The following is a 125,094-nucleotide window of genomic DNA, read 5'->3' as shown; positions in this document are numbered from 1 at the left end:
ATTTAACTCCGCAGAGTGCCTCAACTGTGTTCTTCGCTGTAATTACGAAACTATTTGTAATATGTGAACCATACACCAGCTAGTCTTAATTGTCCTGTGAATGTGTTCGTTGGCTGGGGCCACAATTCTGTCTATGTTACCATTGGAATTTTTTGTCTAGATGATTTTTTTGTGTGTTTTTATAAACTTGACGCACTGAATGCTTTGAAAGCTGCGCTGTGTGAGTGGTGTCTGTGTGACACATGGGTATTGGGGGGGTAGAGGACACATCTGGCTGGCTTCTCTGGGATGGTTGCGTTAATTCTGTTGCTCTGCGCTGGATAGCAAAGCCAGCAGAGAAACTGAAGCACCGAGCACAATGGCCAGCAGTTATACACTGTTTAAAGGGATAGTTCACCTGGAAATTATATATTTTTTTAGTGCTGGGCAACGATTAATCTCGATTAATCGCATCTAAAATAAATGTTTTGTGTGTGTACTGTGTATACTTATTATGTATATATAAAGACACACATGCAGTATATATTTTCAAAACTACATGTATTTAAATGTATATATTTATATTCATATAATTTATATTATATAGAAATATATTTAATATATAAAAAACATTTTTCTTAAATATATTCATGCCGGTTTGTGTATTTATATATACATATATACAGTACACACACATATATATATATATATATATATATACACAAAAACTTTTATTTTGGATGTGATTGATCGTGATTAATTGTTGCTCAGCACTAATATTTTTCCCTGTATTTACTCACCTTTGTGTTGTTTGAAACTCATATGACTTTCTTTCTTCTGTTGAACAAAAGAAATTGTGCTGATTGCTGAAATACTATGAATGAACACTGGGTCTTTTAAGCAGAAAAGCAGCATAACAGTTATCTTAAGTTGTTCGTGTGAGTAATAAACGGTTTTATTTGCTAAAAATCTTCCCCTCAGGTGAGCTGTTATCTGCTGTGACCGGAACACTGAGTCAGTTTGATTCATGAATGAATCATTCAGGCTTTGTGAACTGGATCATTCACTGAAACGTTCCAAATGTCAAAACAATATTTGTTCATGTTCATGAATAATGACTTAAAATTCCGCACTCAAAGCTACCGTATGAGTTCAGAAGTGAAATATAGAGAAGTATAGATCACTTTTGAAGCTTTTGTCAACATTGAGTTTAATTACATGAATGAGAGCAACCAGACCAAATCTTCAAAATCTTCTTTTTGTGTTCCATAAAAGAAAAAAAAAGTTTCTCCCAAAATGTCGTAAATGATGACAGTTCTAATTTTTTTCAGTGAATTATTCCTTAAATACAACATTGTCCTCTGTATCACGTTCCCTCACAGTTCAAACACTGCCTCGAAATTATTACTGTAAGATAGCTTAAGGGATTTTTAAAAAATGTGCGTTACTTTTCACTGCGTTTCATCGCTACACACGCGCAAACCCTTGAGTTTTGTCGTGAAGTTCCAACAATAGAATTTCATTTGTGTTAGGAAACTGAAGCCAGAAGACATTAAGTCCTGTTTTTATGAAATGCTTACGATTAAACCACTCCACAATTCTTGTTATGCAGTGATGTTGTTGAACAGGATGAATTATGTTAAGCCTCATGTCTGTGCGAAAAAATAATGGCTTCAGAAGAGATGTAAACAGCCATTCTCTGTTGAACGCATTCTGCCCATTTCTGTTTCACAGCCTTCCTGTCTGAGTGAGTGATGTGATTGTGTAAATGTATATGGTTTCTTTTAATTAAATATATTAGTCTATATCGGTTGACTTGAGTTGTGACTTTTAATCAGTGTTATTTTAGGTTCATTGAGATACTGTTATAGATTTTATTGTAGTCGTTTTATTTTTTATTTGTCTATTTTTAAAGTCTTAATTCACCCTTCCACAAATTAAGGCCTAAATATTGCCATTATATGTACTGAAAAAAAATATCTTTCTCAGTATTTTTGTTTTCCAAAAAAAAAAAAGCTAAACATCCTTAAATGGATGTTGAGTTTTAAATGTAACAAAGCCTCGATTTCTGAGATATTGAGCAAAATTAAGTTAGTTTATGCTTAACACAAGAACATTAGGGAATGAAAACTTGCCTGCAGAAACCCTGTATATAGTTTTATTAATTTTAATCTCAGTCATAGTTATTATAGCACATCAAGTTAAACTAAGTGAAAAATTTTTGTGTGTGTGTTTTATTTGAGTTATTTTACCTCTAGTAACAAACATATTGTTATGGTTTTAGTTAACGCTGCTTTTCATCCAATAATCTAAATATTATAATTATCTTAATGCATTTTTTTTATTTTCATTTGCACTTTTTCATAAAAAAGTAAACCTAAAGTTTGTCATAATTAATCTTACATTGTATTATTCCCTCTTTGATTGGACTCCAAGATGCTTAAATGCAGGTTGTGTATGTGTGTTTCCAATTCTCAAATCAAGTCTGTGTTTCTCTCTCCCTCCTCCTGTCCTGACGTGTTAAACCCTATCAGAGTTGAAGAGGTCACAGTTACACCACATTTATCTGAGCAGGGAATCCTTTGATCTCTCAATGGGCCGAACATCCTGTTGGCTGACCCATAAACACCCCAAGGGGTACGTTTGAGTGGACGACCGTGGAAGGGGGGTCGGCTCTGGCATGGAGGGATGGAATGCGCCTCTTCCAGTCACTACATGCAGCGGGGCAGAGAGGAGATGGGACGAGCTGGTTATGGTGGCAATTCGGCTGTGATCTGTTTGGCTAACAATGGGAGGAGGGCTTGACACCTTGCTCTTAGTAGAACTAGGCATCCCCCACCCCCAAAAAGAAGAGACCGGGGGAAGGACGGGGGTTAAAATGTTCTGACAATCACTTGCTGTCTGGGTAGTTCCTAAACCACAACAACCTGCAAACAACCACAGAGCCCCCAGTCTCCCCCAACCCCCTTATCCCATCTCTGCATTGTCAAGCCGTGGAATCATCTTCCATCAAAGTTTTATTATTTCTTTGCTGCGCTTCCAGTTTTTATCGTTCATTAGCTGAAAAAAAAAAAAAAAAAACCTTTCCATTTAAATTGTTTGTCTGTAGCTGTGGGGTGGACTTCACTATTCTCATAAAATTTGAACGATAGTTAAAACTTTATAGTTATCAGCCTCAATGTGAATCGGCGTTAAGTGTTGCCCTATTTTTGGTTTGTTTAGGCCTGTTTATACCACAAATGATAACTAAGAAGGTAACTGTATGATGACTATATTAGCATCCACTTAATAATAATAATTAATTACTTACATTTATATAGTGCTTTTCTGGGTACTCAAAGTGCTTTACATTGTGAGGGGGGGATCTCACATCCACCTGGATGGTGCGACGGCAGACATATTGCACCAGAATGCCCACCACACACCAGCTTATTGGTGGAGAGGAGACAGAGTGATGAAGCCAATCAGAATATGGAGATGATTAAGAGGCCATGATGATCAGAGGGCAATGGGCAAATCTGGCCAGGGCATATTTGGGTTACACCCCTACTCTTGTCTTCATTGTACAATAACATTCCATCGCTTTATTATGTGTATCTGTCACTTTAATTGCTTGAGTTGGAAAGATTCTGATGAGCTGTCCATTTTTTTATCATTTATCAGCTGGAAAAATTGTTCTGAAGGGATTCCAACAACATCGCTCCTCTGTATCGTTACCATTGCAATAGTTATGAAGACTAGTCTCATAGAATCCAAACCATTATTTAAACAGGTTTTTTTTTTTTTTTTTTTTTTTTATGGCCTCACAGGATAGTAAAGTGTCCACCAGATTCCCACTTTGAAATCTCTGATGCAAAATTGGTCCTCTCGTACTGTTTTATGAATAAATTCATACTACTTATTTTGCTTACTATTTTCTAGACCTTATAGTTAATTTAGATGCCATATTAAGTTTAACAGATGAAAACGAGGCTGTGGAGGATAGACTTTGTTTTTAACAATGGCACAAACTGTATAAAAGTCATAGATCACAGAATTTTTACAACTCACAACTTTCAAAATTGTTTTATGACTGCTTTGGTCTACCAACATTTTTATTGATTTATTTTTTTCCCCAGAAAGATGTTTTGTCACCTGAATAATCTGTTAAACAATGTATAATCCATTGAACACACAATGCACTTCTTACCCCCGCAGCCTCGTTTTCATTCCTGTTAAAAAATAAATATGGCACTTTTTATTAGCTTACTGTAGACCTAACATAAGGTCTATATGGGGAAGTAGTATGACAAAGGTAAAATATTCAGTTTTTTTTTTTTATTAATGAATAATAGATATTTAATTACCTTTTTAATTTAGTTACCATTTGTTTGTTCCTAGTTCTATTAAATACAATATACAATTAAAATACAAAAAGTTAATAAAAAAAATTAAGTTACAAGTGAAACACTAGGGTAAAAAACACACCCTTTTATGTGTAGGCATACATCTACTTTAATTTTATGTTAGATAATTTTATTATGTTTATTAAACAAATCAAATAGCCTAACTCAAAGAAAAACCAAATTGGAGTTGTGCCACTAACATTAAAAGCCATAGCTTTATTCATTCCTGCAAAAACGGCGCTAGGGGAAACTGGTAGCCATGTTGTCTGAGGTTATCTAATGGTCTGTACAATTCTTAAAGTCCACATTAGCAAATTTTAACAAACTGTCAGCAAAGATAAAAAGAACAAGAATAAGTGATAACTCTGTAAACTGACAGGGCATCTTCAATAAAGAAGCGCTCAAGGCGCGTTATTTACTCTGGCAGCTCTCTACTCAGTTTCAGTCATTAAGGGATACTGACACCATGAAAGAAAGGAAGAAGCGAAACGAATCGGCGACGAATTAATAGAACGCCATCTCTTCTTTACTTCATCCCGTTTCTTCGCGCTCATTCTTTGAAGCGCTATGATCATTGTATGCGAGGGAAGTCTCCATTTGTTTCTCTCTGAAGTCTGAAGACCCCCTGCTGAGGTTTACGACGTTACTCAAAACCCCTCAGATCTGAAAACTTAAGCCACTGTTGTGTCTCTCTTTTTATCCCAAATCCCCAACTGAAGCCTCGACCGAGCAAAATGGGCTTTTAATCTGTTCTATTAGCTGTTTTAAGTCCAGAAATATAACCACAGTAAGCCTATCCGTCCAAAATGTTAGTGTTACTGCAGTTATTATAATAGCCTACATATTTTAGCAGAAAATAACAAAAAGAAAACAAGATAACTATTTCTTTTTAAATGCCAGTGTCATATTTTAAAATATTTCTGTAACACTGGTCTGTTGTATTGCTGATATGGCCATGTAATAAATGAGCACTAGAATTATTTTCCCACAAGAATGGAAGATCTATCGGCTCCAGTCTGTCCAATCACAGAGCTCCTGTGAGGCTTTATGTCCATCCCCTTCAGCAAAAGCTATTTAGTCAACAGCTGACCGTGACCAGAGCAGCAGTTGAGTGAAGGATCAGCACTAACTAGCAGATTTCACTGTGGAGACAGACAAAGAGATGATATATTAATGTTTTGAAGCTTTGAAGGATTATCCGTATTTACTGTTACAGCATACAGTTTCACACTGGAAGAAAAACCTTGTGTGAGGAGAAGACTGTTCAAATCTATGGAAGAGAGTGCCAAACACTTTGAACAGGGGCTGTAGATGTCTTATGTTTATGCTTTGTGGTTTTGAACATTAGTGGGTTTTGAGCACAAGAGACTCGTTGTATTATACTATCCCAAACACTGAGAAAAACTCTTTAAGATGAAGGGAGCAATGGCAGCACTTCAACTCTGTTTGTGGATCTTGGCTGTAAAGGTGAGTTAGTCTATATGTTATTCTGCTTTACAGTATTTTATATATGACATGTAAACTCGTAACAGTTTGTTTAGTTTTTTTTTTTTTTTTTTTTTTTTTTTTGAGTTCGGGTGGCTGTAGTTTTAACTGTTCATATTTTCCAGCGTTACTTGGTCTTTCCAGTTGCTTTTTAATTAGCCTACAGGAGCGCGTTGTAACACTTTGTGTTTTACGTTTGTAACGTCTGTAAAGTGTATTTCTTTCGCTATGTATCTCACATTTTGATATAGTTTTTCCATGTCTGCTTCGAACTGAAATACTTTAGAAATCCACAACTTATGAATTTAATGTCAATTAATGTAAAGTTCAGAAAAGTGCGCTGTTGTTACAACCTACTCTTTGTAACACTAATCAAGTTTATTGTGGTAAATACATTACTTGTTCAAAATAATTAAACTACACCCACTCTTATTTCATTTTAAACAATTTTATTGAAACGTAGGACATTTGAATTCAAAACTAATTAAAAATGTAAATAAATTCTGAAAAAAAAAAAAAATCTAATGTCTCTTAAACTGACAGACCGAGACTTTATTTTGGCAAGTGTGGCATATAGAAATACAATGGATACAATGGATAGTGTTACAAGTGTTACAATTAATATTAATGTATCACAATAATCAGGAGAATCTGATTCAGATGACACCTCTTTCATTTAGCATTCTTTATCCTATTCAAAAAGTTTAATAATCTGACATTTAAGTTTATTTTCTTCCCTCAAAATAGCTTGTTCTGAATTTGTTAAACTCAAACTTTTGAAAGGTGTTACAGCTCAACTGTGTTACAACACCCCGCATTAGAAGAACTATCATATTAGTCTGTCAGGGATTCCAAATATGATTGATGATATGTTTTTTGCAAATATGTTGTATTATGCAGAATGATGTTTTTCAGTACTTGTGTGGATAATATGTTCCTTTTATGATTAGTTTTTACACAGCATATTGCCTGGCACAAAAGTAAAGTGGTAAAGGACAGGAAACAACCTTTGTCTCTTAGGACGTGCATAGCACAACTTCTGTGTTTTTTTTTTATCACACTGGTTCAGTGTAATATCCTGATTTTGTTCACAGTGAGTATAAAATGTTCAATATTTTCCATCCAAATGGAAAGATATCTCATCATGTTTTCAAATGACAAATTATGCTCCAAGAAATACGCCCTGCAGATGTCAACGCAGAACCAAATGGCCTTGTGATTTATTCCTGTTAAACCGAACACCCAAAATAAAAGGCTGCTTTGTCACTCCAAATTAAAACTGTAAATCACAAAGCAACTGGTTTGTCTGTTCTGCCACTTGTTACACAAAATGCAAACGATGAACATTTTTGCTTGATGATTCTGCACTCTTTTCAGGTCAGTGGTAGTTAATGCATTAAACGCTACTGGCCTGATCCAGATCCATGTCTCCTGGTGTGTTCAAACAGTCTGTGGGGGAGCCAGGGATAGCAGCAGACCCCCCCCCCACCACGTCTGTTGGTTGATAGGCAACCACAGCTTAAGTACTGCTGGGGCCCGGGATATCCGGAGCATTGTAATTATCATCATTTTCTCTTGGTCTGTGGAGAGCGAGGGGGTAGAATTTGCAGCTCAGTAATTTGACTTTCCATTTAGCCACATCACTTTACTTCTTTCGGTGGGGGCAGAATCGCGGTTTCCTCTTGAACTCACAACCTCGTTTTTTTTCTTCCTTCTCTCTTGTTCCCGGCTTATTTTGATAGAGAAGCCCACTGTCTCGGGCGGCAGACTGACACTTTTGTAAATGGTCTTGAAGTTCAACAGACCCGAGGCCATGTTTAGCCTGCCATTTAATGTGTTCTGACTCTTTTGTGAAGTGTAGCTTCTGCTTCTGTTGGCTGCAGTGAGATAAGATAGCGGTCAGTCTCTAGCTCAGTCTCAGTGGATGTATGGTTGTATGTTTGGTTGGTGGGGGTGAGGGGTCAATCACTGTTGCCTCCTGGGGCTCTTGGATCCTTTCATGTTCTCATCATTTCCTTTCCAGTCTCACTCATGGGCAGCACACGTGCTCATATATTATATTGTACAGCAATGGACTTAAAGCAAGACAACCCAGGTGAAAAAAACTAATAGATATCAACCAGTTGATTGATTACATGAATAATTGCTAAAGTTGTTTTAAATTTATGGCACTGTATAATTAAATTTGTACTGATTTCCATACATTTTCCAGAACAAAAACCTGAAGACTGAATAAAGCCAGGTTCAAAATTCTCGTTTCATTTTGTTGACATATTAGAGTTTTTACAGTCGGGATTTTGGATATATTATTTGAAAAATATTGTGTGTGTATAAAGTACATATTTTAAAGGCATATATATATATATATATATATATATATATATATATTTTTTTTTTTTTTTTTTTTTTTTTTTTGAAGATTGCCTTTAAAATATGTATTTTAATTGAAACCAATAGATGCAATAAGTGCAATAAAAGTATTTGGATGCTGTCTTTCTGTTACTCTGAACGAAGACGTTATTAAAGCAAAATATGCTGAAGTCTCAAAACTGACAACAGAATGACAAAAGAATGTTTTTTTTTTTTTTTTTTTTTTTTTTTTTTTTTGTCTGAAGTGTCTTGCCTTAAAAGGATAGTTTACCCAAAATGGAAATTCTGTGATCATTTACTCACTTTCATGTCAATCCAAACCTAACTTTGTTTCTTCTGGGAAACACACAAGACATATTTTGAAATGGTTTTGGACACTTTTGACTTGAACAAAAACAGTTGAGACATTCTTCTAAACATCTTCTTTTGTGTTCTGCAAAAGAAAGTTATACGTAAGGGTGTAAATTTTCATTTTTAGGTGAACTGTCTTTACAAAAGATCGCATCATTCAGGAAGCGTGTGTGTGGGGTGTGTTTGACCTACATTTTGGGAACCAGTCAACAATAAATGTGGCATCCAGACTTACATTGTCCCTCAGAGGAGGGAATGAAATCTTTGGGTAGATCAAAGATGTTTTGTGTGAAGTGGCATCATTCAAATGCATTATCTCTGCATTATGTGGAATCAGCACTTAGGCTGGAAGTGTTTGTAGTGTGTATGCCCCCCGCCCTCTCCTCCTCTGAGCTCTACATTCCTGCCTCTGCCCAAATGTTTATAGATGATATATCATTTGTTTGCACTTTGTACATTCTATTTAGCTAGACTTAAGTACAAATTATATAGTGATATATCGTTATGGAGGATGTTAAGGTCCCCCCTCAGCTTACTGTGTTTGGTGAGTATTAAACACCATATTAGGAAACTGAAAAAGAAAATTCCAAAGATACTGCTCAGAAATTGCTCTCTGTCTGTCTGTGCCTTCCCTTCCTTTCTGAGAAAATATGTATTTTCCTTTTGTGTTTAATTTGTATTTTTATATGTATTCTTCATATATATATGTTTCGGAAATCGAAGGGTTATGACGTCATTGGCAGGTGACACAATAACACTATGGTCACGGTCCGTGTCACTAGTTAAAATTGCTAATTTCTCTGGATTTAAACATTCTTCGAAACATTTGGGATAATGTAAGTATGCAAGTCAGCAAAATATATAACACTGTTCTAGTGGTTTTTGGATATTTAATAATCTTACATATTGTGCCTTTAAGTAGCAAATGAGAATCGCTAAAATGAATGCATATATTTTGAGACAAAGGTCTTCTTTATGATGTTCAGTTTTGTTTAAGATAATTAAAGCAACAGTTTTTAAATAACGAAAGAATATGTAAAAGTATGGTTTTTAGGGGGAAAAAGCGCCCTAAAGGCGCACAGTAATTCACATGATAATTAATAGATGGCTGGCATGGTTAGATTCAGATGGTAAATATTATATATTATGTTGGGTGCCCATATTCGAGATAATCACCATGTTTAGAATGAAACCATCATATTTAAAAACATGATATTTATCAAATAATATAATAAAATATCATTTGTTGTTACTACTGTAAATGTATATTCAATTATTATTGGATCTCCTTCAATACGTATACGTATTAAACTGATTTTGTCTTGTTTATTAATCATAGCCCAGCACCTTTTTATTTTTTATATTTTAATATATTTAAAAAAATTAATCTCTTCCTGTGATGGGAAAGCTGACTTTTCAGCATCATTACTCCAGTCTCGAGATCCTTCAGAAATCATTCTAATATGCTGATTTGATGCTCAAGAAAAAAATCTAATCATTATCAATGTTGAAAACAGTTGTGTTGCTTAATATTTTTGTAGGAAACCTTTGATTTTAGGATTCTTTGATGAATAGAAAGTTCAAAAGAACAGCTTTTTGTAACTCTTGTAACATTCTGAATGTCTTTACTGTCACTTTTGGTTAATTTAATGCATCCTTGCTGTATTAATTTCTTTCAAAATAACAATCGTACTGAAAACTGACTTTTGATTGGTAATATGTATAATTTATTAACTTGTTTATTTATTACTGTAACTACCACGTACTTCCCAATACTCAAGTTTGTGGTTGATCAGTTTTGGCTTTTTACATGGCAGGTTTTTAAATGTTTAAATTTGGTCTCTTTCAATACTGATTATTTAGTTACTCAACTTTTTATAAACCATGAAAAGGTGTATCAAAGCAAGCTGCAGTGGCTTAAATGCAGAAAGAAACTGCTCTTTATACTTACAAAGTGAAGGTTGTTGCCCTGTGGGCAGCTGTGTACAAATGTGAATTAGTGTTTCTATGAGATTATGAGTGTGTGCGCTCGTTCAACAGGTTTACACACGCTCTCGCCCCAACAGAGATCAGAGAGGAGAAGAGATAGACATCAGAGAGGCTATGTGGGTTTTGCTTTCCCTCTTTGGAGGAGCTTTACATGTTAGGCATCTGTTGGCTCTTGTCAGTGCCCCAGGGGGCAGTTGTGAAGCGGAGTGGGTGTGTGAGGGGTAATTTTCCTAAACATATGCATGCTGCAGAACTGACCTTCTCTATCACACCTGCAGAGCTGAGGGGGACATCAAAGTCTTCTGTTACCCAAACAGACGCACACACACATCACAGCCTACCCTGGGGTCCCAAGCTGCACTGGTGTCCCCACTGCATGCTGCGTCTGTTTGAAATGGGTGCTAATATACATAATGTTACATTTCCATGAGCGTGGAATATTTTTAAACATCCCTCATTTTTGATGTTGTTTTGTTATAGATGTGTGAAAGGGTGTGTTACACTATTTACACCCAGATTGGAGTGTTAAAGTCACAAGGACTATTGAAACCCACTACAGGCTCTCACAGGAAACACTGTGCAATTAAAATGCCTAAACCCCATTTAATGTGAAATCACAGGGAAATGTGTGTGTGTGTTAAAGAGAACAACGTGCCCCACATATGTCAGTCTGTGGAGTGCATGATATGGCAAGTTCTGCTACAAATTAAAGGTTGTGGATTTACAAAGTTGCTTGAATGTGTATCAGTGTTTAGAATTTTTTCCTAATTTCCCCCCCCCCTAATCTTTGTGAAGTTAATTGACATTAAATTGAATATTTGAACTTTATATTTATACATTTATATTTATATTTATAAATTTATATTTTTCACTCAAATTAATTTGGAATAATCTTTTGTTAATAAGTCTTTTTTTGTTGCCATTAAAAGACACTTTTTAATATTTGACTTCTTTTGTTATTTTGATAAGTGTCTTATATATATATATATATATATATATATATATATATATATATATATATATAAATAATATATATATATAATTTAAAAAAATCTTAATTCTTTGTGATTAAAAACTATGAGATGGATTTATATAGTTTTTAGGGTTTTGAACTTATTTCACACAATATTTGAATGTAATTCTCTGGCTGAATATTAATTCGGGCTGCACAATTAATCGAATTTCTAATCGCGATTACAGTTATGGATACCACAATTACGTAATCGCTCAAAGTGGCAAATAAAGTCCACTTATTCGGTGTGCTTAAGATGTGTTTTTTCTTTCTACATATTATATTACAGATTTTTTTCCCATTGTTTTAGTTTTAGTATAACATTATAATACCATTCATATTTTTACTTTTTTATAATTTTAAAGAAGAAATCAATCTGATGTATAGTTGACATTTGAGGCTTAATACTATTGAAAAGCACTAAATGTTTTTCATTTGGACTGTTTTCAGCTTGTTTATTTTCATATAAAAATACAGCATGCAGTTGCATCAAACAATGGTATAAACATCATTCAATGTAAATTGTGATAATCGTTATTAATAATCGCAATTACAATTTCAAGGGAATAATCGACAATTATGATTTTTGTCATAATCGTGCAACCCTAATATCAATATATCTTAATGTTTCTGTTTAATACATTGAGACTGAGAGGACTTGAAAACTCTTAAAATTGTCTTTTGGGTTACCAAGATCATATTTATGCTACAAATAGCATGTAATTATTAAAACTAATTTGAATTTGACATGTGCTTGTGTGTTTTGCAGGTGGCGTTTGGTAAGGTCTGTACCAGCGAGCAGTTTACGAAAACAGGCGAATGTTGCAGCATGTGTGCTGCGGGCACTGGTTTGGTGAGCAGCTGTGGTCAGGAAGACACCAAGTGTCAGCCGTGTCAAGACGGTGAGTGTTTTCAAAACATACATTTTCATTTTTATTTTTAATAAATGGCTAGATGTGAATATTGTTGATTTGCCAATGTCTATTTATGTATTATTAATAAAAATGACTTTAAATCTCTTCTAGGTGTGTCATTCTCAGACTCTGAGAGTCTGTCAGCCTGTCGTCTGTGCACCCACTGCCCCGCCGGCATTCCCGAACTGGCACGCTGCACGCCCACTCAGGACACCCAGTGTGAGTGCGGTGAGAGTTTCTTCCTGTGGCGACATGGTAACAGCACAAGTGGGCTGTGCGCGGCCTGCTCCATGTGTGAGCATGGAAGCGGAGTGGTTCGGGCCTGTGGGCCGCTGGGAAATACTATATGTGAGCGGTGTAAACCAGGAACTTACTCAAAGGAGCGGAGTTACAGGAAACCCTGTGTGCCCTGCTCACGCTGTACTGATGACGAGGTGGAGATCAGACCCTGCCAGCCGTACTCTGACACCGTCTGTATGGGTGAGTGCGGTGGTCATTATATTCTAGTGTATGTTTATGTCAATTCTCTTGGGAGCAGAGCACGATTAATCAAGATGTCATTATTATTAGACTCGTATTGATATACACGTATTGAAACATATTGATCACAACATTTTGGCAGAGTTATGCAGCCCTGCAAACATGCACAGCAAACCTGGAGCTTTTTAAATGAATGAATAAAAATCACATTTTAAATAATACATTTTAAAATCACTTTTTAAATTTATTATATAAATTGCAATTTGACAAAAGCTTTATTAAAACACTAAAATAAAAAAAAGCTTAGTAATTCGGCTTAATCTTTTATTTCTTATTTAAAAAAAAAACAACAACAAAAGAAAAAAAATGGTGAATTTGATATTTGAAATATTCTAAATTTATCTGTCAAATGAAAGTCATGGCATGTGATCAGCAAAGTCATGTGGTTCAACCAACACATGGAAAATATTCTTTAGATTACTTTACCTCTTTATTATGATATATATAATAAAACATATTATAATATTATATAATATATACACTATATAGTATACTATATATACTAGTTTGAATTTGATTGATTTTAAAACATTTTTTAAATGTTTGCTCTCACATGTATTCAAGGTGTAAACTGGAATTGTCATTATTTTCATTCATTAAATTTAAGCTTGTGAAAAATGGTATATACATGTTTTAAAACCCATATGTAAACAACATGAATAAAAAGCATGAATGTATTTCTAAGAACTTGGCCCATGCTTGTTGAACTAGGTTTTGAAAGAAATTTAAAAGTAATTTCCTTTTCCGTATCTTGGATCCTTTTACTTGTCATTGATTTGACACACCTGTTAGTAAACACGGTTGTCAATTCCAAACACTGACTGTGTGAACGTAACCCGAGATGCATGTGTGTCTTGGATGAAGATTGTGCCAAGCTATATATAATAACATTTATGCATGTGTGTGAGTGTGTATGGTTAGATTGTTAACATGTGGCAGACACCTGTGAGAAGCTTTTGAGAAAATACAGCTCTCACTTTGACTTCAAATGTTCTTCTCCTTCTTCCGTGAGCTTAGCAACAATCTAGTCACGATCAGATTAAGAAGATAAACACTTTACATAGATTTTGTCTGATCTCTAAACAATTAAATGTATCATTTTTAAAACTGTTTTTAGTGTAAACTGTCATTTAAAAAGCACCACATCTTTAATTGATTGCATCTTAAACTTTGCCCCGAGGTGTGTTAAACGGGTTTGGAGGTTAACCAGCTGGCTAGTGGGTCACATCCCACGTTGCCCTCTGTTCTCTGTAGGGTGGCGTCACCAGTTAGAGAGCTCAGGCTGAGGTCAGGGCAGCCACACAGAGTGTTTGATCCACACAGGCAGCCTGTGGGGTGTGTAAGAGAGTGAGTGGACAAAAGAATGCACGCATCTGTGTGATAGTGTGTGTGTGGGGTGGCCTGCATGATCTATTTCAGGATGAAGGGTGGGGGGCATGAATCCTCTTGACCATTCCACACTGTTCAACATTTCGATCTGGCATTTAGTCTGTCAGCTGTGCTGTGCCCACTGATGATGTGTTAATCAGACTCACAGCAGATGTGTGTCAAATGTGGATTTCATGTGAAAGCTAAAAAGAGCATTTCCTTTTTTTGCAGTCTACGTGTTTAAGTGCTTCAGAATGTACTTCAGTGTGTTTCAAATGTCTAGACAGAACTAATGTGAGTCTAATGACTTTGAATTTATAAAGATAGCACAACTACTAGTATTCATTTTCAGATGCATAGATTCATATATATATATATATATATATATATATATATATATATATATATATATATATATATATATATATGTTAGAACTGTCAGTCGATTACATTTTTTAATTAATTACAGGGTGCCGCGATTAATCTAATCAATCGCGAACTAAATTTGGCTGTGAAAATACCTTTAAAATATCATTTAAAGCTATTATTGTGTTAAATGTTTAGGCTACAATGGCCTAACATAAACTATGGAACATAAAAGAAGATAATTTGAGAAACATCTCAGAACTTTTTGTTCATGCAATGAAAGGTAAGCAAAACAGCTTTGTTACCAACAGTCTTCAAAATACCTTCTTTTATGCAAAAGAAAGTAAGTCATTCAGGTTAGAAACAACATGAGGGTGAGTTAATGATGACAGAATTTATTTTTTAATTTATTTATTTTTGGTAAACTATCACTTTAATGTTTTTTATTAGGGCTGTGTATTGGCAAGAATCTGGCAAGACAAAACGTACCACGATACAGGGGTTGCAATACAATATGTTGAGATACATTGCAATACTGTAAGCAAGGCGATGTATTGGAACTTGACAACCCTGCATCCAATACGAGCTGCAGGAGTCAGATTTGACTGATCACAGGTTCAACAGATCCTGAGCTCATTGACAAATATCTTTTAAATTTAATCTTTTAAAAAAAGATACAATTCTTTTAACGACGTTAAACTGGAAAAATGAATCACATGTGTTAACACATTAATTTTGACAGCACTAATATACACATATAATGTTTATAAAGGCAGTTCAAAATAACCAAATGTGTGTTTTGTTTTGTTTTATTTTTTCAGTAAAAGACCTTAATATCCTGTCCCGTCCATCTGGTTCTGATGGTCCGCTTGAGTACCCCCGAAAGCCGACTCTGAATGAGGAAACGGAGAACAGGAGCAGCCCAGCACCAGGGTCTGGATCCCCTCGACTCACTCCACAGGACCAAGGGGGCAACAACAACAACAACATCTTGGTCTACGTGTCTGTACTGGCTGCGGTGGTGCTCGGCCTCCTACTCTACGTCGCCTACAAATGGTGAGGTCATGCGGCAGTTTAAAGAAGAAAAATACACTTTGTGAGGTTATCCACATAATTTACACAGAAATTCATTCTAGTTGTATATGTTAGATTTAGAATACCATAACGTGTCTGTGAAGTGAAATATTATTCTTGTTTTTACTTGATGATAAACGTGTGATTTGGTGTGTGTGCAGCTGGAAGTCATGTCAGCAGAAGCAGGCTCTGGTGAAGGCACGGGCTGACGAGTTGAATAATGTCAGGGAAGGAGAGAAATTACACAGCGACAGTGGCGTGTTTCTGGACTCTCACAGCCTTCAGGAAAGCCAGCCTAGCAAAGGTATGAGAGAACAGCTTAAACAGAGATAGGGTTGGCAAGCCATACAGATTTTCTGATCATAACTTCTACTATTTATTCGTCTTTTGGAACCGTTCAATGAAATAACTGTTTTTTAAAAGTAATTTGTTCTATTAATTTTTTTTTAACTGTTCATTTGAAAAACTAATTCATAAGCATACTCTGTACTATTCATTCATCTTTTTAACTGTTCATTAAAAAACTGGCTCCTAAGAGTCACTAGTTTATGTTCATTAAAAGTATCGACTCATAAGAGTAATTTTTACTATCCATTCATCTTATTTAGCTGTTCAATAAAAAACTGCTCCATAAGAGTGATTTGTTCTATTTATTTGTCTTTTTGAACCAATTTATAAAAGAACAGGCTCATAAGAAGCACTTGTATTATTAATTTGTCTTCTTGAACTGTTAATTAAAAGAATTGGCTCATAAGAGTCATTTGTTCTATTCATTCATCTTCTTAAACTGTTCGTTAAAAATACTGGCTCATAAGAGTCATTTGTTCTAATCATTTAATTTAATTTAATTGTTAACTAAGTTGTTCATAAGTCATTCAGTTCAGGAATCTGGCTGCATTGGTTGAACTGTACGTTTTGATTCACAAAAAAGAATTGGTTCATAAGAGTCATTTGTTTATGAATTGGACTACACTGGTTGTGTTGGATATATTGTTGCTTGTAGTGTAGGTTGCTTTCACTAAAAGTGTAAATGGCTGATTAGTAATTATTTGTTCCCTTTCTCTCACTTTCCACAGGCAGTAAACGAGACAGCAAACAGGACACGCGACTTTATGTGAACCTGCCTCCTCACAGGCAGGAGGAGGTAGAGGGGCTTCTCGCCGAGGGGGGCAGTCGGAGCTGGAGACCGCTGGCGGCCACACTCGGTTACGAACAGGACCGCGTGGATGACTTCGGACGGGGCCAAGACCCCATCCACACTCTCTTAACTGACTGGGCCCAGCAGGAAGGCTCCACGTTGGGCCTGCTCTGCTCTGCTCTCGCACGCATTGAGCGGCCAGACATCATCAGTGCCCTCACCGCCCCGTCTCAAGGAGTGTCAGTGGTCTGAATACTTGAATATGTTCCTCACGCCTTCATGAAAGTGAAAGAGACACTACAATCACAGATGAATTGCGTCAACCGACTCCTTTTCGAATGCCTTGCTTGCACTAAGACTTTGAAGAGCAGGATTGGAAATAATAAGGTTTTTATTCAACATAATGTTTCCCTTATGAATTTTGTTTCAACAGCTTGAGATGTTCTGCCACCTCAGAACATTTTCTTCTCAAGACAGATGTTTCCTCCAGTATTCATGGGATGTTAATGCTTTATACGGTCCTCTTTGTAGAGTTTTCTCCGAGACACATTCATGCTCAGTGTTTTGGGTGGTTGTGGTTTCATCAAAGAAACAGACAATTCGTGAACATTTCTGCAGAACGTATCGTAGCGTCAGAGAAAGCATCATGCATGTGATTCAGTAGTGCTTTTGTATTTATATTTCAGCGCTTCTGCCGTTTGAACAATACTCAACACCGAAGCTGGACGAAGTGTTCAGCTTTTATCCCGTGGCTTGTCAAGGCCATCGTAACACTGTGAGGTGTTTTATGGTTTCCAGAGAAGAAAACCACTAAATGGGCTGCACGAGGGAGTTGTATATTTGGAAATATACAGATGCACGGTCAAGTTGCCTGAGCGAATGATTCTCCGTGTTTCATTCACACTAGTGCTTGGTTTGCACTTTAACCAACAATGCAACCTAAAAGCAATGTTATGTTTTTTGTGAGTTATGTGAGAGGAAAACTCTCTGGTGCCTTTACTTTGGACGCTCAGGTTTGTGCTTCGCTGGTTTACTCTACCCATGTATGTATTTTAAGGTCATTCTGTATGTTAGTGCTGAGTGCTGGGTGAGACTTTTCATATAAACATTCATGATATGTATCTATCACTTATGTTTGTTCTTTTTAATAAAGAAATATTGATGTTTATAGGTCTTTTTGTATTCAAAAAAATTAATAAATAATACATCGTGTGAGCAAAGAAGTATTATTCTATGACCCCGAGGATGTATAATTGTGCAATGCTACAATGAAAACAAGATCTGAACTTGGAATTACAGAAAATATCTCGCATTTCAAAGGCTTTTTCTGCACCATAAACCCAAACAGGCAAATCTGGAGCCGCTGGGTCTGATTATGTTCTTGTTGTTGATTCCTTCTTTTGATTTACTCGCTTTTCCCTTCCTGTAAATTTAAGCAACATGCTCTGAAAAATAGTGTGTTTCACTTTAAAACATGGCAAAAGGTGGGCTCAAAAACTGCTCAACTGGGCAAAAAAAAAAAAAAAAAAAAAAAAAAAAAAAAAGCTGTGAGAAATGTAAATCTGTTTGAGAGCAAAAATAATGTTGTGTGTTAATGCCAACTCAATCCCCAACCAAAAACAGCAGTTTCTTGGCAGTCTGAATTTTCTGATGTAATGACAAGCAATCACAACAGTGTGCTTTGTTTACACATTAAACATTCTCGCCTGTACTTCTTCCTGTGGTTATGACAACATTCAGGAGTGTAGGAATGATTTAAAAAGAATGCATATAAAATCTTATGTTTTTGCACTTATTAAATGGCCCCTAAAAACACACTGAAAAAAATTGGTAACAAAAATGGTAACATTTAAACTGGTTTCCCATCAAAAATATTGAATACTGTTGATCAAACCTAAATACATTAATTTAAACCAACAAAACTAAATATTTATGAGATAAATCAGGTAGAAATAGCTCTTTTAAGATAACGTTACCATATTTCACAAATGTTATACATGCACATTATTTTATATAATAGATACATTTTTAGAGAGATTATTTTCAACCCTATGAATTTAAAAAGACAAAACTAAGAATCATGCTTATTTAATTGAACTTACCATTCAGGCCAGAAACTTTATGCAAACAGACGCACGCGCTATTAGCACTATTTAGCAAGAGACGTTATCGGTTTAAACTGTTTAAACTGTTACACTATAGTAATACTGTTTGTATGTACTATATAACAGAATTGTTTTGCTCACAATTTTAAACGTAAATACACCCTAATTAAAATAAACGATCTGGGGTGCATGTTCCAAAAGCATCATATAGCTAACTATGGTTGTTAATTCCATCGAAATCCTTTTTCTTCAACGCGGAAGTAAGCCTATGGGTGAGACTTCCGGTTCATTAATGAGGAGAATAACAACGTGCAGTAAACGGTAAAACTGTTTGCACTACAAACCAGTGTGCTCATAATTAAGATAATACATTAAAATAATATGAAAAGACACACCAGCTTTCAATATCAAGCAGCAAAACAAACTGTTTTGTTCAGCTAAAAATAGCTGGACGGAGTGGACGCAGATGAAACCGGAAGCCAGACCCATAGAATTTACAAATGGCCACGCCCATTTTTACGACAAGAAAAAGTGGATAGGTAACAACGAATAGGAAACACACCCCTGAAACAATTGGCCTACACTTCTAACAGTTACATTTGCAGAAAACACATACTTTGTGTTCAAAATTAGCCTAAAATGCAAAGTATTAAGCATAGTTAGGAACAATAAAAATGCATTTACAAAAGTCACAAAATAACATTTGAAAAAATAAAAAGTTATAATTGCAGTATTTAGTATATTCACAGTTAGTTTTTTATGACATTCTCATATTTTGTAATATTTTTGTAAAGTTATAATTTTGTTGTAGTACTGTTTTGCAATAGTTAGGCCTACTGTTTACTATTTTTCATAGTGTGGTTTTGGTTAATTGTATTAAACGAGGGTTATTTTGATCTAATGGAACCCCAAACAATTAAAAACCAAACATACAAAAAAAAGCGTTGTATAAGTTTTCTATCTTTCTTTTTTTTTTTTTGAGTAATATTTTTTGACCATTGAACTGAGAAATGTTCCTGGTTTCCATTTCAGAAATCTGGTCCCCTTAGCTGACACAGAGAATGCAAAGCCTACTAGCAAGCAGGGATAAAACTCCAGAGCCATGCTTCTGAAAGACACTTCTGGATGCAGGCAGAAAGGACAATTGGCCCTGCTGTCACTGTACAAGGTTTTGCAGCTCAGGTGTGTGGGTTTTCTAGCGCTCTCTCTGAAATATGTTAATGATTTCTGTGACTGCTCTGGTAAGTGAGAGCAGAGGGTTTGCAGGGACTTGGGCGGCTCTGCATGCCGTCACGTACTCCAGACGGAGCTGCTTAACTGCGGTCTGGAGCAGCCCAGCGGAATGCCCTGGCCCTGGGAGAAGGGCTCTGCGGAGGGGAGGGGATAACTAGCTCTGCTCAGATGGTTTCGGCACCATCCAGGCAGAGTCTGGGCCCTGGAAGAGCCTCTAATGAAAGCACTGCACCTCTTTGATTATAAGATCTGTGCTGTGGTGGCAGTCACCCCAAGGGTTTAAAGTCAACATATTGTACATAACACATTACTTCAAAGAAAAATAAATTCTGTTACGTAATCATAATTTGTTGAAATGCTAATTATTTGCCCAGCCTCTGAAAGGAAATTCCTTTTTGGCTGACTTTACCCAGGACCACCAAATATGATGATAAATTCGTGAGGGAACCACTTCCTAAAATATAAGGGCAACTATCAAAGATTACTATTTTGAATATTCTGTTCTTTTTAACTTTTTACTCAACAATATCATAGGTTCCAGAACATAAATATTAAGCAGCAGACAACTACTTCCAACCATGATGATAAATCAGCATATTAATAATGAATCAGGATGATTTCTGATGGATCACTGAAGTCTGGAGTAATGGCTGATGAAAATTCAGCTTTGCATCTCAGTAATAAATTGTATTTTAAAGCAAAAAATTAAATAGAAAACTGGGTTGCACTTTATTTTACAGTACATGTACTTACATGTACTTATAGTGTACTTACAGTGTGTTTATCTAAGAAAGTTCTGGTAATACAAGGTAACTACATGGTTTAGGGTTAGGTTTAGGGGTAGGTTCAGGGTTAGTACCTAGTTATTACATAGTTATTGTAATTACTATAGTAAGTACATAGTATGTACATGAGGAACAGGACTGTAAAATAAAGTGCTACCGAAAACTGTCATTTTAAATTGTAATATTATTTCACAATATTACTATTTTTCTCAAATGCAGCCTTGATGAGCAAAAGATACTTATTAAAAAAAAAAAAATATTGTATATCCAATAGTATATCCAATCAACAAACTAACCCTGCCCTACATTATTTTTCATTGAAATGTGCATCACAATATGGAGGATCTGTTGCTTCTGCATATTTATCACAACTTAATTGTTTAATTTTTTAATCAGCTTACTCATTTTGTACGGTTTTTACTTCCACAGACCCCCTTTTTGGATCCCAGTTTAAACATACCGACTTTTAGGCTACTGTCACAGTTAATGCATCCTCTCTCAAACCAAGGATGAACCCTGATGACCTTCATTCTCCACTTCTGAGGATGAAAAAGCCTCTTTGGAAGCAGTAAGTGCCATTTTTGTGTGTTCGGCACCAGCACATTTAATCTCAGTCATCCAGGATTAAACACAGTAGATTACGCCACACACAAGACAACCAAGACTTATTTTTAGAAAACAGTTTATTTTATCTTAAAATGTTTTTACACTCAGTATGACAATGTGCTTGCACAGTACTTACAGTGGAGTGGGGCGAGACTCCTATTTGTACATAAAAAAAAACATCCAAAGTCTTTCCACAGAGAAAGCAAAGGAAAAAGAAACGACACCCCACCTTTAAAACCCAACCCAACATACGGATTCGTGGGAGAGTGCGGAATTCTGCTTGATGTAGGAACACCAAAATCACGCCGACGGGACGGTGGACTCGGATCTAGACGTATCCTTCCAATCCCGTTTTACCAGTCTGGCATAATTAGACATATTTACACAAGACATTGTGGACCCCCACAGTCATTTTACAAAGTCTCTGCTAATGGTCTCAAAAACTAACTCTCAATATATTCACATATAAAGCAATATAATACATGTTTGGAAAGAGATTTAATGCAGGTTAATAAGGTGGGGTGAGTTGATTAATGGCCAGAGCTTATGGGAGAGTAAACCTGATCAATCCTTACGTGACGGCCACAAAAAAAAAAGAAAAGGCTACAAACTGCCTGGAGGGCTTCACATTTGCCTTTGCGACATGAATAAAAAATGTTAATGTAAAAACAGTGTGAAAGACCTTGATAAAATATCATTGCTACATAACCTTCCACCCAGTCGAGAGGAGAAACCAGACCAGGCCAAATGGGGTTAGATCACAGACCTGCACACTTCTATTTGAAAGTCTAAAATCCATAAAAACCCATGTTCTGTGGGTATTTTATCTGAGATATAATCCTTAGCATCTGTCTTTCTCCTTCCTTCTTTCTCGACTTCTACCAGTGAGGGATTGGACCTTTAGCAGAGCAGGCAAGCTAACAAAAGCCCTTGGTAACAACTACAGTAATGGAGTGGGGTGGCAAGGGAAAAGGATTTTTATGGTCCACTTATTCTTTTTTTCGACCCCCCCCCAATCTAGAACAGAGTTAAAGATGATCCTCTTCTCCCAAGTGATGAGACTTGCCTTAGAGATCATTTTGAGAAGACTAAAAAGATATTGGAAAGAGTCTGTGTAGCACCCTTGGTTTGCGTCCTCCGCGCTTCATACCGCAGCAGTTTATCTCGTCATAAAACCGTCCCCTGTGCGGGACAGCTCAGGCAACGGCCCCTCCCAGAGCAGCATTTAGGACATGGTTAGAAGGTCAGTGGAACAAAACAACAGGACTCGAGCTTGAGCTGCCCTGTTCTGACGCACCAAAACTGTTCAGGCCAGAGGTGTTCGGTTGGAAAGAGCTGCCAGGAGGTTCCTGGGATTGCTTCAGGCTAGTTAGTCCAGCTCGGTGTCTTCCTTGGGCCGGTACACAGTGCCAAACTTCTGCATGTACTTCTTGATGTACTCCTTGGTCTTGTGTTTGACGTTCTCGTTGCATTCAAGGTCTTCGGGGTTCTTGCAAGACTTCAGTTCCTTGTTCATCACCCCATGAGTCAGCTGTGAACAGACAGACACACATACCAAAGGTTTAGAGATGCAGCGATGACATCATAACCAAACACTTCAGTGACCGCACTGTATTTCAAAAACAACTATTTCTCCATTTTAAAGGGATACAGATTAGTGTTATTTTCCTTAACGAAAACTATGACAAAAAAAACTTTTGTTGACAAGTCTTTTTTCCCCCAAGACTAAAACAAGACGATGACGAGACGACAATAAAGTCAATAAACGGTAACTATGACTATATCAACATGCAGTATCGTTGACGATAAAAGATGATACAAAAAAGTATTTAAAAAAATAAAAACTATACCAAAATCTTGTTCCATTTTCGTCAAAAAAATTAGATAAAATATTATTGTGGTCTGCTGTACACGCCTCTACTATGCCAGCTTGTGTGCGGTTGCCAGATATCAAGAGTTCAAATCCCCAATTCAGAGCTTCTCTGTTAAAGAGATACATTTTCTGCCCGTTGTTTTGCTCGCTTTTCATTGCGGAAGTGCCTAAGATGATCTGAAAACACGACAAACAAGTAAGCTGAAGTTTAGCGATCTTCATGCGAGACGTTCGGCTTGTTTTCTGTCTGTATTCAGTCATGAGATCTCGACTTGTTTGTGACTGCGGCTGCTGAATAAATGCACTTAAATAACCGCTGTTGTTTTAACAGAGAAACATTATTCCAATGTGTAATTATTGGAATTACTATTAGGAATTTCACTGTTTAATATTTTTTTTTACCAGTACATTTTTTACATTTCTTACATTTTTGAAATGTAAATTCTCAAATAAAAAAAATTCCAGTTTCTCAACTGACAACAATGATTGCGATTATAATTTGAGCAATTTTTTTTTTCTTTTTATCAGTTTAGCGATTATACAGCATGACAAAAACGTGACAAACTAGCCTAAACAAAACCAGGACAAGGTTGACTAAATGACAACTAAAAAGTACATTTGACACAAGACTAAGACTAATTTAAAAGGCTAATCCCGGTTTCATAGACAAGGCTTAAGCCTAGTCCCAGACTAAAATGTAAATCTGAGCTGTTTAATCTGAAAGAAACTTGCACTGACTGATCTTAAAATATATTAGTGCCTTTGTTTTGTCTCAAGATGCACTCCAGTAATGCTTTCTCTAAGGCATGTTAATAAAAATTACTTAAATGTCCTAATTGAACTATGGCCTAATCCTGGTTTAGTCTAAGCCCTGTCTGTGAAACCAAGCCTAAGACTAAGACTAAATTAAAAATGGCTGACAAAATGAACATTAATACTGTACATATAATGCAAAGTGGATTGAACCAAGATCGATGGATTGAACCTATATATATATATTTTTCTTTTCTTTTCGTTATTCCATTCCACTTGGATGGATCAAAGTTTTTAATGAAATGTCTGTATCTGATATAGTTTCATTAGTTTTGGAATATAAGGGAGTAATGGAAAAAGTGTTTTATTTTTAAGTATTTTTTTATGGTTGCATATGGTTGTAGGTGCTTTAATGGCCTTATCTATGTATCTGAGCATTCAACAAGATTACATAAAAAAAAAAAAAAAACACAAGAATGTTCTTTTTTGAAAAGCATACAGGCACACGTGTTACCTTTCTAGCGAGATGTTTGAAGTCTTCCGTGTTACTGATACGGCCCAGCTTGCAGTCTGGCTTGCGGTACGGATTAAGGCATTGCACAATAAACTGTGACATCTGAAAAGATAAGCAGGAGAAATTGAAAAGTCAGACGAGTTGGACACACATGAGCTACTGCTATAATTATTTGGTAAAAAAAACCCAAGAGAATCTAAAGCTCACCTCCTTGCGGAAGACTTCTTTGCTTTTTTTGGCCAGCTCACTGGACGTGTCTGCCTCGGCGGTCTTTGTAGAGAACTGTGCAAAGAGGTCAAACAAAAAACCAACAGATGAAAGTATATACCTAGAATACTGACAGTTTATTTGACGTATTACTCATGTAAGAGTATCTAATCTAGACATTGTTTAAACATTCTTTTCCAAAACATACTTGGGAGTCTAAATCCTACAACGACTAACATTAAACACCGCAACTCCCAGAGTCCTCTTAGGCAGCCGATATGACATGAATGAGACTTTATGTTGAATCAATGCCAAGACTGTCAATACTCATTGTCACAAGGTCCCAGAAAGAACCCCAAAGACCAAACCAGTGCACATCAGAGGAAATGCTAACATACTGACAACAGACAATAAAACCCTTTGGTAACAAACTCTGTTAAAAGTTTAATAGTTAAGATATTTTGAAGTCTAAAACGAAAGGGCGATTGTTGAAAAGACAAAAGAGATTCTGCACAGTTCGACTTCCAAACGAGAAACCACATATAAATGAATACAGTTTCAACAGCTGGGTTTGATTAGCATCAAAGAGAGCCAGAGAAAACACCAGCAAAACCCTGAGAGAGAGAATGAGGCAGAGAAAGAAAGGCAGAGTGGGTGATGGGGGAGGGAGGACAGCAAAGTACACAGATCAAGAGGGTTATGACCTGTGAAATGACATGACTTTAAAACAATGTTTATTGCGACTTGCTCTTGACTTCATGTTTCAGTTTGGATGGGCCCGGTCAGACCTCTTATGTATTTGCATCATATGATGCATCTTAAAAGCGGATGCCTTTAAACACTGAGGCAAAGTGTTTTCCTCCGAACCCCAAATAGCTTTTCTCTATGTGGATGAGCACCAGCTGTGAACCATTCCATCGTAGATGGCTGGATCAACATCTTCAATTATCCAGAGAGGCTGGGACAGTCTCAGACCCTACATGTGTGTACCAAAGTGAACTCTAGAAAAGGGGTTGTTAAATGACCAGTGCTTTGATACTTATTCAATACTAAATCAATCAAAAACATAAAAATACCAGCTTTTTCCACATTATTTGGTACTTAATATGGTACCAGCAATGTCTGAAAGGCTGCTTCAAATGCTCGCACATGTGTATGTTCATATGCTGCAAAGGTCAATTATACATCGCGGTAATTTTGCTGCATGCAAGAATGGTTAAATGCATGTCTTGGTCAAAATATCCATCTTAATGTAAATACAGCTGGGTTCTGCAATAGGTAAGTAAACAGGAATGTCTCAAAAAAAAAAAAAAAAAAAAAAAAACTATCCCCCACCTTCCCCCCCCCCCCCCCCAGGTTTCCCAGGTTTTTTTTAAAATCTAATTTATTTCTTTGTTTCCTTTATTTGGCATTTTTATATGAATAGAATAAATATTATTTAAAATTAAGAAGAGCATTCATTCCACACATTAGTATTATTTAACATTGTGAACTTCAGGGGGAAAAGGGAGTGATATTTCATATCTTTATGCATTTAGCAGACGCTTTTATCCAAAGCGACTTACAGTGCATTCAGGCTGTCAATTTTTACCTATCATGTGTTCCCGGGGAATCGAACCCCCAACCTTGCGCTTGGTAACGCAATGCTCTACCACTTGAGCTACAGGGGCGCTTTTATCCAAAGTTGCGCTTGGTAACGCAATGCTTTTTTGTTACTGTACCTTTAAGAGATTTATATTCAAATGATCTCTGTTCTTAAAGGGATAGTTCACCCAAAAATTAAAATTCTGTCATTGTTCATCCTCATGTCGTTCAAAACCCTTCATTCATCTTCGGAACACAAATTAAGATATTTTTGATGAAATCAGAGAGATTTCTGACTCTGGACAGACAGCAAGCAACTACTCCGTTCAAGGCCCAGAAAGGTAGTAAAGAAGAAACTACGAGAATACATTTTTGTGCAAAGAATACAAAAATAATGACTTTATTCAACAATTTCTTCTCTTCCATGTCAGTCTTCATTGCATATTCACAAGGGTACCACAACGTATGCGTGTGATGCTACTGACACAGGAGCCGGCATTCTGGTGTAGAACCTGGATGTGCTGCGCCTTGTTTTCAAGCTGAGCAATGCACACGCATGCGTTGTGTTATTCTCGTGAATGTGCGGCGGAGACTGACATGGAAGAGAAGAAATTGTTGAATAAAGTCATTATTTTTGTTTTGTATTTTTGTTTTCTATGCGCACAAAAAGTATTCTCATAACTTCATAAAATTAAGGTTGAGCATGTCACATGGACCATTTCAACAATGTCCTTATTACCTTTCTGGGCTTTGAACATGATAGTTCCCTAGCTGCCTATGGAAGGGCAGAAATTTCTCGGATTTCATCAAAAAAATCTTAATTTGTTTTCTGAAGATGAACAAGGGTCTTACAGGTTTGGAATGACATGAGGGCGAGTAATTAATGACAGAATTTTCATTTTTGGGTGAACTATCCCTTTAACTTCTTTGCATGTAAAATGAGTAACAAATGTCCCAAAATGTAATCGTGGGCAGGCATACGTTAATATGATTAAGGTGGTGCCATCAACATGGTGACAATTTCTGAATTACCCGTTTTTTTTTCTTTGATTTTCATAAATGGGCTGGGTGGACCAGGGTTGAAGCTGTGTTTTATTTAAGAAGTACTTCTACAATACTTCAGAGTTAATGTTGATGAAAATCCTATGATATTCCCCAAGCATAAGGAATTGTTTAATACCTTTGAAGGATTTTCATCATAAGTGGGCGTCCCGAGGTCCATCTCAGCCTCATGTTCTAGACTGGCTTCCTCTGTAGTCCCATCCCAGTTGGGAGGATCCCACTGTGTTTGCCTGAAAGAGAAATTGCATGTCATCATGTACTCATAGTGAAGCCATTACAATAGGACAAAGGCAGACATGGTCATGCCGGCAATGTCTTAACTCATTAGATCAATCCATGCTGATGTCATCAAGCTTAATTGATTAAAATAGGCTTTAATTCTGTTTTAATGATATACAGATTGCTTGTATAATAAGGACCATTCATACCTGGTGATGATGTGGTAGTAATAGATTCTGCCCTCTGGGTCTCGCGCCACTTTCCAACTGGGAGGCAGGATAATTGTTTTAGGTTTGGGAGGGGAAGGGGGCGGTAGATCAATGATGCTGTTGGGTACGATCATTTCCTGTGGTGAATCACAGTTCAGGAGAGGTTAGTCAGCATGTTTAGGGTTACTGGAACCTTGTTGTCTATAAAATTCTAATCACAAGCCGTCTAGCCAGAACTTGATACTACAATTTAGGCCATGTGACCATATTAATTATGCCAGTTAATAACATAACATTTTTGGTAATAAAACATGTTTTTTTTTTGTATACACTTTTTTTTAAATAAATGTAATTTATTTAAATGATTATGTGTACATATACACTATACAACTATAAAATTATTTCAAAATTCAAATTTTTAGTCCCAGCATTTCATTATGAACAATTACGAAGACAAAGGAATGCTTAAAAAAAGATGGCGAGAGTGAGAGAGAGTAACAGCACCCTCATCTGGTGAAAGGCTTGAGTTACATACCTGTTGAACTGTCTGAGATGTGACTATGGTGGTGACCGTGCCTCCCTGCTGCACAACCACACCCTGCTGATGACCCGTGTACACCTGCTGCCCATGTAGGTAACTGGCAGCTGGCTCAGTGTATGTCTGCACACAAATGCAAGCGTAATGCTTAGCAGCCATCATTATACTAAAGAAGTATGAAGTGTTCACTCAAAAAAAAAAACACCACACTGAATACATTAAGAGGTTATGCACTGAGCGATCATTGGGTGAAGATGCTGCTCGAGAGTCAGATACACTAGTGTGTGACAGCTATTACATTAATATCTCACAGTGTAAGCACTAGTCCCATTTGTGATCTTTGTGTAAACTGTTCTCATTAAAAAAAAAAAATTAACGTTTTTTTGTTTTCCAGAGAGGCCAATGTTTTCAGAACTTATAGGATATTACTGTGCCTGCTTTGTAAACCAGCATGTTTAAGGTCACAATGAAGCAGACGCAGCAACAGACCTTTTCTCATGTTTTCAGATGCATATGTGAGTAAATAGGACAATTAAAAACAACAACAAAGTATGTAGGATGGTAGCTTAGTTTTATCCTTTTGTAGTTGATTGGATTTTGAGATGTGGGCATTGCACTTGGAAATTAAGACTAAATAAAAGTCGACTGTAAGAAAGGGGCAGGGTTTAAGGAGACTTAATAATTGGAAAAGTCCAGTCAAAAAGGCACCAGAGAGAATGTTATTTCACCAGAAGATCAGGTTATTTTGGGAGGGAAAAAAGGTCAGCATGTTTTTTTTTTTTAAAGAAACATGCTTGAATGGGTTATTCACAGTAAGATCAATAACACTGATTTAGAAAACAGATGGACTTTTGCTGAACTAGTTTTTTCCAACTGCATTTTCTTTGGTGGAGACACACTGTGATTGCAGATTGCACTGTGGTAGAAAATGTTTGAATTACAATTGCAAACGCAGACTGGCTAACAAAGATAAACTGATTCTTTTCATATTATGGCTACTAACTGTTTAATGGCTTATATAAACATTCTGTGCTATTTCTATCAGTTGACCACTATGTGAGAATGAGGATTGAAAGGAAAGTATTGGTGTCCAACCTGTATGACAGGAGTGTTGGTTTGTGGGTAGCCTGCAGGAATGCTATAGATGGTCTGGCAGGGCTGGCCCTGATAGTAGATGGCAGTCTGAGGCTGTGCTGTGGTGGAGTACTGCTGGGTTGGCTGCGTCTGCACCGTGACCGCTTGCTGTGTGTTGGGGTCCCAGAGCGTGGTGTAACCCTGCTGACCCTGGATCTGTGGGCTGGCTGTTTGCGCAGGCACAGACAGGACGGCCACGTTTGGGTCCTGTGCCGGCACAGCAGGCTGGACAAACTGCTGAGTCTGTGTGCCAGAGGAAAGCTCCAGAGAGGCAGGGATATGTGCCAAGCTGGAGGCAGTACCAGCCTGGGTGGTGGTGGAAGAGGGTGAAGCTAGATCTGATATGATAGGTTGAGTAGATGTTTGTTCGAATGTACCAGGAGCTGGGGTGACACAAAGAGGCTCTACAGCAGGTGTGGGCAAAAGCACTTTTCCTGCATTGGGATTGGTGGGATCCACATAGGTCTGGATTGGGTATCCAGGCGGGTAGGCCAAGAAGTTTGGACTGGAGGTGTAGGCCAGTGGGTTAAATGCAAGAGTCTGTAATTGCTGCTGCTGCTGTTGTTGTTGTTGTTGTTGCTGCTGCTGTTGTTGTTGTTGTTTCTGGGCCTCCCGCTGAGCCACTTCCTGCTCAAAGAGCTTTCGTCGTTCCTCAGTAGACAGCTTGTTACGAGACTCTTTGGTGTGGAGTTTCTTCTTGCTGCTGGACTGCTCATAACTACAGAAAAAAATGCAGGGAGATCTAGGTGTCAGTAACCACACTTTGAACATGGAAATCTATGTGACCCATGCTGGTAAAACAAGTTGGAATGCGCACAGGCTCATTTTGAGCTACAGACAAAAACAAGTTTATTAAGTCCTCATCTAGAAATCCCAATGCTCCAAATAGTAATAAATGTCTAAAATGATCTTTGTTTTTATGTTTTCTAAGAGGAGTACCTTTTTCTCTCCTCTCTTCTTGCACTGCCACTGACTGACAAATGAATCACGCACATATATGCACTTCCGTTAGCAAACAATCCCGAAAAATATACACAGTGTATATACAGAATTACAGTATTTAAGTAGGCTATTCACACAAATATAATCTGTTATGTCTTCAGTAAACATTTGGGGAAAAACATCTGATGTGTAACATTATAATAGATCTGTGCAGTACAGGGGGCTGTTTCATAAACAGGTTTACTAAACAAACCAGGCTAATTTCAGTTAGTTAAATAAGCCAGGGTTATTTCAGTTAGTCTGACTTACTGTCAGTAGATTTGGTTCAAAATAAGTCAGACTAACTGAAATTAGCCTGGTTTGTTTAGTAAACCGTTTTATGAAACAGGCCCTGGGACTTACGATATAACCCGTATGTCTCAATGTTAAACAGTAATAGATTGTAATAATACTGCTCTTGATTGCTTTTGTAGTTTTAATAATCAATTTATTTGTAATGAACACACTGAAGTGATTTTTACATTTGTTTATTTGTTTTTCTTATTTGAATGCTTTTGTTCAGATGTAAAATGAAAAAAGTAGTGCACTAGGCCTATTTTTTTTTTCTATCTTATATTTGTTCTACTGTTTTTTTTTTTTTTTTTTTTTTACATCTTTTCTTCTTTTCAATAACAAAGATAAAATAAAAAAATAGCTATATTGTGATTATTAACATAGTAATTAATATTAAGAAAGGAAGAGGAGGAAACAACGCAACGTTGTTCACTGATTTTGTTTTGGAACCTTCAGAAAACTTCAACTTGATTTTTCTCAGAACTGTCATTTTTCGTCCGATTCCAACAAATCATATATAATTTTGAAGGTCTTTTAATGTGAAAATAATTATTACTCATTTTTGAAAATTTGCTCAGTGTGACTCATTTTGCCAGCACCGGTCACCTATGACTGAAAATTGATTCATGCTATTCCAAACACTTTCTTTAGTTTCCATTAAGCTGGTACGATTTTGGAACAACATGAATGATTAAATAATTACAGAATTTTATGTATTTGAATGAATGTGTCTTGTTGATGCAGATAGCCTTGTGAACAGCACGCAGACATAAAGCACTGCTGTGCTACGGGCGTCCCGAGTTCAAATCCTGCCCCCCCCCCCCCCCCCCCCCCCCCCCCATCCCCCATCCCCCCCCCCCCCCCTCCCCTCTCCCACTTCACTTCAGTCTTCTCAACATTGCATCTAAAATCTTACCGGTCATCATTTCTGCGGCCCCTCTCATAGGCTGAAGGTGGTAGTGGGGAAGTGGAGCCTCGTCGTCTTTTTCTATCTGCACTGCGAAGAGACGATCTCTCTCCATCCCTCTCCCGGTCCCGCTCACGGTCCCAGTCCCGTTCACGCTCCCAGTCTCTGTCTCTGTCCCGGTCTCGATCCCGATCGCGCTCCTTCTCTCTTTCTCGCTCTCTCTCTCGACTGCTCGAAGGTGTGCGAGGGGTCATCAGGGCTTCTCGATCACGACTGCGATCTATTTACAGAAAACATAGGATGGATTAGAGGTTACTACAAAAAATGTATGAAGTGGTTAAAATTAAACTAGGTCGAAGTATGATGCGTTCTTGACATACCACTTGACTCTTTTTCAACTTGGCTCTTCTTTGGTATCCTGTAAACTTCCTGAAAAGGAAAAAAAAAATCACCTTGTTTATTTGTGATCCAACATGATCAAGTACACATTTATTTTTAAGAAGTGATACACAGATCTAGTTAAGCCTAAAGCATACTCTGGTTTTTATGCGTATGCTTGGCATATGCATAAGGCTGAACACATAGACTTTCAAGTATACTCCATTTGATAAATTGTGTGAGAACAGGAGGTCAACACATGCATTAGAAGTTTCAGTATGAGGTATTTCTATTCTGAAATTATGATCAGAAAGACTGCAGTTATGTACGCATACCCTAACATACACAAAAATGAAGTATGTTTTTTGGGGCTTAGTATCGACTCTGGATTAAACACTCTATCTCAAATTATCAGTCCCACTGTACTGTACTTCCAGATTGAGAGAGAACAATTAAGTATTAATACTTGGCCTCTACAAAAGGTATTGGTGCATCCCTACTTTTAACAAATCTTAGTCTTGCCTTTAAGTCTTTCCAACTGTCCAGCAGCCGGGCGGCCATGTCACTGATATCAGAAGCCTGAACTTGTGGCTCCTGACTGCGTTCGCTCTCCACATCAGAAACACCTTCCTCCTCATCTTGAGAGGGCGTCCCCACCGCAGCGCCCTCTGCTGGAACAGCCACAATAGCCAGGGTCGGCGCATCAGCAGAACCGGCAGCTACGGCAGCCTCTGATGATATGTTTTCAGTAGAAACAGCAGCAGTTTCAGGTGGAGTGGTTTCCTCAGAGGCAGGCAGAGATTCTGTGGGTGCGCTCTCTATGGCAACAGCTGTAGATTCAGAGGACACGCTCTCCATTATAGTCTCCGATGGTTGTGTGGGTGTGATTTCTGCAGTGCTGCAACTTTCATTCCCTTCGGAGCTGCATTGTTCAGAAGATGCGTTTTCCACCTGTGTCTCAGCCATGGGAGTTTCCACTTCAGCAACTACATCATTACTAATGTCCGCTGCAGATGTGGTGTCCGTGACTGGAGAGGCATCTTCAACTGTTGCTGACTCCGTCTGGGACTCTGATGGCTCCTCGCTCTTGGTCTCCTCCACGATCTTTTCATCCTCCAGTTGTTCTTCAGGCTTGATGATGGGTTTTTCTTCAGGTTCTTGTGTTTCAAGTGGCTCTCCCTCACTGCCAGTGGCCTCTGGGGTTGAATGTGTGACTTCTTCGGTTTCAGGGGGCTCCTGTTTCAATTCGGGCTCAGGCTCAGCATGACTCTCAGAAGGCGCTTCACTGTTCTCCACTTTAACCTCCCTTTCAATTGTGGCTTCCAACTGTGAAGTCTCATCCTCCATTTCTTCCTCTTCCTCATCCTCCTCTTCTTTCCCATCCGAAGCTTTACTAGCATCGGACATGGCGCTGTCCAGACTGTTTTCACTGATGATCTTCAACCTACGGTAGACTGCTCGCTTGGGAGTGTCCCCATCTAACTCAGAAGCCAGCTTGGCTGGTGGACCATCAGGGGTGTTTAGGGGCGTCTGGGCACGTGAGGTGCTCTCACTGGAGTAGCCATCCTGTTCTGCCGGTTGGCTGAGTGGCCGGCTTTGAGCCCAGCGCTGGATAAACTGCAGCACTCGGCTCTCCTCCAGCATATTCTTTGTTGAGATGGGAAGCACTGCCAGAGCCTTCATTATCTAAGAATTTTGCCAAAAAACCAAACAAAAACAAAAAAGTTTAGCTTTAGGAGACAGCACCCTAAATTTTAGCTCAAAACTGCATACAGCATTATCATATTTAAGCTACATTTACTAAAATATCAGACCACTATGGATTTCTGGACTTTGTTTGAGGAAAATGGCAGAAAACACTAATTTGCTTGGGGATCTGCTCTTAAATTCCCCTAAATGTGTGTGTTTTGAACTCTTACCTCCAGCTGTAGTTTAATGTTGTTTACAGAGTTGCTCTTAGCCTCAGAAAGTTCAACCATAAATATCCACAGCAGCGAGAGGCCGTGGTGATCCAAAAACTGCTTCAGGCACAAGGGATTCTGGGTATTCTGCAAAGACATGCAAAAAAAACTTCAGTAAGACCAGTTGTCAGTCATTTTTAAATGCTTATTGCAAAACTATGCTGTGGAATAAATCAAACACATCTTAACGTGATCGTTTTGCTGTATACCTGAATGAGTTTAAGGCAGGTGAGTCGCTGCTCCATTGTCTCCACTCGCACCATGAGCCTGCAGAGTGAGATCACATCTTTCTCTCCGCACAAGCCTTCTCCATTCTCCTGCAGAGCCTCCAGCTCTTCATCCAACTGCAGAACAAGTTCAACCAATTAGACAGCAGCAGCAACACAGGAGAAATCTTTCTTTGTTCTTGATCAAACTGTGACCACGGCAAAAGCTCACTTCTAATTTCAAGTCACTCAATTTGATGTATCAGGAAGATGTTTCTCCATTTTGTTTGCTTTCTTAGTGCAGGTCTGTACCAGAGATGAAGAGTGCTAGTTCAAACAAGCCATAAAAACCTCAAAATGCAATTAGCTTGAATGCATGCAGAATATATTAGCCGTGTTATTTGTAGACTGGAACAAGCCCTGAAAGTCTCAGAGCAATTAACATGCAAGCAAGAACAAAGCTGACCCAGATCATTGCTTTGCTACTGCTGGTTTAAGATAACACTTTGCTACAAGAGTCTGAAAATCTGGCAGGCTGTGTGTTAATTGTGTTTAGCGTTAACACACAATTTCTCAAGTGCAAATGTTGACTAAATTTAATCCTAAAACACTTCCCTTCACTGCATGGGTTTATTCTGCCTTTCTATTGTCATTTCCAATAGCTGGATGCAACACAATAATTGTGTCCTCTTGCTCACCGTGGTAAGTGCACTGTCAGTGTCTTTCTTCCGAGAGCGCTCCCTCTGTTTCTTCCCACCTGCTGCTCGAACACTAACCCGAGTCTCTCCACCAATTAAACCTCGACAGCTAGGAGCTCCACAGAAACACTTCTGGGCCTCTTTACTGGTGGACAAAAGAAGCAAGATATGATATTACGATTGTCGACATGTATGTTGAGTTTAATTTTAAGAAAAACAAAACTATATATGAAAGGAAATGACTGGATCTTTTACCCGTATCTTTGGAACTGATAATCAAAAGTGAGTTCTGTCCCAGCCGTCACAGCTTTGGTGGTGAAGAAGCCAACTCGGAGCTGGCCATTTACAGTCCACTGCAAAGGGTGTGATGGATTAGAAATGCAAAACAAAGATTTTACATGGAAATCAAAGGCTCCAGAAGTTCCAGTTGCACCTATTCCTACATAGGCATCAAATGCATAGAGATGTGGCTAAATAACCTTTTACTGGATAAGTAGTTGACCTCAGTAATTGACTGTTTGGTTGCTAGACAGAAGAGTTTGCCATTTTGATCCACTCTCCTTGATAGTATAACACTAACAATCCCATTTACATTTTCTATTGACATCCTGCTTCTCATCTTTTCTGAACAACATACTGGAACTGGAAGAACTATATACTGTACAACAATCCAGATCTAGCTCTTATGCTAATGAGGAGGAGTAGGATTTGTGTGGGGGTACAAAAATCCGAGACCACAATGAAAATCGTATGCACTTACTTTCTGAGTTTCACAATTGGGTTCACAGCTGTGATTCATGAAACGGGAACAGTTTCCTTTCAAAGTCGCATCAATAATCTGCAGACAAAATTGAGACATAGGCTCATGTGTCTTAATCTGGGTTCGTGCAGAAACTGCAAAATGAAATTCCAGGACTTTCAAGGACTTTTCAAGCACTACTTTTTTGGTTTTCAAGGACTAAAATCAGAGATCTTACTTAAACTATTTTGTTATTATCTTTCAAAATTTAATAATATAAACAAACAAAATGGTACAAATAAAGTGCAGCACAAAAGCATGCAATGACTGTGGCAACTTTAACATTTAAAAGGATATTGTGGCAAAGTTATCGCTTTCCTTATTCAAACAGATTTTTTTTTTTTATCATAAATATGATTGACCTGAAGAATGAAAGCTGTATCATACACTTGGGAAATTACGAGCTACATCACCACTTATCAACACTAGGGTGTGTAACAATACACTTAGCTCAAGAGATATACAGATACTTGGTTCACTAGAATGAGACAATATTTTAATACTATTTTCACAATTTTTTAATCACACAAATCAAAACAATGCAGTTGTATTTTGAAATATTTTAACCTAGAGCTGTAACTAATAATTGTTTTGGTAATCAAGTAATCTATTGATTATTTTTGACAATTGAGTAATCTGATATTTTTTAGTAATACAAATAGACCTAAGTGAAAGACAGGCTTTAGTATGACTATTTATATGTAAACTAACAATGAGGCAATAATAATTGGTTCAAATAAAGTATCAAAACCAAGTAATTACATGGTTTTATTGAACAAACCTGATAAAATAGGCCTACATAAGTATATTTTGTATTATAACAAATACATGAAGTGGGTGCCAACGGCCTGGCCATGCTTCACTTTACCACGTGATTCAAGGACGTTTAAATATTAATTTTAATATTTGGCCACCTGCAAACTCAGAGCGAGGGTTTGAACTTTTATTTTGAAATCGCGATGTACAACAAATCGCATATTTAGAAATATGTTGATGAAATCTCCTGTGTTGGCATAGGTTTATTTATAAATGATTTACTTTAGTGAGATAACATGCACTGTTTTCCTAGATGAATGTAAAGCAACACAAACTCATATGCATATGCAGAGGAAGAGTTTGTGTCCCGAGCTGCTGAGATGGAGATGCACTCCACGATTGTAATTGATGAAAGTGCAATACAAAATGCGTCAGACTTTATATGCATTCCCAAATGAAACCCAAACGAACAGCACATGCAATAAAAGACCGAATAATATAATGCAAGCACCATCAAAAGTTTTACCATAAACACAACTTATACTAATATTGCGAAACTGCTTTTCACATCAAGGAGTAATATCGTAAGATCTCGTGAGCTGCTAAAAGCAAGGCGAAACACCTCTGTATTAATATAAGACGCGCTGCATCGTTAATTTTGCGTAAAAAGATTGTTTTATCCAGGGAAAAAAAATAACACTTATTTCATATATACTGCCCTTTAAAAATTAAAGTACTTTTCAAGTACCTTCTTAAAAATATGGCTGTTTTCAAGGGTTTTCCAGGACTTAAATTTAAAAAAGTCAAATTCAAGTACTTCAAGCACTTTGTACGAACCCTGCTTAATTTATGAAAGTCAGAAACATTTCAAATTCTTATTTTTGCACTAATTCCAAAGCTCACCTCATTATTTTTCAAAGCCATGAAATAATAGTGAATGTTCTTGTTTCGTGCATACTCCTTCACCCGTGCCTTAAATTCCCGATGATCCAAAACTTCTCCACAGTACTCTAAAACAAAGGTGTTCCTGCAAAAAAAAGGTAACTTAACATAAAAGACATTAAGAACGTATCTAATAAGCACTTGTTAGCTGAAGCAAATAGTACTTACGGCTGTAGATCTTTGGCTGCTCGTAAGCCCCAGCCTTTGCTCTCAGTCAAAATTACCTCAAAGTCTGCATGCTGCTTCATTTGAAAGCGCCTGTTGGAGCAGTATGCCCCATTTAAACACCGAGAAGAGCTTGAAAGAGCAGAAAAATAGAAAAAAATATTAGAAAAATTTTGCCATCATTGTTCTTACCACAAATAACCGCAACCTGCCAGTAATATAAAATCAGCAAGTAACATAAACAAAGGGCTGCATGATTAATCAGATGCGATTGTCATGCACATCTTATCAGTAAAGCCAGTTCTGTGATCAGTAGTAAATCTTCAACCAAAGGGCAGAGGGCGCTCTAGCATGGACTGACATTATGAAGTGAGTTTGGCGTAAAACATGTTATTAAATGTGGTATTTTCATGTGCTTTCAGATGGAGCAGCATTTACTACACAGAGCCGTAGTTCACTGACAAGCTACGCGTAAAAAAAAAAAAATTCACAGACGATATAATCGCACGATTATGACATTGAAGAAATCATTTGCGATAATGACAGCTGTTTGCGTAGCTTCTCAGTGAACTCTGTGTAGTAAATGCTGCTCCATCTGAAAGCATGTGAAAATACCACATGTTTTTACTCCAAACTCACTTCATAACGTCAGTCCACGCGAGAGCGCCCTCTGGCCTTCGGATGGAGATTTACTACTGATCACAGAACCGTTATTGCGATTTCATTGCAATTTATCATACAGCCCTACATAAATATGATATATTAATTACAGTCTCTCACTACAGATACTCTCTACTATAAAGCAAACATTATGATGTAGTAGCAAGACATTTACCACTCAATCATCAGCAAGCGATTGAGGCAATCCTCCCCACAAGCCATCATTCCTCGGGCACGCTCTTCCCTTGAGAGGATAGCACACTCACACTGCATACGCTTGATGTCTCGATGAGACTTATTCTTCTTGCTGTAAGGACAGAGAACAGATTTTATGAGCTTTATGAAAGATCAAATTAAATGAACAAACAAACTTTTAATTCAAACAGTGGATCATGGCGCTCCCAACACCAGGTACATGAATTTAATTACCAGGGATAAAAAGGGAAAAATATATACTTACCGTTCTGTCAGATATAAATTTTCTTCGATGAGGTCAAAGTAGGGTGGCATTTTTTTCTGCTTTGCCTTTTCCCTCCAAACAGCTGGATCCACAAATTCTTTGAGACTGAGCAGTGGGCGCGCCACCTCTTGAATTTGGTGGAAAGATTCCTTACCATCTTTCACAACCCTTGAACTCTCATCCAAACACACCCTTTTACTGCTCAGACCAGCCTCTGCCTCATTATCCGATTCAGATTCAAACTCTTGACGTCTCTTCTTAGGTGGACCCCTTCCTCGATGAGGCTTTTGGTTGTCTTCTCTAGGGGCTTCTGAGATGTTCTGACTTTCTGTGGTGAAGCTGCAATTGCTGCTTATCTCATGGGCTTGAACAAATGGGGATGATCCTGGAAGATCAGCAGACAGGATAGATCCTTGTTTGATCCCTACTACCCTGTCGTCATCGTGATCATTGGTCAAAGAGTCTGGATGGATCTGGTTAACTGAATCATGATACTGAAAAGGCACATGTGCATTGACTGGTCTGTTGGTTTTAGAGATGGCAGGCTGAGTCCATGGACCTTGTCTTTGACCGCTATCAAACAGAGCAATTCCTGGTTGAGGTGGGTGATCAGTGCCATGACTGCTATCCGGTTGCTGAAATGTGCTGCTGGGCTGTTCTGACTGGTTAAAGTCCCAGGCTAAGCCATATCCCTTCCCACTGTTAAAGTCAGTGGATTCCCCATAGTGCTGCTTTCCTCCTTTCCTTCCATTCCAGCTTTCTGGTCTATCATGGTTTTGATGGTGATCCGATTCAGGTTGCAAAGTCTTTTCAAAACTCTGAAGTGATGCTTGGTTTATCTGGACACTATTTGGTCTTTCTTGGGCACTCCAGTTCTTGTCCACATGAGCAATGGTAGACTCTGAATGGCTGGTACTGTCAATCATGTTGCTCTGTGATTGGTAGGAGACACGTTTAATATCTAGATTTAGCATTGCAGCTTGCGCACTGGCCTTAAAAAGTGCAGCTGATGATTCCTCAAGCTTTGACTGATTGTTAAAGCCATAAGCAAATTCCCTATTAATGCTTTCATGCTTATCAGTCTGTTGCTGCCCAGAAAACACGGAGAACCCGGGAGACGGTTCAGTCAAGTCATTTGTCTCAAGAGCAATGGTTGAATTTTTTGGCACAACCACCACAGAGTGCAACCGCTTTAAGGAAACACGCCCATCATCTGAATCTGAGTCCGATTCTTCACTCTCACTATCCTCACTGTGGCATTTACCATCATGGTTTAAGGAATCGGGGTCTTGAGTTTCAGGCTTAGGTTTGTCTACATTGATTTTCTCTTTACTGCCAGAAATGCAATTAAGGAGAAGATCACTAACAACAGGGGCACTTGTTGATTGAGGATCTTCAAAGATCTGTTTTATAAGTTCACCATGAATATGTTGGGTTTCAAGGTCAGACGCACGAGAACTTAATTTCTGATGAGATTCAGCTGAGGTTGTGTCTTGTATTTGTTTTTCTACTGGTACTTCAGAGTCCTGGTTCTGTGTACAAGATTCTTCAGGGGTAGTATCATTGTTCAACTCTATTCTTTTTACCGAGATGTCCTTTTTCACATCTGGACTCACTATTTTCGGAGGGCTTTGATTTTCTGAAGTAGCTTGACCAACAATGTCCCATCGGGATTTTTTAGCACTACTATCCTTTTTCAAAATCCCACTACTGGGTTGTTCAGGATTCACATAATGCTGCTCAGAATCTATTTCACAGAGTTCAGCACTCTGTGTGATGTGCGATGGCCCATCTAATTTAGTGTTAAATTTCAAGCATCCTCCAGGTGGTAATTCTTTCACAGAAAGAGGGTCTGCTAGCGATCCTTCTGAATCCTGATCGGGAGTGTGACCTTCACAAAATGAGTCAGTCGTTCCTTCTGCCAGAGCTTTACTTTGGATTGGAATCTCATTGTTCATTACAGGTTCATCAGTGGAACTTCTAACTTCAAGACTTCTACTTGTCGTGGAAGTGGATTCCTTCTCAGGAACATTTGTGCACTTTCCCAAACTACTAAGTTCTTGGTTTGGAGCTTGTTGCTCAGTTTGTTGATTTGTTTTGAACAAATTAACTTTGTGCGTAGCTTCATGCATCTGTTGAGAAATGCATTTAGATTTAGGCAGAGTAGCGTTGTCATCAATTTTGCTGCATTCCTTCTGAGGAGTAACTGGGCTGGGGGATAACTGTGACTGCTTTGTGTTATTACTTGATCTGTCTTTTGATTGTCTCTCTGTACCAGTAACATTATTTAAAGTCTTGTGATCTATTGAATCTGTTTTTTTGGAAGATGAATTCCCAGACATGGATGACTTGTCTGATCCTTGTGACCGACGTCTTTTTCTGTGCTCCTCATCAGAGTCAGAGCTGTTTTTATGGACCTTTTTCTCAGATGTTCGGGATGAGGTAGCTGGGTTAGAATTTGAGGTTTTAGCATTAATCTCAGATTTTGAGTGGGCACTGGATTTCCTGTGAACTGCTTCTGCGTCAGGAGAGCTCTTTCTATTGGATTCAGAGTCACCAGCTTTTAAATGAGATCGTTCTGACTTTGAATGCTGTGTTCTTTTGTCTGCTTCAGATGATCGAGAACAATCTGTGGGTTTTGAGTCCCTGTGGGATCTGGAGTGAGTGGCTGATTTTGAGTCTTTTTGCGAGCTAGAGTAAGTGGAGGATCGACTTGAGTCACTACCTCGAGTCCTTGTCCTCCGGTGGTCATCTTCTGAGTCAGAGCTGTCACGAGACCTGCCATCGGTTCGTGAACGTGAGCCTCTCCTTTCACGATGAGGAGAACTTCTATGAAACCTCCGCTCAGAATCATGGTAATGTGACCTATCTGACCTTGACTGTCTCTCACTCCTGGATCTTTCAGACCTGGAATAGGAACTATTTCGACAGCCTCGAGATCTAGACCTTGACCGACTTTTGGTCCTTCTTCTGTCTCTGTCAGAACGAGAAGATCTTGACGATGTGTGCCTGGAGTCGCGCTCAGATTTTGAACGACTTGACCCCTTTTCATCTTCTTTCCTATCATGCCTGGATTTTTCTGCCTCCTCAGTTTTGGAATTCGAGGATCTTTTTGCTTCGTTACTTGGACATTCAGATTTTATCTTATTTCTGCGGTCACTAGACTTCTGGCTAGATGATGTTCGGATTGAATCCCCATCAGATTCTGAACCTGGAAGCGTGGTATCTGATCGAGATTGTGATTTTCTGTTTTCCTCATGCTCAGAAATAACGGAAGTATCCTTATCTCCCTTCCCAATATGGGAAGAAACAGGACCTTTAAGGCATGAGTCAACTTTCTCCTGAGGGTTTTCCTCTTTGAGAACTTTTTCAGAGGAACTATCAATGACTGAGTTCTTGTGAGGCTGTTGCAATGAGGTTTCAGTTTCAATCTTGGCTGAAGATCTAATTTTGTCTGACTCAGATGGGACTGCTGGCTCTGAAATCTCTGCTGAGGTGGTGGTGACAATGGAGTTATCCTCAACAACAGTAACGCTGAGAATCTGTTTCTTAAAATGGATCTTTCCAAGAACAGGTTTTGATTTGAGAGGGAAGGATACTGGGGCGGGTGCTGCCTGGGTCTCCCCAACTTCTGCTGGAGTATCTGTATCCACATTCTTGGTTTCATCACTCTGTCCTGCTAGATCTGGAGTAGGTACAGGTCCAGCTTGCAGTGCAGAAGAATGTTCACTTGCAGATTTCTCCGGACTTGGTGGGGCTAGAAATACATTTTGACGTGGTTTCTTTGTCTGTGCGAAGCTGAAGGAGATCTTTTGTCGACCCTGTTCCTCAAGGTTTACCTTCGCCTTGGTTCCTTTAGGCAGGAGATGGTTTGTCAATATGACCCTAGGTGCAAGGCCTTTGAATATGACTTGCTTCGGGAGGTTTTCAACCTTGATCTAGTGATATAAAGAAATTATAAAATGAGTATTTTTTGCACATGTACATACCATGTTTCATGTTGTTTATGTACATTTAACTGAAACAAAAATAGCAAAATATCTGAATTATACACCTACCGAACAATCTTTCACATCTTTCCTGTTGTCATAAAAGAACAGAAAAGAAAAAAGAGAACATTAGTCCAGTCAATTTAAAATCTCATTACAAGGAAAATTAAAAACCTGCTGTGAAAATAACACTAATCTTTCATCCAAAAGCCAAGGACTAATAGTTAAAAAAAAGTCTATGAAACACAATGTAGCCCTAGTTCATTCACATCACTTCCGATTTTTGAAGTCACTTCATGTAATAAACAATTGACACACTTTCAACAACAAGCAAGCAGACTGTTTTCCCCTAAATGAAGCTACAAAGCAACAACTAGGTCACATATTCCTCTGAGACTCCTTTTCTCCATCTGACCTTCATAATGGAGTCACCCTACAATGATAGTAGTAGTAATGGGAGGGGATTCTCATGCCATTCATATCTGTCAGATAGGCAATTTTTTAATCTACCATGACCCTATTTAATATTTTTTAATCATGGCACCATCAAAATTCAAGTATATAATAGAATTTTGATGCGTGACCCACTTTAGCCATTCTAATGCAACAGTGATATTGCTAAAATTATATCCCTAATGACACTCACTAGTAGCATAAAAAAACCCTCAAATATCAAGGATGTGAAATAACATTTCATGCAAAGCCTCAAATACTGAACACTGCATAAAAGGCAAGTTTGTAGAGCTGAAACAACTAATCGATTTAATCGATTAAAATCGATTATTAAAATAGTTGTCAACTAATTTAGTAATCGATTCGTTGCTAAATAATTTTTATTTGCCGTAAGCGGCTCATTTCGTGCATATTTTAAATCTGCGGTGACCAAAGTGTGGCAGTAATGAGCCACCGGAGGTTTTACTCAGCCAGTACAGTAGGAGAAGCAGCGAATAGCCAATAGCTGGCCTCGTTTTATGTCACGTGCTTCCCGCACAGCGTCTCTGCAGCATTCAGCGTGATGGGTGAGGCAGGCGGCAGTGGAGTAAGCTCGAGTAAGAAAAAGAAAAAAGCGGAAGATAAAACTAATCGGACGAAGTCATCCAAAGTGTGGGAGCAAAAAGAGAGCAAGACTAACTGTTAAGCCCTGAACATTTGGACATGTTGACCTTTTTGCACTGCAATGCAAAGTTTTTTCTCAAGTAATGAGTGAATAGTGTTCTGCCTTATTTCCCACAGGTAGTCGAATTCCTGTCAGTTCAGGCATAAGCGGTTTTGTTAACATTTTATCGCTTTATTACATTTTTGAATTTTGCACTGTTATAAGGACCACTACATATTTAAATTCGATGAAAATCACAGTGTGCAAAGACTTTTATTTGTGCAGATTCTGCAGTACAATGTTGTTTGCAAATGTTTAGTCGTAAAAGCTGATAACATTGCTTTTTAACAATTAACATTTAAAGCTTTGTCGTTTACCAGTTCATAATTCAGTCTTGCAGCATGACTGAATGAGAGAGGTTAATGTTTAAATGTATTTGAAATGCACTTTTTTTCTAAGTATTCACTGCCCTTTTTCACACAGCAGGTTTTTTTGTGTGTGTCCAATTTTTTTTCTGGACAACCTTCTGATGGATTTTACTTTAAATTTTACTTTAAAAATGTGAGTTCCATTCAGGTTTCATGCCATTGGCACTTTATTCGAAGGATTGTTTACAGTTTCACAGCATAAGCTATAAAGCTGTTTCCCAGGTATAAGCTGTGTGTTTACAGGAAAAAAAATAATAAAATGCAATTTACTGCAATTTTATTCTGTTTTATTCTTATTCTTCGTGAAAATATGTTCTGAAAGATTCCTTAATAAGCTTTGTTCGGGATGTTAAACTACTTTAGGAGCCCTAAGGACTGCCATGGTGAAAACATTATTTGAAATCTCCTTGTGAAATTTGTTAGAGTATGTATGGGTCAGTGTTTTGATTGCAGAAGAGTTCGACAAAGGATAACTAACACATAATAAAAAACAACTCCAGGTATGTTTTTGATGAGGATATGACAATGCAAAATGGTTAAAATCTCTAAAAAGTCTATATTGAATGATAAAGACCCTTTGTTAATAATTTACTTGGGGAAAAAAAATGGGCAAAACTAAAAAAAAAGTACATAAAGTACATAAACCGATTCATCGATTAATCGTAAAAATAATCGACCGATTAATCGATTATCAAAATAATCGTTAGTTGCAGCCCTACAAGTTTGTTAAAAATGCATTTGTCCAAGTTCAAGCAAGTCCAGCATATAAACATGAATAACAAAAGAACAGTCTATTCTAACCACAGATTCTTGGTCCACCACAATATTCAGGTCTGAATACATATTTTCCTTGAATGACAAATTATATCATGAAAAAATGCTGTGGTATCTCACAGTTTTATTTTAAAATAACTTTAAACTGCAGAGTGCAATGTGAAATGCAAAAAAATCTTTTAAGCCTACATATAATATATGCAAGCACTTGGTTATCTAAAATCCCTCAATACAGTGCAAAACCAAATTTAGCCCAGGACTGGAGAAGTAGGATTAGTATTGCAGGGAAGCATGGCTTAACATTCTTGCATACTGTCCATTGACATAGAGAGCTAAAGATATACTGGCCCATGATAAATTGGACATTGAATTCTGCAATTGAAGTTGTGAAGAAAACCACTGCAAAGACTCTGTTCCAACAACAGCCAAAAGTGAAAGTTGTTTAAATTAACATTCTGCTGGCAGTTTAAGCAAATGCTATTACTCCATATAGGCACACTTGAGAAAGTACCTGAGCTCTTGATTCAACAGAGTCTCCATTTTGAGGCAGAGCTGATGCTGAGCAGCTTGAAGGAAGCTGCAACACTGGGGCAAACCAACTCAGAGTAGTATGCTCTTTGAAACGGTGCCACACCTATGGAGAAGAGACAGCATAACTGCATTCAGGCAATGTAGATTCCATGATACAAATATATTTTGTCGTCCACTGTATTTGTAATTATTTGTCTATAGATGAAGACTTCAGGTTTCTCATTGCTAAAAGGTTACAATTTTGTAGAACCTTACAGATACACTACTGGAAGTGTTACATATATTCTTATGAGAAGGTTATGGTGTTTTTGCTGTCTAGGCCAGTGGCGCTCAGCTTGTGGGTCACAAAAACAGATCACAAGTTTGTTTTGATCTGGGTGCGTTTCCCAAAAACAACTATGGTCACAAGTTCCTTCATTACCAGTTGAGTTCAATGGAACTAATGACCATAGTTAGCTAACAATGCTTTTGGGAAACGCAGCCCAGGTCGAGGACAATATTAATGTTGAAGTGAAACAGAGGTGGTGACAATTTTTTCCCCCTATATTGCAACATCTAAGTGTAACAGATCATTGAAAAAGAAAAAAAAATTAAGCAGGGAACCTGGTTCCATAAACTGATTGTTGATTGGATTTTGCACTGTAAAAGGCAGGCAGATGAATGCAAGCTTGCAGGGGTGGGTTTAAGTGCAAATGATTGGAGAAGTCCTGCATATTATGCTACCACAGAGAAGTCTGTCATTTTCACCAGAAGATCCAGTTACAACATTTTGATTAAAATTGTGAAGTTTAAAAAAAATAATGGATGAATTGTTTACAATAAGGTCTGTAATATGCATTTAGAAAATAAAGAATTTTCATGTTGACTTTCAGATGCATCTAATTATATAATTTCGCATGATGGCGTCTATAAAAGAAATAAGCTAAGCTTATAAACATTTTAAAAGGGAAACTCTTCATTTTCTTGGTGAGCAAACTTTACAGTATTCTGCTGTACATTTATCTGTCGGTTGAATATTAATGACTAATAGTAATACTATATTTGGCCTAGTATTTGTCCCGTGTTTCAGGCTGGTAAATTGTATATTGTATGCATTTACAAAATTATATTCAGCTCATATTCAGTTATATTAATCATTTTGCATTTTACTGGGCTTATGCAGTTGAAGGCCATATTTTCTAGGAACATTTTATTTTTTATTATTAAAAATATCTTGTTAATAATACTACTAATAATTACAACAATAAGCCATTCATTTGCTGTGCTTTTCAAAACGACAGTTTTGTTGAAATGATTATATGTAACATCACGGTTACAGCAACATACAGAAGTAAAGTGGAGGGAAGAGCACTTATCTGCCTCAGCAGGACAAACTGCCTTTTGTCTCAAATGCGAAAGATAAACTGTGTGCCCTGGACGTACAATACCAATAGGCACGCTTGGTGTTCTGACATAAATGAGTAAAACTGGATTATCTAGTCTATTGTGTTCAATTGTAAAAGCTTGATCGTTGATCTTATTGATATGGTTTGGCAAAGTGGACGAATAAAATGCTTGAGCGCTGCAGATGAGCTCTCACGCGCATGTGGGTGACATTTGTTTGCACAACATAGCAATATTTTGTCTACAGTTGTCATTGACGTGGATGACAATAACAACACAACGTCAGAAACTCAGGTTCTCTAACAGGATGGCCTTCAGTTAGTCACCAGTAGCTCCAACACTGACTGCTTGGTTCATAATGGCAACGCGTAGATCCTCTGACCCTGAACCGCGGGCAGCTAAAAAATTTATCTCGTGGATTTGAGGCCTGCATGGAGGCCTCGCTGCATCTGTTTTCCCTTGTGTTTCCAGAACATATAACACGATATACCTTGATATTACAGTATTGCCTAATACTATTTTAGACACACTGTGATTTTCTAACAACAAAGAATATCACATTTGATTTAAATTAACCTTATTTCCATTTATTGATGGCTCCCTGCTTGTAGTAGTTCCCTCAGCTCGTTGGCTAACAGCAAAGTGAACTGTCGCTCTGGTCACCTTTTGAAACGTCTATGATTGGTTATTTTTTCATATGCTAACTTATTTGTTGAGCTCAGCTGGTTATCTACAATCTATTTTTTTTCTTAAATATAATTTTACGGTTTGACTTGTGATTTATGCTCTGAAAACGGGTCACTGTGAACGGTGGGTTAGCAAGCTAGCAGCAAAATGACTTAGTAGGTAGCTCAGTGGCTAACTGGTTAAAATCTGTAGTGCTTGTAGGTTCTCATTAGTTATGTTCTGTGTGCCAAAACAAACGCATAGCAACTGTAGTACTCACTTCTTATACTTCTCCAATTCGGTTAAGCACTCCATCTTGTAGGACAATGATGGCAACCTCTTTCACTTGATTTTTCCTAAACATCCAGCAGAACCCAGACGTCAAATCCACACGGGGCAACAAACTGCTCTCGAAAACACAATTCGCCTGGTGCTAGATAGCATACAGCTAGATCCAAATGCTTGCATTTAATGCTCGGTCCACGGCGGTCAAATAAATAGTCATTAGACGACTCCTCTGTACTGTTTTATCAGTACGAAGCAGGCTGTGGTAGGCACCATCCTTTTTGTTCCATGGTGTAGTAGGGCAGCCTCAGATGATCTGGTGGAGTCGATATGCGATGCACCGGTTGCGGCTCCTCCTCTCTCTGCGAGCCACAGATCATGCCGTGAAGAAGGAGGTCGACATGCGCTGCACTGTCCAGAGGGACTGATGACGAACCGACCGTTTTGTGGTCTTTGTTATGCTACGAAATTTTCCATAGCAAGAAAAAGCGGAATAAAACTGTTTCATGCCAAAGGTAGCGCGCGACGGAGGCAGCTAAAGGCTATTTTGTAACGCATTTGGTCAGACAACATGGAAACCGGATTGGCCTTCAGTGGTGTGGGATCCCCACCAAGAAGTCAATTCAAAAATGATATGGGATTAAACTGGAAATATGAAAATCGGAAGAATTCGTAAAATGGACAGTTTGTGTATGGCAAGCCGTTTTAACATTTATTCTTATAAAACTAACTTGTATCTATTTTAATGTTATTAGTCTTAGTAGTAGGCTAAGTAATCCAGTAGTGGCCTATCTGTTAATTTCACTAGAAACTATTCATGAGACATTTATTTCTTTTGCTACTAGTCACTTTCCCAATAGTGACAGACGACTATTCAGTTTTGATCATAAATAACAAACTGCACATTTTTGCCATTGTAGTAAATGTTGCTGTTCCACTTGTTCCACTTTATAGCAATTATTATTTTTAGGTACTTATGCAACTCCTGTTAGTATAGACAGTATCTCTGCCGCTCATGTGGAAGACTGGGAGAGCTAGTTCTGGTGATTTTGATAAAAACATTTTTTGGTGTTTGATTCCTAACTCTAAGGTTGTGGGTTTGAGTCATGGGCCGGCAATACCACGACTGAGGTGCCCTTGAGCAAGGCACCAAACCCAACTGCTCCCCGGGCGCTGTGGCATAAAATGGCTGCCCACTGCTCCAGGTGTGTGTGTGTTCACTGCTGTGTGTGTGCACTTTGGATGGGTTAAATGCAGAGCACGAATTCTGAGTATGGGTCACCATACTTGGCTGTATGTTACTTTCACTTTAGTAGGCCTATTCCAGTAGCTTGAAGATCTGTTTCATACTGACTAGAAGCAAAGGAATATCAGTTTCTAAAGAATACAGTGAAAAATTGAACAGGTACCAGATGCTATTATATAACTTATTATTACTAGCAATTTAAAAATAAACACTAGTAACAAAATACTAACAGCAATAAATTAAAAATACATCAAATTAAAATACTAGTTAATTTTCAGAAATAATGTTAAACAGCTTGTGGTTTATGTGGAGATCAAAATGCATATCATGACCTGTTATAAACTTTGTATGACTTTTCTCTGAATAATAATAATAATTATTAACAGACATTTATCAATCTGTTGTATTCAGAAGTATCTTAATAAAAACTAGATTTAATTTATATACTGATATGTGTGTAGTTTTATGAAAAGCCCTTTGAATGAATTTCAGTATTAACCATTAAACCTGCATTGTTTTTCATTGTCAATATAAAGTCTTTTAAAAGACATTTCATGTCATTAAAATGTTAAATACTTTGCATAGTGCCACAGATACCACTGAAATATAGGTAATTTTTAACTAAATGTCTGATTGCATGATTGTAGTTGTGTTTGATGTTTTCCGTGGTAGACAATGCAGTCAGTTTGTTTAGTTACTAATCATATACTTGATGGCAGGTATTCTAACTAGAATAACTAACAGACATCTCAAACCACGTATGGCCATTGGCTTTTCTAATATAAACATGTCTTAAACAATTTAATGATCTGCACTCTGTCTCTTCTGTGGTCTATTCATTTCACAACATAGTTAACTTGCAACAGTGTTGAGAGTAAGCCTATAGAAAAACCAAACAAACCAATATTTTACTTAGAAACTTTATTAGCAATTTCAGCTGAATTAGGGCTGTTAAAAAGATTGAAATTTTTTTTTTAAAAAATAGCATTTTTACTTTATAATCATATTAGATGTTTATGCACAAGTACTTGAGCCTTGTTGATCAGGGTATGATGTGTCAGTAGTTATTGCTCATCTTTATCTCACTGTTCAGTCGACAGGTCCTCTCAGCTTCATGAGGAAATTTGTGATGAGTTTCCAGTAGGAAACATCCTGACAGTTCCAGGTGGTGCCCCGTAGTGGACAGAGCCCTCTACAAAACTGTTAACACCCACTGAGCACAGCTGCATCTCTTCCTCTCCTCAGAAGACCCACATTTGTTGAACTATTTGTAAATCTTTATATTTTCTTGCTTCTACAGGTCTGATGTTGTGTTGGTATTATTAAATGGCCTTTTCTGTCTAAACATGATTTGTTTTGAGTTAACAGCAAGAACACTTCCAGCTTCACCACAGATCCCACCTAATGACAGACCTGTATGTTTGGATACAATTAGGGCATTTACTGAATTTTCTTTCTTCTTAAGTATTTTATTTATGCTTACGTTTTCACGATTTTCTGAACTTTTATTTGTGAATATAGTACCTCAGTGCTCTGCTCAGTATAATTATTAGGCAGGGTTGGCAGCTAGCCATGGTAACCAGGACAACTCCTTTATCATGTCTAAAGCCCCACAGAGGTTAAAATGAGGGCATCATTGTGTTCACTGAATCAGTAAACCTTTATTGTATCTCAGTTTGCAGGGATCTGCTCAGAGGACTGTTCTGAAATCAGGTTGTTTGTAAATAGCCAGATAGCAAGTGGCATTTGGTTGTTATTGCCCTAACCGTGAAATGAGTATCTAAGCAGGGCCGTAACCATTGAGGGGGGCAAGTCCCCTACAATAATCTGATATAGTCAAACTATAAGAAATAGAGGCCCATGATTACTGAATTTTAAATTATTTCACAGTTAGCCTTATGTTAAGTATTAAATGAACACTAGCAACATACCATTTGGGTCTTTCTGTTGTGCAGCTATCTTACTCCAATTTTACCTAATTTCACCTCTTATTTTACCTTTTCGCTATGTGTGTGTGTGTGTGTGTGTGTGTGTGTGTGTGTGTGTGTGTATATATATATATATATGTATATATATATATATACATACATATATATATACTCTCACAAGTGTTGAAATTCAGATTAAAACAAGCATAATCATTCTTTAAATGTCTTGAGATTAGATTTTGTGTCATGGTAATAGAAGAAATTATAGCTGTATATTATTTGCAAATAGTTTGAATTGTTTACTTTACAATAATTTGAAGTTTGTATGGTTCTTTTTTCATTTTTCCTCAAATCCTTTAAAATTCCTCATGAATAAGTAAATAAATAAATACTAGTTAATAGGTAGTAATTGTCTACTAAGCAGGACCTGCATGGGACATACATGACACTAAAAAGAGAATTTCCATTGACATCAAAGCAGATTTTTAAAATATGTAGTATTTAAAATATTGTTATTATATAGAATTATAATATATATATATATATATATATATATATATATATATATATATATATATATATATATATATATATATATATATATATATATATAAAATCTTTTTAAAAGATGGTGTAGCTAGTGTAACCATGATGAATGAATCCATTTTGTTATGCAACAAGAAAACCAAATTAGAGATATGCGTGAAAGGTCATTACCTCGTCACATACTTTAACCATTATTGTTTAGGTCACATTAAGCGGTTTTTTTTTTCTTGGTTACACCATGTGACACGTTTAGATATATTAAATCGAGATGTTTGAAGTGTGTAGTGTATTTTGTAAACATATCTATTTATTAATTGTAAACTTTATTCATAGGAATCGGCACGAGACTGGTCAGACATAAAGGCGTCCATTGTGTGTTTCGAGTGTCATTTACGTTTGAGAGTTCAGCGCCTCCGGGTTTCCGTAGTTGTGCAGATGGCGGTGCAGGAGATGCGGATGCTCTAGTTTCTTGCGAATCGTCCTTGCTTCAGATATCACGACGGCGAAGTTGTTGCTTAGTCACTGAGGGAATCGGACAGACGACACCGCAGAGCGCGATTTAATTTCTCATTCTTTTATATTTGAAAAGGATTTATATCTCCTTTGTTTTGTGTAAGTTTGTCAATACTGTGCGCGTCACATTCTGGGCCTCTCAGGTTTAGCATTACTGATAACGTTCATATTGAAGACAGCTGCACTCTTTGTTTTCATTGTTTTCAGCTATTGCGGAGTTGACAGTGGTTTTTCGTCGTGTATCGGCGTATGGTGTGCTGGTTAAAATTGCTGAGTTGTTGGTTTGGCTAAAATTGACGCTGATTGTGAATGCTAAGTTAGCTTTGGCGCAGTTTTGCCTCAGAAGGCAGATAACTAGTGCTTCACCGCAAATAGCAAGTACGCGAGGTTCTACAGAGGTGTATATGTCGAAAACAGGTTTGTAATAGTCGCCAGTGTTATGATAAAACCGCTGGAAATAAAAGTGATCGTGCAGCACGGATTATGTTTTGACTCGATGAGGAAGCCGGAGATGTAGTTTCTGTGTGGTGGAAATGAGAGCTCAGTCGTGCATTGGTTACATAAAAAATGCCGCAAAATGGGACATCTCGTTGTAAAGTCGGTGGAAGACGCCTTCCTTTTATGTTTTGCAACTGAAAATACGGCTCACTAAATGTTTCTGGTTGATAGTCACTAGAAAATGATTTTAATTTATTTAATTCTAGACAGTTTGGATGTACATTTGGTGTGAGTTTTGTGTGTTAATTTGCAGTAAAATGGAAGGTTTGCTTGAGGGTAAACTGCATTTCTGAGTCTCATTGTTTTCATTTAAAGCAGTGGTTCCCACTCTTTTTACTCCAAGGCCTCACATTGTCCAAGAGAATGTATTTATTTTAGTGCTTATGCCATAATGACTTAAAGGGTTAGTTCATCCAAAAATGAAAATTAGCCCATAAATTACTCACCCTCAAGTCATCCTAGGTGTATATGACTTTCTTCTTCCAGACAAATCTAGTCGTAGTTACATTAAAAATTGTCTTTGATCTTTCAGGCTGTTTAATGCCAGTCAGTGGGTGTTGCATGCATCAGTCCAAAAGAAGTTAAATAAAAAGTGCCCATCCATTAAAAAAAAAGTGTCTCTCACGGCTCCGGAGGTTGAAAAAAGGCCTCCTGTAGAGAACTGATGCATTTTTGTAGAAAAATATCCATATTCAAAACGTAATAATCACTTTAATGTAGCTTGCGCTCACTGTTGTACACAGAAGCAGCTCCGGGAGGATGACGTATGGAGGCTGGCGTTGCGCATGCGGCGCTCAGAAGTGACGAACGCGGAAATGCAGGGGAGAGATCACAACAACGGTCACTAATTAGAAGTACAAAATGAGGATTTGTAAAGAAGAATAATGGAGGATTTGGATATAAGCCAAGAGGAGAGTGGTTTTCCTTTGCTAAAGTAAGGAAACTTTGCTTCCTTTGCTCCTGTTAATAAACGTTGGTTTTCACGAGAGTCACTAGTGCATGTGCGATGCCGACCTCATACGTCATCCCCCGGAGCTGCTTCCGTGTACAACTGTTGGCGCAGGCTACATCAAAGTGATTATTACGTTTTGAATATGGATATTTTTCTTACACAAACGCATCGATTTGCTACAGGAGGCCTTTGTTCATCCCCCAGAGCCAAGTGAGACACTTTTTTTTTTTTTTTTTTTTTTTTAATGGATCGATGCATTTTATTTAATTTCTTTTGGACTGACTCTAGAGCTGCACCATTAATCGTTAAAAGATTGTGATCTCGATTCAGACACCCACGCGATCTCATTTCTAAATGACAACGATTCCCCGAGTCTATTAAACCTTTGACAGAGTCTTACCAGATCATTTAAATCTGTGTTCGCACTGCCGCTGACACAGAAGCCCCTTTCACACTGAGATTCCGGATAATACACAAGTAATGTGTCCTGGCAATTGTTCCCGGATCATTAGATTTTAGTTCATTCACACTGCCAGTGATTTTCCGGAATCTGTGCATGTGTTCACACACAACCTGTAAAGGTCTCGTAATGACATGTGACATCAGGATGTGACGTGTAATGCACAAGTCAAAAACACTAGGAACATTAACTTTCACTTAAGCTGGTGAATGATCTCCGCTTCAGCTGGAAAGTGAGGAGCTAACTGATCTCTGCTTCAATACAGTTTGCACATTTTTTTCGTCACGAACGTTGACCTGCCTTCAAAACACCTGGTAAAAGAGTTGCACGATAACGTGCGTCATCACTACGACACACCCTTTACGGCATTGGTTCTGGCTTTTGTTCGCACAGAGCTTGTTCCGGGACTGAACCCGGCAATGTTACTAGGTCCCCAACCCGGGATCAATCCCGGGACGTGTTTGCGTTCACACAGAAGGCGATGCGTCAATTTTCCGGGACCAACAGTGTGAAAGGGGCAATTTATTTGTCAGTGAATGAATTATTCTTTCAAGAGAATTGTTCAAAAACGCTGATTCATCCAGTAATGAAACAAGTGAAGTAGGTTTATGAGTGAGTCTTTGAATCATTGATTCAAACAATTTTTTCTTAATTTTAATATTAAAAATTGGTGTATTAAATTTATTATATACACACTACCAGTCAAAAGTTTTTGAACCATAAGATGTGTAATGTATTTTAAAGAAGTCTCTTTTGCTCATCAAGCCTGCATTTATTTTATCCAAAGTACAGCAAAAACAGTTAAATTTTTAAATATTTTTACAATTGAAAATAACTGCTTTCTATTTGAATGTATTTAAAAATGTAATTTATTCCTGTGATTTCAAACCTATATTTTTAGCATCTTTACTCCAATCTTCAGTGCCACATGATCCTTCAGAAATCATTCTGATATTCTGATTTGCTGTTTAAAAAAAAAAGTATCATTATGTTGAAAACAGTTAAGTAGATAAAAAAACTATTGACTTCAAGCATTTGAATGATATAGTGCAGGGGTTCTCAAACCTCTCCATGAAGTACCCCCAGCTCTGCACGTTTTGTATGTCTCCCTATATCTGACACACCCACTTCAGGTCTTGCAGTCTCCACTAATGAGCTGATGAGTTGATTCAGGTGTGATAATTGAGGGAGACATACAAAATGTGCAGGACAGGGGGTACTCCAGGACAGGTTTGAGTACCACTGGTATAGTGTATACTGTTACAAAAGCTTATTTCAGATAAATGCTGAGCTTTTATTCATCAAAAGAATCCTGAAAAAAATCAAGAGTTTTTAAAGATAATAATATAATACAAAATGTATCTTGAACAGCAAATCAGCCTATTAGAATGATTTCTGAAGGATTGTATGATTCTGAAGACTGGAGTAATGATGCTGAAAATTCAGCTTCCATCACAGGAATAAATTACATTTTAAAATATATTCCAATAGAAAGCAGTTATTATAAATTGTAAAAATATTTCACAATATTACTACTTTTGCTGTATTTTGGATCAAATAAATGTATGCTTGGTGAGCAGAAGAGAATTCTTTAAAAACATAAAATATCTTACTGTTCAAAACCTTTTGGACTGGTAGTGTATATTAAAATGTTTAATAATTCATTCAAATTAATTCAACACTTTTAAATAGACTACAGCAATAATATTTTGTCACACATTATTTTGTTTAGTTCAGAATCGTGATCTCTTTGAGACAAAAAAATTGTGATTCTCCATTTATCCAGAATCGTGCAGCTCTAACTGAAGCACTGCAACACCCGCTGAGTGCCATTAAACAGCTTCAAAGATCAAAGACAATTTTTAATATAACTCCGACTGGATTCATCTGAAAGAAGAAAGTCATATACACTAGAGCCTGACCGATATATAATTTTGCCAATATTATTGGCTGATATTAGCCTGCCGCCGATATGAAAATGCTTGAAATGGTGTAATTACTTGGGTTGTCCAGCAGAGCGTGCTCCATTGTTTGCTACTGGTGACCTGGATGAAGTGCTTTAAAGCTCAAGTCTATGGAAAACCATTGAAACTTTGAACAACCATATCTCCATCGAATCCGCACCCAATTCGAGGGATCCCTTCAGCTCGAGGAACCCTCTCGAACGCGAATTGAGTCTGGGGTTCAGGAGTTAACGGGTGGTTAAATTTGCAGTCCGGCACCGACCGATCTAGCGATCCTGGGGGGCTACCGACAAGCGGAGGGTGGTGTTCCCAAGATATGACACGTTGACACCAGTCAACACTTTCACTTCAGAAAGGAGGTATCTTGTGCTCACTAACACATTTGTACATTTAGCAGATGCTTTTATCCAAAGCGACTTACAGTGCATTCAGGCTAACAGTGCATTCAGGCTAACTTTTTTACCTAACATGTGTTCCCTGGGAATTAAACCCACAACCTTTTGTGCTGCTAACGCAATGCTCTACCACTGAGCTACAGCTACTGAGCTACAGGAACACAGGTATCTTGTTCCGTAAGTGCCCTGTGAAGTGGACTTCACGTGAAATTCTGCCATGATTACAGTTCTAAGGGAACATACATGTTACATTCAAAGGGAATTAAAGTGCGCGAGACGTGAATTTATATTGTATTTATTTACAGAGATATATTATATCACACTTCACACTTCTCTAGTAAGTTTCGTATGTGTGTGAAGACAAACGAGTGCAAATCCGTGAATGAATGTTCCGAAGTGAAATGAACTTCAACAGAATAAAGTTGAATGGAATTGAATTTAATTAAATTTGAATAAACTTAAACTTCACTGTTCAGTGCACTAATGTCAGACTCATTTTGGATAATAAAGTTTATTGTTAAATGCCCTGCGTCCATTTCATATCTCTTTCATGTCATTATAAGTGTTTCATCACCACATTTGAGTGATCACTGGTTATGTATATACAGTACCAGTCAAATGTTTGGACACATGGATGGGAAAGTGTCCAAACATTTGACTGGTACTGTACTATAATATACACAAAGAATATCGGCAGATATATCGATATCCGCCTTTTTACTCCCTAATATCGGTATCTGCCCCAAAAAAAACATATCGGTCGGGCTCTAATATACACCTGGGATGACTTGAGGGTGAGTAATTTATGGGCTTATTTTCATTTTTGGGTGAACTAACCCTTTAACCATGATTAAACACGATTCATTAAAATATTAAGTATGATTAGTTTTGTTTATTTTAGAAGTGTAGATGTCCCAGCTTGTGTTCCTTTGCCAGTCTTGTTCCCTGCTCACCTTCCTCATTCTTTCCTGTCTCAATCCTTCAACCGTGCTGTCTAAAAAAGGCAAAAACTTATCAAATTTAAATAATAACAATCGTTTTGCAAAACTGAGTTTGCTGAGGCCCCCTTCTTGAGAACCACTGATTTAAAAGCATTTATAGTTCAGATGTTGCACTGAAGGTGGAATTGTGTGTTCGGTGTATTGGATTGTTTGAATTGTATTGTTTGATGGCTGTACAGTACAGTTTGTAAGTGGCTGTTGAGCTTCATGTTAAGAGCCTTGTTATTTGAAATACTTAATGAGTTGAGGTACTCCATTGTCTACTGTAGATGAGTTTCTATTGGAAACTGCATATTATAAAATTATAACAAACAGAGTTTAATCATATTTGCGATATGTGACTTTTAGCTGTACGGATGCTAGTAGCGATATCTGTAAATTCTTTAAACTGATACAGAGGTTCTCTCTGATAGTGTAGTCAGTTTTTAATTAATCAGGTTTAATTGTGAATGGAGTTCATATTACTTGCACAGTTGCACATGGAAACTGAAAGAATGATGTTGAAGGTTGTAAAACTAGCCTTTCCTGTTAATCCAAATCTTGTGAAACAAAGTTGTTTTTCTTGATCCGAAGATGACATTATTTGCTGCAGACCGGCTGTTATTGTTGTTAGCGCTTTGTTTTCTTTGTTAGTTTTTTTTTTTGGCTGTAAGAAGTCAGTTTCACATAACTTTGCAGTTTAACCTTGGTTTGAAAATGAAAGTTGGGATCTCTTTTGAATATTGTTATATGGAGGCAGTAGTTGAGTCAGCGATAACGCTATTATATGTGCCCCTTGTCTGCAGGTCCTGTTGTGTATGCTCCATCATGGCTGTGGTCATCCGATTACAGGGACTCAGAATCACGGCTGGTTCTGAGGACATTCGCAATTTCTTCACTGGGCTCAGAATACCTGATGGTGGGGTTCATATAGTTGGTGGGGAGCTTGAGGAAGCTTTCATAATATTTGCATCTGACGAAGATGCGAGGCGAGCGATGACGCGCTCAGGGGGCTGCATTAAGGGCTCTCCCGTCAACTTGCTCCTGAGTAGCAAGTCAGAAATGCAGAGTGTTCTCGAGGAAAGCACTAGAAGGCCTGAGTTAAAAAGCAGGGGCATGTACAAGGAGGTTGTCAAAAGTCCTTCTGCGGAACGAGGTCCTCTACCATTCAATAAGGACCCAAGATTAGACATACGAAGGCCGGATCATCAAGAGATGAGGAACAGGCCTTCTCTATCTTCATTCAGTGAGACACGACACCAGAGAGAAGGAAGCACAACAGAGAGAGATGAGGTTTATCTGAAATTGACAGGGATGCCATTCTCTGCGACAAAGGACAATGTCTATAACTTTTTCAGTGGGTTACAGATTGAAGACATTATGTTTTTGAGAAACCCCAGAGGACAGTTCAACGGCCAGAGTATTGTGCGCCTTGCTACCAAACAGGATGCAGTTGAAGGTCTGAAGAGGGATCGAGAATACATTGGACCGCGGTATATCCAAGTAACAAGATGCTCCGAGGAGCAGTGGCTGGCAGAAGGAGGTCTCGTTAAACCGGACAATCGGAAAAGAGCATCCTTAGAGCGAGCGAGATCTCGATCTCCCATTTCCTACAAGTCAAGATCACGATCGCCCTCTCATGAAGAATACTGTGTCATGTTTGAGAACTTGCCTTACATGGTTGAAAAGAGAGATTTGAGGGTGTTACTTCATCCGGTTTCTTTGAAAGATGATCAGATTATTATCTTTGCCCAAAAAAAGGATGATAGGACCAGATCGGCTGTTGTGGTGTTTAGAAGTCTCACAGACTATTGTGCTGGTTTGGCTCATAATAAGGAAATGTTGATGAACAAGGTAGTGTACGTGTCACCCATCTCCAAGGAGAAAATGGTCACCTTGTTGGAATCGTCTGTTGACTCAAGGGACGAGGGAAAAGAGTCGAGACGTTCCGCAGAAGCACCCCAGTCTCAACGAAACAATCCTGACTCGCAGTTGAGGTGTCTCTACGTGCGCAATCTCCCATTTGACGTTCGTAAGGTGGAGATCATGGACTTCTTTCATGGATATCCGCTCTCAGAGGATAGGGTTGTCTTATTGCGGGATGAAAGAGGTGCTGGGCTCGGTGAGGCTTTGGTGATCTTTCAATCTGAGAAGGAGGCCATGACGGCACAGTCCCTAAACGGACAGCGGTTTCTTGGATCTGAAGTCATGCTTAAGTGCATAACGATTGGCCAGATGCAGAAGTTTGGCGTCAATGACCAGTTGATGGATAGCCCACAAGAAAGGAACTTCCAGAGAACCGAAGCTTTCAACGATGGTCCTTGTTTTTCGAACACCCCGATGCCCCGAGATGATTTTGAGATGCCGCCTAATTTGCGCCAGGGTTATGGAGGTCATGATCGCTTTGAGCCTAATTTTGGCCGCAATGATGCATTTGGGCCGGGACCGGATGGTAATGGACGTCAGTGTTACGGATCACCTGACCAACAACTTGACGGTCCGACTTGTCTGAAATTGGTCAATCTACCCTCTCAGATAAGGATCGATGAGATTTATGACTTCTTCTATGGATACAGAGTGATCCCAGGTTCTGCCTCATTGCTGTATGATAGAAATGGAGCTCCCAAACGTTCAGCAACGGTAGCTTTCGAAACCCACAGAGAGGCGCTCACTGCTCTTCAAGAATTAAATGGACGACCAATTGGCACCAGAAAAATTCAGATTTTATTTGTGTAGATATGGTTTTAGACTACAGTCTTCTTACTTTATTTCCTTTTTTTAAAGTTGTATGTGCTTTTTCACTGATTAACAAGTGAATTTTTTTTTTTGCTTTTCATAAATCTGCAGATGAAACACTGCTATAATTTAGATTCATACTTTTATATCTTGACTGTTTGAAAATAGTGCATTTGTATGCATGCCAGTGACAGTATCTAGACTCAGTATTATTTGTGCTGTTGAATGTTTCCCCCAGAGTAATGACTACAAGTTGAGATTTTATTAAATGTCACCGATTTATTTAGTTTTTAAATAAAATCAGATCTAAAAGAATCTTAACATTGTGAAATTGTATGTAAATTTCTTTCTACAACCAGATAAATTGTCAGTTCATGTTTAATGCTATTAAAGGCATCAGCTTGTTCTTCTGATTTCTTTCTGACAGTGTCTTGTTTTTTCTTGCAGTGGTTCACAAATGGTTTCTTTGCCCAGTTGATTATATATATATATATATATATATATATATATATATATATATATATATATATATATATATATATATATAACATATATGTTGCATATTTTTACGTAGATTTTATAAATTATGTAGTTGATGCTTATTCCATGCTGTCGACCACAGCATGTTGTTCAGTGTAGATAGTTTATCAGCATTCGGGTCTTTTTCTTTTTGCTTAACAGACTGTTCTGCAATGTGCTCAGTGCATTGTCATGGGATCATTTTCCAAGTGATTTAAACCACAGTATTTAACAGAGGTCAGTCAAATGCTTTGGTACTCACAACAACGGCTTTTAACAATCACGTGCTCGACTGAGAAAGAAGAAACCACTAGAGGTCACTGCAGTACAATGGATCAAGAAAAAAAAAAAAACCTGCCTTGGTATAGAAAAGTGTGTGCCTGACACTTAAAAAAGGAGCGGGAGAAGGTAATACGAATCCTAGAGATGGTTGGTATTGTAATTATGAAGAAGTAACTGGGACGCTTGGCACGCCATGCTTTATGAAGAGCAAAAAAATAAAATAATGCATCAGAAAATGGTTATTTTGCCAAGAGTGCCAAAAAGGGATAAATTATAGGTGTCAATCTGGAAGATTCAAATAATGCTAGTATGCATTTTTTTTTAGCAATGTTATTTACAATCATCAGGCAATGATAAGGTGGCAGAATACAATAGTGCTGTAACAAACAGCAGGTAAGGGAGGTCATGGGTTAGAATGGCCAGTGCAAAGGTTTTTTGTAGTCAAGTAAACCCAAAGCAAAGGTTTGGGTGAGAAGTTGTACACAGCAGTTTAAAAAGGGGCAACAATAAGCCTTTGCTAATCAAAACAAGTTAGTTTTGTTCAGCAGGGTGGTAGTCAAAGCCTTGGACTTTTAATTAAATACACTAGCACTCAAATAAATTAAATGCATTTGTTATGAAAAACACCATTCTTATCAGATGTCACAAGGTGAAGAATCAGGTAATTTCAGTAAAGCACCTAACTTCAGGAGAGATTAACTACCAGTAGCTTAAAGAACATTTCAATGTTTGGTGAATGCTTACATTTTTCTCATGACCAAATCATAACTGAAAACCTTTCCCTTACGAACTTTTCATACATGACGCACGAGGAAACATCTATTTATTAGACTCATCACATCGGTGGATACAGATTACGTATTTATCATAATGATGATGGTACTTGGAGATCTGACCTGTTAATTTAAAGAGAAAAAACGAATGACAAATAAACATTTTTCCCTCAAAAACTAGCTAACAATAAAAGATGTGGATAATTATATTTTAAATATTATTTTGTGTGTATGTGAGACAGTGTGAGTTCATCCACAGTGAAAATGAAGGCACAGAAGCGAGTCACGAGCTCAGGCGGAATGAATGTGTTTTGGAAACGACGGAGACAGACAGCGCGGTGACTGAGGCTGGACGCTTTGTCAGAGAGAACTTGTAAGTTTCCGCTGTAATATAATTTGGCGTTTATTTTAGACTAATTGTGTTGTGACATTCTTAATTAACACAGTAAATGATTTGTCTGTCGTGAAGGTTTTATGTGGTAAGAACTAGATTAAGGGAAAAGTTCGCAGTCATCGTGGCTAGCAGCTAGCACCGTTGATGCCGATTGAGTCAGATGATAAAGTTCACGCCACCTTTATTTCCAGTATTTTACACGTATTTATCATTGGTATGCGCCGTTCTTTGTTTTTGCAGTTCAGCAGGGCGTGTTTGGTGGTTTTCACAAAGTACCTGACTCATTTCCATTCGTCGTGTGAAATATTAAAACTCAACTGAAATGATGAACTTGATGATGTGGATGTAGTGTTAGGAAGCTGCCAATATCCCTCATCTATCATCAAGAATTTCCTGGGTTTTTCCTCTTATATTTCTGAATATAAAAAGAACAGTTCTGAGTGCATCCCCTGCCTTAGATTGGTGACCATCTGCCTCAGTTATAATGCACTTTACAGTTTATTTGTTTGATGTTAGTGTAAAACAGGATAATATTGTACACCATCCAGTTCAGCTGTGATAAGAGTTCCAGAAACACCTGTTGCTGAGCTATAAACTAACAATATTTACTTAAACTTAAATATGACCTCTTGAAACATTGATGTTAATGTAATCCACCAATGCATGTACTCAAAATGACTAATGTTAACAGATATACCTGAGTTCATAATGGCATGGATAGGCTATCATGATGTTCTGATATTAGTCCGCAACCTAGTTTATGTGCTATTTATTTTCCGCTTTTACTCAGAATTGAGCTGTAAATGTTGGGGGAAGGAGCTCTGACTTCTGAATTCTCAAGCAAATATTCTAAATTTTATTATTAATTTTATGGCTTTTAGACACGGAATGATTTAATTAGAAAAAATGTGTCTGATTCTAGTGGATCGCGTCCATCCATACAGAGCCAGATATTGCCCTATTGCTTGCCAATAAAATTAAAATGTAAAAGAAAACGCATGCATTTATTACATTATTAATGCTGGTCACACAGTAATATACCAAAATATTTGTCCTTGAGCAGAAAAATGGATGTGTCTAAAAGGATCATCAGAAATCTGGAACCAGCGAGACCACTGCGCCGTCTGAACATAAATCAAGGTACAAAATGGGAATGTTCACAGTGGTTTTGATCTTTAAAAATGCCAATTAATATATTTCAGTTGATGCCAGTTTGATTATGTTTTTCTGTGTGTGTTGGCGTGTTTCTTCGCACTTCTCAATTATAGTGCCTCAAAGTTATGCTGAAGTTAAGCCGGTAGAGAAGCCAGTAAGAAATATTTTAATATTTTCATGCTTTGGAATTTAATTGCTGGCATCTTTTTTTAACTTATCTTTTTCCTCTGAGTGTTTTTTTTTTTTTTTTGTCCAGTAACTGTTTTTTTTTTTTTTTTTTTTTACTGTGAACAGGACAACATTATTAAAGTGGAGCATTTCTATGAAATCCTGCATCTTCAAAGCACCAGCACCCAACCAAAAAAGAAAGGCAAGTGTCTGTTTCAGTATAAATCCCTAAAAGTATCAAGGAGATAAGAAGGAAAAAAAAACAATGCACACTGATAATATGGAGTTAAAGTAATACTTTTTGTTGTTTTAATCTGTAGCCGAAAGAATTTGCTACACTCGGGACTTCCTCATCAAGTTGGCAAGTTGTCCAATGGCTAAGAAGAAACCTGAGTTTTTACCAGAACATCCAATCGTTTTGGAGAATGGAGTGAGTTATCCACAGATTTGATTAGATTTTTTTTTTCACTCTTATTTTTAAAACACTTTTTTGAAGATGGATTCTATAGGTGTGTGATAATGAACATGCATTGCAGAAGTTTTCCAATTATCATCTTTTCACCCAATCTAGAGAACAAATGATGTGCCTCAGTACTTCATCACCAACTACAACAACAACGAGGAATTGTAAGTGTATTCATCAAACTACCATCACAACCATTGCAAGAGTTGACATTATTATTTATGTTACACATTAATGTATTTACTAATGGATGATTAACAGTTTATCCTTTTATCCTTTTTTATAGGGCTGTTTAACGTGGGGATTTTTTTACAGTCTTTTTCTTTTAATTGAACTAAAACTGCACTGCATGGGGGCCAAGTGAAAAGGATCACAAGTTAAATTGATAACTTTTATGGGTATGAAGGGTACAAAAACATTTCATCTTAAGCTTTTCAATGAAAACAGAAGTTATGTAAAGACAAACATTAACACAGCTAAGTAATTGCAAAAACCTCTAACAGATGTTGCAATGCTTGTTTCGAACCAGTCCACAGTACAGAGAGTTAAATGATACTGACAGCACTGATGCCTTGATAAAAAAAATTCCACATCCTAATTTGTCGTGGTAAACTCACTCTCATTTCTTGACCATACACTTTAGTTTTACCTTATCAAACATTTGTAAATTCAAACTCAGGCTTTTGATCCTTGCCTAATGTAGGTTGTGTTCTTACACTGCTCTAAAACAGTTGTTCTAGATTTGTGGTCTGTGGTGTTAAAATTTGTTTTTTTGTGGATATTTGGTCTTGAAGTGCTTAAGATTGAAGTGCACCTTAAATTATAGACTGACTTCTGGCAAGTTCATATGCCCGAGTTACACTTTAGAGAGTCAGATTGGAAAGGTTTTCACTTTGCTTAACTGTATTGAGACTGGCAAGCAAAACTCTCATTATCATTTGACAATTATTGAGCCTGTGGATGGGTAATAATAAGCTTTTTTTAAAGCTATTTTCATTTTTTGCAACCATCACAATTGAAAATAGATTTCTTTATTTATATATGTCTTAAATTTATTTCATTCATTGCTGTGAAGTGGATTGGAGCACCGAATAAGTGTTTGTTACAGTACTGTAGCCTTTTCAGTATTATAATATCTTATTAAAGGTTATTAGAAAAAGATGATTGACCAATCTGGATCTTATGCAAGGGTTTTTTTTTTTATTTCCCCTTATTTGCACATCTGGGCAAAGGCAATATTTGCTTTTTGTATCACACTGTAATTTGTCAACTCATTGTCTCAACTTGAAATTGGATTTATTCCACTAAATACACTCAGTAAAGAAACATTTCTTTTACATGCTGCTTAATTGTTTCAGTGAATTGAAGTTTTTTTTTTTTTTTTTTTTTTTTTTTTTTTTTTTTTTTTTTTACATGCGTACATTCAAGCTAAATGCATACGGTTTAATTTATATTGAAGAAAACAAAATCCAACACCTGTCCAGGTGTTGCAGAACTGCTTTATTTCAACCATGCTGGTGGGTTTTTGAGCATGAGCTGCCAGTTTAAGACGCTGCTTCTTAGTTGGGTTCAAGTCAGAATTTTGACTAGGCCACTCCAACACTTTAGCTTTTTTTTTTTTTTTTTTTTTTTTTTTTTTGAGCCATTCAGATGTGGACTGGATCATCTTCTCGCTGAGTAATCCTGTTGGGCATGAGCTTCGATTTACAGACTGAAGACTGATTTCTCTCAATTATTTTTAAGTGTTCTAGGCCCTGAATCATCCCCACACCAGTACATTGCCATAATATTTTTATGTGATACATTCAGAACATCTTCCAAAAAAAATTCAAATCAGCCTTAATGGGTTAGCAGTGCTTTTTCCTTGCCACTCTTCCATACCATTTTTTGGCCAGTGACTTTCTGATAATAAAGTCATGAACAGTGACCTTTATTATCCATGCAAGAGAGGCCTGCAGTTTCTTGAGTCTTTTGTGACTTCCTGTAAAAGTCATTGCTATGGCCCTGGAGGAATTCTGTAAGGTCGGACTTCTGGGACGGTTCTCTACTGTGCCAAGTTTTTCCATTTGTATATAAAGGCTCTTTGGAGTCCAAGAGACTTTGTAACCCTTACAGATAGATGTATTTCAATCACCCCCTTCCTCATCATATTCCGTTACTGGGTAAGACCTTTTAATCAACTTAATGCTGTTGAAAAATTTTTTTTTTTTAAGGGTTAATTTAAATGAACAGTGCTAGTAGTAATTAAGCCTGGTTGTGTCTAGTCAAAGTCCCTTTAAAGGGTAACTCCATCGCAATATGAAAATTTTGTCATTAATCAGCCCCATGTCGTTCCAAACCCATAAAAGCTTTGTTCGTCTTCGGAACACAATTTAAGATATTTTGGATGAAAATCGGGAGACTTGAGACTGTCCCATAGACTGCCAAATAAGTAACAGTGTCAAGGTCCAGGAAAGAATGAAAAGCATCGTCAGAATAGTCTATCTGACATCAGTGATTCAACCGTAACGTTATGAAGCGACGAGAATACTTTTTGTACATGAAGAAAACAAAAATAAAACAACTTTATTCATCAATTCCTCACCTCTGTGTCTCTCCAAAGCAGCGTAGCGCCATTTTGGCAATTCTGAGCAGTATGCAGATGGTGTAGGCTCTTCTGTGCCAGCCGTGCTACGCCGATGAGCTGTTTGCTTTCAAACCAAAGCGTAAATACACGTAAAAAACGTATCCTTGTGGCACGGCTGACACAGAAGAGTGTAAGCCGCTTGCGTACTAGACAGATTTGTCAAAATGGTGCTACGCTGATTTGGAGAGAGATAAATATTAGTTATTAGTTTTTCACACCACTGTATATACAGGGTTTGAAATTAACACCCGCCAACCTGCCAAATGCGGGTAACGTTGCTACATCACTGGCGGGTTACTTTTCCTAAGTTATGTTCACACATTAATTTCGTGGGGAAGTTCATCCAAGCCAAATCTGCACAGGTTTAGCGCAAATACTGAACTTGTGAGACATCATGACATTATTGAGTACTAGCCTATAGGCTATTGCAAAAGCCAACCTACAAAGTGCACGCGTAAGCGTTACTACTATTTACGTTTACATTTAATCATTTAGCAGACGCTTTCATCCAAAGTGACTTACAAATGAGAACAATGGAAGCAATCAGACCAGTGAGAGAACAACAACAGTATACAAGTGCCATGACAAGTCTCAGTTAGTCTAGCACAGAACACGTAGCTTCACTTGCAGAACGCAAGCTTCTGGAGGGCGCATAAGTTTGAACTAGTGAGTTTAGGTATATTGGTGCCGTGCCAGTGGTCATCTTGGTACTGGTAGCCAGTGTAACCTGTGGGGAGAGGAGTGACGTGAGTTTTTTTTGGCTCATTGAAGACAACTCTTGCTGCTGCATTCTGGATCAGTTGCAGACGCTTGATAGAACATGCAGGAAGGCCTGCCAAGAGAGCATTACAATAGTCCAGTCTGGAGAGAACAAGAGCTTGGACAAGAAGTTGTGTGGCTTGCTCTGACAGAAAGGGTCTGATCTTCCTAATGTTGTATAAGGCAAATCTGCAGGACCGGGTCATTGTAGCAATATGGTCTGTGAAGCTTAACTGATGATCGATCACATCTCCTAGGTTTCTGGCTGTCCTGGAATGAGTTATGGTTGACGAACCCAGCTTTATAGAGTAGTTGTGATGAAATGATGGGTTAGCTGGAACCACAAGCAGTTCTGTTTTAGTAAGGTTGAGCTGAAGGTGATGGTCCTTCATCCAGCTAGAAATGTCTCTTAGACAGGCTGCAATGCGAACAGCTACTGTTGGATCATCTGGTTGGAATGAGAAGTAGAGTTGAGTGACATAGCAGTGATTAAAAAAAGCCATACTTCTGAATGACACTTTCTAATGACGTCATGTAGACAGAGAAGTGAAGTGGTCCAAGCACTGAGCCTTGAGGAACCCCAGTAGCAAGAAGTTGTGACTTAGAAACCTCACCCCTCCAAGACACTCTAAAGGACCTACCTGAGAGGTAGAACTTAAACCACAGGAATGTGGTTCCAGAGATGCCCATCTTTCTGATGGTGGACAGGAGAATTTGGTGGTTAACCGTGTCAAATGCAGCAGACAGATCCAGCAAGATGAGAACTGAGGATTTGGAGGCTGCTCTTGCAAGTCGCAGGGCTTCAGTAACCGATGGCATGGCAGTCTCAGTTGAGTGGCCACTTTTGAAGCCAGATTGGTTGCTGTAGACTGTGTTCTTTCACTCACACTGCATGATTCAGTCTATTAATATGTATTAACAATTATCATGTAATTCAAGATAAGGGGGCAGATGATGTATATATTTATATAATTGAATATAGTTAATATCACACGAAGAGTGACGTTTCAAAAAAATCAGCATGGTAACAAATGTGATATTGAACAGTTCAATAAACTATAAGGTAACATCAAGAGATTTTCATTTTAGTCACCATATTGACTGTTTTTACTCTATTTCGCCAACAAAAATCATTCCAAACACAGCCACGACACTGTTTTGCGTCTCTGAGGCCATGTCCACACTAATACGTTTTCGTTTGAAGACGCATCTTTTTCTCTCCGTTTTGGCCTTCTGTCCACACTGAGATGGCGTTTTTATCAAGGAAAACATCTTTGCGTTATAGATCAGACGTACAATCGTGAGTGTGTGCCACCTGGACGCGTCAGTGAATGGTGAGGTCTTTTAGTAAATAAAATGTATAAATTTTCCTGTCAGAAAAACTGAATGAAAATGTTTCATGTCTGTTCCGTGTATAATCTGCAGTAAGCTTTTTTGAGGCTTTACGCATGCGCAGAAAGCGAATTTAACTTTTTTCTTATGTTTCTGTGTGGATGAGACACTTTTGGAAAACGCTTGAAAATACTAGTGTGGACAGAGAGCATTTTAAAACAAAAATGCCGTTTTCAAATGTATCCGGATTAATGTAGACATAGCCTGAGCAACATGATGAGCAACATGAACATGTTTCGTTCCTGAATGAATCAACCGTTTAAATGATTCGGTTCAATCGTGATGATTCCCTGTGTCTTGTTGCCACCTACTGGCGGTTTTAATTGTTTTAATTTTACATTTTTAAAGTATCTTTTAATATTTTTTTAATTAATTTCAAATATCAGTATTCAATATTTCATGTTTAAAATATCAACACATTATTTATGCATTTGTAACTGTATGTTAAAGCATTCAGTTCAAACTACATCTAACTACATCTAAATGCCACTTCATATGCAACTTCTGCAAAGATTAATTTTGTTGATACTGATTTAATTTTAGTCACAGCCTAAATGTATTATTATTATAATTGAGTGATTAAATGTAAGAATTTGACTTACACAGTTTTAGGGGAAAAAATGGCTTTATTAAGGTAGAAATGCCCATAAAAGGTAAAAATCTATTTAAACTTATTGGAAAAGATTCATTTCTATCACTGCTGTGAACTGACCACACAGAATATGAAATATATAAAAAACTTTAGGAGTCAGCTGTCCCCGGTAGTCCTTAAGATATCAGCACAATAACGACCTTAGCAAAATATAGTCTAATTATATTTATCAATAAAATTCCAGAAAATATTGAGATATTATTTTTTGTCAATATCGCACACCACTAGTACTGACACAAAATTATTTGCAACAGTTACTTTGTCATGGCCCGTGTAGACAGCCTCAAGCTGGTTATTTATTTCTGTTAGTTTTATTTATTTAGTTATTTATTTTTTGGCTAGTAGAAGTTATGAATGGCCGGTAACTTAAAAATTTAGTAGCCAAATTGGCTGGTGAGTGAAAAAATTTTATTTTTTTGGCTGTTTGTGTTTATGTATGGTTTGTAAACTCTGTTTTTGCTTTATTTAGATGTCTGTGTTTTAGATTGTGTATATTCAACAATTTAGTATGAGATATATAAACAGAACAAATCAAGATGGTGGCAAACATTTTCCTCATCACTGTTAACATATATTTATATTGCAAGAGATATATCAAATAAAAAGTAGATTTCAAACTAAATTAAACGATATTACTTGAAAATAACGCAAATCATCATACGTTGGTGCAACATATCTATAGTTAATGTGATGTGATTTCAGGTAAATTAAAACACTTGATAGTCACCTCAATGTCAAGAAATAGTAAATTTTTGTGTGGATTGTCTATGACGTCAGCGGTGCTCTCATGCCAGTATCCAGCCCGCAGACACGAGGCCCCGCCTCTAACCTGATCGTTGCTATGAAGGATTTCTCAACTGTCCAATCCGTTGCTCCAACTAGCTCATCCTGCCGCAGGAGGCAGGACTTGCGGGAAAAATACACACGATGCTCGTGAGACACCGTCACGTACACCAGTGGCACAGCCGGATGTTTGACAGCAGCAACTGACCGAAACCCACGGTATTTTATCAAGTGACCTTGCCGGCGGACACTACATCAGGAGGCGTTATAAACATCCACCTCACGGTAACGAACATTGAGCTTTGTCAAGAGACTCTAATCTTTAATGAATACGGTTATTGTTAGGCACAGTTGTTTATTCTGCATAGGTTTAGTTGTTAAACAAGACGATTTGTGTGTCCATCTCAGGAAAAAAAAAAAAAAAACTGAAAATGCCGCTGGGTGAAGAGAAGAACGGGGCTTGCGATAGGTACGAATGAAACAATCTTGTCTTCATTATTTCATTATTCTTTATATGTGCGTGGACTTTCAGCCTTTCCGTTTCATATGTCATTTAGTAATTTATGTAAAGATTTTATATGTGTTACTCAAGCACTAGAGAAATAGCATTCATTCGCTGGACACAAATGTTGTTCCGTGAGGAAAAGTTTCATGTAGTTCTATGAGAAGCGCTACAAAACGGAAATCATGTTCCTGTCAGCGCCCTTCTCACGACCCCTGAGTTACATAGTCCTGACTGTTATTACGTTATATATTGTGTGGTTAAAGTGTTACTTTAAACAGTCCACCAAACAGTATGGACAATAACCATCAGCTGTCCCATTTGATATAACTGCTCGACTTATATTTCCCCTGCATAGGTCCATATATGTGAACAATCCTCATTTAGACTCCATGACAGATGACATCCTTTACCATTTTAACCTGGGAACATCCACTCACGACTTACCAGCCATGTTTGGAGACGTCAAAGTAAACTTCAGTTCCTTTCCATACTAAAATCCTACTCCTTTAGAATGATTGAGGTCTGTCTAACTCACTTGGTTGTATGTTTTGTATCAGTTTGTGTGTGTAGGAGGAAGTCCATGGAGGATGAAGTCTTTCACTGAATACATTGCCAAGGAGCTGAAGCTATCAGAGCCTAATGCTGATTACCCAAATATATGTGCAGGAACCGATCGCTATGCCATGTACAAAGTTGGACCTGTGCTGTCTGTCAGTGTGAGTGAACTCAAACTCATTCACTTGTACACTTCCATTCAAAAATATGGGGTCAGTAAGTTTTTTTTTTTTTTCTCTCCATGAGAAATTAATACTTTTATTCAACAAGGATGCATTATATTGATTAAAGGTGACAATAAAGGCACTTATAATGTTACAAAATATGTCTAATTCAAACAAACGCTTTTCTTTTAAACTTTTTTTATTCATCAAAGAATCCTAAAGAAATCTCTCGTGGTTCTTTAAATATTTGTTTACATGTGCATTACATGTTTGCAAAGAAAACTTCAGCGCATACACAGTGCCCAGTCACTGTAATCTGTATTGCTTTTTAAGTAAATATATAGTAAATGTTAAGATATGTAAACAAACATATGCACATCTGGGTCAACATCACCCCTTTCAGTTTAATATTTCATTCGGATCAAGCTCAGTCAGATTGATTAAAGCATGAACACCTTTAGTCCAGTAGAGCCATCAATCGATTATAAACATTATTAGGGGTGCATGTAAACATAGCTAGTGATACTGGAGTAATAACTGCTGAGAATTCAGCTTTTCCATCACAGGAATTAGTTGCATTTTAAAATATTATCCAAGTCGAAGACTGTTTACTGTTTTAACTGTATTTGTGATTGAATAAATCTTACTGACCTCAAACTTTTGAATAGAGTTGTAGCATTTTTATGTATCAGTGGTCATCAAGCACCTTTAATTACAGTGCCTTTGTATTTATAAATGCATCATTGCAAGTAAAGTTTGTCTGAATGTTAACATTGAATTTTTCGTTGTGTTCTAGCATGGCATGGGCATCCCATCTATCTCTATCATGTTGCATGAGCTTATCAAGCTCCTGTATCATGCCCGCTGCACTGATGTCACCGTAGTGCGCATCGGAACATCAGGTGGAATAGGTACACTGCTTTCACCATTAAACTGCTTAATCAAAAGGGTGTTTCCATGCTTTCAAAATCAGCCCCAACATCACCCTGATGTTGTAAACCATGTTTTTTTTTTTTTTTTTTATCATTTCCTGACTCATTGTTTTCTGCCTGAGCTGTTTTTTCTGTTTGTCTTTTGTCAGGATTAAAGCCAGGGACTGTGGTGGTTACCAAACAGTCAGTGGATTCTATGTTCCAGCCTCGTCTTGAGCAGATCATCCTGGGTAAACCAGTGGTCAGGAGCACAGAACTCGATGGGGAACTTGCAGAGGAGCTGCTTCAGTGTGGCAAAGACCTCGCGGAGTTTGAGACTGTCGTTGGTAACACAATGTGCACCCTTGACTTCTATGAAGGTATAAATATTTTCAATTTTTTTTTTTTTTTTTTTTTTTGCATGGTTGGGGTTTGCTTCTTTTGAACGCTCTGTCTTGGTACAGGTCAAGCTCGACTGGATGGGGCCTTCTGCTCATACAGCGAAGAAGATAAACAGAGCTATCTTGCCGAAGCCTATGCCGCTGGAGTTCGTAACATTGAAATGGAGTCATCGGTGTTTGCGGCCATGTGCAAACTGAGCAATCTACGAGGCATGTGATTTTAAAACACCAGTTAATGAGTAATACATGTGGAAAATTGTGATATTTCATTGGTTGCTTAGGTTATTACTGAAAAGCCTTTATGCATGGATGCCAGAGTTTTATGATCTTTTATTGCAGTTTGAGTAATTTTTTCTCTTGTCACACATTAAACCTGCTGAATTTCTTTCTGTTTCTTCAGCTGCGGTCGTTTGTGTAGCACTGCTGGACAGACTCAAAGGAGACCAGCTGACCAGCTCTCATGATGTCCTGAATAACTACCAGCAGCGACCTCAGGTCTTGGTTGGACATTACATCAAAAAGAAGCTGAATGCCTCTAAGAAAAGCTAGTTAGTTTGAAAGCTCTTTAATAAAACTTTGAGAACAGTCCCAGGTGAAGGTAGGAAAAAATATAGTGAAGTTTTTGATCAGGACAGTGATTTTTTTTTTTTTTTTTAACATACTGTATGGCAAAGCAGCTCCTATAAGTTTATCAAATATGATCAAGATAACAGAAATACCTTTGAATTTTTCTACTGTTTAATACTGCACTTACTAACATGCTCATGCAAACTCATTCCTTGAATGTATACTTTAATTTCTTTTTTAAATTGGTAACAAGCACATTATGTTCTAGACACTTTGATTAGTCTTAAATACCAGATATTTATTATTGTTTTAAAAGGCACTGTATTAAAAATACTCCTGATGAAGTAGTTGTGTAAAAGGGAAAGATGTCATAAAAAAAGAGAGAGAACTATGCGGTTTTAGCACTAAAAGGGTCCAGAGAAGATTTTTGGTAAAACTCTGTTTGTTGGTTTATGTTACAAACAATTTGTTTGTAAAGTTGTACTGTAAATTTCACAAATGTCTTAAATTAAATGCTCACAAATTAGTTATTACATGATATTTCTCCTTAACATGGATAGTATTATTTTATTCCTGTAACTGAATGTTTTGTTATACAACATTTTTAAAAATAAAACACAAAGATAAAATAATTTAATAAATGAAAATTATATGGTCTAATTTCAGTCTTATATTAAATAAATGTAAATACTGTGTAAAAAGTGTTTACAATGTCTCAACATAACTATATAAAAGTCAATTGTGACCCTGGAGCACAAAACCAGTGATGAGTTGCACAGGTATATTTGTAGCAATAGCCAACAATACATTGTATGGGTCAAAGTTACTGATTTTCTTTTATGCCAAAAATCATTAGGATATTAAGTAAAGATCATGTTCCATGAAGATATTTTGTGAATTTCCTATCGTAAATATATCAAAACTTAATGTTTGATTAGTAATATGCATTGCTAAGAACTTCATTTGAACAACTTTAAAGGCGATTTTCTCAATATTTAGATTTTTTTTGCACCCTCAGATTCCAGATTTTCAAATTGTTGTATCTCAGTACAATATTGTTCTATCATAACAAACCATACATCAATGGAAAGCTTATTTATTCAGCATTCAGTTTTAAAAAACTGACCCATATGACTGGTTTTGTGACCCAGGGTCATAATTAATAACATTTAGAATATTAAAATAAGCAGATGTAATAAAGAATATTAAAGGAATAATTCACCTAAAAATGGGAAATTTGTGAAAAAATGTACTCAACTTCACACCATCCAAGATGCAGATTACTTTGTTTCTTCATCTGAACAGATTTGGAGAAATTTAACATTGCATCACTTACTCACCAACAGATCCACTGCAGTGAATTGGTGTCATTAGAATGAGAGTATTCAAACAGCTGATTAAAAACTTCTCAATAATCCACAAGTGATGTAAGTAATCAACAAGTTGAGTGTAATAAACAAATCCTTCATGTTTGTTTTTTTTGTTTTTGTTTTTTTACCTCAAACTGTCCTGCTTTCTCCAGTGAAAATGTTGTGTTGTCTGAATCAGGAGAGAAATACGTACAGGTCAAGCAGTTTACAAGCAGTGGGAAAAACAGATCAGAGCAGTTCTAAACAAATATTTCAGTGGATTTTGATGTGAGAGGAAACATTTTCTACTGGAGGAAACGTTATGAATTATGGACTGGTATTTCGGCCATATGCTACGATTTTAAGTTAAAAATCCTTAACGATGGAGTTGTTTCTTACAAACACACAGCTTTTCACTTCACAAGGTGTTTAGTGATTGACCGGAGTCGTGTGGATTACTTGTGGATTATTGTGATGTTTTTATCAGCTTTTTGGACTCTCATTCTGGCGGCACCCATTCACTGCAGAGGATCCATTAGTAATACAATGCTAAATTTCTCCAAATCTATTCATATTAATAAAAAAAAAACTAATCTTGAAGGTGAGTACATTTTTATTTTTGAGTGAACTATTCCTATTCCAGAGTCTCAGAGCCTACCAAGTTGCCTTGACAGCATTTATGTTATTATTCATGTGACTTTTTTTTCTTTTTTTGAAAGGTGGTCTTGATATTTATGATTGTATTATCAGTTATCATCAAATCTTACAATGTCATAATTGTAATATATTGCATGTTGCTGCATGATTTCCCACTTATAAAAATGTAACATTCCTTAAAATTGTGACACTCAAATAAATAACATCATTTGCACACAAGTGAATAATCTCATTCCTCCATCTCAGTGTTTACACAAATTGTAATGTTGATTGCTTTCACCAGTCTAAACTATTCAAGCCTGTAACTAAAACAGTTATAAGAAAAATTGCTCAAGCGCATCTCTCTTAAAGGGATACTCCAACCCAAAATGAAAATTTTGTCATTAATTACTTACCCCCATGTCGTTCCAAGCCCGTAAAAGCTTTGTTCGTCTTCAGAACGTAATTTAAGATATTTTGGATGAAAACCGGAAGGCCTGTGACTGTCCCATAGACTGCCAAGTAAATAACAGTGTCAAGGTCCATAAAAGGTATGCAAGTCGTCGTCAGAATAGTCCATCTGCCATCAGACGTGCAATCTGGGTTATATGAAGCGACAGGAAAAATTTTTGTAAGCGAAGAAAACAAAAATAACGACTTTATTCAACAATTCCTTTGTCAACAGTCTCCTCTGTGACGACGACTTTCATACCTTTTATGGACCTTGACAGTGTTATTTACTTGGCAGTCTATGGGACAGTCACAGGCCTCCCGGTTTTCATCCAAAATATCTTAAATTGTGTTCCGAAGACGAACTAAGCTTTTACGAGTTTGGAACAACATGGGGGTAAGTGATTAATGACTAAATTTTCATTTTGGGATGGAGTATCCCTTTAAACCAACATTTGGCTTGTCCTTACAGTGAGTGACAGCCTAATAAATAAATAAGTTGATGGTAGCCATTGACTTCCATAGTATTTTTTCCCCATACTATGGAAGTCAAAGGATACATTAACTGTCTGGCTACCAACATTCTTTAAAATATCTTCTTTTGTACTCAACAGAAGAACAAAACTAATACAGGAAAAACTTGACGGTGAGTAAATGGTGACAGAATTTAAATTTTACACCTTTAAATCTGCATCCATGTTACCCATTCTGGCATATTTTGTTTTTTAATGACAAATTGTCTATTCAATGTTTATTTAAGGTTTAGACAAATACAAAATGGCACAAATCATAATTGCAAACATTTGCAGCAGGGTTGTAAAAACTGGTGAGCACATAATTTCTCTGCCCGTTTTTTGAAATAGGAAAAGAAAAAGTGAATTCGAGGCTCTATTTTGTACCCTATTCATAGAAATGTCTAGGTATTGTTAATAAACCAGTGCAATCATATATGCCTTAAGTATTTAAACCCACATACGACGCTAAGATTAAATGTCACGGCGCTCGATTAGATTTTTCATCCTTCCTTCCTTTTCTCCTCACGTCAGTGAAGTGAAGTGCTGCCGGTGGCCAATCTGCTGTTGCGCGGACTGGATCATAACTAGCCAGCCGCTCCCATTCCTCGCATCCCTCCGCGCTCCTCATTGTGCTCTGCTGACTCAGTGCCTTAAGCATCCTCCGCTCTCAACGCCACTGGCACAAACCTCGACCATTGTGGAAATTAATACGCATTCAAGAAGAGACACCATGGCCAAAACAGCTATCGGTAGGTGCTGCGCATTTTGGACTTGTCATCTTAATCCATTGTTGCATTTGTAAACGTGTAAACGTCTGTGCAAAGCGTTATAGCCTACCATGTTATTGTCAAGATGTATGATGCTTACAGAATATATGCAACGCTATATTAATATGTTTCTTATATTATTAATAGCCTATTTGTGCGTACAGTACATTAAGCTATATACACACACACACACACACACTGAATGCAACTGGATTCTGCGTTATTAGAGGCACTCTAAGATGTAAGATTGCGCGTTTTTTCTAATTAATGTAGTTTATAGCCTAAACGAAGTGGATGTCATTCCTATTATGAATTAGAATAAATATTATACGTAAAATTCTCAGTAGTGACATTTATGTATGATGATTGGCGATGGCGCACCTGCTCCTGCCGCCTCGCATCATAATGCAGAAAGACCGCACCCAAGAAACACAGCTCGCACAATCTAGCCATAAAACCCCTGCGAATACCTCCTCATTGAGCATTTCCCTCAAAAACTCATATTTAACCAGCGATTCTTGCTTTATATGTAATAATTAGACGATTAGAGCCGCTTTTTGTTGCGGATGTCATCGTCCTTGTTTTATAGACACTATAAGTCTGAATGCTGGCATCACGGAGCTGACAGATTATTATTCACACTCCATTTTATTTTTAATTAACCTTTTTATGCTGTCAGAAACCAGCTAATAAGGCTCATGTGAGATACAACACACAGGCCTAGCTCATTCATCACACGCATAGTACTGTTTTAATAAAACAACATCAATAAAACAATGTGCTTTGAGTCATTTAAAATAGATTAAGAATACAATTTCTAATTTATTCTGGTTTTCTCCAATAGTGAAAACCACCTTTATTTTGTTGTGGAGTCATTTCATGACTAGATGGCATGGGAGGATTTCACAGTTATTTATTTTTTATTTATTTTCCCTGGACTTTGTGTAGCCTGCAAAATTGCTGTAGCTGTAAAGTCACCTTTCCGAATCTATCGTGGGCTTGTTCTGTCAGGGTTTATTGATCAGTATAAGGCTTCCGAGCTGTGGGCCCAGTTGTTGATATTGATAAGAATAGCAGAGGAGTTGCATGAGGCCAAACGGGTGCAGACTGGGAGACCGGCCAGCCCTGCAGCAGTGGGATGCTGCTGGCCTTTGCAGCACCGGACACACAAGTATTGACACTGTGTGGACACCAGTAGGTGACCCTGGCAAGAAAAAGGTTCCTTGTGTGATTTGAACATTGGGCGCATGGGATTTCTGTCTCATCTTATCATATAACTAATTGATGGCTATCATACTTGCATCATTTTTTTTATTTAGTTACTCTTGTTTAGTGTGTCCTAGTCTGCATGGTGTCTGATGGTAAGTTTTTAGCTAATGGGCTGTTAGATGTGCTTGTAATCTGTAAAACGCTACAGAGGGCAGGAAATGGGAAGTGTCATTAGTGTGCCTCCTGCATTTTTCATGAGTCTGCAAGCTGTAGAAAAGTCTCTCCGTAGACTCCATTTGTGCCAGTTTTTATGCTAATATGAGTTTTCCAGGGATTTGCCAAGCTGTATTCCAGCTAGTTTATTATGTTATGCGTTTTATTTGTTATCCACTGAGGAAATAAAACGCACTGATTTTTCAAAGTTGGAAATAAAATGGAAATATATGAAAATAGTATTTCAGCCGTTCAGCTTTAAAATTCCATGTGTGTGAAATTTAACGGCGAGGGTGGAGTTATAATTGTTTGAAACTAAATTCTAAAACATTTTTTTTCAGTGTATTGTGATAGTGTTGGAAAATTCCTCACATTTTAATCATGTGCACTTAATTCCTGCTGATATTTAACTATTTAAATCCATTTTTTTTTTCATTGTTCACCACTGTAATGATAATCATAGCCTTTTAAAAATGAGCTAATGTTGCTAAAGTAGCAGAGTTTGTCAGTCACTCAGCTGAAGCATCATAGAGACAGATGATCAGAGATGAGATGAGAGTATAAACTGAAGTGGAGGCACTGGTTGAATCCTCTGAAGAGCTGTAGAGACCGGGCAGTATGCTCTGGCCTGTAAACTTCAGCACATCTGTGCTAGAGTAGTGGATGTGTGTACGACTAACAAGGAGCCAATTATGTGTTGTTCCAGCATACAAGGAGAAGATGAAGGAGCTGTCCATGCTCTCGCTCATTTGCTCCTGCTTCAGCCCACAGACACGCAACAACCTTGTCTGTGAGTTTGAAGGTAAGTGAGAGAACTAATCAGTTTGGTTTGAAGCAGTAGACAACTATAGTAAAAAACAGAGGTGCTGTAACTGATATTTTATCTAATTAATATGTTGTTACATAATAAATTAAATTAATATAACTTTTTTATATAATAAATTTAAATACATAGGGCTTAAACAAAAGACATTTAAAACGTTGATTGTCTTGTTTCAGTTGTTTTTTTTATTTATCGATTATACTCTTAAATTTATAAAAACATTGATTTTTCAAAACATTAATTATATTTGGAAGCCCATATTTGCTTCATAAGAAAACATATTCATGCTTTAATAAATCATAAAAATGACAAAGTCAAAACTAAGATAAAACAAATCTGATATACAAAGCTGAAATTATGACATAAAATGTCAAAAAGTGAAATAATAATTCATAATTATAATTACAACTTCTTTTTGAGAAAGTCAAAATAATAACATACTAAGTCATAATTATGAGATAAAGTCACTATTATGACAGTCTAAATTATGAAGTGAAAAGTCATAATGATGACCTAAAAATAGACTTTTCTGATTTTAAATCATGTCATAATTATAACTTAGTGTGTCAATATTTTGACATTTTATGTCAATTTCAGCTTTTTATGACAATAATTGCAAAAACATATTTAAAATGTTGTTCATGTCCTGCAGAATCTTGATTAATTATGCTTTTAAATTCTCTGAAAACATTTAACTTTTTTTTTTAAAGAAAAAAAATCCTGATTTGGTAAATTATAATTATGACATAAAGAGTCAAAATTAAACCAAAATTTTAAATTGAGATACAAAAAAAAAAAAAAATCTATAATTAAATAAAAGTCTAAATTATAACACAAGTCAGATTATGACATACTGGGTCATGTCAAATTCAGTCAGTAAGATCATGTGAGCAAGTTGAAATGAAGACAAAGTCAAAAAATAATGACATAAGAAGTCATAATTATGACATGTCATCAGTATGTCATTATTTAAACCCTTTTCTCATAATTATGGACTTAGTATCAAATTTTTTATCTAATAACTATGACTTTTTATGCCATAATTATGATTTACTAAAGCATTTTATTAAGCAAGGTTATTTGACATTGGTCGTTGTCTTGTAGATATGGAAGTTAAGCCAATAAACAAAAGGGCCTCAGGCCAGGCCTTCGAGGTGATTCTGAAACCCCCCTCACCCGTGTCAGACGTGGCCCACAGCATCACCTCTCCTCCAAAGAAGAGGGATATGTCACTGGAGGACATCCAGAAGAAGCTGGAGGCTGCTGAGAACCGCAGGAGGGTCAGTGGGACTGAATGAATCAAAGATTAATAGCTGTAACTAGACAGCTTACAGTTTTATTACCACAGACAAATGTACATGAATCAATAAATACTGGTCAACCGCATTAGAATCCATTTAACCTTGAGGAACTGAATGCCATTCCACGCCTTTATGTTTGGATGCTCATGCTTATAATGACTTTCCTCAACAGTCCCAGGAAGCTCATGTGCTCAAAGTTCTGGCTGAGAAACGTGAGCACGAGAGGGATGTGCTGCTCAAAGCCATGGAGGAAAACAGCAACTTCAGCAAGATGGCAGAGGAAAAGCTGATTCTGAAGATGGAGCAGAACAAGGAAAACCGTGAGGCCCAACTGGCAGCCATAATGGAACGCCTGCATGAGAAGGTGAGCAAAACACTTTTTATAATATTTATATATATTCAAAAACAATTGAAATAAACGTGGAGTAAAAATGGTTTAAATATAGTATAATTAAATTATTAAATTATTATATTATATATATATATATATATATATATATATATTCAAAATTAATTTTTAATGAACATTGAGTAATTGAGGAAATATTGCTTAAATATTGTAGAATTTAATTGTTTCATTTATAAGTTAAGTTTTATTTATAAAGTGTATTTTATAAAATTTAATTATTATTTAATATTTCTATTATAATTTTTGTGTTTGACTTTTTAGAAATATTATTGCATATATTACAGCTGTCCAGCAATTATAGTTTTTGAATCAAATTACATGATGTGCCAATTAGATATTGTGAAAAGCATTAAGTAGACATGACAAAAAATTATTATTATTTTTTTTTTAATTTTTAAACGAATGTGAAATGATACTCTAAATATTAAATTAAAACCACCAGTAGGTGGCGTCAAGTTTTAATTTGAGTCATTCAGTCAACTGATTTGTTCAAACAGCTGATTGATTCATGAACGAAGCATGTGACTGTCTTTATGAATAGGTGAATCACTGAATAATTGGTTCACTCGATTCATTCAAAAATGTGCACACCATTAGTTAGTTACTTGGGTAGGTAATAATTATTTTAAATATCAGTCTCAAATGAATAATCAGAATTGTGATGTATGTGATTCTATGTTTGTTTTGACCCCATCAGGAGCGACATGCTGCAATTGTCCGCAGGAACAAGGAGCTGAGGGAAGAACTAATAGCGTGAAGTTATTCTTCTCCTCCTCATACCCTTCATCAGCCAACCCGTCATCCTATCCTGCTCACACACACACTCACACACACACAACCACTGGTAAAAACCAGTCAGAACAACTAGTGTCACACTCGTATACAGTTTGAACAGTCTTGCTTGATTTCATTATGGAAGCCAGTTTCCGCTACTAAATAAAAAATAAAAGGTAAAAGGTAATTGCGACTTTTTATCTCACAATTCTGACTTTTTTTTCTCAGAATTGCCATTTCATATCTCGCAATTCTGACTTTATATCTCGCAATTCTGAGAAAACTGCGAGATATGAATTGCGAGATATGAACTCACAATTCTGAGAAAAAAAGACAGAATTATATTTACATCTCGCAATTTTAACTTTATAACTCGCAGTTTCTACTTTATAACTCGCAACTGCATGTTATAAAGTCAGAATTGCAAGATATTAACTCGCAATTCCGAGAAAAAAGTCAGAATTGTGAGATAAAAAGTCGCAATTACCTTGTTTTATTTTTTATTAAGTGGCAGAAACGGGCTTCCATATTACATAGAGTAATGGGAAGACACAAGTATTATTTTGTAAATACATCTTTTTTATCTCTCACTCTTTCTCTCTCTTTTTCTCTATCTATCTTTCTGTCTATCAGATTGAATGATAACAAATCAAATGTATCAAATCTCCACGATACATTATGTTGATTCTTTCATTATTATTTGTCGATTTCTCAGTTGTTTTGGTTGAGGCACGTCTGGTTTGATCATGTGAAAGGTTTTTGATGTTGTGAGTAAGCTGCCCGCTTACGTTTGCAGTGTTAAATGATGTGAAGTTCGGTGTAATTGTGAAGAATGCAAAAAGCTTCAGTGCTCAGGCCCCAGATTTCCGTTTTAAAATGCAAACCTACCCAGACTCATGAATATATAGTGCACTTACGTTTATATACAGCATGATCAAGACATTTTCCTGAACAAATAGCTTGAAATATGAGTACTGAAACAAATAAAAACATGTTAATAGTGTTTCATTTGTAAGCAAAATGTATTTTTAGTTTCTTTGCTTATTATCGTTCCATAAAATGAAATATCACTCTCTTGAAATGTTACGCACATCTGCATGTCGACCTCTTTTGTTGGCTGATGTTTGGAAACTGCACCCTTTCTGGAACGTTTGGATGAGAGTCTAGACAGCTTGACATAGCCTGCGTTATATTACAAAAGAAAAGGAAAAAATAACCAGCCGGTTCTTACCCTGTTGCTCCCTTTGAGCGAGGTTTTCTTTTCGTTGACCTGCCCCGTTCCTCTACATTGATTCAGGCCTTCAGCACTCAAGGCTGATGTTTGTCATCTGTCTCTAGCAGGAGTAGACATCTTCATTAGTGCAGCAGTGTAATAAAGGGAGTCGTATATCTCTGAATGTTCTGGCATCTGCCTGGCTTGATAAAATAGGTAACATCTTTACCAGCTGAATGTATCCTCATATACTCCCAACTACAGCCTTTGACGTGTGACTATTTTCTATTTATTTGATTTTCTTGCGACTGGAGTGAGTGTGTGTAAGTGTGTGTGTCCACGTTAGGTTGACCGAGCATTTGTGCCCTTTCTCTCTGGAAGTGAAGTGATGCGGAATATGCACTGAATGATTATGATTTTACTTGGATTTGTTTTTCTTATCACTGTCTCCTCTATAAATATGCTTGAAGTGTCTTCGGCTGCCAAAATGGTCTTTTCCCCCTCTCATTTCTGTGTGTGCAAAATTTGGTGAAAATAAAGGTTTGGGGTTCTGTGAACATGGTGTACTGTGTTGTTTGCTTTGTATAAAGCTTCTGTCAATTTCATTACAGCGCTTCACCAGCAGATGACAGTAAACCTTTTATAACGCATGGGCTAAGCTTATTAACATAATATGCTTGAGAACATAATGTGTAAGAACATAATTTCTTCATCTAAATTATTTGTTTCATTTAATTATTTGGGTGCTGGGTCTTTCCCTTCAAACATCTTGATTTAACACACAAGAATATATATATATATATATATATATATATGTGTGTGTGTGTGTGTGTGTGTGTGTGTGTGTGTGTGTGTGTGTGTGTGTGTGTATGTGTATATACACATATATGGTGTATGCTTGGAAAAAGAATATATACTGTATATATATATATATATATATATATATATATATATATATATATATATATATATATATGCATATATATATATATAATATAAATATATATGCATATATATATATATATATATATATAATATATATATATATATATATATATATATATATATATATATATACAGTATATATTCTTTTTCCAAGCATACAGCAGTTGCAGTGAAGAATAATTTCTATTTAAATAACAGTTTCAACAAAATATGCTTGCTATTAAAAGTAATGACTATTCCTTTATATTACTTACAGATGGTGTAAAGCAAAGAAATTAATTCCAAATCACCCACTCAAATCTTCTCTTGCCAGCAAACAGAAAAGAATAAATTAATACCATAAAACAAAGTTCACAGAAGTATAAAAATAGAGAGCCATATTGTGCTATTATATATTTTTTATTATATATTAATTTAATTTATTCATTAATATAAAATATATTTCAAATATATAACATTTTCAGTTTTAAATTACACATTTGATTTGAATGAATGTTACAGTATATTTTGATGACTACTATTCTTACTTTAATGAAATATAAGAAAAAGATAGATCGATGTATTTTCGATCTGTTTTGTATTGTCATTCTATTATAAATACTTTTTTCTTTTATATATTTATTTTTATTTAATTATTATTTTTTAAATTATGGATCATTTTAGTGGGATAAATAAATAAATAAAAATTAAAAGTAAGTAAATAAATAAATAAACATAAATAACCTATGATAGGAATTTTCTCTCTTTTTTTTCTGTCAGACTGTCCGCACTGATTCCAACTGCACCAGCTGTCTCAGCAGCTTCCAGCCCGTGGGAAAATATGTGGTAGGCAGTAATTGATTCAGTTCTGCTAGTGCAGCAGAACAAGCAATAAAATAATCAGCCTCTGCAAGAAGCCTCTTATTGCACCGCATTTTCTTCTTTTTTCTTCTATTTCCCCTCTCTACAGATTCTTTAAACTAATTATTGTTCCACTGAGTGCATATATTTGAACTTAGAGACCTTTGTGCAATACTGTAGGCCTACTCCATTATGGTTTCATTCTGTATTTCCGGTCACAGCTTACCACACACACACACACACATATACAGGTGCATCTCAATAAATTAGAATGTCGTGGAAAAGTTCATTTATTTCAGTAATTCAACTCAAATTGTGAAACTTGTGTATTAAATAAATTCAATGCACACAGACTGAAGTAGTTAAGTCTTTGGTTCTTTTAATTGTGATGATTTTGGCTCACATTTAACAAAAACCCATCAATTCACAGTCTCAACAAATTAGAATACTTTATAATACTTCACATTTTTAGTGAATTGTTGGCCTTCTGGAAAGTATGTTCATTTACTGTACATGTACTCAATACTTGGTAGGGGCTCCTTTTGCTTAAATTACTGCCTCAGTTCGGCGTGGCATGGAGGTGATCAGTTTGTGGCACTGATGAGGTGGTATGGAAGCCCAGGTTTCTTTGACAGTGGCCTTCAGCTCATCTGCATTTTTTTTTTTTTTGTTTTTTATTTTTTTCTTGTTGACAATACCCCATAGATTCTCTCTGGGGTTCAGGTCTGGTGATTTGCTGGCCAGTCAAGCACACCAACACCATGGTCATTTAACCAACTTTTGGTGCTTTTGGCAGTGTGGGAAGGTGCCAAATCCTGCTGGAAAATGAAATCAGCATCTTCAAAAAGCTGGTCAGCATGAAGTGATGGAAGCAAGGAAGCAAAGAAGCATGAAGTGCTCCACAATTTCTTGGTAAACGGGTGCAGTGACTTTGGTTTTCAAAAAACACAATGGACCAACACCAGTAGATGACATTGCACCCTGAATCATCACAGACTGTGGAAACTTAACACTGGACTTCAAGCAACTTGGGCTATGTGCTTCTCCACCCTTCCTCCAGACTCTAGGACCTTGGTTTCCCAATGAAATACAAAACTTGCTCTCATCTGAAAAGAGGACTTTGGACCACTGGGCAACAGTCCAGTTCTTCTTCTCCTTAGCGCAGGTAAGATGCCTCTGACGTCGTCTGTGGTTCAGGAGTGGCTTAACAAGAGGAATACGACAACTGTAGCCAAATTCCTTGACACGTCTGTGTGTGGTGGCTCTTGATGCCTTGACCCCAGCCTCAGTCCATTCCTTGTGAAGGTTACTCAAATTCCTGAATCAATTTTGCTTGACAATCCTCATAAGGCTGCGGTTCTCTCGGTTGGTTGTGCATCTTTTTCTTCCACACTTTTTCCTTCCACTCAACTTTCTGTTAACATGCTTGGATACAGCACTCTGTGAACAGCCAGCTTCTTTGGCAATGAATGTTTGTGACTTACTCTCCTTGTGAAGGGTGTCAATGATTGTCTTCCGGGCAACTGTCAGATCAGCAGTCTTCCCCATGATTGTGTAGCCTAGTGAACCAAACTGAGAGACCATTTTGAAGGCTCTGGAAACCTTTGCAGGTGTTTTGAGTTGATTAGCTGATTGTCATGTCACCATATTCTAATTTGTTGAGACTGTGAATTGATGGGTTTTTGTTAAATGTGAGCCAAAATCATCACAATTAAAAGAACCAAAGACTTAAACTACTTCAGTCTGTGTGCATTGAATTTATTTAATACACAAGTTTCACAATTTGAGTTGAATTACTGAAATAAATGAACTTTTCCACGACATTCTAATTTATTGAGATGCACCTGTATATAATATATATAATGATGACGCAACCTCGATGAGCTGGGGCACGTCGTCCATGAAGATGAAATTAACTTGAGGTAACTTTTAAATATAAAATCCAAATATTTTTATTCAACCAAATGTTTTGTGAGTTTTGTGAGTTATGACTGAAGAAGATTGCTGTTGATTTGCATTGTTGCAGCTTGTGAATAAAGTGATTATTTTTGTTTGACATGTCGGTGAAATCATCTCCAGTTTTGATCCTAAGTGAATAAAAACAGAAACTAATGGCCCTCATGCCCTTATGTCTGAGTATTATGCTCTTTAATGTCAGGACTATAAAACTGCTGTATATTCCGTATAATGTAGCTTTGCTTCACTATTAATCATCAGCAGATGGCGCCGTTTCTGTTTTGTACTAAACTAGGACAGCGAGAAGAAAAAAAGCGTAATACATACGTTCAGCTACTGTGGGTTTGTTGTGCTTAGATAAATGCTACCAGTTTATGGGCTGATTACGTGCAGATACAAACAGTAAATTCATTATTAATACTCATTAAGAACAAAGATTAAATTTTGCATCTAATGTATGTCTCAAAACTAGATGCACGTTCTTACTTCAACAAAACTCAGCTCTTGTTTAAAAATATCAGATTATTGTTATTATTATTTGCACAATCAACATTTTACTATATGGTTTGACGTTTTACCTAATCTATCAAGCCCTCGCCTTTCAAAATCTTTTAACCAATCAAATTCTAAAGTATCACAGCATTTTGACTGATTGGTCAGTGAGCGGAGATTCTTATCCTTGCACTCTTTAAATCTCCCTCTGTTCTGCACTGAGCCTTTGCAATACTTTTTATACACATTAAACAAAAACTCTTCTGTCTGTTTTTATAAAATACTGACCATATAAATAACAATGGTTGAGCAGTTTGTTGGTAAATGGAAAATGACTTCAAGTGACAATTTTGATGAATACATGAAGGCTGTAGGTAAGATACATTAAATATTTTATTATTATGTATACTACTAATGTCATGAGGCAGCTTTTTGTCCAGCTGTAGGTCTATTAGTTCACCTGCTGTAATACCAGTAATGCCATTATCTATTACAAGCAAATCTGTATTTGTACACAGGTGCTGGTTTTGCTTCTAGGCAAATGGCTAACCTAGCCAAACCCAGTCTGTCGATTGCTGTGGATGAGCAAGGGTTCATCTCTATGAAAGCTGTCACTACCTTCAGGACCCTGGAAATCAAATTCAAATTAGATGAAGAATTTGATGAGACAACAGCAGATGACAGGAAAGTCAGGGTAAGGATATATATATATATATATATATATATAAATCATATAGTATTAGACTTTTCTATTTTAAAAGTGTATGTGCGTGTGTGGAAAGTATTTTATTATTTTTTGAACATAATTGTGTCCCTTTATTTTCATTCTCTTCAGACTACTATGAGCCTTGAAGATGGCAAACTTATTCAAAAGCAGACCTGGGAGGGGAAGACCACAATAATTGAAAGAGAGATTCAAGACTCCAAAATGATAGCGGTATGTGTACAACAAGCCATATGCACAATATTAAAACAAATGCTTAATTTACGTACATGTTAAAAAATAAATGAATTTTACCTTTATTTTACTACAAAAACATCTGCTTTGATTAGGCTTTTCAGTGTTGCATCCATTGTTCAGCATGCTGCTAATCTGTCTCTTTCTCTCTCTTCAGAAATGTGTCATGGATGATGTGGTTGCTATCAGGACATATGAGAAAGATGCATGATAAAAGATGCACAAACTCTGGGCTTTAAGACCAATTAAAGACCTCATTAGATTTTAATTTGGTTGAATTTGACTGATTTAATGTGGAATATGAATTGCTTTGTTGCAATATATATATTTTTTTGCTTTGTAAACATAATAAAAAAAATACAAAAGATAAAATGTGTGTTTACTCATTTGACTGACGATTTATTGGATATAAACAATTTTTGTTCCTATATGTGACCCTGGACCACAAAACCAGTCATAAGGTTTAATTATTTGAAATTAAGATTTATACACCATCTGAAAGCTAAATAAAAAAGCTTTGCATTGATGTATGGTTTGTTAGGATACAACTATTTGAAAATCTGGAATCTGAGGGTGCAAAAAAAAAAAAAAATCTAAATACTGAGAAAATCACCTTTAAAGTTGTCCAAATTAAGTGCTTAGCAATGCATATTACTAATCAAAATTAGGTTTTCATATATTTACGGTAGGAAATGTACAAAATATCTTCATCGGACATGATCTTTTCTGAATATCCTAATGATTTTTGGCATAAAAGAAAAATCAATAATTTTGACCCATTCAGTGTATTATTGGCTATTGCTACAAATATACCTGTGCAACTTAAGAATGAAATATGTGACCAAAGAGCTGAGGAACTGGAAAATAATGACATGAAATTACTAGCTGAGCATTATTACATAACACAGCATAACATAAATATAATTGGATAACACTATAGCAAACACTTTCATTTGTATTTGGAACCAATAAAATGCTAATCACTGAACTTACAAGAAAGATCTAAAGATCTAAAGATCTATTTATTTTGTTCAAAAACTCTAGAATAAATTTCATATACAATTTCCATTAAACTGTGATTGCCATGCAGGTATGTGCTTCCTGGGCCTGCAGAACACCCCACACTGTTTCCCATGCAAAATGGCAAGATGCTTGAGATCCAATCGGAAGCATAAAAAGATATGATCCGAGCAGCATTCATCAGCAGCTCCTGGTGCCCGGTGAACATGTGATGTGTTAATCCTCAGCAGTCCAGCTCACAATGCTTTCCTGAGTCTAATAACCTCAATACCCCCAGGATTAGCTCTACTTTAGCAGCTGCAGCTCCTTGCAACTTTTGCTTCTAAAATATACATTCTTCTTTTGTGATCCTAATCTTACTGAGTCTTATAATGCAGTTTATATTAAAGCATGTGGTGTGAAAGAGGATTTTGATTTATTTGTAAGGATTAATATGCATTCAGCTGGATCGAAAGTATAATTTAACCAAATAATGTTTTCGGAGAAGCAGCAAAAACTGTTCATTGATATGCTTGTAATTAGCTTTCTGGGAACCAATGTTATATTATTATTATTATTATTATTATTACATTGCATAAAAACCTACAAAATAGCAGTATTTCTGTATACTAATGATCTGTTATATCAAATGATGCAATCTTTATAGGGCCATGATATTGTTTTTTATTGTTTTTATATTATTAAATAATAATATAATTGCTTCGAGATTTTAATATTCATGTCTGTTGTCCCGGTAAGCCGCTATCTAAGGATTTTTGTAATTTTATGGATTCCCTTAGTTTTTCTCAATGGGTGCAAAGTCCTGCGCACATTCATGGTCACTACTGCTTATAAGTCAGCCGATGAATTGTCAGTTACAAATTTGTCTGCAGAAAGCTTTGACGCAAATACATATTTTAATCTTTTTAATAGCACCTGCTTGAATATTGTCAACAATGTTGCTCCTTTGAAGATTAAGCATTCCATCAAAAAATCTGCTCCTTGGTTCAATGACTCTATTCGCCCACTCCGACGAAACTGCAGACAAGCAGAACGCAAATGGTGTAAGGACAGCTTGCAGGTGTCCTATGACATTTTAAAGGAGTCCCTTTCTATTTCTATCAAGTCTGCAAAATTTAAATTTTTTTCAGAGATTATTTCAAAAAATCACCATAGACTAAGAGTTTTATTTTCAATAGATGCTGTTTTAAATCCAGCTGTTGATGTTTTCCCTGATGTGTCTGATCTCTTATGTGAAAACTTTGTGGCCTTTTTTGTCGAGAAGATAGCAAGGTCAAGACCACAATCATTGGCAGCTCTTCATATTTCTCCTGAAATAACTGGGTGCTCTTCTACTTGGAGCATGTTTAGTCACATCTCCCTTCAGACCTGTGAAGACATTATTGATCATCTGAAACCTACTCTTTGTCCGTATGATAGTATTCCGTCACACTTTTTTAAGCAAAGTGTTGATACCATAGGGCCTGATCTACTGTTTTTTTATTAATAAGTGTTTGAGTACTGGCACGATTCCCGAATGCCTAAAACATGCCTCCGTTACTCCTCTCTTGAAGAAACCAAATCATGATGTGCCTGACTTAGGTAATTTTAGACCAATTTCTAATCACCCTTTTAACTCAAAATCTTGGAAAAGGTTGTATTCACTCAACTACACTCTTTTCTGGATTCTAATTCATTATATGATACTTTTCAGTCAGGATTTAGAAAACTACATAGTACTGAATCTGCTTTACTGAAAGTTACTAATGACATTATGCTGGCTACAGATAAAGGGAATGCTGTTGCTCTGGTCCTTCTAGATCTCAGCTCACTCTATTCTTATCTCCCGACTGGAAAATCTTTTAGGCATTCAGGGTACCATTTTGAATTGGTTCCAGTCTTTTTTATCTAATAGGATGTTCTCTGTCTGTATTGGAAAACACACTTCCTCAACCGCACATGTCTCTTGTGGTGTTCTGCAGGGATCTATTCTGGCACCAACACTGTTCTCCCTATACTTGCTGCCATTGGGTTCCATCTTTTCCAAATATGGAGTATCATTCCACCTATACGCTGATGACACCCAATTATATCTTCCTTTTAAATATAACGATTCAAGTTCCATAGAGGTTCTGCTAGCTTGTTTACATGAAGTGAAAATTTGGCTTACACATAACTTTTTAGCCTTAAATGAGAATAAAACCGAAGTTATGCTGTTTGGTCCAAGTGATTACTATGATTTTGGTGATCTAGACCTTGGCGACTTAAAGGGGTCATGTGATGCTGCTAAAAAGAACATTATGTTGTGTATTTGGTGTAATGAAATATGTTTATGCGGTTTAAGGTTAAAAAACACATTATTTTCCACATACCATACTTTATTGTTTCTCCTCTATGCCCCGCCTTCTGAAACGCGTCAATTTTCACAAGGCCCATCTCTCTAAAAAAAAAAGCAAGGTGTGCTGTGATTGGCCAGCTATCCAGCACATTGTGATTGGCCGAATGCCTCAAGCGTGTGACCAAAATGTTACGGCTCTTAACATATTGTGATGCCAAAAACATAAAACACTTTATAAACCTGACATAAACATGATTTCTAGTCTTGTTTTCTTTTGGAAGGCGAAAACAAAGTAGTTTCGCTTTCTCAACGAAACAGTGTCACACACTGCGGCCTTGAATGAGCAGAAGCCGGAGGCCTAGAGTGAGCCGCAGTCTAGAGTGAACCGCGGCCGGCTTGAGTGAGCAGAGGCGGGCGGCTTGAGAACGGTGCGGCAGGCGGATTCTACGAAGGAGCGTACCTTGGTCTTGCAGCAACCACAGGTGACGACCCCGGGCTGGACGCCGCTTCGTCCACGGTTAAAGCCGATTCAGCGATCCACAGTGCAAAGTTGATGTATTTCCTCAGCGACCAGCACGGATCAGCCCCAGGCATGATGAAGCGGATATCGTCCTCTTTTAGAAGGCCAAAGAAAGTAGTTTTGCTTTCACAGTGAAAAACACAGCGTCTATACGACATGGCGGCGGCGGCAACAACGAGAATAAAAGGTATGCCTTTCTTTGCGTGAACATCTGGCCAGCGTTATGCAAATCTTCCCACATAGTGACGTAGAGATGTGGGGGCTTGTTAGAACGAGCCGTTTCAGGGGGGCATGGACAAGTCTCAACTTTTATAAAGAATATCTCTTTGGATTTGAGACTTTAGTGTTTGCAACTTCACAGATCTTCTTTATTCACCAAGAGCTTGTAACACTCCAAAGAGAAAGGAAAAATTGAAATCGCATCATATAACCCCTTTAAGCTCTCATGTTACTCCATGTGCGAAAAATCTAGGTATGCTGTTCGATGCTTCAGTGTTATATTAAATGATGCAAGCTTTATAGGGTCATGATATTGTTTTTATTGTTTTTCTATTATTTAATAATAATAATAATAATAATTCATGTGCATAAATTCCAAAAATGCTTTATTTCTGAAAGCTTCAGTGTTATATCATATGATGCAAGCTTTATAGGGTCATGATATTGTTTTTTATTGTTTTTATATTATTTAATAATAATAATAATAATAATAATAATAATAATAATAATAATAATAATAATAATAATAATTCCTTTGCATAAATTCCTAAAATGCTGTATTTCTGTAAAGCTTCAGTTTTATATCAAATGATGCAAGGTTTATAGGGTTATGATATTGTTTTCTATTGTTTTTATAGTATTTAATAATAATAATTATTATTATTATATAATAATTCCTTTGCATAAATTCCAAAAATGCTTTATTTCTGTAAAGCTTCAGTGTTATATCAAATGATGCAAGCTTTATAGGGTTATGATATTGTTTTCTATTGTTTTTATAGTATTTAATAATAATAATAATTATTATTATTATATAATAATTCCTTTGCATAAATTCCAAAAATGCTTTATTTCTGTAAAGTTTCAGTGTTATATCATATGATGGAAGCTTTATAAGGTCATGATATTGTTTTTTTATTGTTTTTATAGTATTTAATAATAATAATAATAATAATAATAATAATAATAATAATAATAATAATAATATAATTATTCCTTTGCATAAATTCCAAAAATGCTTTATCTCTGTAAAGCTTCAGTGTTATATCAAATGATGCAAGCTTTATAGGGTCATGATATTGTTTTTTCAAATTGTTCTTATATTATTTAATAATAATAATAATAATAATAATAATAATAATAATAATAATAATAATAATAATAATAATAATAATAATAATTATTCCTTTGCATAAATTCCAAAAATGCTGTATTTCTGTACGGCTTCAGTCAGTGTTATATCAAATGATGCAAGATTGTCATGATATTGTTTTTTTTATTTTATTGTTTACATATATATATATTATCATTTGTTTATATATATATATATATATATATATATATATATATATATATATATATATATATATATATATATATATATATATATATATATATATAATAAACAATAAATATATTATTATTATTATTATTATAATTCCTTTGTATAAATTCAAGAAATGCTGTATTTCTGTATGGCTTCAGTCAGTGTTATATCAAATGATGCAAGCTTTATAGGGTCATGAGACAGATTTAAGTTTGAGAAAGTGAAGCCTTGAATTTTCTCTGTGGTATTTTCTCTCAATGGTCCATTGTTTCCTAGACTTTACTTGTAAGGGACACCATTTAAAGAATGTCCTTAAATTTTTCCATGACCTTAAAATTCCAGGGAATTTGATAATAGTACACTGCAGCAGGAAGTTGGGAGCACACTGTTTGATTTAAATGAGTCTAGGTTTCAAGTTATTGAGAGTTAGATGTCAGTAGAATGGATGTAAACAGTTTCCCAGTAAAACAATAATTCAAACTTCTTAAAATTGAAACAGGGCTCATAGAGAAGTGCTCAATTGATATAATACCAAGCAGAAGCAAATGTTTTCTATTTTACTGCATTGAACGTGTGAATCTGTGACACTAGGTAATGTGTATCTGATGTGTACACAGAACCTCAGAATTTGACAGTGAAAAGAAAGTTCAACATTTCTCCATTCACCCTAATTAAATAGGACAAATGTCTGTTTTGCTCCTTCAGCGTGAGTTATGGAGTCTCTTAAGGTAATAATAAAGAAAAGAATAATAAAGAAACAGTAGTTAACGATACATACACTCTAAAAAATGCTGGGTTAAAAACAACCCAACTTGGGTTATTTGTCCACCCAGTGCTGGGTAAATATTGGACAGAACACATGCTGGGTTATTTTGACCCAGCTGGGGGCTGTTTCATAAAACTAGTCTACCAAATAAGCCTGGCTTATTTCAGTTATTCTGACTTATTGTCACTTGATTTGGTTTCTGAAAGCAAAATTAACATAGCTCAAACTCAGTCACTGTGGCAACTTATGCTGAGAAACTAACCTGGTCTGGAGCAGGCTAACTATCAGGCTAAGCTGAGCTCCTCTAATACTGATCGATATGAACACATCGATATTACCACTGACTCTCTCACATACGATTAGTTGACTTTATTATTAGTCCAAAAATAGCCATGCAGCCTTTCTCTCTGATTTTATGACAGCTGTGCCTTTTATGGTTATTAGTAGAACATTAAAACATTATAATCTAAAAGTGCTCTTTAAAGCATTAAAAAAACTAAATTAAAAGTTACAAACACCGAATTAAAAATGAAAATAAATAATAGAAATCAGACTAGTACTAGGCTAGTAGGGTTTATAACCCAATAAAATGATCCAACAAGCTGAACCCAGCATTTTTTTTTAGAGAATTTATAGTGTAAGCTGTGAGTTCTCAAAATCAAACAATATTTACTGCATTTGATGAATTTTCAACTTGAAACATATTTACAACGTGATGTATGAGGAATATTTTTTTCTTACAACACTGCCATCTGGTGTTTAATTTCAGCATTGTCATATTTTCAATCTAATCTCTTTTGCATTATTAAAATTTAATGTAGTTACGGAAATGATGTAGAGTTATGCACATATATATAGCAGGCTATGTGAATTTAAAGTGAGTTTGATGAGTTTGTTTCTTAATTACCAGCACATTGCACGTTGATAGCCAAACGCATAAACGGAAATTAATTAAATAATAATGTAATATTACAGCGATTTTAACTGTTCCAACATGATTAATTAATTTAATAAAATAACATAGGGCAGCTGGACAAACGTTAAATAACTCCAGTGGAAGTCATTAACTGATATTTATTTATCTAATTTACCAGTGAATTATTTTTATTTTTTTTTATATGCAAAGCAAAAGCAAAGTGTGTAGCCTACTTAAAGATTATTTTCTTTTAGAAACACGGTAACCATTTCCACCAAAATAGTATAGTTATGAAAGCTATTGTCTTTGCATATATATATGTGCAACCATAAATGAAACGAATAAACAGTAAACTTGGAACATATTTCGCTTAGTAACACGTCTGAGTGTCTGTTGTGTGTGGAAAAGTACCTTAAGTTCCTAAAAATCATGCTTAAAATAAGACTACTTTTCCTTTACGTATGTTTCTGAGCGCTCGGTACTTTTCTAACGGAAGCGCAACTGATGGGGCTTTTATTTTGAAATACAGAATTTTAACGCAAGCAACGGCGTGATTGAGGAAGGCTTCACGGCGGCCGAGGACTGTTCACAACAAAGACGAGAGGCAGATTTTTATTTAGAGTCAACACAGTTTCATCAGATAAGCGCTAAATTATTCAGGGTCAGAAAGAGGAAAAACGACCGCTAACGTCGTGCTAATTGGGTAAGTAGGTTATGTAACGTTAAATTTTGTTCATCGGAGAAAAGACTTGTTTGGAATGACATGCAGTATTATTAATACAACAACAAATCGACTGGTTGACAGCGATGAAATTGAATTTATTTGTTATAGTTATGCATGTAAACACTCTGTATCTCTTTATCTGATGTAACATCTGGATCATGTCAAGTTTCCGAGCTAACTCAGTTATCATGACTGATCTGAACATAAACGAGCTAGAAAAGCGGACAGCTCCTGTAACGTTATTGATTTTATAATTACAAGTAACAGATGCGCCGTAAGGAATGCATGGAAAATAAAATCATCCAGCTATTAGAAACACTGGCCAGCTACTCAGCTGAAAACACGCCTCGGTGACTATTTTTGTCAACGTAAATAATAATGTTTTGCAGCACGTCACAGCACAGTCCAGTGGCTATTTTCTCGTGATTCGAGTGTGTAGTCTATGTAATGTGTATGTAAATAGCAGACGCTGTAAACTCGTCGCCCAGCCCCTTCTAGGAAACCGACGGTTGTCTAAAAACAGCGCAAAGAATCTGGAACAGCGCACACACAACGGCTGACTTCCTGCATGCTGAGCATTTCACTCACCAACTGGAGAAATTAAACGTTAACGTACATGCAAAAGTTCCCATGGTAACCATAGTTTCCGCGCCAGAATGCCATAGTTACTACAGCTATTGTTGCTACCTTAGAACTGTAATAGATGACATATGCTTCGAAATGTGACATTAGTGTTTTGTGATCTCTCTTTTGCGCTGTTTATGCTAATAAAAAAATTACACACAGAGAAACGCGTTTTTATTGAAATGATCCACATAAGATATAACTTGGGCTTCTAGAAAAAGCTGTTTTATTCTACATGAAGAGGGTCGCCCACTTGTGGGTGCTGCCATGCTTACATCACGTGACTTACCTTATGCAATTGACAGAGATGGCAATAATAATTAAAAGCTTATTTTGCACACAAATATGATTGAAATTGAATCCAAAAATGTATATTATATGAATGTGTGTAGTATGAGATGTGAAATGGTTTTGCTCCATTTCACATCTCATACTACACGTATTCAACAAGTACAGCTGGTACTAAACAACTAATATACAAAAACTTAGTGAGTGCACTTTTTTTTTGTGGGGGATTATGAAATTATTGTGGTTTTATGTAATACTAACTCTCAAACTCATAACATAACTCATTTTATAGTGGGAACTATAGTTACCATGGCAATATATATTTTTGTATGGTTAGACATGACAAGTGTATTAAAATGCCCTGCAGATCTGGGGCACTTTGATATAAAAAGAATAGAATGATGTGTGTTTTAATGGCTTGCAGGTTTCTAATTGTTTAATGATTGAATTAAATCTATTTTTGTTAATTTTGCCAATGAAAAGCTTAAAGAGATTATTAAAAAAATTAAAATTCTTCCATCATTTGCTCACTCTCATTCCAAAATGGCATGACTTTCTTTCCTCTGTGGAACATAAATGAGATTGGTAAATATTCTTTAACTTATGTTTTAAGATTTATTTTTTTAGCTTTTTTTTTTTTTTTTTTTTTTTTTTTTTTTATTAGGATAGGACAGAATATATTGACAGGAAATGAGGTGGGGGTGGGGTGGGCAAGACTGGGAACAGACTGTGAGCCGGGATTCGAACTCGGGTCACCCAAAGCACAGTGGGGCTGTATGTTGGAACGCTGCCCACGAGGTTATCGGCACCGACCTCAGTGTTTATTTATTTTTTTGGTCCATACAATAGAAGGGTCTTAATATTTTTTCTGAAGATAGATAAACATGTATAGTGATTAAAAGCCAAAATATGAAATGTCGTCGCTGAGTAGTCCACTATTTTCAGGGGGTGGGGGTCAAAATGACAATTTTAGCAATCTTTGTTGCCAGTGGTGACTGTTCAGAAATGGGTGAGACTTTTCAGTGTGTATCAGCCATATGCAAAGTGTCCACATTTGGTTTTCAACATCAAAAATGGATAACATTGGGCTATGTCTCTGGGATTGAACCATACAGGGCCTTAAAAATGGAGATTACAAAAGAAAAGTTTATTAAGAACTTTATTCAAAGAATTTTACTAAGACGTTTATTAAAGGGATACTCCATCGCAAAATGAAAATTTTGTCATTAATCACTTACCCCCATGTCGTTCTAAATCAGTAAAAGCTTAGTTTGTCTTCGGAACACAATATAAGATATTTTGGATGAAAACAGGGAGGCTTGAGACTGTCCCATAGACTGCCAAATAAATAACAGTGTCAAGGTCCATAAAAGTATGAAAAGCATCGTCAGAATAGTCCACCTGCCATCAGTGATTCAACCGTAACGTTATGAAGCGATGAGAGTACTTTTTTTACACGAAGAAAACAAAAATAACAACTTTATTCAACAATTCCTCTCCTCTGTGGACTATTCTGACAATGCTTTTCATACTTTTATGGACCTTGACACTGTTATTTATTTGGCAGTCTATGGGACAGTCTCAAGCCTCCCTGTTTTCATCCAAAATATCTTAAATTGTGTTCCGAAGACGAACAAAGCTTTTATGGGTTTGGAATGACATGGGGGTAAGTGAATAATGACAAAATTTTCATTTTGCGGTGGAGTAACCCTTTAAGATTGATTTTTAATACTTCCTGATTTACAGGCACTCAAACTTTGGAAAAAGAATTTTTATGGCACTCGGACAGGTATGTTCTATGTAATTGTTTTGAGGGAAACAAGCTATGATTCTATTTTCAACATCATTTCTTCTTCAGACATTCCCCTTTAAATACAAAAAGTATTAACTGTGTATACAAAGTGACCGACATTTGGTTTTTGCCCACAGAAATTGGTAATAATCAACAATCTGGACATGGAGCCACGCTGAGATCCCCATATCTCTGGGACTGAACTATATAGGGCCTTGAAAATGAAGATTCAAAAAGAAATGTTTATTAGAAACCATAAACTAAAAAGACATTACGATAACTTTTAATTTTAATTTTAATTTTTAATTTTAAATTTAACTTTCATACTGCTTAAGTTACATGCACACAACTTGGGAAAAATAATGTTTATCAATATCCAATATCCAGTTCCAGTATCGCTGGAGTGGAATCATATAGAGCCTTAAATAAAGATGACAAAAGGAAAGTTTGTTAAGACCCAAAATCTAAGAGCATTAAGAAATCTAAAACTTCTTCTTGAGTTACAGGCATGCAAACTTTGGAGAAAAAAAACCTTGAAAATGCTTTTCCCATTTTTTAACAGTAACAAATAACCAGTGGCATATAATGCAACAAAGATTGCTAAAGTCAACAGATTTTACTCATGGACCTATTGATCTCTGTGTAAAAATAACATAATGATGATGCCATCTTTATATAGTGATTATCAGCCCCCTGTAATCTGGCTCCAAATCCCAGGTGAAAGTTGTAATTTTTGGTTCTAATTTTTGGTAACTCATTGGTTACCAACATTCTCCAACATTTTATATTTCACAGATGAAAGAAAGTCAAACAGGTTTGGAACAAGGTCAAGATTGTGACAGAATTGTCCTTTTAGCCTGCACAGTCCCTTTAATGTTTTGACATCCCTCTTTAAAATATAGTTCACACTTATCGTTCTATATAAGTCAATGCAAGACCAGCCAAAAGAGGTTAACCATGAAACTAGGCCAGACGAATTGTGTTTTACCCATGAGGTTGCCTGTCTGTGATGAAATTGAGTCAGTTTTTGTAAATGGCCCTATTTATTTTTTCTGCTGTTGGGATACTATGTTCATAAAGTTGGTGTAAATATGAATACAGCTGACACCTCAGGTGTCCATGTTGACAGATGGCATTTGTGGGGGCATAACTTTTGCCCTGCTGAATCCTGCCCCTCGACAGAACCTGCTCGCAGTAGGTCGACAGCAGTTGGCGAAGGGAGCCGGAAGCCCCTAGTGTTCCTGGAGGAAGTCTGTTTCGTTCCTCACAAGCTCCTGTGGAGAATGAGTCAGTGTGTTGAGACAATTAGCCGTCTGCTTCTGATCCAAGACCTGTTTTCATTTCTCTCTCTGGAAGGTTGACAAGGATTGGTGTAGATGCACTGGTTTAAGATCAGCTCTTAGAAGCAGCTGCGCTATTGCAGGTCTTCTAAAGGGCACACATGTGAAGTGGGACATGTTTAGCATCTGCTTCTGTCAGGCCTCTCATGTGGTTAAACACATGATTTTGTTTTGTAAGTGCTGTTTGGTTATGGTGGAGAGTCAGTTTGCTTCTAATAAGCACTTCGGGCCTGTTCCTGCAGGTTTTTACTGCACGTAGTTGTAAAGGTTATACATTTATCACAACTTCAAATAGGATTTATTTTCCTTTGGCTTGTGTTTTGCAACATGCCTGGTGATATAGATTTTTCCGATGTTTACTATATGATGTAGCTGACTCCTATCTGATGAAGTACAGTGGACACATTCTTTGCTTTATTCTTGTTTCCAGGAAGCGCACAATGTCTGCTATCTGTGGACCCACAGGCTGAAGAGGTCTGAACGTTCTGGAGAGCTGGGAAGCGAGAGATGGGGAACACAGCCACCAAGTTCCGCAAAGCACTGATCAGTGGAGATGAGGTTCTGGCCTATCAGCTCTACGAGGGCAACCCGCAGTTCAAAGAGTCTTTGGACCCCAACACTTCATATGGGGAACCGTACCAACACAACACCCCGCTCCATTATGCTGCCAGACATGCCATGACCCGCATACTCAGGTAAGACGTGGCTTTCAGTAATATTTAGTATTTTGGCATTCTACTTATTTTTTATTTAAGCTATCATTACCAGATGGCTTTCTGACTTCCAGATGTTTAATGATCTAATGTTTAACTTAATGGTTTTGTTTCTTGTTTTTATGTAAATTTTCATTCAAAAATAATAAAAAAAATCTGTCATTATGTGCACAACCTCATGTTGTTTCAAAACTGTATGCCTTTAGTTCTCGTAACTTCGTAAAACTATGATTGAACCACTGATGTCACATGAACTGTTTTACCAATGTCTTTACTACGTTTCTGGGCTTGGGAACATTTCAGTTGCATTGATGTCTATGCAGGGTCAGAAAGCTCTCGGATTTCATCAAAAATCTTATTTGTGTTTCGAAGATGAACAAAGGTTTTATGTGTTTGGAGCAACATGAAGAATTTGGTTTTAAGCAAAATTATTCCATTTCCTTATTGCAGACACTCTTATATGTCAATGACCCGCAAAACATTTGAATCGGACACACACATAGACCTATCTGTCGGGTTCAAAGCAGTATTTTATAAGATACAACATTTCCCTGGTTCTTAAATGCTTTCAAACTGTTAGAAGTATTTAGATCATGTACACAAATCATCACATTCTTCGGTTTTTCCTGCCCAGTGTGAAACTCTTTTGCCTAAAAAGTGTGGAATTTTAGGGGCCAATCTTTGAAAGTTATTTTAAGGCAAAACAGCTGTTTCAACTGCAAATGTGCTGGAGATTCTGGGTCTGAATCAGCAGGCCAGTGTTAATCAAAATTTATAGTTATTGGAAAGAGACTCATGTTAGTTTGTGTTTGGAAAGTTATTGTCAGATTTTGATTATGAATACATCCCTAAAATCTGGTTTCTTAAAACAAACCAATTGAGAACCAGTGACTGCTCATTTTTTTTTCATTTGTCATCCACCATGCCATAATTTCACAGGTCCTTCCTCTTCAGCAAGGACGGGAACCCCAACAAACGTAACATGCACAATGAGACCACACTGCATGTGTTATGCATGGGGCCAAATATCTTGCTATCCGAAGGGGCGCTGCAGCCGCGACTAGCCCGTCCCTATGAAGATGAACGCAGACGGGCTGAGTGCCTCCAGATGATCCTAAAGTGGACCGGTGCCAAACTGGATCGTGGTGAATATGAGAGTGCTGACGTCAGCGCCACCGATAACAAGAAAAACACACCACTACACTACGCTGCTGCCTCAGGGATGAAGGCGTGTGTGGAGGTACATATAGCACAATTATCAGACACTGTCGATACAAACAGACACAGTTGTTGTATCCAAAATCATACTGAATCACTCTTTCCATATAGTGAACTCTATATAGTGAACAGGGAACAATTTTTGGACACAGCACCTGACTACACCAGAATAGGTGCAGCACTAGTAATCTCTCTGCAATGGCAAAACTGTGGAGACATTTTAACCGTTCATGTTAATATCATATTGCACACCCCTATCTCCAGTCATTTGGTTACCTTTTTTTTGACCACCTGGCTAGTTGGCACAAGGTGATTTAAAATTGAGATCCCTGATCTGGAACATTTTGGGAATCTTTGTTCTGACAGTAGAAATGATTAAACCGTTTTTATTCTAAAAAGTGTTTATTGGGTAACACTTTATAATAAGGTTAACATTAGTTAATACATTATACATAAATGCATTGAACAATGTGCTTTTCTTTAAATTATTTTATAGGTAATGTTGAATAATAAATATACTATTGTACATTGTTAGTTCATGTTCATAACAGGTGACTTATTTTAACTATTTTATACATCTTGAAATGTTAAAATGTATTCAGGTATATACAAATAAAAAAGGCAATTTAGATTAAAATTTGATTAATAAATGACGTAACGTTTTTATGAATTGTTTCATGTTGATTGTTGCATTAACTGATGTTAAAACATAGAACTTTATTGTAAAATATAACTGATTTATGTTTTGAAACTTCCTGGAACTGATCTTCAATACTTTACCTGAACTCAAACACACAAAAAACTCTGACTTGACAATTCTTCCACATCTACATTTAACAAAAAATGTGCTATTAATATTGTTATTTGTGTATAATAGCGTATGTTTCAGAAGGTACTGTATGCTATCTTAGTTCAGTTAAATCTTATTTGGTTCCTCATGTCATGACCTTGTTAATATATTGATCGTTCCTCTGTATATTAACAGTATTTCCCTCTTTCTGCAGTTTCTGGTGAAACGTGGTGCAGACCTGTTTGCAGAGAATGAAAACAAGGAGACCCCATGTGACTGTGCAGAAAGGCAGCACCATAAGGAGCTTGCGCTCAGTCTGGAGTCTCAGATGGTCTTCTCCACTGACCCCCATGCAGAGGATATTGAGGCAGAGTATGCAGCCTTAGACCGCAGGGAGGTGAGCTCTCCAAATAAACTCTGGAATTTCTTGTGACATTAACATTTGCCTCAAGCCCTGGTGTCCAGATGTGTCAGATTTTAATCTGCATTTTTTTAGACTAATAAAAATAGAAGAGTTTGATGCAGATGTCTGAATACTGATTTCGCTATGATTCATTGTTTAACATGTAACCGTGTTACTGTTTCAGTTTTATGAAGGTTTGCGAGTGCAGGACCTCAGGAGATTGAAGGACATGCTGATAGTGGAGACGGCAGATATGTTGCAAGCTCCTCTCTTCACCGCAGAGGCTCTTCTTCGGGCACATGGTACGATTGTTTCAAACATTCAAAGATATATATATATATATATATATATATATATATATATATATATATATATATATATATATATATATATATATATATATATATATATATATATATATATATATATATATATATATATATATATATATTTGACAGCCAGTGACCATCATGCATTTGTATTTTATGGAAAATACATAAAAATTTTTGACATTTTGGTTACACTTTAGAACAGGGAACACTATTTATTATTAACAAGTTGCTTATTAGCATGCATATTACTAACATATTGGCTGTTTAGTACTTAAAAAGCACATATTAATGCCTTATTCTGCATGACCAAATTCTAGATCCTTTAACTTGACCACATGCCTAAACTTAACTACTACAACAACTATGTCACTTACTATTAATTAGCTTCAAATTAGTAGATTTATTGGTGGAAAACCTCAGTTAATGGTGAATATGTGTTCCTTTATCTAAAGTATTATGACATTTTTATAATTACTCCTTTTTTGGAGTCATGCACATGAAATGTGGGGGAAAGAACTATATATTGTGGCCCCAATTGAACTAAATTTAAACAAGGGACCAAACTAATATATTCTGGCACAATTTAACTAAAACAATGGAATTAATTATTAAAACATGACCACAAATGAATTTGTGGGTAACATATTTTTAATTTGTTTGTTTTTTTTTCTGTACAAGCGACTTGAGCACAGGTAAATGATGACACAGATTTAAGTTTAAAGCAGATCATCTGTGGAAGGTGTGAACTGATTGGACTGACCAACTCTCTCTGTTTAGGACAACTTTTTTTTTTCATCAGACATATTTCTTGTTTCATTCCACATCCACTTGACTCATAAGACATAATAAGGCTTGTAATTTGGTTTGAACAGATACAGTGCTTCTGACTATTATGGATATTATGCTTCCGACTATTATTTAGCAAACAAACATGCTAGGGGCAGGAAATTTGTAAAACTTTGTGTGGGATGGCCGTTTGAATTCTGTGTACATCTGTGGGTGCATATTCTGTGCAGGCCTACTTATTAGGTTCATTCTGACGCAGTCCTTCCAGTCATAACTCATGAAGTATATAGCTTCATGTCTATTTACAGCTGTTGGAAACAGGTATGGTATTGTTCTTGGAGAGATCTGAAAAAGCATCCATGCTCACAAAGCAGACCTAGATGTTTCCTTTCCCTTAATTTTACAAGAGCACTCATGTTTAGAGCCGCTAAACTCTCTGGCAAAAGACTGATAATTGGATCAGTGCTTTCTTTAATAATCTTCAATTATGTGAGCAGCCTGTCTAGCAGGCCTTGTTCCAGATGACTAGAGCCCATGGGAGAAAAGGACAGAGCTCTGATTCATGTGCACTGCTATTATTGCCTCGGCCTCTCTGGAGACCGCCACCCGAGGCTCAAATATGCAGTTTGACCTTCTTTTAATCTTAAACCCAAATTCCACTCTTGACTCCTGAAACTACGATGGTAGAGCACAAAAAATTGGGCTAGCAGGTGTAATGCACTTTGAGGATTTTCATTTGGGAAAATCTTGCCTCTTTCTTTGGAAGTAAGTTTTATTTGGTGGTATTTGTTTATGTGTTTTGCCTTGGACTTTAGACTGTGTTATCTTGCCTCAGTGTCTGGAATCTGTCTCCAGGATTTCCTCTGGGAAGTGTCATTTCTTATCTTTTCTTACCCCAGCATACTTCATTGATGTTGACCGATAAGTTCAGTCAAAGATATCAAAGTATATGTCATTTTTATATGTCACCACCATCTCTTAAACTAGAGGAAGAGGAAACTGGAGCCTAAAAAAGAAGTGAATGTCTTTGCACCTTTTAAGTAATGAATGGCAGGTTTCATATCAAGACAAACAAGTGCTCTCATATCATGTGGGAAAACAACCTACTGAACATCTGGGTAGGTTTTTCCACCCAGAAGAACAGCCTTGTTTAATATCTTGAATCAGCTACAAATTCCACTGAAAAAGGCATTTGATAGGTGAAATAATGTGTATTTTTAGAATCGTGTGACTCTTGATTTTTTTGCTATGCATAATGACCCAAGTTTCCCTTTTGAAATTTAGACTGGGATAGAGAGAAACTCCTGGAAGCTTGGATGTCTAATGCTGAAAACTGCTGTCAGCGCTCAGGCGTTCAGATGCCAACTCCCCCGCCCAGAGGCTACAACACCTGGGACACCCTTCCCTCGCCCCGTACACCTCGCACCACTCGCTCATCCATCACCTCTCCGGATGAGATCAGCTTGACCCCTGCTGATGATGATCGCTCCTTGGTGAGGGATCAGATTTGGTCCTCTATTAGTGAATGTACAGCCTCTTTTCTGGAGAATGATGTACAGTAGTTAGTCTTAATGTAATAAAATGTAATGCTTAGGTGATACATTTGGGTGGTGTAGCCATGGGGTTTGATCTGGGCTACTGAAAGGTTGTAGGTTCAAATCTCATAAACGGGATAGGTGAATTACAACCATTGTGCCCCTGAAAATTTCCATAAATCACTTTAATTGATTCTGTAACCGTAATTGAATTACTTTGAATTACTACTTTACTTCACAGATTCTCTATCCTCAAAATGAATCCAAATGCACAGGAAAATACAAACACTATAGTCAAAAGGCGATAATTCTATGATAATTTTTTTTTAACTCATGTTGGGCTGCTAAGTTCCAGTGATTAAATTCAGCCGTACAAATACCTCAAATCAATTGATAAATTCAGATCCAAGTATCATTAGCTACTGACAGATGTTGGTTAATTGCGTCATATTTTGGTTTTATGCTTATGAAAAACCTGGAAAAGACATGGAACTTTCAAACAGCAATTTCCTGGCCAGGTTTTGGAAAAATAAATAAACCTATAAATCTTTAGAAAAGTCATGGAAATTTATTTCACAAATCTCCATCTCTGTAATAGAATTATGCTTAATCAGGTCCTGAATTTCAGTGAGGGATTGCGCATATATCACATAGTTCGCATAGTTATACTCATTCCCGCAGATTTCGATTTTAAAATGAGGGAAATTCCTGCACACCTTTATTCAACATGTAGGTTACATGAGTAAAAAAACTGACAAACTGTCAGATTCCATCAGTCATTTGAAAACCATGTCTTCTGTCTTTCACACTCTCAAAGTTGCTTCACATCGGTGCATCTTGTCTGCATTATAAGAGCTGCTGCAAATTGCCATACAAAACTTTCACTCGCATTTTGGGACAGTTGACAGGACTGTCACTTGTCTAATAGTATCATTGTTGCATTGTCACAAAGATGTATCATTTGCATCTTTGAAAGTCTTTTTAAGCCATTCAGTCCTCGCATGCTCCAAAGGCAGTTTTCTATGTGCTCACAGTCACATCCAAAGTGTGCGCGTGTAAAGCTGCTTCGCAAGTATCATATAAGTTATTTCCCTTTGTTGCTCTTAAGCAACCAGAAATACACAAAATGATTAGTTAAAAATTAAGTTGATTTGGACACAAACTTACCATCATATCACACAGTATTGACTATAATTTAATAAGAGACCTGTTGCTTTGTGAAGCGAGCTTGGTTCATGAGCGATCAGGCTCAGTATGTCGTAGCACAATCGGTTCTTTCATGTATCAATAAAAAGCCTGACCCTGTAGCCTAAAAATAGGTGCATGATCACCACTTTCACAATAAAGCCACAGTCTATGCTAGAAACAAACTTGATAATCATTAAATAGGCATGAGGAGTTTGACTAAATTTCTTGGATAGTGTATTTTGTCATGAGATGAAATGGCCAAACGTCATTTTATCAAATGTTTATTTTTCTGACCCATTTATAGTGCTTCATGTATAGAATGTATTTGATAGCTATGTATATTATGTACATATTTTCTCACAAATGTTTTTTTTTTTTTTGTTCTCCGCTGTCAGTGTGGCATTTGTATGTGTGCAGCCTCCATGTTTGAGGAGCCTGTTGATATTCCATGTGGTCATGAGTTCTGCAGAGGATGCTGGGAAAGGTGAGGGTGTTTTCTTTGGAGACTTTGATTCAGTGCTTTAGTCACATTACAATCCCCATCAGTTCTCACTACTGCTGTAACCATCATTTGTATTTTTCCCTTGGCAGTTTCCTCAATATGAAGATTCAGGAAGGGGAGGCTCACAATATCTTCTGCCCAGCCTATGACTGCTTCCAGCTGGTTCCTGTTGAGGTCATTGAGAGCATTGTGTCCAGAGAGATGGACAAACGTTATCTGCAGTTTGACATCAAGGTATAATTACATGATTAGATGCACATTAATCTTAATTATGTTTATAGATACTGTTGTAATTGTATTGTTCAGTGATGTGGTGAGTTAAACAGGAAGATAGATTAAGCAATTCAGCAGTCAGTCAATATTAGGCCCCAGTTTTGATTCAAACCCTGTGATTCTGCATTCATAGGTGGTTTTCCGGTCACACAGATCAGTCCTCTCAGTGAAGTTTATGTGTTTAGTGTTATTGTGAAGTCAGTCCAGAACGGTGGAGCATTGAAATGAGAGCTGAGAGGGTTGAAGTAACTGTAACAATGGCAGCTCTCATCTGAGAATGTCTGAGAATGACACTTCTCACACTGTGGAGTCCCAAGCCTTTCATTATGTTGCCATGGTTATGTTGAATCTTCCACAGGGGCGTCTGAGCTCTGTTGTTGCCATTTTTAGGGTCAGAGTGTACTAACGGACTTCTGGAGTTGTTGGTAAAAATTAACTCCGATCCCAGCATCATAACAAGACTCAGCAAATTAGATGAACCGATATTAATCAAAGAATCCTGATTTAAAAATGCACCATTGTTTCCACAGAAATATGAAGCAGCATAATAAGAAATGTTTCTTCAACAATCAGCATATTAGAATGATTTTTGAAGGATCATGTGACATAAAAGACTGGAGTAATGGCTGATGAAAATGCAGCTTTGCCATAACAAGAATAAACTAGATTAAAATATAAACCAGTTATTTTAAATTTTAATAATTTCACAGTATTGCTGTTTTACTGTATTTTGGATCAAATAAATTGATCAGTCTTGGTGGGTATAAGAGACGTATTTCAAAAACACACACAAAAAAATGTTTGACCCTGAAGTTTAGAACAATAGAGTAGTATAATATAACAATATAAGTTTATATATTTTTAAAGAGAATTTTAAGTTACCCCTGTCTAGCTTTTTATATTTGTTGCTGGTTTGTTGTTCTTATAACCAATGATTCTGTTTTCTTGCTTTTTTTTACTAGAGCCAGAAACCATTAAGTAAAGAATTTGCTGTGCTATTCAAATTTTTGTTGTTAAGAAAAAAGAGGACATGAGATAAAAGTTGCATGTTGCCGTTTAAAATGGTCAAATATGCAGTTCAGTAATTTTACATCAGAATCAGAGAACTGCAGAGAGCCACATATTAAAAGAATAAGGCAGTGTTTTGCATATTTAATGCCCCCCTCACTTGCTTTCTCCTCTATTCTTTCTCCGTCCTCCTTTTTACTCTTTTTCTTGTTCTTCCTCAGGCATTTGTGGAAAATAATCCTGCCATCCGGTGGTGCCCGCGGGCTGGCTGTGATAGAGCAGTGCGATTGGCCGGACAGGGGCCAGGTGCCAGCACCTCTGACCCTCTCAGTTTTCCTCGCCTCCAGGCCCCTGCGGTGGACTGTGGCAAGGGCCATCTTTTCTGCTGGTCAGTGCCAGTCACTGATACAAATCATTATACCATTATACCATTTGTAATTCTGAACGAAATCTTCAGTTCACTGCATAGTTTAACATGATTAAAAGGAAAGATATTAATAGTATTGAAATAATATTAATCGTATTTCTAAAGGACTCATATTTTGCACTTAATTATTTTAGCAGTGCAAATTATGTTAAAGAGACATTGTAGAAAAGACCACGTGTGTTACATACATATATATAAATGAAGGAAGAATGTGTGTTTGTATGTATGTATGTATGTATGTTCTGCTCGCAGTGGTCTCTGGCGATGCAGCTGGCTGAGTTTCTCTTTCCCACAGCTCTGGTCCTTATGTCCCCAACACACAAACACAAAGACATATACACACACCCACACAGCGGGCTCGTATCTCATCACTGCCTGTGCCAGATCTGAGCATTACATTTGAATCAAAACACCCTCCCCTCTCTCACACATTTAATCTATCTGAGGGAATATGGACTGAATCTAATACGTAAAGAGCTGCCGTTTAAAAGGCGTCTGTGGTCAACAGTCTGCCAGCATTGTTTTATTTCAGTGGTTCTCAGCTGGTAGGTCACCATTCTGTCCTAATTGGGTAGTAGATATCAGGGAAAATACAATGCTAAATGTTAAACCAGAACATCTCAAACTCCTGAACCTGGAGTGTACAAGGAACAGATTGAAAATTTTGTTACATTACACCATGTTAATATGAAAGCATAAGTTAATCTTTCACACACATATTTATCCCCACAAGCCATTCCACCACCAACAACTAAAATGCATGGAATAGAAATTAAATATTCACTAGAAATGGAATTTCCTTCAAGATTAGGCCTGACATCACACTGGTCTTTCTCCCCACAGGGAGTGCCAAGGAGAGGCCCATGAACCATGTGACTGCCAAACTTGGAAGATGTGGCTCCAGAAAGTCACTGATATGAAACCAGAAGAATGTGAGTCTGTTTTGCTGTGCTTTAAGTGACTACTAAGATAAATATTATAAAGTAATGTTCCTACCTGTCCAAAAATGGTTTTGGACCTCAAGCAACTTTATTTCTGTCTTTTTCCATTTCAGTGGCAGGTGTAAGTGAGGCGTATGAAGATGCTGCCAACTGCCTGTGGTTACTCAGCAACTCCAAACCCTGTGCCAACTGTAAATCTCCCATTCAGAAGAATGAGGGGTGTAACCACATGCAATGTGCCAAGGTATTTGTGTTATTATAATAGATTTATGTATATACCAGGTTAAGAATGGGCGGAGTCATTGAGTTTTTCCAGATCGGAGGTGTAGAATGCAGGGTTGACGAGAGTTGGTGTGAACTTTGGAAGTGAACAAAGGGTCAAACATGATACAAAGGAAGTTTGAAAGGGATTTACAAAAACTTTAAAATCAATACACAAATCTGAGTTTCGGCCCACTTACTTTTAAATCTACTTTGTATGTGTTAAGTTTAAGAAAATTCCCAGTGCCACTGACCGAAATGAGTGGGAGGGTGTGTTTTAGAACAGGTGGTAGAATAAATCTCAGCAAAGCAGTGATAACTGAGACCATGATGGTTGGTGATATGACAAAAAAAAGTTTGTAGATTATGAAAACGAAGGGGCCAAGAACAGAACCCTGGGGGACTCCAAGAGGGAATTGTACCAATATGACTGTGAGCCTTGAAAAGGGTAAATCAAAACTGGAATTTTGGATGAAAACCTGTTTGGAAGGGTCAGTGTCGATTATTAGAAAGCATTGAATTTAAGCTATGCTGCATGTCTTTATGGCTTTTTTTATGTTAGGACAATCATAATTGAATGTTATTAAAGGGTTAGTTCACCCAAAAATTAGGCCTTCAGTTACTCATCCTCAAGGCATCCTAGTTGTATATGAGTTTCTTCTTTCAGACGAATCCAGTCGGACTTATATTAAAAATTGTCTTTGATCTTCCAAGCTGTTTAATGGCACGGGTGCTTCAGTCCAATCCATTGAAGGGGTCATATGATGTTGCTAAAAAGAACATTATTTTGTGTATTTGGTGTAATGAAATGTGTTTATGCAGTTTAAGGTTCAAAAAGCACAATATTTTCCACATACTGAACATTATTGTTCCTCCTCTATGCCCCGCCTTCTGAAACGCATCGTTTTTTACAAAGCTCATCGGTCTGAAAAGCGAGGTGTGCTGTGATTGTTCAAGCATCTAACGGAAATGCCCCTCAACATATACTGTTATGGCGTGTCCCGGTTAGAACAACAACATGACAGGACAAAAACAATAAAACCCATTACAAACGAGGCAGTTGTTGCATCCAGTGGGGACATAATTACTGATTATAATGACTTAAATTGTTTTTTTACGCGTTGCGTTGCATATTGCGCCACGTAAACATAAAATCATGTCTGCATTTGTGATCGGAGAAACGACAAACAACAAGTGCTACTCTACACTGCTCAAAATTTACATTTGAATCATCAGTGGCAAATTTTTTGAATGCATTCGTGCAATCCTTTACATATGTAAACCTACTTACCTACCGTGAGTCAGAAGTGCCAGACTGTCCTTGCAAAGAGTGAGGAATGGCCAGCGGCTTGAGTGAGGAACAGCCAGGGGCTTGAGTAAGGAACGGCCCGTGGCTTGAGTGAACGGCAGCAAGTGGCTACAATGAGGAACGGCCGGGGGTTGCGGCAACCATATGTGACGACCCCAGGCTGGACTCCGCTTCATCCACGGTGAGCACGAAGTTGATGTATTTCCTCAGTGACCAGCACAGATCAGCTATAGGCATGACGAAGCGGATATCATGCTCTTTTGGAAGGCCAAACAAAGTAGTTTCACTTTCACAGTGAAACACACAGCTTCTCCATGAAATGGAGCTGGCGGCACCAGCGAGAATAAAAGGTACGCCTTCTTTCTTTGCGTGAACATTTGGGCGGCGTTATGCAAATCTTCCCACATTGTGATGTAGAGATGTGGGGGCGTGTTAGAACGAGCCGTTTTAGGGGGGCGTGGACAAGTCTTAACTTTTAGAAAGAATATCTCTTTGAATTTGAGACTTTAGTGTTTGCAACTTTACAGATTTTCTTTATCCACCAAGAGCTTGTTACACTACAAAGAGAAAGGAAAAATTGAAATCGCATCATATGAACCTTTAAAAGAGAAAGGAAAAATTGAAATCGCTGGGGGGGGGGGGGTGTGTGTTTGGGGGGGGGGTGTGTTTTAATAATTTAAAACAGCTTGTGATAACTGTTGTAAATGGAAGCAGTTCCAGGCGGATGACCTATGGAGGTTGGCTTTGCGCATACGCCACTCAGAAGTGACGAAAGTGAAAGCACAGGGGAGAGATCAAAACAACGGTCACTAATTAGAAGTACAAAATGAGGATTTATAAAGAAGAATATCAGAGGATTTCGATATAAGCCAAAAGAAGACTGGTTTTCTTTGCTAAAGTAAGGAAACTTTGCTTCCTTTGCTCCTGTTAACAAACATTGGTTTTCATGAGACTCACCAGCCTCACATCATCCTCCCGGAGCTGCTTCCATGTACTGTTGGCGCAAGCTAGATTAAAGTGATTATTACGTTTTGATTATGGATATTTTTCTTACAAAAATGCATCGATTCACTACAGGAGGCCTTTGTTCACCCACCCCCGAGCCATGTGAGACACTTTTTTTTCTTTTTTTTTATGGATCGGCGCTTTTTATTTCACTTCTTTTAGACTGAGGCACTGCAACACCCACTGAGTGCCATTAAGCTTGAAAGATCAAAGACCGACTGGATTCGTCTGAAAGATCAAAGTCATATACACCTAGGGTGCCTTGAGTAATTTATGGCTTAATTTTCATTTTTGGGTGAATTAACCCTTTAAGATTAAGATTTGTTTCTAAAGTTCTGCCTCTGTAACAGTGAAGAAATCAAGAAATGTTTGTGTGGCTTAGGAAGAAATGCATTACTGTTAATTCAATCTTGATAATCCTGCAACAAGGTTACTAAACAGGGAAAGACATTGCAAATACTAGCACTCCAAAAATAAAAAGTGAGAGATGGTTTCCTAGCAACACACTTAATCCTTGCTGTCAGAATCCCACAAATGTGCTGCCTGCTAGACTGCTATATGCATTTGCTAGTGACATAATTAAAGTAGACCAATGGTTTGTTTTAATGTAGGTGTTGTTAATCAAGAATGTATGTGTGTACAGTGCAAGTATGATTTCTGTTGGATCTGTCTGGAAGAGTGGAAAAAACACAGTTCCTCAACAGGAGGTTACTACCGCTGCACACGCTATGAGGTCATTCAGCAAGTGGAGGAGCAGTCTAAAGAGATGACTGTTGAGGTACATATATGCTCATGCTGTTTTGTCTGTAAGAGTTATTCTAGATTTTTTAATAATGAAGAAAGAAAAAAGATCTCACAACTGTGTATGGCTGATCCTGCACATTTACACTCACTTTTTTTTGTTTGTTTTGTATTTTGCAGGCTGAGAAGAAACACAAGAACTTCCAGGAATTGGATCGCTTCATGCACTATTACACACGGTTTAAGAATCATGAGCACAGCTGCCAGGTAAAAAAAAAAAAAAAAAAAAAGCCTACAAAGATCTGCCTGATTTGACATAGTCTCAAAAAGTAATTGACTAAATGCCATGAAGTCTGGTTTGCAATGTAGAATGGCCAAAAACCACCTTGACTGGAAGAAATCATCTGGATATAATTTAAACCAAATAACCACCCAATGTTTTTTTTTTTTTTTTTTTTTTTTACCTGCTGTTTATGCATCATATGGTCAGGAAACAGACATTTGGCAGTCTGTGGACTAACATTAGTTGTGACATGATGACTCAAATGGTCTTTATCTGTATTATCTTTTCCTACAGCTGGAAGAACGCCTGCTTAAAACGGCCAAAGACAAGATGGAACAGCTGAGCAAAGTTCTGAGTGGAAGTAAGATGCAAAACCTCAAGCATATAATCAATGTTAATAAATTATTTCTAAGCTATGTTAATGCATGGTCAACCTTGTATCAGTTGGTGAAATTTACAGAGTGAAAGTACTCTGTAGAGAATTAAACTTGCTTTTCCATTCACACAGTGATTCTTTCTACATTTAGCAGTAGATCAAGTTTAATACTTTGTGTTGTAGACTTTTTTAAATTAGATTTTAACTCATATATTGTGTTACTGTGTTGTTGCAGGAGAAGGCGGACCTCCAGATACTACTTTCATTGAAGATGCAGTGCATGAACTACTTAAGACTCGTCGTATTCTCAAGTGCTCTTACCCTTATGGGTTCTTTTTGGAGCCCAAAAGCACAAAAAAGGAAATATTTGAACTTATGCAGGTTAGTAACACACATGGTAGTTATGGGAAATGCTTACCATGGACGTTCTGAGTTAGCGACAACTTAATACTCTTATTCATCTTGTTAGACTGACTTGGAAATGGTGACAGAAGATCTTGCACAGAAAGTCAACCGGCCTTACCTCCGCACGCCTCGTCATAAGATAATCCGCGCTGCCTGCCTGGTGCAGCAAAAGAGGCAGGAGTTTTTGGTCTCTGTGGCAAGAGGTGTGGCACCCAATGATTCGCCCGAAGCCCCTCGACGCAGGTAAGAGCCTCTTCCTGAATTACAGACTGCTTAAAAATAGACAAAAAAGCAAAATAGAAACCTTGAAAATTATATTTTAAAAATAGATTTTTTTTTAAAATAAACAATAATGAAGATGTGTGTTTTAATGGTCATACTAAACTTTTGTTGAAAACCGTATAAAAAAACAAACAAACATATGAAGTAAAAGGGAAATTTCACCCAAAAATGAAAATTGTCAATTACTCACCCTCATATCGTTCCAAACCAGCAAGACCTTCGTTCATCTTCGGAACACAAATTAAGATATTTTTGAAATCTGAGAGCTTTTTGATCCTCTATAGACAGCAATGCAACTGAGACGTTCATGGCCCAGAAAGGTAGGATGCATCGTCCTACCTTTGATGTCACACCACTGATGTCACATGGACATTGTTAAAATAGTTCATGTTATGAAGCTAAGAGAATTTTCCTGCACAAAGAAAAGAAAAATAATGAATTTATTTAAAAATGCCATCTCTTCTGTGTCAGTCTTCAATGCGTGTTCACGAGAGTACAACAACACATGCATTTGCATTCCTAAAAAACAAGGCACAACATATCCAGGTTCTATGTCCTGTCTATGTCCTGTATGAACGAAGACTGACACGTAAGAGTAGAACTTGTTGAATAAAGTTGTTATTTTTGTTCTCTTTGCTCACAAAAAGTTGTAGCTTGTAGCCTTATAACATTACGGTTGAACCACTGATGTCACATGGACTATTTTTATTTTCTGGGCCTTGAAAGTTTCAGTTGCGTTGCTGTCTATGGAGGCTCAGAAAGCTCTTGGATTTCATCAAAAATTTCATAATTTGTGTTCTGAAGATGAAGGAAGTTCATATGGGTTTGGAACAACATGAGGGTGAGTAATTGACAGAATTTTCATTTTTGGGTGAACTATCCCTTTAAGGTTAATAGGGTCAATAGGGTTTTAACTTGCTACTGTATTGTAACAGTAGTATTGCATTTCTTAAAAGTTACTTTTCATTTGTAACACAACTGCACCTGCAGTCTAATAGTGTATAGGATCACATGGAACCTACTTTTTTGTTTGCGTTTGCAGTTTTGCTGGTGGGACATGGGACTGGGAGTACTTGGGTTTCTCTTCTCCTGAGGTAACTCTTTTGTTTGGTTTGTTTTGAGACTTTGGGAATAGCTTGTGTCTTTTTTTAAATCTACTTAGCTGGTGCCTGAAGTTTTGGCAGTGCATATCGGCCTATAGAACAAGATGTAGTCCTGTTGCAGCAGTTGTGAATGTGTAAAGACCTGTAATGTTAAACAGTGTACCGCTATTTTGTTCTAATCTAAAGATCCAGAGGAATCATGCCTTTCTCGGGGGAATTGATCCGAGAGAGCACTGTCAGTATACAGGAAGCCATCCGCAGGTATTAAAGAATCCTCATTAGATCCCATCTCAGGAACGGCTAATCAAACAGTGGAATGGCGCCTATCATGTACACTCCATCACTAATGTCATTGTCCACTTTTTTTTGGTCGCATGTTTTATTTTTTCTGTTCATACTCTATTGCAGCTGTTCATATATTCCAAACGACTGCCGTGCATTCCAGATTACGAATTCTGATGCCGTTCATCTGGAAAGCGAGATCTTTTTATTTTCTGTTAATGTACATGGGCTTCTAAAAGATGCCTTTGGTGCTGTAACTTCAATAGGAAGTTTCCTGCTTTGACTGTTCCATGAAAGGTCATGAAATATGCGTTTTTGCAGACGTTCCAAGGTGAACCAGTCTACCACTTCAATCTGTATTGCTAGTCGCTGCTCTTCCTTTGAAATCATGTATGCAGGCTATGGCACAGTTTCATTTTGCTCTGGATTTATGGCTTGTAGAAAGAGGAATAATATCGATGCACTTTATTAAACTTTTTTTATTATTGATGCTTGAGCGGTACCTCTCAGGAATGTGTTTCCTAAATGTACATTTTCTTTGAGTTTGCTGCCGTTATTGCATGCTTACTGCATGCAGCTTCAGTTTTTTTATTTTTGGGAGTTTGTCGATTTGATCCAAAATACAGCAAAAGCAGTGATATTGTGAAATACTTTTATATTTAAAATAATTAATTAAAATGTTATTTGTTCCTGTGATCAAAGCTAAATTTTCAGCATCATTACTTTAATCTTCAATGTCACATGATCCTTCAGAAATCATTCTAATATGCTGATTTGCTGTTCAAGAAACATTTATTTTTATTATTATCAATATTTAAAACAGTTTTATTTAGCAAGGATGCTTTAAATTGACCAAAAGTGATGATAGACATCTATAATGTTAAAAAAAAATTCAATGTCAGATAAATGCTGTTCTTCTGAACTTTCTATTCATCAAAGAAACCTGAATAAATTCTACTCAGTTTTTTCCCCCAATATAATAATAATAATAATAATAATAATAAATGTTTTTTTGAGCAGCAAATCAGAATATTAGAATGACTTCTGAAGGATCATGTGACACTGAAGACTGGAGTAATGATGCTAAAAATTCAGCTCTTTTGAAATCACAGGACACTTTTGAAATCACAGGAATAAATAACATTTTAAACTATATTCAAATGAAATGATTCAGTTATTTATAAATAGTAAAAATATTTCAAAATTGTACTGTTTTTGCTGTACTTTGGATCAAATAAATGCAGGCTTGGTGAGCAGAAGAGACTCATATTATATTATATTATATTATATTATATTATATTATATTATATTATATTGTATTATATTGTATTTTTTATTTTATTGTTTATTATATTATATTATATTATATTGTTTATTATATTATATTATATTATATTATATTATATTATATTATATTATATTGTTTATTATATTATATTATCTGCATCTTCTGAAGCCATATTATAGGTTTGTGAGATTTTTTTTTTACATTATTAAAAATGATCCTTAAGGGTTTTGAATGACAAGGTGAGTAATAATGCCAGAATTTTCATTTTAGTTTTGAACTATTCCTTTAAAAGGCTTTTTGACTTTACTCAAAGTGTCTGTCTGTTATTCTGACATGACGATGCCAACAGCCCTGAACTTTGATGCTGCTGCACAGCAGATTTCCTGTAGAGACGTGTAGGGTTCCTCAGAGATTCTGACTTTTATTCACAGGGTCCAGTGGGAATGTTGGTGCTCCTTTTGAAGCAGCTTTGAAATGGTGTTGTGTGCGGTTTTGTGTTGTAGGCGTATGCTGAGTTCCAGTACAGACGCAGACACAGGCAGCGCAGGAGAGGAGACATGGCCAGCCTCCGCAGCAACACACCCGACCCTGATGACCCAGACCACAGCACTTTAGGTATGTTTTGTGAATGTGTTTTCATTTTGGTGCCCATATTTGCTGGTACATATACATATAAGAATAGTGGTGCTCCATAGTTGAAGCAGCTGCAAGTAAAGTTTCAGGATTTTTTTTTTGCTGTCGTCTGCACACTGGAGTAAGCAGAAATTGTTCCATAAAACCATTTATCACCAGTTTCTTTTGCAGTATGGACTTTTTTTTGAGGAATATGAATGAATGGGGTGAATTTCTTGCTCGTTGTTTGAGAAAAGATGTCTGTCAGGCCTGATGTTCTGCATATGATGACATGGCACACTAACAACACTTTGTAAGTCTGTAAATCTGACTGAATCCATCTCCAAAACACTTTTTTTGTCTTTGAAATAAGGCTGAAGTGTACTGACAAGCATTTATGAAAAGTAAAACTTTAATGTCATTTCTATTGAAACGTGTGATATAAGTATACCGTTAAGTAGAATTGTAGTTACACATTTATACTGATGAAGTTGCCATTTAGTAGATTTAAAATATATTAACTTTAAATGTAATATAACAAAATTATACAATGATTTCAAATATAAAACATTTCATTTGACATTATTATAAAGTGCAAGTGTGTTAAGAAATGGTCATGAATGAGCAAGTACATTTAAATAGTTTTTTAATTGTTTAATTGATATTATAGTATTATCTGTAATACAGTTTTTTAAATATACTTTTATGCTTTGAAGTGTACTACAAGTGTGCATTCAATACAGGTAAATGCACATGTTTTTCATAAAAGATAGTTTAGATTAAGTACATTTACTTGTTTGATTTAGTTTAATTTAGTGCTGTCAAATGATTAATCGTGATTAATCGCATCCAAAATAAAAGTTTTTGTTTACATAATATATGTGTGAGTACTGTGTGTATTTATTATGTATATATAAATGCACACACATACACTATATATTTTGAAAATATTTACATGTATTTACATTTATATATTTAAATTCATATTATATATATATATATATATATATATATATATATATATATATATATATATATATATATATATATATATAATATATATATATATATAAACAACATTTTCCTTAAATATGTACGTGTGTGTATTTATATATACATAATAAATATACACACACATATGTATTATGTAAACAAAAACTTTTTTTTTGGATGCGATTAATCACGATTAATCATTTGACAGCACTAGTTTGATTTCATTCTTAAAATGACATATAAACACTTATGTCTGATGTTTGTGAAGTATTGCATCAAATATTTGCCATGTATATTTGGATGGACAGTTGCAGACTTGAGCTCTTTACAGTAAGGTTTAATTTGTCAATATTAGTAATTGCATTAACTAACATGAACTAGCAATGAGCAATATATTTCTACAGAATTTATTAACCTTTGTTAATGTTACTTAGTGAAAACGTTCATATTCATGTTAGTTCCCATGCATTAATTAAAGTTTGATATTAAAATGTATTAATAGATGTTGAGATTAGCGTAAAATTAATAAATGCTGTTCATTGTTAGTTCAATTAACTGACGTATTTAACAAATGTTATCAGATGAAACCTTATTGTAAAGTGTTACCAAGCTCGACTACACAAAAACACCTATAAAGATACTCAAGGTCACACTGCTGATGTATAATTTATGGCTGAAGGAAATACTCAGTGTGGTCACTGAGAAATCTTGGCTTGCAGTGGGTTGCAAATCCAAATCCGTTTTTCGCACCATTATTATAGATATCAATGATTTTGCAGTGAGTAGATATTCCTTGCTATAACACTGCTTTAGTAATGCAAATAAACAAAATATATTCTATTTCTCTTCTCTTACAGACGCACAAGAAATTGGTGGTGGTCAGAGACCGGGTTTGCCCATGGTGAGATGAGACCCTTTTAACAGAAGTTTATGGTGGAACGTTACAAATCCTCAGCTGGGAGTAACTAAGTCTAATCTTATTCCCTTCAGCCTCACGGTTCTCTAGATGAAGATGATCCCAATATCCTGTTGGCCATCCAGCTTTCTCTGCAGGAGTCTGGGCTGACTGCAGGCGCTGCTGGCATTGATGCACAAGAGATCCTCGCAAATGAAGCATCTCTGGGGGCCATTGGAACATCCCTGCCCACACGGCTGGACCCGGTGCTGTGCGGGATAGACGTGCCCCGTGCTGCCCTGAGCAGCTCCGAGCTGTTAGAGGTGGGTGACAGCCTAAAGAAGCTCGGTAATATCAGTGGCCAGAATGTCCCTCCGCGTTATGACAATCTCAACAATCCTTCCTGTGAGTCCATTGAGAGCCCCTTCCAAGCTCCTTCAGGACATACGGAGACCTCTGATTTCAGTTCAGACAACGCCAACCTTCTTGGCAACATCATGGCTTGGTTTCATGACATGAATCCGCAGAATATCAGTTTGGTTCCTTCGGCTGGTGATTTTGGCGTTCAGTCAGCGAGAATGATAACCGAGCCGACCGAGTGCGCTGTTCCACTGTGGACACCGGGGGGCGATAGAGAGGCAGAGCACGAGTTCGACTCCGCTATCGAGCGTGAGCCTATCAGGCCGACACAGTTAGACCTGGTAGGTCTCGATATGTGTCCGGTACCTCCTGCTTCCTCTGTCGAGTTGGGCGAAACCCCGAGCGCTTTGAACCCGTGTCACTCCGACACCCCAAAATGTGACTCAGACCCCGACCAGCCTAGCAGTAGCTCCTCTGAATGGGAGGGTCAAGTACATCTTGTATGAAATACTGACTTCACTTACTAGCTAAGGCACTTTTTTTGATGAAGTAGCTGAACCCGAGGAACAAGATTAATCATGACAAGAAGTTTTGTATTGTCAGATATGTAGTTTTTGAGTACTCGCTCAGGCCTTTGTGCTTATGAGGCATGTGTTGTTTGCTCACTAAAAAACTTGTTCCGATCCTGGAGTGTTAAACACTTTTAAAAGAGTCAGCAACTGAACCAGAAAGCGCTATGAAGGTGCAACAGGAAGGGAAATATTCTGATAAATCTACTATATAGTACAGGATGGTATTCAGCGCGAGTCCGCCTGATGTAAAAGATACTGTAGGTGCCAAAAACACTGGCTAGCACACGCCGAGTGGACGGAGTGCTGACCGTGCCTGCTGCTGAGGGCCTAGCCGCCCTATCAAGTACACTATCCTTCCTTTAAACTAGACCTGTAGTATTAGAGAAGTGCACAACAGCATCACGCTCAGAAGAGCTGGGCTGATAATCACAGAAACTAAAAGAAGAGTAATTCTAGTTGCAGTCGACTTTTCTTTTTCTGGTCAAACGTAATCACTGTAATCCGTCACCGGCTAATTAGAACGGAAAGTACCGGCGAGTTTAAACTCAGTTCAGGAGCGCCGCGCCGGATCTGGAAAACGTTTTGTCTTTGCAACTTATCACAGTGCCTTTTCTGTGAAACTTCTCTTTATTTATAGCCGCTCTCTTGTGCTCGAAGCCCAGAGTGTGGGAAGTTTCAATACACATCTTACTTGTACTTTCAGGTGGCGCTTAAGCAAACTGAGCTCAATGTTTTTTTTAAAAGAAATTTTTATACAGGTTCAGTTGTCCTTTAGCATGCCTCTGGCCTCTTCTCCCGGGTTGTTTTTAAAGCAGTTGTCTAAATGAACTTGGACAAATTTACGGAATAAATCGATCTATATTTAATGAGATACTAATCATTGTGTGTTAAGATGTGATTTCCACATTGCCACATGTAAAAATTACGTTTTCAAATTTAAAAATGTAAAAATCGGTAGATGATTTCCTGGTGCATCTCTAATAGAAATGTTAGTTTTTTTTCTCCTAGAATATCTAAGAACAGCCAGAAGCTGTTTTAGCTTCAGATTCACATTTCTACATATAGTGGAACTCACCCACAATTAAGATTTTTTTTTTTTTTTTTTTTTTTTTCTTTTTACAATTCATGTAACTGTGTTATTTCTCTACAAAAAAATAATATGGAAATGAATTTTCTATTTATTTAAAATTGAATGTCCTTAAAAATGAATGAAGATGAAGGTATAGTTGGTCATGATGAAAAAAAATGAATGAACGCCAATATATATTTTTATGTATATATCAAACTGTAATAACACAGTGCCACTTTTCAATATTTGCTTATTACTTAAAATGTGTCTGCTGAAATAATTGTTCAAAGCCTTTTAGACGATTTAACAGAATGTTTTTGATTTGCTTCAATTTTCATTGTGAAAACCTGCCCAACTTTTCATCTGATGAAACCGCTAAATCGCAGCAGCACTAAGTTTTAAGCACTTCAGAAAATTTGCACAAAATTAGCTCACATTTCAGCTATGGAATAACACGTTTTAGCTGATAGGTTTGCCGTTATATTTAGCAATTTTGAGTAAGCAGGCGCCTGATGTTTTCCTGTGGGCTTGATGTCATATGTGTGTTGATTCTGACCTAATATCTGAATTGAAGTATTGCACTGCATAAACTGAAATTGAAGGCAAACCTGTCCGTTAAGTGGTATTTTGGTATCATTCCATTCGTCAAAGTTTGGGGGAGCGCACACATGAATTTTTTTTCTGTATGTACAGTTTATATGTGTGATCGGAATGGGTTAAGCTCACTAAATCACAGAATTTCTTCATTCTAATGTATGTCGCCAATGGTGGAGGTGGAGCTAATGTCTGTTTAAATGAAGCATATGGTAGATCTGTCCAAACATGACAAAAAAAAAAAAAATTTAAAACAAATTGCGGATGACAGAAGTTGTCCTGTATGTGACAGTATGCTGTGCATTGAGTAATTATAATAAAAATAGATCATGTTTTCTTGACAAAAGACTGTTCAAGTGTCAAGGCTATTGTTTGGGGGATTGGGTGGCTACTGTTTGTTGGGGGGGTGGGAAGCACTTTTTGTAACCCATTACCGATTTTATATTATTAAGCACCTAATCACTGAAATGGTATTTGCACTTTCATATTCTTTACTTGATACATTCCCAGTTTATATGGAAAATACAAATGTGTGATGTTTGGCCAATGAATTGGACCGATCTGAGTGTGAATCTTAATAAAGTTGCTAAGACAAATTCAGTTGTAAAAGTGGTAGTATTCTTTGAGCATAACATACAGTGAAAGCCCAGGTGCAATAATAATAATAATGACGTGTTCAATAAAAACTAGGCTTATATTTAAAGGCAAGGTAAGACTACAGATATGATTTTCTTATTCTTCTAATTGAGATCAAGTTTAAGTGGAAATGTGTCATCTTATCTTGAGCATTAGCTCCTCTAGTGCATGCTAATAGAATGACACTTTCAGGCAAAATAAATTTAATCCCTGCTTTATTTGACTGTAAATTCTCATAAAGTGAACCTAGTAAAACAGCAGTTTAATGTAAGAAATTTTATATTATTAATTATAATATTTGGGGTCAGTTTATGTATTACTTTTATATCAGGCACATGCAAAATGATTGTGTCCAGAAGAAAATGCATAGATTGTGTTTCTGTTTATTGACTTGGTTAGATGCCTAGGGGTCTAAAGTTAGGGGAATACCATGAGGTCACAAGCACAGTGACTTTACTGAATAAAATGTCAGATGGGAGGAAATTTCTATATTTGCAAACTGCTGTTTGTGAGGAAGGCTGTGTCATCTTGTGATCTGAATTTCCGATTAAAGACCAAGTGGAATTTACTTTCCGTTACTTACTGGCAATACTACAGTATTTGGATCTGTAAGCTACATTTAAACATGCATCGAAAGAATTATTCCTAAAGATATTTTATATAATGCAGTAATAAACCAAGCATTGTTTTTTTTTTTAAAGAAAGAAAGAAAGAAAGAAAAAGAAAGAAGTGTGTAGATTTTATGTGATAAAATGTACTATTGGAGTTGGTCTTCAGGATCTTCTAAATGAACTCCTAATGTTTTCAATTTCTGCAATGTATGCTTAGTGGATGCTTTATTATCAAATTTACTTTTGAATATATTACAAATTATTCATAAAATTAGACAAAAGGTGTTTTTGTTTTGTAGGTGACAATGTGAAAGTGACAAAAACAGATGAAAGTACTTTGAAGCACTATAATAGATGTCATGCACCAGCGGTCCAGTAGAGAGTAGTAAGTTCCCGGAGAAAGAGGGAAGGTTTCGCCTCTTTTCTTTGAATCGCTCTGGCACGAGGGTGTCTGTGTTACTGGCAAGCATTGTTGGCACTCTCTGTCCCAGACTCATGGAAGCAATTCAAGACATCATTTAGAGGAGGAGGAGGAGGAGCTCAAAGGTTTCTCAAGAGGCCATTAAAACATGTCAGCAGAACATCCTGCATTAGATTCCCACAGTCAAAACCAATTCAAGGTAAATCATGTAGTTTTGAAAGGCACATGAAATTGCTGCTATTGTATTTCTGTATTTATGGAGATGCATCCCTCATGTTTGCATGGGGCTATTTATAACTGTGTATAATTACAAAATTGTTTGTCAGTCATTTGTTTTGTTTTTTTCCTCTGGTGTAGCACAAAGACTTTTCACTGGCTCAGCTGGAATTGATTCCAAAGGAAGGATTTTGCTCACTTATGGAATTCTAGAAACAATAATTCTCCCATGAAAATCGCTTCGATTCTAGAACTGGTCTGAACTGTTGTCATTCATGCAACACTCATCCATCTATTTTTTCATAAAATGGTTTGGAATCATGTATTTGTTCACTTTCTAGTATTCATTTTTAGACTCTGATTCAAGAACATCTTTAAAGTTCAAAGACCCGTAATGAACTGAGAAGTATAGTGCTTGAATCTTACTAAGTGATCCATTCGTAATCGGGAGTGAAGGTTTCCAGACCGTCTGAATGGTCACTGTAATATGTGAGATATGTCTCCTCATGAAGTCCTCATTAA

At 36.8% G+C, this 125,094-nt stretch overlaps 8 protein-coding genes and 1 long non-coding RNA gene across 12 annotated transcripts; 8 read left to right on the top strand and 1 right to left on the bottom strand.

The window, feature by feature from the left end:
* Window positions 1–5,448: 5,448 nt before the first annotated feature.
* LOC109063190 (tumor necrosis factor receptor superfamily member 16-like) lies at window positions 5,449–18,139 on the top strand. The gene is made up of 6 exons (XM_042740719.1): window positions 5,449–5,831; window positions 12,341–12,473; window positions 12,597–12,965; window positions 15,581–15,815; window positions 15,995–16,137; window positions 16,910–18,139. The coding sequence occupies exons 1-6, from the start codon at window positions 5,778–5,780 to the stop codon at window positions 17,221–17,223; spliced, it is 1,248 nt and encodes a 415-aa protein (XP_042596653.1). The 5' UTR covers window positions 5,449–5,777; the 3' UTR covers window positions 17,224–18,139.
* Window positions 18,140–21,759: 3,620 nt separating this feature from the next.
* Window positions 21,760–48,493, bottom strand: setd2 (SET domain containing 2, histone lysine methyltransferase). The gene is made up of 22 exons (XM_042740718.1): window positions 48,148–48,493; window positions 45,799–45,921; window positions 43,059–43,080; window positions 39,001–42,938; window positions 38,716–38,847; window positions 37,884–38,012; window positions 37,677–37,800; window positions 35,979–36,056; window positions 35,474–35,571; window positions 35,219–35,363; window positions 34,524–34,658; window positions 34,273–34,401; window positions 32,876–34,039; window positions 32,356–32,404; window positions 31,985–32,255; window positions 29,755–30,511; window positions 28,657–28,782; window positions 28,122–28,258; window positions 27,812–27,923; window positions 25,048–25,122; window positions 24,841–24,942; window positions 21,760–23,231 (listed from the first exon to the last, which is right to left on the bottom strand). The coding sequence occupies exons 2-22, from the start codon at window positions 45,825–45,827 to the stop codon at window positions 23,070–23,072; spliced, it is 7,914 nt and encodes a 2,637-aa protein (XP_042596652.1). The 5' UTR covers window positions 45,828–45,921; window positions 48,148–48,493; the 3' UTR covers window positions 21,760–23,069.
* Window positions 48,494–48,708: 215 nt separating this feature from the next.
* LOC122139959 lies at window positions 48,709–50,743 on the top strand. Its single transcript, XR_006156684.1, has 2 exons — window positions 48,709–48,842; window positions 50,492–50,743. It is a non-coding gene; the product is annotated as an uncharacterized LOC122139959 (long non-coding RNA).
* A 1,512-nt stretch (window positions 50,744–52,255) lies between these two features.
* rbm12bb (RNA binding motif protein 12Bb) lies at window positions 52,256–60,783 on the top strand. Of its 2 annotated transcripts, none has more exons than XM_042740716.1 (2): window positions 52,256–52,484; window positions 58,441–60,783. In XM_042740716.1, the coding sequence occupies exon 2, from the start codon at window positions 58,463–58,465 to the stop codon at window positions 60,368–60,370; it is 1,908 nt and encodes a 635-aa protein (XP_042596650.1). In that variant the 5' UTR covers window positions 52,256–52,484; window positions 58,441–58,462; the 3' UTR covers window positions 60,371–60,783. The 2 variants fall into 2 exon arrangements, with proteins under 2 accessions (XP_042596650.1, XP_042596651.1); XM_042740717.1 differs by lacking the exon at window positions 52,256–52,484 and adding an exon at window positions 55,942–56,618.
* Window positions 60,784–62,018: 1,235 nt separating this feature from the next.
* gra (granulito) lies at window positions 62,019–65,283 on the top strand. Its single transcript, XM_019094358.2, has 7 exons — window positions 62,019–62,317; window positions 63,402–63,478; window positions 63,607–63,647; window positions 63,788–63,863; window positions 63,982–64,091; window positions 64,233–64,288; window positions 64,411–65,283. The coding sequence occupies exons 2-7, from the start codon at window positions 63,406–63,408 to the stop codon at window positions 64,418–64,420; spliced, it is 366 nt and encodes a 121-aa protein (XP_018949903.1). The 5' UTR covers window positions 62,019–62,317; window positions 63,402–63,405; the 3' UTR covers window positions 64,421–65,283.
* Window positions 65,284–70,408: 5,125 nt separating this feature from the next.
* upp1 (uridine phosphorylase 1) lies at window positions 70,409–74,303 on the top strand. Of its 3 annotated transcripts, none has more exons than XM_042740714.1 (8): window positions 70,409–70,622; window positions 70,755–70,805; window positions 71,197–71,308; window positions 71,399–71,557; window positions 72,357–72,471; window positions 72,642–72,851; window positions 72,936–73,082; window positions 73,273–74,303. In XM_042740714.1, exons 2-8 carry the CDS (start codon window positions 70,768–70,770, stop codon window positions 73,419–73,421), a joined length of 930 nt encoding a protein of 309 aa, XP_042596648.1. In that variant the 5' UTR covers window positions 70,409–70,622; window positions 70,755–70,767; the 3' UTR covers window positions 73,422–74,303. The 3 variants fall into 3 exon arrangements, with proteins under 3 accessions (XP_042596648.1, XP_042596646.1, XP_042596647.1); XM_042740712.1 differs by having other exon boundaries at window positions 70,751–70,805; XM_042740713.1 differs by having other exon boundaries at window positions 70,747–70,805.
* Window positions 74,304–76,939: 2,636 nt separating this feature from the next.
* On the top strand, window positions 76,940–83,655 carry stmn2a (stathmin 2a). The gene is made up of 5 exons (XM_019094351.2): window positions 76,940–77,138; window positions 79,285–79,380; window positions 80,506–80,681; window positions 80,875–81,066; window positions 81,809–83,655. The coding sequence occupies exons 1-5, from the start codon at window positions 77,120–77,122 to the stop codon at window positions 81,866–81,868; spliced, it is 543 nt and encodes a 180-aa protein (XP_018949896.1). The 5' UTR covers window positions 76,940–77,119; the 3' UTR covers window positions 81,869–83,655.
* Window positions 83,656–87,154: 3,499 nt separating this feature from the next.
* fabp4b (fatty acid binding protein 4b) lies at window positions 87,155–88,673 on the top strand. Its single transcript, XM_019094308.2, has 4 exons — window positions 87,155–87,705; window positions 87,850–88,025; window positions 88,167–88,268; window positions 88,447–88,673. Exons 1-4 carry the CDS (start codon window positions 87,633–87,635, stop codon window positions 88,498–88,500), a joined length of 405 nt encoding a protein of 134 aa, XP_018949853.1. The 5' UTR covers window positions 87,155–87,632; the 3' UTR covers window positions 88,501–88,673.
* Window positions 88,674–95,883: 7,210 nt separating this feature from the next.
* Window positions 95,884–123,288, top strand: ankib1b (ankyrin repeat and IBR domain containing 1b). The gene is made up of 20 exons (XM_042740711.1): window positions 95,884–96,077; window positions 100,573–100,837; window positions 101,795–102,095; window positions 103,078–103,260; window positions 103,451–103,568; window positions 105,669–105,877; window positions 107,503–107,591; window positions 107,699–107,843; window positions 109,112–109,278; window positions 110,161–110,249; window positions 110,372–110,502; window positions 113,477–113,611; window positions 113,755–113,841; window positions 114,152–114,218; window positions 114,469–114,614; window positions 114,703–114,881; window positions 115,963–116,014; window positions 118,097–118,208; window positions 120,056–120,099; window positions 120,189–123,288. The coding sequence occupies exons 2-20, from the start codon at window positions 100,650–100,652 to the stop codon at window positions 120,957–120,959; spliced, it is 3,213 nt and encodes a 1,070-aa protein (XP_042596645.1). The 5' UTR covers window positions 95,884–96,077; window positions 100,573–100,649; the 3' UTR covers window positions 120,960–123,288.
* Window positions 123,289–125,094: the final 1,806 nt, after the last annotated feature.

This window comes from Cyprinus carpio, chromosome B16, assembly GCF_018340385.1.
Source record: "Cyprinus carpio isolate SPL01 chromosome B16, ASM1834038v1, whole genome shotgun sequence".
Lineage (NCBI taxonomy): Eukaryota > Metazoa > Chordata > Actinopteri > Cypriniformes > Cyprinidae > Cyprinus > Cyprinus carpio.
This window is presented reverse-complemented; position numbering and strand designations above follow the sequence as displayed.

What these genes read in the sequence shown, in the direction of transcription:
- LOC109063190 (XM_042740719.1), top strand. Translation starts at nt 5,778, where the DNA reads ATGAAGGGAGCAATGGCAGCACTTCAACTCTGTTTGTGGATCTTGGCT. An exon ending in CTCTGACACCGTCTGTATGG is followed by an intron (nt 12,966 to 15,580) that starts GTGAGTGCGGTG and finishes TTATTTTTTCAG; the next exon opens with TAAAAGACCTTAATATCCTG. An exon ending in CTCTACGTCGCCTACAAATG is followed by an intron (nt 15,816 to 15,994) that starts GTGAGGTCATGC and finishes GTGTGTGTGCAG; the next exon opens with CTGGAAGTCATGTCAGCAGA.
- setd2 (XM_042740718.1), bottom strand. Translation starts at nt 45,827, where the DNA reads ATGGAGACTCTGTTGAATCAAGAGCTCAG. An exon ending in TATCAGTTCCAAAGATACGG is followed by an intron (nt 35,364 to 35,473) that starts GTAAAAGATCCA and finishes TTTGTCCACCAG; the next exon opens with TAAAGAGGCCCAGAAGTGTT. An exon ending in AAGAAGTCTTCCGCAAGGAG is followed by an intron (nt 24,943 to 25,047) that starts GTGAGCTTTAGA and finishes TTATCTTTTCAG; the next exon opens with ATGTCACAGTTTATTGTGCA.
- rbm12bb (XM_042740716.1), top strand. Translation starts at nt 58,463, where the DNA reads ATGGCTGTGGTCATCCGATTACAGGGACTCAGAATCACGGCTGGTTCT.
- gra (XM_019094358.2), top strand. Translation starts at nt 63,406, where the DNA reads ATGGATGTGTCTAAAAGGATCATCAGAAATCTGGAACCAGCGAGACCA. An exon ending in TTAAGCCGGTAGAGAAGCCA is followed by an intron (nt 63,648 to 63,787) that starts GTAAGAAATATT and finishes TACTGTGAACAG; the next exon opens with GACAACATTATTAAAGTGGA. An exon ending in CAATCGTTTTGGAGAATGGA is followed by an intron (nt 64,092 to 64,232) that starts GTGAGTTATCCA and finishes CACCCAATCTAG; the next exon opens with AGAACAAATGATGTGCCTCA.
- upp1 (XM_042740714.1), top strand. Translation starts at nt 70,768, where the DNA reads ATGCCGCTGGGTGAAGAGAAGAACGGGGCTTGCGATAG. An exon ending in AAGAACGGGGCTTGCGATAG is followed by an intron (nt 70,806 to 71,196) that starts GTACGAATGAAA and finishes TCCCCTGCATAG; the next exon opens with GTCCATATATGTGAACAATC. An exon ending in CAAACTGAGCAATCTACGAG is followed by an intron (nt 73,083 to 73,272) that starts GCATGTGATTTT and finishes CTGTTTCTTCAG; the next exon opens with CTGCGGTCGTTTGTGTAGCA.
- stmn2a (XM_019094351.2), top strand. An exon ending in CCTTGTCTGTGAGTTTGAAG is followed by an intron (nt 79,381 to 80,505) that starts GTAAGTGAGAGA and finishes GTTGTCTTGTAG; the next exon opens with ATATGGAAGTTAAGCCAATA. An exon ending in CTGCTGAGAACCGCAGGAGG is followed by an intron (nt 80,682 to 80,874) that starts GTCAGTGGGACT and finishes TTTCCTCAACAG; the next exon opens with TCCCAGGAAGCTCATGTGCT.
- fabp4b (XM_019094308.2), top strand. Translation starts at nt 87,633, where the DNA reads ATGGTTGAGCAGTTTGTTGGTAAATGGAAAATGACTTCAAGTGACAAT. An exon ending in CAGATGACAGGAAAGTCAGG is followed by an intron (nt 88,026 to 88,166) that starts GTAAGGATATAT and finishes CATTCTCTTCAG; the next exon opens with ACTACTATGAGCCTTGAAGA. An exon ending in AAGACTCCAAAATGATAGCG is followed by an intron (nt 88,269 to 88,446) that starts GTATGTGTACAA and finishes CTCTCTCTTCAG; the next exon opens with AAATGTGTCATGGATGATGT.
- ankib1b (XM_042740711.1), top strand. Translation starts at nt 100,650, where the DNA reads ATGGGGAACACAGCCACCAAGTTCCGCAAAGCACTGATCAGTGGAGAT. An exon ending in TGATATGAAACCAGAAGAAT is followed by an intron (nt 110,250 to 110,371) that starts GTGAGTCTGTTT and finishes TTTCCATTTCAG; the next exon opens with TGGCAGGTGTAAGTGAGGCG. An exon ending in AGAGACCGGGTTTGCCCATG is followed by an intron (nt 120,100 to 120,188) that starts GTGAGATGAGAC and finishes TATTCCCTTCAG; the next exon opens with CCTCACGGTTCTCTAGATGA.